At 51.9% G+C, this 138,038-nt stretch overlaps 5 protein-coding genes across 7 annotated transcripts; 2 read left to right on the forward strand and 3 right to left on the reverse strand.

The window, feature by feature from the left end:
* Positions 1-5,051: 5,051 nt before the first annotated feature.
* On the reverse strand, positions 5,052-15,358 carry KLHL22 (kelch like family member 22). Its single transcript, XM_054392722.1, has 6 exons — positions 15,132-15,358; positions 13,199-13,364; positions 11,199-11,917; positions 9,364-9,556; positions 7,807-8,040; positions 5,052-5,469 (listed from the first exon to the last, which is right to left on the reverse strand). The coding sequence occupies exons 1-6, from the start codon at positions 15,356-15,358 to the stop codon at positions 5,092-5,094; spliced, it is 1,917 nt and encodes a 638-aa protein (XP_054248697.1). The 3' UTR covers positions 5,052-5,091.
* Positions 15,359-23,500: 8,142 nt separating this feature from the next.
* MED15 (mediator complex subunit 15) lies at positions 23,501-49,767 on the forward strand. Its single transcript, XM_054392487.1, has 18 exons — positions 23,501-23,568; positions 27,358-27,445; positions 28,086-28,137; positions 28,523-28,552; positions 29,780-29,995; positions 30,983-31,245; positions 32,029-32,382; positions 33,315-33,404; positions 38,831-38,950; positions 44,330-44,466; positions 44,779-44,906; positions 45,776-45,910; positions 46,249-46,312; positions 46,475-46,541; positions 46,963-47,123; positions 47,291-47,457; positions 48,833-48,931; positions 49,072-49,767. Exons 1-18 carry the CDS (start codon positions 23,501-23,503, stop codon positions 49,206-49,208), a joined length of 2,376 nt encoding a protein of 791 aa, XP_054248462.1. The 3' UTR covers positions 49,209-49,767.
* A 1,504-nt stretch (positions 49,768-51,271) lies between these two features.
* Positions 51,272-70,094, reverse strand: SMPD4 (sphingomyelin phosphodiesterase 4). 3 transcript variants are annotated; one of them, XM_054392500.1, is made up of 19 exons: positions 70,056-70,094; positions 69,694-69,780; positions 69,133-69,275; positions 68,922-68,997; positions 67,884-67,992; positions 67,239-67,291; positions 66,024-66,175; positions 65,249-65,381; positions 64,593-64,664; positions 61,143-61,232; positions 58,940-59,085; positions 58,186-58,276; positions 56,570-56,670; positions 56,001-56,164; positions 54,868-55,073; positions 53,682-53,915; positions 52,658-52,789; positions 52,395-52,523; positions 51,272-51,774 (listed from the first exon to the last, which is right to left on the reverse strand). In XM_054392500.1, exons 1-19 carry the CDS (start codon positions 70,092-70,094, stop codon positions 51,448-51,450), a joined length of 2,484 nt encoding a protein of 827 aa, XP_054248475.1. In that variant the 3' UTR covers positions 51,272-51,447. The 3 variants fall into 3 exon arrangements, with proteins under 3 accessions (XP_054248475.1, XP_054248476.1, XP_054248477.1); XM_054392501.1 differs by lacking the exon at positions 61,143-61,232; XM_054392502.1 differs by lacking the exons at positions 61,143-61,232; positions 68,922-68,997; positions 69,133-69,275.
* Positions 70,095-87,856: 17,762 nt separating this feature from the next.
* On the forward strand, positions 87,857-111,166 carry GGT5 (gamma-glutamyltransferase 5). The gene is made up of 12 exons (XM_054392626.1): positions 87,857-88,017; positions 94,382-94,512; positions 96,250-96,345; positions 103,989-104,178; positions 104,741-104,898; positions 105,301-105,450; positions 105,933-106,066; positions 106,786-106,988; positions 107,824-107,915; positions 109,234-109,343; positions 109,652-109,759; positions 110,447-111,166. Exons 1-12 carry the CDS (start codon positions 87,857-87,859, stop codon positions 110,591-110,593), a joined length of 1,680 nt encoding a protein of 559 aa, XP_054248601.1. The 3' UTR covers positions 110,594-111,166.
* A 3,925-nt stretch (positions 111,167-115,091) lies between these two features.
* On the reverse strand, positions 115,092-128,427 carry GGT1 (gamma-glutamyltransferase 1). The gene is made up of 12 exons (XM_054392739.1): positions 128,264-128,427; positions 127,502-127,629; positions 127,177-127,266; positions 125,726-125,918; positions 124,507-124,664; positions 122,450-122,599; positions 121,779-121,915; positions 120,460-120,647; positions 118,385-118,512; positions 117,417-117,529; positions 116,328-116,441; positions 115,092-115,235 (listed from the first exon to the last, which is right to left on the reverse strand). The coding sequence occupies exons 1-12, from the start codon at positions 128,425-128,427 to the stop codon at positions 115,092-115,094; spliced, it is 1,707 nt and encodes a 568-aa protein (XP_054248714.1).
* Positions 128,428-138,038: the final 9,611 nt, after the last annotated feature.

Consider the following 138,038-nt stretch of genomic DNA (forward strand, 5'->3'; position numbering starts at 1 on the left):
ACCCTGTGTGCATCCTTCAAGCAATTTTTCCCCTGAGTTCCAGGCCAGATCTTCTAGGTAAAAGATACCATGTTCTCCTTACACATGAGAAAAGATTTGTTCAGGGTCATTAATGGTATCTGGTCAGACTGGGCTTCAGCTTCCCAGCCTGCAGACAGTCACCTGAGGTATATCACATCCTTACAACTGCATTTGGTTTGGGAAGAACAGATAAACCTATGGTACTACTGAACTTTTTATTGCACAGAAATACATTTATGCTTTTGTCTTACCTCTCAGCAGCTTCCCCCCTCAGAGCATGGCCACGTAGCTGTGGCACACTGGAGAGGTGGGGAGCTCTTAAAGTGCATCAGCTGCTGATAAAATAAAAAAACTCAGCTGGCAGGATATTCCCTTGAGAAGATCCTGTCCCTCCTTCCTCGTGCCAAGCTGCTCCCTCTTCCTTTCACCAGCAACTTCTGACCCCATCAGTTGGGCTGAATGCCAAACAGATTGTACATGTGGCTGGTCTCTAAGTGAGGAGAAGTAAATTTATGTCAAGGGTATAGAATGAAAATCATTATTTGCTTCAAATCAAGTACTGGGTATGCTTCCAATGCAAAATTAATGACCCTAATTTAAGCCACAAGGAAATGGGAAGGTCTATGTTGGGAATTGGAGGGAGACAGCTGGAGAAGAAATACAGTAGTGAAAGCAGTTAGGAATCAAAACCTGGAGCACTCACAATCGCTTCTCCAAATGTGGAAGCCCTGACCTACTTCAGGATACCAGTCCACTAATTACAAATTAGCAACTCTGCCTATACTGCTTTACCTCTGCACTGGCAGGAAATAGGAAAATAGATCATCAAGAAGCCTAGCTACTATTCTTCTGCACTTCCTAATGTACCAGCAGCAGCTGATGTGTTGGCATTGTGATCACTCTGTTCTGGAAGAGTTGTTTGGCTGTTCTCTTATAGACCAGAAATAACTTCAAGCTTTCTTAGTTCATTGTCCATCTGTCCACTGTGTCTTGTGCTGCACTGTCTCTGAGGACTCGCTGTAAAAAAATCAATGCTTTTCTCCGTAAGACACAGGACTGACATATTTAGGTCAGAGAATTCATAAATAAAAACCATGGAATCAGTACCAATTCCCTCTCCGTAAGTACATATTTTTCTTGAGCTTACACAAGGTTTAAGTGGGCTCTTGAAGGCTAAGTTCCTGAAGTGTTCTTGACAGGAAAATTGATGAATACTAATTGTAGTTCTCAGCAATTTCTTCATATAGGTAAGCAGTAAACAAGAAGAACAAAGTGGTTTATATCTGCCAAGTTAAGATAAAATTGCCCATTTGAAAGCAATTTTCTTATTGTTTAGCCTGTGTGCTAGCTTGAAAAGGTACATGCTAGACTAAAGCTGTATGATTAGGATGGTTTGAGCTAAGCTCAACTCCATGGTTTGATACCTAAACAAAATCAATGCAAGACAGTGTACACTAAACCCTCCAGCAGTCACATTATGCTCAGATGAAAAGACATTTGGGGGGGATGAAAGAAAGAGAAGTTCTGTTATTCACAGGTTGGAAGAGACCTTCAAGATGATCCAGTCCAACCTTTCACCCAGCACTGCAAGGTCAACACTAAAACATGTCCTAACACTAAGCAATGTTATTATCAAAGCAAAATACATCATACCTGCCCTGATCTTTAGTTCATGTAACTCAGGGGTGTTTTACCAGTAACTAAAAACCCCAGAAAACAAATAATATAGCCCCTTCTTCTAAGGCAGGTGATCTGTGGTGAAGAAAAGTCATTTCCTTGTGAATGCATTCAAAGCCTTCTATTGATTTGCTTTGCACAGCATCCACCTGGCAACACTTACTAAAGAATGCAATCAAAAATTGCCTTTCCTGACAAATGAAAAACCAGACCAGCTGAGTATCTAAAATCATTATTTATAGAATGGTTTGAGTTTGAAGGGGCCTTAAAGCTCAGCTACTTCCACCCCTCTGCCATGGGCAGGGACACCTTCCACTAGACCAGGTTGCTCAAAGCCTCATCCAGCTTGGCCTTGAAAAGGGCATGTACAACAGAAGGAATGATAGAGTAGAAGCTGGAAAAAACCCAACCAACATGAGTTTTCTCAAGAAAGAACAATCCCAGGTATCAGCATAGGTTGGGGACTGACCTGTTGGAGAGCAGTGAAGGGGAAAAGGACTCTGGGATCCCGGTGGATGGCAGGTTGACCATGAGCTAGCAGTGTGCTCCTGTGGCCAAGAAGGCCAAAGCCATTCTGAGGTGGATTAGAAGGGCTGTGGTTAGGTTGAAAGAGGTTCTCCTTCCCTCTGCTCTGCCCTGGTGAGGCTGCATCTGGACTACTGTGTCCAGTTCTGGGTCCCTCAGGGAAAGGGAACTGCTTGAAAGAGTCCAGCACAGAGCCACAAAACGATTAGGGGAGTGGAACATCTTCTGTATGAGGAGAGCCTGAGGGAGCTGAGGGCTCTGTAGCTTGGGGAGGAGAAGCCTGAGAGGTGCCCTCATTCATGTTGATAAAGATATGCAGGGTGAGTGCCCAGAGGATGGAGCCAGACTCTGCTGGGTGATGCCCAATGCCAGCACAAGGGGCAGTGGTGGAAGCTGAGGCATAGAAAGTTCCATGGAAACAGGAGGAAGAATTTTTTCTCTGTGAGGGTGACAGAACACTGGAACAGGCTGCCCAGGGGGTGTGTGGAGTCTCCCTCTCTGGAGATACTCAAGACCTGTCAGGATGTGTTCTTCTGTGACCTGCTCTAGGTGATCCTGCTCTGGCAGGGGGAGTTGGACTGGATGAGCTTTTGAGGTCCCTTCCAGCTCCTGGCATTCTGTGATTCTGTGAAACATCTTTAACTTAATACTCTCAACTCTCTTACATCCTCCTGTGTAACCTAAGAACCAGGCTATCAGCTTGGTTATTTGTCATAGCAAGCAAACCCTCTAGTGGCATGCACAGGAAAAGAAGGCAGATATAGGATGACTGATTACTTTTTGGCTTCTTTTTTTTTTACCATGAAAGAGGCTGAATAACATTTTCACTTCTCTAAGAGAGGGCATCACTGGTCTGTTGAGAAGTGCCACTTAAAATAGAAAAGGCACTGCAAGCATTAGACTTGAATTAGGTATCTGAGTTTAGTTTAGCACAGCTGGGTCTAGAATATGGCCTGGACCACTAGAATTCTGGAATCCCTTCTTGTCTGAAGGCAAAACAAATTGTCACTGCAACTCCTGCAGTCTGGAAGGAGTGGCTGTGGTGATGTCTGGGTCAGAGAGATTTCTCCTTGCATCTCAGGGCTCTATTTAATTCTTGCACATTAAAAGTAACTCTGCAAGCAAAAGAGGACTACTTAACTGGTTCTCGAATTGCTGTGTAATGAAGTCTGTATTTCCAGACTTCAGGATTCATTAATCAATAAAAAGAGTTTCTGAAGAAGCTCATAATCAGGGTTTCCTGCAGTTACCACATCTTTTATTTGCCTACTGGCAAAGCTTCAGAGATTGAAGTGGAAACTGACAGTGCTGGAGAAAAAAAAGATGCAGCAAATGCCCTTCTACCAAGAAAAAGCTGCTGAGCTCATTAAAAGAAGTGTGCAAATATTCCTGAATCTTTGCCAGTCTACTAATGCAGAGTCATCTGGGTGCATTTGGAAATCATCTTTGTTTCCATAAACAAAATATCCCTAAGTAATGGTAATATCCAGGAGCTCCTCTCACTTCTCTAATGCAGCACATCAATGTGCAGTATTTGTCATGATGTGATGATCCTTGACTGATACTCTGATTCTCCCTTTGCGCATCTCTGTCACCCCGTTATTGCCACAAGCTCTTGGTAGTTCTTGGTGGTATTGATTACTTCCCACCCCTCCAAGAGGAAGGATTCCACACTATTCAGGTATTGCATGGGTTTGGACTTCAAATCAGCTTCCAAACTAATGTTAAGTAGTCAGAAGTCAGTTATTTGAAGGAAGGATTTACTATGTCTTCTATTTCTGAGCTGCAGTTACTCTGCATTCTGTTCCTGGCATTGGTTCAGCTACGCAGGGTCTTGGACCAGTGCAATCTCCAGTACCTCATCATCTCCTCAGTGCTTTGCATTTCTCAGACTGCGGCAAACCAATCTCTGCTCTCTTTCTCCTCTTCTCAAGCATCTCATAAAAGAATGAAGCCAACTGCCCATCTCCCAGGCTGCTTAACTAATGTAGCACTATAGCACCTAGTGAAGCTTGCCAGCTTTCAGACTCCACTCAGGGTTAATAAATGTGAGACAGCAGTTAAAAAAGGAAAAAAAAAGTTCTGACAAGGATTTATTAATTTATGCTGCTGAACAAATGTGTCTGACATGATGCACAATGACACTGCCATACTCTGTACAGAGAGGTTTTTCTAGATGTCTTCTTTCCACTGTGTTGACAGAACTTGCAATATAGAAGGTGAGGAGTGGGTGTCAGTGCACAGACTCTACCCCAGTTACAAAGATGGCTGCATGCCCAGATGAGATGAAGCTTCAGACTTCCTTGCTACTTTTCCTGCTTCTGTATGTTCAGTCTTGCTGAAAAACCAATTAAGCTGTCTGACACCTGGCACAGGAGGGAGACATGAGGGGTTACCTGGTTACCTTCCTGTGTTAAGCTGGCTAGGAAGTTTTATTACCAAAAAGAAAAGGGGGTGGGATTAAAAAATTAAGAAGCTATTTCAAGCTAAAAGCTGGAAGGAAAGAAGAAAGTCAAGCTGTGCCCTTCTGGGTCTTTTTTTCTGTCCATGCTGCAGGTTAAGAACAGTCTCCTTTCAAAGCAGAAGAACCTCTATACTTTATAACCAGGGGGAAATGGTAATTTTGTGGTTACTCTCCAAATGTGGCTCTGGCAGGTGGGCAGACACTGCCTGCGAGGGGCATTTTGTGCAGAACACTCGCAGGGAGCAGGTGCTGGCTGGGAACGCCATGTGGTGCAGAACGCTTTCCTCTTCAAACCTTTAAATACTGATTTATGTAGATAAGGAAGACATATAAAATCTCTTCAGTGTTTTTTTCCAAGCCTTAATTTCCTCATCCACTGGGGAAAAAAAAATAGTAAAAGTCTCCTAATCGTCACTGGAAGTGTCAAATTCCTCCCAGTCTGACACGCTCATGAATTCCCAGGGGAAGTCTGAGTGGTACTTCAGTTGGTCTGCCTGCCATTCTGAGCACCAGTTCTCTGTCTCTGTTAAAACAGACCTGGGCAAAGTCAGGACACAGGCAGCCATCCCAGAAATGTCATCCTCCAGCTGGGGCCCTTCCTCCCAACAGTCTCTCTCTGCATCATAGATGTGGACGTAGTCCATGCGGATGCCTCTGTTGTGGGACCTGCCTCCCAGGACATAGATCCTGTTGTCCAAGACGGCGATACCCGGCTCTCCGTGTCCTGCAGGAAGGGGACAGACATTTGTCCACTGGTCAGTGCTTGGGGTATAGCAGGCAACCTGTTAAAAGAAAAGGAAAGAGATTAGCCAACTGGTATCTCAAGTGACTGTAGTGGATTGAAAATTCCCCCCTGACATGAAATTGCCAGACCAGCTCAGCTGGAAGCAAATGGAGCTGTATTTACAAGCAAAACTACAATCTAAAATGAAATGCAATAAATAAGTACAAAATACACAATATTTTTACGTGTATTTACAGCACAAGACCCCCCTGGACAAAACCAGGGGAGCTTTCCTGCTCCCCCCCGCAGTACATGCTAGAGGAGAGTAAGGAGCAGAGGGTTGTTTGTTAAGATACTCAACCACAACAAAGAACACAGCCAAGGTCAGCAAAGCCAAGCAGAAGCACAAGTTAGTGTCTCCCAGAGTCAGGAAGCCAAAAAAGGGAGAAATCAGTCTACCTTACTAGCTCATGTTTGTTCACCTCTCCAATGGAATTATTTAGAGCTTATAATTATTTTCCTTTTCACATCCAATAGTGATTTATTTACATTCTACCACTTGCTGCTCAAGATCTGTGGAAAATTTTCCAGGCACAGCCTGAAACTGCCTGGCCATATGGCAAACTGTGTAGGGAAGCAGGAGAGAGCAGATCGCTGTGCAGTGGGATGGCACTCGGCAGCAGGCTGGGCACAACTGCCACAGAGCTGTGAAGCACAACGTAGAATTATAGAATTGTTAGGGTTGGAAGGGACCTCAAGGATCATCCAGTTCCAACCCCCCTGCCATGGGCAGGGACACCTCACACTAGAGCAGGTTGCACAGAGCCACATCCAGCCTGGCCTTCAAAACCTCCAGGGATGAGGCTTCCACCACCTCCCTACGCAACCTGTTCCAGTGTCTCACCACCCTCATGGGGAAGTGTTGGAGAAGGGCTTGAATCCCAGGGACATGGTTCTGTGAAACAACTATTTGAGCAAAATGTGTAGGCCGTACTCCATTCTGTTGCTTACCGTTTGTAGATAGCTTTTATGCTGATATGGCAAGGTCACTATGCCCTTGTGGCTGTGCTTGCAGCTGTGTTGTTAATTTACAGGATGTAACAGAGAATTAGTTAGATAGAAGCCTGTGAAATGGCACGTAGACTTAACCGCAAGTGGGCTAGATATTATAATGTAGCTTTTAATTAAAAACCTATCGAATGATGACACTTGTGCATATTCACCTGAGTTGTACCAATAGAATAGTGACATTTGTGCATATTTAGCTGAAGATGTTATATAAGCTGTGTATTTGAACAATAAAGGTGAAGCTTGCTTATCAATCACATTGATTGCCACTCGTCTTCCCTCGCGTTTCACCAGTAAATCATATTGATTTCTGCCCGTCTCCCTCGCGTTCGACAACAGGGAAGAACTTCTTCCTGACATCTGATCTGAATCTCCCCATTTCTAGTTTTTTTTCCATTCCCCCATTTTTTTCCATTCTGCCCCTGCTGCTGCTGCAGGAACAGCTGGATGGTATTCAGAAAGATGTATACAAGAGTGGAAGAGATGAGGACACATGCTAATAGAAGCTCAGACATAATGCATCTGTTTGCATCAGGACAAAAAAATGTGCTGGAACATACAAATTATGGCAAATCTGCTAAGCTGTCTCTGCACCATTTGTTGGGGAGGTTTAGATTTCATTGGGGAGATTTAGATTTCACTGGGTACTCACTTGGCTAACTGCTTGTATTTGTAAGCAGCTTATCATTCAGAGCCACTTTTCAGCCTAATTTATCTCTGCCATCTTCACTGGCTTTGTAAGAGAAGTCACTTTTTGTCTCTTCAAGTCTCCAGGCTGAAGACCCCCAGCTCCCTCAGCCTGTCCTCATAGCAGAGGAGCTCCAGCCCCCAGTCACCTTTGTGGCCCTCCTCTGGACCAACTTTAGAAGCCAGAATAAGACTCAAGAGAATTCCCTTTGGCCATCACTCATCATCAGGTACTGCCCATTAAATTGCATTAGACAGAAGCCATCCAACATATCCTCAACAACTCTACCCTGCAATTCCTTATCTGTAACTCCAAAGTTCTTGACTTGGAAAAAGTGCACATGAGAAGACAGTGCAAAGCAAATCTTGTTGATGTGCTGCTTATTGGGTATGTTTCTTGCCAACAAATGCTGTCCATCAGAGATGGTTTAAAACTGCTAAGGATTCCAGGTGCTCTGTGGGTTAGACGACGTGTTCAAGACAGCAATGAATCACTGCAAGTTCTGCAAGTGCGTTATGGAAGGCTGGTGCTGGGCAGGCAGTTTTACTTGTATGTAGTGGGACAAAGACCTCAGCTCAGGGTGCAAGTGTCGCTACGAAACACTCCTCCAAGCAAGCCACAGGTGTGCCATGCTCTCACCTGGTGAACATCCCTTCTGTAGCCAGAGTCATTGTTGCTTCCCCCAATGACGTAGAGCTTTCCCAGCAGTGCAGCCATCCCGTGCCAAGCACGTCTCACTGGACCATCTGCTAACACCTCCCACTGGTCAGTCTTTGGGTCATAACATTGGAGCTCCTTTAAATAGTCTTCTCCTCTCCTCCCACAAGTAATGTACATCTTGCCATCCAGCGCTGCTCCGGCGTGTGCGTAGACCTGCACACCAGATGGGAAAGCGAGAGGTTGAAGGTCTGCATTGAGTTTTTTTTCTGCCAGTTTCAAGGTAGGGAACAGAGGTCAAGGCAGTGACATTCCTCACGAGTGATGCAGATATCAACATCTGGAAGGATTTTCTTCTAGACAGTTCCCTTCTAGGTGACTGTGCTGTGGGTGTGAATTCCTGAATGAAGGACGCTAGAATTCCTAAACCCTCCAGGACTGCAGCGGGTTCTCACTCTGCATTGCTCCTTGATTAGAAGGTCACTCACACTACTGCTTTCTCCCTAGTCTACTTGGAAGCCTTTCTGCTGGAGCTTTTCCTCATACAAGCAGTGTTACCAGGAATGCAGGATAATCCTACTTGGTAGCACTCAGCTGGACCTTAAGGCTTTTTGTATCCCCAGCACCGACACTCATTTATTACTCATGACCTCACACAAGCAGCTTATCCTCTTCTGCCTCTGCATCCCTTCTGGAAAGTGGCAGCAATATTCATATTTTTAAGGTGTCAATTGAGAGGCATTATAAAATCACAAATATTTTTGTGCTGCTGACAAAGCTTTCAAAAGGTGTAGCAAAAATGGAAATTCTTGCATTTTAAGCAGAGTCAGAACTTAGAGCAAGCTTTTCCATTCCAAAAACCCAATTCCCATGTCACTACACCATTTCCTGGTTCCTGGAGTCATGACAGGTGGTTTGGCAATTGCCATTAGAGTCATAGAATCCTAGAATGGCTCAGGTTGGAAGGGAACTCAGTCTTCTACTCCAGCCTCCCCACCATGGCCAGGGACACCTCTCAGCTAGACTCAGCTGCTCAAGGCCTCATCCAACCTAGCCTTGAACAAGCCCAGGCAGGAGGCAGCCACAGCCTCCCTGGGCAGCCTGTGCCAAAGTCCCACCACCCTCACACTCAAGAACTTCTTCCTCAGCTCCACTCTAACCCTGCTCTGCCTCAGCTTCAAACCATTCCCCCCTGGTCTGTCTCTAGACACCCTCAGCAAAAGTCCCTCTGCAGCCTTCCTGCAGGATCCCTTCAGTTATTGGAAGGCAGCCTGGAGCCTTCTCTTCTCCAAGCTGAACATCCCAGCTCCCTCAGCCTGTCTTCATAGCAGAGCTGTTCCAGCCCTGGGATCATCTTTATGGCCTCCTCTGGACTTGCTCCAACAGCTCTGTGTCCTTCTCATGCTGGGGACACAAAACTGGAGGCAGTACTCAGCAAATATCATCAAATGTAAAGCTCCACATGAGAAAAGCATCTAAAGAGATGAAATCAGGACCTGGGGGATCTGTAGCAGTGTGTGTGGCTCTCACACTCCTTACCTCCTTCTTCAGAGGTGCCACAGACTCCCAGGTGTTGGTTCTGGGGTCATACCTCTCCACTTCCCTCAGGTCTTCGCGGTAATTCCGCCCTGCCACAGCATAGATGTAGTTGTCCACCACACAGACGCTGAGGTCAGCGTGCTCCTGCTGCAAGGGCTGGATCTGGAACCACTTGCTGTGCCGTGGGTCATACCTTGTGAAAGAATGGGATCACAGAAAGGGATTCATCAGGCCACAGGATCATTGCTGGCATCCCAGGCAGCACCACAGATGGGGCTTACTCTGCTGCCTTTGGCTGAAACTGAGCTCAGCTCTAAGTGGAGTGAAATTTGGACTTGTCATCTGTTTATTATTAGCAAAGTTGGTTTAGTCTATTTTTAGAAGATGTATTTGAGCTGCCATAATCATGCTGTAACAGCCTTAGGTTTTCCATTATCTTGTACACTGCCAGCAGGTTAGAGATCAAAACCTCTGCTTGCACAAAGCTATTCCACAAGGTAACACAGTCTAAAAGTAGCACACAGACAGAAGTCCAAGAAGGGCATAAACATCTGGTGGGTTCTTTGATTATTTCCCTAAATACCTGCTGCTCAAAGGGAACCTTATGATTCAGATTAAAATCTCTCTCAGCTGGACGTTTTACTTACAGAGAACTGGTTGTGAAGTGAAATGCTGCACACCCTAAGGGCAACTCAACTGAAACCAGTGAAATGATCACAACATAAAGACAAAAGGACTTATTTCTGGTTCTGCAGTGCAATGGGCATGAAGGTTTAAACCTGGTCCTTCATCCTGCTCCTTTCCTTGGCATGGAAGAACCTAAGAAGGGTGCCCAGCAGATGGAGAGGTGGGATTCTGCCACTTTCCTCTGCTCTTCTGAGACCTCAGCTGGAGCACTGCATCCAGCTCTGGAGCCCTCAACTCAGGAAGGACATGGACCTGATGGAGCAGGTCCAGAGGAGGGCCATGAAAATGATCAGGGGGTTGGGGCACCTCTGCTAGGAGGACAGGCTGAGGGAGCTGGGGGTGTTCAGCCTGGAGAAGGCTCCAGGGAGACCTTAGAGCAGCCTGCCAGTACCTGAAGGGGCTACAAGAAGGCTGCAGAGGGACTGTTCCCAAAGGCCTGCAGGGACAGGACCAGGGGCAATGGTTTGAAATGAGAGCAGAGCAGATTGAGATTGGATGTGAGGAACAAGTTCTGTACCATGAGGGTGGTAGAACACTGGAACAGGTTGCCCAGGGACATAGTTGAGACCCCATCTCTGGAGGTCAGGCTCAACAAGGCTCTGAGTAACCTGATCTAGTGGAGGATGTCCCTGCTGACTACAGGGGGGTTGGACTGGATGAGCTTTGGAAGCCCCTTCCAACCCAAACCATTCTCTGATTCTGTAGAAGGACCCTGGAATGCTGCTGCTGGGTGCACAAACACTTGAAAAATCAACCAGCAACAGCATTTTGATTTAAAAACCTTTTGGTAGCTAAATCCCTTTGTGTTAGGACTTAAACTACACACAGAGGACTTGTAGAAAATCCTATTTGAAGAGCTTCTAGCTCTAGGGCTCTAGGTTCATTACTGCTTCGCACACCCTTAATTCTTCCCCCCTGTACCGAGGCTGCTCTTGAATGAGCATCTCTTTCTGCCTCATCCTAATGAGCAATGCTGGAAGCTTACTGTTACTGTCAGGCTCATGTCTCTATTTCTTCTGTTTTCTGAGGCCCCTGCTCAGTTCCTTTTTCAGCTAGCAAGCACACAGTTCTCCCTGCTGGCTTACTGACTCAGAGACGGGCAGCAGGGCGGTGACAAAAACAACAGCAGGATTTTATCCTCAGCTTACCTCCAACACCTGGACTCTGCTCGAAAACCATTTACATTGTTGTCTCCACCAATTAAATACACAAAGTTATTGAGAACGGCAATTCCTTGGTTGGACATCCTGGGGCCTAGGGCAGCTGTTAAGTGCCTCCACTCTCCCAGCAAGGGGTTCAGATACTTGGCTTGATCGCTGAGGACAACGGAGGGGGTGGAATGCATCCCTCCAAATCCCACCACGCAGCGGAACTCTGATCTGACCTGTGTCTGGGAGCTCTGAAGCATGGGCTGGAGGCATTCGTTCTTGTGGTACATGAGTGCATCTGCTACTTTGTCTTTCAAAGGACAGGGACTCAGTTTGTAATGGAGCCTCTGCAGGATCTGGGGGTCCATTAGAGGAAAACGGACTGTCTCAAGCAGCTTAAGGGGCTTCATCAGGGACACCCGATCTGCCTCCAGCAGGTCTGTAGCATAATGATAGAAGAGTGCCCCATAGTAAACCTCAATCTCATAGTCCACCTCCAGACGGTTGCTGCTGAGAAGGGAGTAGACCTTCTGCAGGGGCAGCTGGCGGTACACCTCTGTCCTTGAGAAGGCTGCAAAGTTCTTCAAGATGTAGGAGTCCAGCTGGTCACTCAGGTGCCTCAGGTCATAATGGTCAGCTAGCCTGTACATGTCGAGGATGTTCTCTTCATCTACCCAAGCCATGAGAAAATCACAACAGAATTTAATGACTTCTGGAATCTGTGAGAAAGGAAGAGAGAGAGAGTTTTCACCTGAGACACCACTTGCCTCACATTGAAGAGACAGGTGACAGAAGCCTGGCATGACTGGAAGAATGGCATCCACAAGATCATAGAATCACAGAATTGTTAGGGTTGGAAAGGACCTTAAGGCTCATCCAGTTCCAACCCCCCTGCCTTGGGCAGGGACACCTCACACTAGAGCAGGTTGCTCATAGCCACATCCAGCCTGGCCTTAAAAACCTCCAGGGATGAGGCTTCTACCACTGCTCTGCTCACAGTCTGATCACCCTGCTCACAGTCTGATCCCCCTGCTCACTTGCACCCAATTCACCTTGCCCCAGAGAAAAAGAAGTCAACAAATGGAACTGGATCTAACTCTGCACTTCCGGCCACACTACACACCTCAGCTCGCTTTAGGTGCAGCAGCAATGTGGCTGCCAAGGCACAGGGGACACAGGACGGCCAGCTGCTAGGGCTGCAGGCTGCCTGGCAAGCAGTCCTGAAAACAAGGCATGGAGGACATGGTGAAAGGCAGGTTTGCAGCCACTCCACAGCTGCTCCTTTAGAGCACTACAGACATAGTGCATCTAGGCCTGGTACAAATTTACCTGCATCACTACAGCACAGGAAGCCATTTCAAAGGAAAATTAGTATCTAGTGTTGTCTTCTGAGTACAGCTTCAAGTTGTACCTAGCAGGAGGGACTACTCCCAGACAAAGAACTGCTGTCCAAGAGCCTCTCTGCTAACAAAGTGGTGCTAGCTGTGTAGCAACCAACCAAAGCAAGCACTCAGAACATTTAAGATTTAGAACCAAAGCCTTGTGCAGCAGTTTGCTGCAAGAGGAACAGGAGGATAACCCTGGCCTTTAAGGCACGTGACTTAAGGTAGCAATGGGTCAGGAGAGGTTACATGCCCCTGGACTCCATCTGTGCAAGATGTTGAGGAGCACAATGATTTCTGAGCAGCAAGCATCGTCCTTTCCCACAGGCCAGAGGTACTCTATTGCAGGGAAGCTTTCCTAAGTGCATCAGTGAAGTGAATGCTATCTAAAATAGTTCTCTAGATGAAATGTTTCTAAGTAATAAAACCATTGGCACAAATGAGACGTGCCAGTTTCCACCCTCCCATAGTTAGTTCCAGGGAATACAGCATCCCAAAGAAATCCTCCTCATCAGCCCATGCTTTCATTCACCCCCTGACCCTCCATCCAACCAGCTATTCACGTTTTCTGTTTCTTTCATTTTTGTTTCCTGCTTCTTTCGGTTCCCGGCACCTCACCTGAAGCTGACAGGCTGCAGCTAAGGTTTCCTGTACACTGTTGACACTGAGTTCCAGCTCAGAAGTGTAAATGAAGTTCAAGATTTTACACATTGCATTGTAGGAGATGCCATGAATATGAACTTCTTCTTGTTCCTTTTCTCTCAGTCCTCCTGCAAACATTCCTCTGAGAAGAAAAAAAAAAAGACAATGGCACATCCTATGGCAGATTTGCATTGAAGCTCTTTTCAGTTTGCTTATCTTCTGCTGTCCTGGGAACATAAAACTACTCAGGAAGATAAAAATCTAGCCAGACACTTTGATGGGATTACCTCTTCTCTAAGGCAATGACACAAAGAGCACAGGCCTTTAGGACCTTCCATTCTGCAGGAAAAGAGCAGGGGCCATCTGAAAGGTGAGATTGTCAGCTGAAGGGCTTAAAAGCACATCCAGTACATATGGATGGCCAATGGGCAGAGCCAGATCCAAAACAGAGGAACCTGGGACTGCAGGAATTCTTTCTAAGCTAGAGCAGCTCTTCTTCCAGGTAGAGGTTTGTCTGGATGGCCTTGGGATCTGTTTCCTCTATGAAATAGTTCAAGAAACTGCTGGTCAAACTGCCCAAGGAAGTGCCCCAGGCAACGGGCACACTACAGAGGAGTGACCTACTTCCAGTGACTTTTTAGGTATTATGAAATAACATAATTATGAAATACATAATTAATGCTGCAGCACCTCCCCTATAGGGACAGGCTGAGAGAGTTGGGGCTGTTCAGCTTGGAGAAGAGAAGGCTCCAGGGGGACCTTAGAGCAACCTTCCAGTACCTGAAGGTGGCTACAGGCGAACTGGGGAAGGAGTTTTGACAGAGGCATAGAGTGACAGGACAAGAGAGAATGGCTTTAAGCTTGAGGAGAGATTAGGAAGAAATTCTTTCCAGCTGAGGGTGGTGAGACACTGGAAAAGGCTGCCCAGGGAGGCTGTGGCTGCCCCCTCCCTGGAGGTGTTCAGGGCCAGGCTGGATGAGGCCTTGAGCAACCTGGGCTGGTGGGAGGTGTCCCTGCCCATGGCAGGGGTGCTGGGACTGGATGAGCTTGAAGGTCCCTTCCAACCTAAACCATTCTATGGATGAATCTATGAAATGATCACCACAATGGACAAAGTCTTAAAATGCTAAGGGTGTGTTAAAGGCCACCCAGAGTGCATTTATGCAGAGGACACCAGTTCAGGTAGTCTCTCCTCTTTATATACCTCCAAATAGCACAGGCAGTGAATTTAGTTGAGGTACGCTCAGTGTGCAGGAAGAACAGCTTGAGTCCTATAGAGAAGTAACAGAGCTGAATGAAGCCATACTTAGCACTGCAGAACCCCTTAGGGGGCTAACTTCACATCCAGAAGCAGCATCCCAAGACAGAATATTTCATAGAATCATGGAATCATAGAACTGTCAGGGTTGGAAGGGACCTCAAGGCTCATCCAGTTCCAAACCCCCCTGCCATGGGCAGGGACACCTCACACCAGAGCAGGTTGCTCACAGCCACATCCAGCCTGGCCTTAAAAACCTCCAAGGGTGAGGCTTCTACCACCTCCCTGGGCAACCTGTGCCAGAGTCTCACCACCCTCACGGGGAACAACTTCTTTCTAACATCCAATCTGAATCTCCCCATTTCTAGTTTTGCTCCATCCCCCCAGTCCTACCCCTCTCTGACACCCTAATAAGTCCCTCCCCAGCTTTCTTGTAGCTCCCTTCTGATTCCAGAAGGCCACAAGAAGGTCTCCCTGGAACCTTCTCCTCTCCAGACCGAACAACCCCAACTCTCTCAGCCTGTCCCTACAGCAGAGCAGCTCCAGCCCCCTGCTCTGCCTCGTGGCCCTTCTCTGGACAGGCTCCATTTGGGTGCTGTGGGTTGGGGTCACACTCAGACGCATGCCTGTCCCTGCCAGGCTGAAGTGTACCTGAAGTAGTCACAGGATGCAGCCAGCAGGATGCGATGAGCCTCGATAGGCTTCTCCTCCACCACCAGCACCACATCGAAGAGGATGCTGCTGTCCCGCAGCGACACCAAGCCGCTGAGCAAGGCCTGTGAGTGCTCCGCGCTGCGGTAGGTGTTGCTGGTGCGCTGCGGGAGGGAGGCCTCCAGCTGAGCCTTGGGTGGCTGAGGCAGCTCCTGATCCTCTGCCATCCCAGGCAGAAATGCTCAAGCCACCAGCAGAGCAAAACCTTCCGAGCCAACAGAACCGGCAAAGCTTTGTGTCCAACGCTCCTCTGCCCCCCGCCTGCCGCAGAAAACAAAGCGACTCTTCAGCCAGTGGGGACACTTCCCCAATTCCCCCAACACAAAATTGCCAGAGCAGCTCAGTTGGAAGCAAATGAAGCTGTATTTGCAAGCAAAACTACAACACAGAAATATGGAATGCAATGAATATGTGCAAAATATACAACATTTTGCAGGCTCACAGGAGTGGTTGAAAGGGACCTCCAGAGATCATCCAGTCCACCCCTCTGCCAGAGCAGGACCATAGAATCCAGCACAGGTCACACAGGAATGCATCCAGACAGGGCTGGAAAGGCTCCAGAGAAGGAGACTCCACAACCTCTCTGGGCAGCCTGCTCCAGGGCTCTGGGACCCTCACAGTGAAGAATCTCCTCCTCATGTTGAGGTGGAACCTCCTGTGCTGGAGTTTCTATCCATTGCCCCTTGTCCTAACCCAGGGTGCAGGTGAGCAGAGCCTGGACCCTCCCTCTTGAACCCCAGCCCTCAGGTATTTACAGACATTGATTAAATCCTCTCTCAGTCTTCTCTTCTCCAGACTAAAAAGTCCCAGGGCTCCATTTACAATTTATAAACAACACAAAAACCCTCCCTGGACAAAACCAGGGGGTTAGCAACAGCTTCCCCCTCTCTGCTCCCTTCCCTCCCCCCTGTACACACAGGACAAGAGAAAGGAAGGAGAAAAGCAAAGAGTAGGCTGTTAGTACTTAACCACAGCAAAGAAAGGCAGTCAAGGTCAGCAGGAGCACCAGCTGGAGTAAAGAAGCCAAAAAGAGAGCAAGTTAGTTTATACAATTGGCTTTATGTTAGCTATCAGACCACTGGGATTATTTAGACCTCATAATTATTTTTCCTTTTACATCCAATGGTAATTAATTTACATTCTAACACCTTCTGTTCAGCGTCTCTGGAAAATTTTCCTAGCCACAGCCTAAAACTGCCACGGTCCTGAAGCAGTGCCACTGGCAAGAGTCAGCAGCACTGCAAAGGGGCAGAATGTAGCTTTTCAAACAAGTGTTCTGACTCCTGGGCTTTCAGTCCCAGACTCAGAGTATGTAGCACATGGGAAAGGTTGCACCCTGGGATAGGACAAGGGGCAATGGATAGAAACTCCAGCACAGGAGGTTCCATCTCAACAGGAGGAGGAACTTCTTCACTGGGAGGGTGACAGAGCAGTGGAACAGGCTGCCCAGAGAGGTTGTGGAGTCTCCTTCTCTGGAGACTTTCCAGCCCTGTGTGATCTGTGCTGGATTCTGTGGCCCTGTTCTGGCAGGAGAGTTGGACTGGATGATCTCCAGAGGTCCCTTCCAACCCCTAACATCCTGTGATCTGTGATCCTGTGGTTCTTTTTCTCAGCCAGAGTTTCACTTCCCCAGCCCATTACCAGAATATTTTGCATTTCTGCATCATTTATAACAAAGAACAGACACAGTTTTTGCCAAATTCCAAGTTGGCTAATATCCTCAGATAATTCTGTTGCAATATAAACTCTACCTTCTATCTTTCTCCTGGTGTTTCCTCACAGTACCTGAAAGCTGCCCTCTCTCCCCAGCTTTGTTTTTTCCTTTCCTCTACCTGAGCACATTTCCAACTGTCACGCTACAAAATCCTGTATGAAACTGTAGCCTTCACAGTCAGGTCCTCTGCTGTGACAACTTCAAGCTCGCATGCAGGACTCCCTTCCACTTCACTGTGGCTCCCTGCAGGGAGAGGGAAATTCCTCCAGTGCAGGCACTGTACAGGGCTATCCTGTACCTTTGTCTAGGGCTGCTGCTGACACTGTAGGAAGGTCTCCTATGGCCCATGGGGAAACACCTGTAGAAAGCTAGCTGGGGAGTGATTGTGTTCTGTTCCTGTGCTTAAGCTCTGAAAATCTCCTGAGTCCTCTTTTACCATCCTGTAATTTACCCTTTCCATTGTCTTTGAAGAATGTCAGAAGTTGCAGCAGTTAAGAGCTCCCAGATTCTACCCAGTTGTGTGTCCCCCCCATTAGCAAAAGGAAGTAACTTGGCTGATCCACTGAGTTAGAACAGCCTCTCCTCCAGCAGCCTGGGAAACAGCTTAGTGGTACAAGGGACAGTCACAAGGGGTTAGCAGCAGTCAGAGAAGCAAAAGCCAAAAGCAGAACAAACCCAAGCAAATCCAAACAAAACAATGAAGAAATGGAGCCACTGTTGAACTGTGCCAGCCACAGGCAGCCAAAGCAGCACTGGAAATCTCTCAGGGTGTGCTCTGCATGGTCGGCGAGGAAGGAGCTGTCTGGATGACACCAAGAAACATGAAGGTGTTTATTGTTCTGACTGAGGGAAGTTACCCTACACTGTCCCAAGCACAAGCAAGCAGGGGAGATGGGATGAAAAAAAGCCCTGCAAAAGCATATTAATGGTTGTCTGCTCTTTGCTAGCAACCACCAAGACAGCTAGCACAGGAGCTCTGATGAGACAGCCTTCTAGGGAGCACTTCCAGGTCCAGCAGGCAGGGGAAACTCTCCACCATCAGCTGAAGGGATGGGTAATGGACTGGTTTTGATGGCAGTGATGCTTTTCCTAGGTGCAGGGCCAGGATGTCATTGGCATTACTGAAGCATAGTGGGATGGCTCCCATGGCTGGAGGGTGGGATTAGATGGGTGCAAGCTCCTGAGGAAAGACAGGCAGGGGAGGAGGGGTGACCCTCCACATCAGAGCCCAACTGGAGTCCATGGAGCTCCACCTGGGGATAGAAGAGGTGGCAGAGAGCTTATGGGCGAGGATTAAAGGGGAAGCAAGGGAAGCTGGCATCATACTGGGAGCCTGCTACAGGCCACAGTTCTGCTTCCCCAGGCACACATCTGTTATCTGTTATACCTTTATCTGTGTTGTAGCCAGCAGCTGGGTCAGGGCACGTGTCCTGGATGCATCCTGCTGCTGTCACTGCTATTGCATGGTGTTAGAGACACTTCCACAAGCACTCACTCCTTCTATGCCATGCCACACAGTGCTGCTTCTAGTGTGCAGGGTGGGGGTGGAGTTTGGGGTGGTTTTTTTAGGACAGTTGCGCTGACAGCCTCAATTCTGTACTGCAGAGAAATGGCTGGGTACAAGAAAGATTATCCAAGTTAGTTTCTATGGAAACTCAGACGTTCTTGCACTGAGGAAGCTCGTGGCTGTCAGTTCCATCTCCACAAAGGTGCTTTATGCAGTTAGTGATATTTTCTTGTGCATCAGCTGTGCCTAAAATAAACCAGAGCTTGCTGGTGTCGGGTATCCAGATCTGTTTAGCTTACTGCCAGATGAACAGGTGCTTCAAGCTTGCTTTCTTAGAATTGTGGAACAATCTAGGGCTGGAATGAAACTTGGGAGGTCTCTAGTCCAACCCCCTGCTCAAAGCAGAGAAAACTTCAAAATCAGGCCAGTTTCCTGAGAGCCTTGTCTAGGCAAGTGCAGAATCTCCATCCTGAGTGCTTAACCATCAGATTGGGTTTCTTTATCCTGTCTGCACTTCTCTTTCCTGCAGTTTGTGACACCTGCCTCTCATCTTTGGAACTGTGCACCACGAAGAAGCATTTGGCTCTGCCCAAATATTTTTCTGTAGGCATTAGATAGCAACTGGCTCTGCCCTTAGCCCTCTCTTCTCTGTACTGAACAAACACAGCCTTCTTGCCTTGCATGTGCATGTCCCTCCTTGCACGTTCTCCTGCCCTGCATGGTGGTCCTCCCCTGAACTCACAGGTTGTTTTTTTCAGCATGGAGCTCCAAGCTGGGCACGATATTCAGGTTTTGTGGGCTTGTACATGCTGAGCAGAGTGGGAAATAGCCAGCAGGTCATGGGAAATTGCTGTGGTCTTGCTCCTTCAGTATGGAGCTGGCCTCTACTGAGAAATCATTCAATCTGCCACCCATCAGAGCCCCCAGGCTCTCCTCTTGCAAGGCTCACTTCTAGCCAGGCTTGTCTCCAGCCTGCTGCAGCATATGGAGATCCTTTGACCCAAGTGCTATGGAAATTCACATGGTTTCTCTTGGTCTGTTCTTAAAGGTTGTTGATGCCTCTCAGTTGCAACTCTGGCCTCTTCCCTGCAGGTCACCTTCTTCATAGCTTTTTTTCTACCACAGAGCAACCAGTAGGGTGTGCTGATTGTGACCCAAATAGATTAGGCTCTTCAAAGTCTTGGTGCACTTGAGGAAGTTTAAAACCTGTGCCCTACAGCTTTCCACACCTTCATCTCTCCAAGAATTAGGATCTAAGCCAGGCTTCAGCAGCAGTCTTGACAAGAAGAGACTAATCAAGACCTGAACAAAATGCTAGTTATGCCTACTCTCAGGGGCTGCAAAGAGGCACAACCTGACTATGCACCAGAATTTCAGCAGGGAAGAGAGCACACAAATAAACAGATCAACTAATCAGGGAGTGTGCAGAATGGGGATGCAGCTGGGTGCCTGCCAAAACAGTTCAGAAAACACATTTGATGCAACAAACAACATAAACTGAAAGCCAAAAGTATTGTTGCTCCTAACTGGAGTGCAAATACTGCAGCAATTCACCAACTGCATGAGAATTTGTCATGGGCACTTTTAAGACTGCTACATGGGAGACAATTGAGTACACCATTATGTGGAGACAAGACTGAAGCCAGTTTCATGCTTTTTTTGAAGCAAAAGGGAAGAGGGGTGAAGGAAGAACACAAGCTTTGCTCAGCAGTGCTTCCTTCAGAATTATCCCTCCATGCATTCAGAACTGTGGAAAAAAGTCATATGAAGAAAAAACCTTCCTGAAATGCCTCTTCAGTTTAGGAACCTTCTACAAATGCAGGAAATGACCTCAACTACTCCTTCAGACTGAGGTCCCCACAGAAACAAAGACAATTGCTAGTATGTATCTCAACATCAGTTTTGAACACTTGTCAAAGGATGAGACACTTTTGCTAGGCTAGACACTCCACCTTTCTTGAAGTCACAGGATCACAGATCACAGGATGTTAGGGGTTGGAAGTCCAAGCCCCTGCCAGAGCAGGGCCATAGAGTCCAGCACAGGTCACACAGGAACACATCCAGACAGGGCTGGAAAGGCTCCAGAGAAGGAGACTCCACAACCTCTCTGGGCAGCCTGCTCCAGTGCTCTGGGACCCTCACAGTGCAGAAGTTCCTCCTCCTGTTGAGGTGGAACCTCCTGTGCTGGAGTTTCTATCCATTGCCCCTTGTCCTATCCCAGGGTGCAGGTGAGCAGAGCCTGGCCCCTCCCTCCTGACCCCCAGCCCTCAGAAATTGATAGACATTGATCAGATCCCTCTCAGCCTTCTCCTCTCCACACTAACCACCCCCAGGGCTCTCAGCCTCTCCTCCCCAGGCACTGCTCCAGTCCCTTCAGCATCCTTGCAGCCCTCCCTTGGACTCTCTCCAGCAGATCCCTGTCCCTCTTGAGCTGGGGAGCCCAGAGCTGGATGCAATACTGCAGGTGAGGTCTCACCAAGGCAGAGTAGAGGGGGAGGAGACCCTCCTTGGATCTGCTGGACACTCCTCTGAATGCCCCCCAGGATGCATTAAGTCACTAATGGAAACATGCAAGCACATCACTCTGGGATGAATTTCTGAGTCATTTTCAGTTTCTCAGCATTAGGATATCTTTGAAGTGTAGGAGGAAGCCAAAAGGTGTGGTTTGGGAAACAGCTTTTGCAAACTGCTGTCTCACAAGTTCTGGCATTCATTCCTTTCAGCAAATACCTGTTATTTCTTTTTCCCCCAAGCCTACTGCAAGTTATGTCTAAGGCATATCAAGACTAAAACGTCTCGTATTTAATAGGTCAAACTTCCATGAAATGTCTCTAACTATACAAGTATTTAAAGACCTACCCCTGCCCTGTAAACAGCAGCATAACCTAAAGAGTATGATCTAACTTCAATATTTTGCTTTATCCAGGAGCAATTTTCAACCTCCCTAAATTCACAGAATTGCAAAGCTTTCCGTGGTGCATTTTTGGGAGGTGGCCTCCTGGCCCAAATGCTACCAATAAATTGTAATAAAGAGAACAAAAAACTCAGTGTGGTGCTAGAATGTTTTCTCTGGTGGCTTAAAACTTGTTAAGAGTTTGATTATCTCTTAAAACCTTTTTATTTTCCTTTTTTAAAAACTTTATTTATTAATTTCCTAATTTTGAAACAAGACTTGCTTTTAATCTGAGTCATTCAACATCCATGTTCTGGTTTGAATAGAGTGGCTGCTTGTCTTTGAAGGGAGGAGTGCTAAGAAGGTCCATTCAGGCTAAGTGCAGATGCTTACGCTGAAAACAAGTGGCCTACCATTAGGGCTTCAGCTTTTCCAGGCTCAGGAGGTAGTGCCCAGTTCTGTGTCTACACAGATCTGGTAAATCTGTGAGGAATATGCTCTTTTGACAGGTTTGTTTAATTGTTCCAAGAACTCTTAGAAACCCTCTCAAAAATCCTGAAGTATTTTCCATAACAACAAGAACACTTTTAAAAATGAAGCTTCCAAGTTAAGGACACCAAATCTGTCAGTTTATAAATCAGCTAATGGTCTGTGTTCTATGAGCCTTGACTCAACTAGTTGGCAAGCCTTGAATCTGCTTTGTTGAACCTGCTTAAACCACATCACAAAGTGTCCATGGTTTAAAAAACAAGGAGGAAAACCATAAATCAGAAAGTAATGAATTCTGTGCCACACACAACAATGGAGTGATCCAGAGCAGAGTGAAAGCTTGACTCAGTGCACTCCAGGTTTTATTTCTGTATCAAAAATGAATTTATACTATTCATCACTTTAATTCTGTTCCTGCAGGGATATTTGGGGCTTTCACCCTGCTCTGCAACTTGGACATTTCCCCATGAGGAACACTGAATGAGCAGTTTTCTCTGCAGGGGAAGGGTACCTGGAGCTGCACATGGTTAAAAGAGACAGCCTGACTTTAGGCTAACTCTGTGATGAAGAGGTGAAAGCCAGTTCAAGCACGTTGATGGATTTACTTTCTCTTCAAGCCGTGCAGAAAATGCCTTTACAGGCCTTGACATCTAGTTCCTTCCCCCTCGCTCATCCCACCTCCCTTGCCAAGCGAGGCCTGAGGCAGGCCAGGCAGCTTTGCACAAGGATGTGGGTCTTGGCCTCAGCCCCGCCAGGGCGTCCTCAGGCGCTTCGCGCAGGCGGCAGAGACGTGGCGGCCTCGGTGGCTCGTGTGCGCGGCAGGGCCTTGGCAAAGGGCTGCCCTGGCCCCGCTGTGACAAGGGCGGCCCCGGGACTGGCAGACGCCGCTCTGCTGCCTGCTGAGCTGCCCCCACACCTGCTCGGGCCGTCGCACCGGGCAGCCCCTCTCCCGGGCTCTCCGCTGTGCCACCGTCTCCGGGCATCTCTGCGGCAGCAGAGGAAAGCAGGACACCGGCTCACCCGCCCGGGCCTCAGTCCCGAGGGGCCGAAACGGGGCATGTTCCCGCTGACGACCCCGGGGCTCGCTTGGTCCCCACTGAGGGAACGGACAACGCCGCTGACCAGGGCCGGCTGGAGAGGCCGCCTACCTCGGGAAAACCGGGCGGCTCAGCCGGCAACCTGCACTCCCTCTCCGCCCCTTCCCGAGCCACCTACCGAGAGCGGCGGCAGCGGCCTCCCGCAGCGGCTTCCGCCTTCATGTGCGACCCGGAAACCACGGCGACCGCGCCTGACGCGCCCGCCGGCGAGGGAGGGGCGGCCGCGGCCGGAACCGGGACGGTCGGCGGGGGCGAGAGCCCCCCAGCGTCTCTCGGCCACTCGCCGACCCGAGAGGCCCCAGCTGCCGGCGGCGCCGCAGTGCCCTTGGGTGTGGCCGTACCCGGGCGTGCGCCGGGCCGGTCACCCCCGCAGCGGGGCCTGGGGACCCCGAGGTGCCGCTGCCGTACGTCGGGTGCCGACCCGGGACTACATTTCCCATCTAGCCCCGCGCCGCGGCTCCCGCGAGAGCTGGGTGGGCTGCGCTGGGACTTCATTTTCCTCCAGCCTCCAGCGCGCCGGAAGCGGCAGCGAGGCCCTTCCGCGGGGTCGGGCGGCGGGGCCACGGCGGCGGCGGGCGGTAGCGGCGCTCGGCGCTCGCGGCGGCAGGGATGGACGTGACCGGGGCTGAGACCGACTGGCGCAGCACCAGCTTCCGGCAGAAGCTCGTCAGCCAGATGTGAGTGCGGGCTGCGGCCCCAGCGCGGAGTAGGCCGCAGAGCGGGTCTCGGTCTCTGCCAGAGGGGCTTCAGCGGCTGTCGTGGCCCCGGGCCCGTCTACGCCCAAGTGGCTGTGTCCCACCCGTCTCTGCTCTTCAGCGTGTCCCTTCCGGTCCTCCCCTTGTTGTCTGGGTTCGTCTGTGGTCCGTGGTGTTTCCTCCGGGCCTTTCTGCCGCCCCCTTGTGAGGGGCCTCGTTATTAGTATTGAGGGTAGCCAGGCCTGTTCTTGGGCTTCGTTTCTCCGATCCTCCTCCCCTTTCAATTTCCTCTTCCCTAGGAATACCGCCTTCCTGTCCCGCTTGACAGCATCTGCTTTAGAGCCAAGTTTGACATATTTTGTGCTATGAAAGCCACTGTTCCTACCGTGAATCTGAGTTTTTAGGACAAAAATAAAAGTGCTGATTTAAAGTTCAGTTTGTTGCCTTTCCAGTTGTCCTTTGTGAAAGAATCTCTTTACTTGAATTACTCTGCTGCTCTGTCTGCTTTTTCTGACTTGTGGAAAGCTCTTTTCCCCTACAAAAGAAAGTGAAAGCACTGTTCAGTGCTTCTAAAGTAATGTGGAAATCCCTATGTATGTATGCTTGGAAAGCTTGATCTTGTCTTCTTGTTTATAAAGAGCAATCTTTAAAACCAGTCTTTTTTTATATATAAACAGTTGCTGTGGGTTTACTGCCTAGCTGTGGGCTTTACTTAAGGTACTGTTTCAGAGTGAAACTGTCATGGTGGTCATTAAAGGAATACAACTATGTGTGGTTGTCAGAGCCATACAAACCTTCTTGGTGCTCAGAACTGATGTTTTGCTTTCTAAATTTTCTGCCAAGTTATTAATCTTGTTAGATGAATCCCTTGAGCTTTTTTTCTCTTTCTTTTTTCCTCAAAACAAGCAACCAAAATGTCCTCAAGGGCTGTATAACTTTGAGGAAAGAAATCGGAACAAGCAGATGAACGCTTGCTGATAAATGTTTCAGTGGAATCATACAGCAAGAGCGAAAGAAAATTACTGCTGCTGGTCAATAAAGTCTATCTAATCTGTAGTTAACAGATATCGTGTGGCATGTACTCAGGATCAAGAGATGGAAATTTAATGTATCTGTTAGCATTTAGTTGGAGGTTTTGAAACCTCATAATGTGGATAGATGTGGCTACGGGCTTACCAGTACAAGTTTTTAAACTCTTTTTTATTCCCTGTTCTTTTTAAGGAAGAAAGCTTTGTTGAACTGGGGCTTGTGGTGAGAGGACAAGAGGGAATGGTTTGAAGCTTGAAGAGAGCAGATTTGGACTGGGGACTAGGAAGAAATTTTTTTGAGTGAGGGTGGGGAGACACTGGAACAGATTGCCCAGGGAGGTTGTGGATGCCCTCTCCCTGGAGGTGTTCAAGGCCAGGTTGGATGAGGCCTTGAGCAACCTGAGCATGGTAGGGGTTTGGAACTAGATGGTCTTTAAGATCCGTCCCAACCCAAACCCTTCTATGAATCTATTTGCTGTAGCAGCATTTGGTGATGTTACATGAGTTAATATGACGGTGGCCCAGGAACTCCTTTTCTTTCACTGGAACAACTGTTTCATGCAGTCCTGCTATGAAATGGATAGGGGAATTGGTAGAGTTTTAAAGGAGAATGTGTTTTGCCAGATTTTTCAGCTAGACCAGCTAGCCTGACTGAGAGGCTGCAGATTGTTGGGTTGGAAACAAGCTTTCTGGGCACGGGGAATTCCTGAAACTGGCATTGTCATTGAATGCTTCCTTTTGTTAAACCCTAGCTTGGAGTGTTCTGTATGAAATGAAAAAGGCAAAGTTTTCCTGTGCATCTTGTGATGCATTTGGCAAATGGTTCTGAGGCAGAAAAAGGTTGGCTGCTACCATCTAATTTTCAGAGTTTTGCTGAGTTTGGTGTTCTGCAAGGATGTGATTCATTGTTTAGTGTCCTTAACTCCATGCTAAAGCTGTCGCTACTTTTTTTTTAAGTGACTTTCCCAGTCTTTTAATGTAAATATTTTTATGTTGTTTATAGATGAATATATAAACAAAGAACAAGTTGAGGTTTTTTTTTTCCCCTTCCTCCTAGTCCAAACTTTTATTGCAATGCTAACAGATAGGACATAGAGTTCTGGGAGTGGCATTATAGGTAATACAGATGGAGTCATTGTGAAATGTCTTTCAGGTTCTAGGACATCAAAAGGAAATGATGGATGGGTATAAAAATAAGTAACTTCTTGGCTGTGGACTTTTTTCCCCAGTTCCTGATACCATATTGATCACTTCAGCACAGCCGCTTCATGCTACCATCTGTTACCTTCTTTACTTGCCCCTTTCTGTTCCTGTCCTGCGTGCTCTGTTGTTGGTGTGGGGTAGTGTGGATTTGGAGGCAGCCTTTCTGAAAGGGGAAGCATTAAAAAAGGGAGGTGTCAATAAAGAATTTGATATAGCTTCTTCCTCTGCAGCAGAGCTCCTTCATGGGCAGCTCTTTAAAGCTCGGTTGCACATGGAGAAATAGGTATCCTGCATTAATTTTGGATTCCACTTCAGTTTCAGTAACCTTCATGTATAAACAACATATTTCAGTGTCTGCTGGACCACAGGAACAAATTACCATGGGAGAGCCTCGCAGCATGTAGCTGTGTTCTGCTGTTGTGTGCTTTGCAGGCTACAGCAGGTTAGCCATATGCTGCTAGGCTGCTAGTTTGCAAGGTGAGGGTGTGAGTTGTGGCAGCCTAAGCTCCTATCTTTTAAGGCTGTAGCATCTACTCTTCTCACCTGTGTGACTGTGTTGTTGAATTAGTTCAGGAAGCTGATCCAGCTTCCTGCTCATTCCTGCTGCATGGGAGGTGGTATTGATTCCGGGGGGAAGAAAGCAGCAGTGCTGTTTCAAGCTAATTGAAACATTTGGGGTAGCTGCTCATGCAACAGCAGTTACTGAGAACTGAGTTGCTGAGATGTTAATTGCAAGGTAAAAGTGCTTCTTGGTAACTTGTTTGTGGAATTTAGACTGCAGCTGCTGGGCTGTGTTAAAACAGAACAGGTTTTGCAGTGAGGTGAAAAGCTTTCCAGAATGAGAACGCTCAAAGGATTTGTGTGGGGCTGTTCACCTGACCAAACTCCTTGCTTTAGGAGGGCTTTATCTTGTTCAATGTGTCACAGCTGAATTGCTTGATGTTTTCTGACCTACTGAGAATGCCCCTTCTTCTCCACCCTTGTCCTTAGCAGTGGGTGGTTTCTCTGCCCCTTCTTGATATTCTCACTTATTGATCAAATGTCTCTGCCTTGAGACAATTCTTTTTGAAATTTTAGGTGTTTTTTTCTGTTTGGTTTTTTTTCCCATTCTTCTGCTTTATGTTTAGGGAATTCTTTTGGAAATGCCTGATGCTGGGCAGGCTCAAGCCCATTGTTCACTAAACATGGATTGCATGAATCCTGTCGTTCAGCTTTCCTCAGATGAACAGATCCTGGTATTTTGTCTCTGTAATCAGGTGGTAAAATAATGCCTTGCTTAGCAGTTCTTGAATTTCTACAAAGAATATTTGTGTTGTCTTTTAGAAATGAGTTGACATTCTTCTCTGCTATCTGAAGAAGTTTTAAAGGGTGGCAACCTTAAGTAATATATGTGGTGGGATTTTGGTTGGTTGGGTTGGGTTTTTTTCAACCTATAAACAGGAGGTAAAAAGCTGTTTTGCAGACTTTCCTAACTCAGAAAGTATTTTCTAATGTCTTCAATTAATACCCAGCCTTTTCCCCCCTCCCTCTTGTTTTTCAGTGATGAGGCCATGAGGAAGGCTGGTGTTGCCCATAATAAGTCCAGCAAAGATATGGAGAGCCATGTGTTTATGAAGGCCAAAACAAGGGTAAAGCATCTCTCTCTGTCTCCAGAAGTTAGTGGAGTGTCAAAAGGAATCTGAGTGGATAAGAAGTGGAAAATGGATATATACTGATTTATAACTGTGATCACAGACTGAGAGCTGGGCAAAGAGGAACCTAATGAGGTTCAACAAGGATAGGTGCAGGGTCCTGCACCTGGGAAGGAAGAATAAACTGCACCAGTACAGGCTGGAAGGTGATCTGCTAGAGAGCAGCCCTGTGGAGGAGAAGCTGGGAGTGCTGGTGGATACTAAGTTCTGCATGGGACAGCAATGTGCCCTTGTGGCCAAGAGGCCAATGGCATTGTGGGGTGCATTAAACATCTCCAGAGGTCTCTTCCAACCCCTTACATCCTGTAGAAATCACATGTTAGCCTGCCTATCACTGAGCTTCTTTTCAGTAAATTTTGGCTTGCTTAACCTTCTGAAGCCATCAGCCACAATGCCCAGTTAGTACAGATATTCTCAGTTAATGAACAGACTCACTCTTGGAAATAAGCTGCTTTGAAAAGCCCCCCAGACACAGTGAAGTAAAATCTGTTATGTCAAGGAAGGATACTGAAGAACCAAAGTGGTGGCTGCAGTGTTTTTATTTCCTCTGCTAAAATGCCCATTTTTTTGCCTTCAGGAGGAGTATCTTTCCCTTGTGGCCAGGCTCATCATCCATTTTCGAGATATTCGTAAGTAATTGATGGTTTGGGTTGGTTTTTTTCTTTTTCTCAGTACTGAGATTGCTCACCCCATCATGACATCCTTAATTTCTGAATTCTGGTTTATTTTGCACATCCATCAGTAACTGAAAAATCTTTGAGAAATTATTTGAAGGTACTGCTTTTCCCACTTCCCTAATTTCTTACTGTCTTTTTTGCTTTCTTTCCATTGCTTATGTAGCCTTCTGGTTACCAAGCCCTGGCTTAGCTGGGTGTATTTTGTTAGAACTACAGTAGACAACTGGGGGGTTTTGAAATCATTTTGTGAAGATATTTCCTGTAGAGGGTGTATCAGAAGGGTCAAACTTACGTGTGCCAAGCTTAACAAAGACAATTAATTATTCTTCCTTTGCAGACAACAAGAAATCTCAAGCCTCAGTCAGTGGTAAGAGCTCATTTTATTTATTCCCTTCCCCCTTATTTGGTTGGTTGTTTTTTTTCCCCACACCTCCCCATTTGTAAATCAAACAGCTTAGAAATCAGGGCTGTGGTGTACTAAGAAGCAGCAGCCTGTGGATTCCCTGGCTGGACTATTAAATGCTGCTGGAGGAAGAGAAAGATGTTGTGATAGTCTTGGAGTCGTTCAGTGAGGAGAGTGACAGGCTTGGACAGTGTTTGGAATGTAACACTGGAGCCTTGTTTGTTTCCTTTCCTGTCCTTGTGTTAGCTCACCACACTAAGACTCTTGAAAGAGCAAGAGTGATTGAAAAGGATCTCCTGAGCAGCCCTGGTACCAGCTTTGGGCTCCTCAGTGTATTGCACCAGAGGCAAAGGCTGTTTTTGGGGCACAGGCACTCTGCTGTTTGGCTGAGATCTGATCATGTCTTCTGCCTCTGCTAACTTGTGCAGCAGTGCTGTCAGGAACAAAGAGTGACCTTCTGTAACAGTGTGACAGTGTAACAGTTTTTGTCCCTCTGCAGGCTGCATCTGCAGTCTCTGTCACTGAGTAACATCCAGCATGGTCATTTGGAAATGGTTTTATAAGCATTCTTGAGGAAGAGGGAATGTTGCATCCTGTACTTGCTTGACACAGCTTCTGCAGCCCATGTTGTGTGTTGTCCTCTTGAACTGTCATTCCCTTTTTGTGTGCTCAGGATTCAGATGATGGCAATTGTCTTGAAAGGCACTGGATTTATTCACTGCATAATGACTGCGATGTGGTGCAGAGAGCTGTATAGCCAAGTACTTCCTCTGGGCTGAGCACTACTGATCTGTGTTGACCTCAGGAGGAAAGGAAGAGGCTTCTTGGGTTGACAGTGGGTCTCTTCCTGGGCTTTGAGATTGCAGGCTGGATGTCCTCATGGACTTTTGTTGGCAGCTTGTTTTGGCTTACATGTAAATTCAGAGGTGGCTAATGAGTTCCTTTACTGTGTTTAGAATCCATCTGGAACTTTGCATGTCTGAAGCACTTTAAATAATCCTCACTGTTTAGAGAGAGGCAAAGATGTGCCGAAGCCTCTTGGCTCTCGGGCAGGGCAGTGAATGTTAGATTCTCCTGGTATTGGATCTAGTCATGGTCTGCAGCCAACAGATCAGAGAGTGGATGATGGAGAAAAGAGCATTTGGGGGAGGCAGCTGCATGGCTGCATCTTGGTTGCTGTTTTCTTTGTAGATCCGATGAATGCCCTGCAGAATCTAACTGGGGGTCCCCCAGCAGGGGCACCTGGAATGGGCATGGCTTCTCGAGCTGCAGGAGCACCGATGGCTGGGATGAGCGGCCTTGGCCCCATGGGACAGCAGATGAGCCTCCCAGGGCAGCAGCAGCCTTCTGGAACCTCTGGAATGGCCCCTCATGGCATGCCTGGGGTCTCCACAGCTGCTCAGCCGAGTAAGTGTGCAGTTTGCTTCAACACTGAAATTGTGAGATCAGCTTCTCGGAGCACAACTCTTTCCCAGAAGGAAAAGGTGTGACAGAGCTTTCGTACTTCTGGCTAAATCAACCAAGTCAGCTGCAAGAAGCGTTGATTTCAAATGCTGCTACTGATGGGATAAATGCTGTCCTTAGTATAGTGAGGAACAGTCCAACTGGTGCATGGGCTAAAGAACTTTGTTGTTGTTGTTGCAGGGCTCAGCTCTGTTTTCTGTGGGCACAGTGTTCCTGCTAGTGATCTCTGTGCATATTTCCTCCTGCCTTACATTTTTATCCAGGCTGCTGACTCAAGCAGTGATCATTAGAGGTTGGTAGTAGAAAGTGACCTTAGAGGAGAGGGACTTTTTACGAGGGCAAGGGATAACAGTTTTAAACTGCAAAAGGGCAGATTTAGATTAGATAGAAGGAAGAAATTCTTCCCTGTGAAGGTGTGAGGCACTGCAACAGGATGCCCAGAGAAGTTGTGGGTGCCCCATCCCTGAATGTGTTCAAGGCCAGGCTGGATGGGGCTTTAAGCAATGCGGTCTGTTGGCAGGTATCCTTTCCCTTGGCAGGAGTTGGGGGGGTGTGAAAGTAGATAATCACAGAATTGTTAGGGTTGGAAGGGACCTCAAGGATCATCCAGTTCCAACCCCTCAGACTAGAGCAGGTTGCTCAGAGCCACATCCAGCCTGGCCTTAAAAACCTTCAGGGATGAGGCTTCCACCACCTCCGTGGGCAACCTGTTCCAGTGTCTCACCACCCTCATGGGGAAGAATTTCTTCCAGCCCAGACCATTCTAGGGTTCTGTGACTAATTCTACTGTTAATGTACCTCATCCATCTGAGGAAGCAGAAGTTCATTGATGTACTTCAGGAATTGTCTTCAATTATTATGAGTTGTCCTGGGTGACTCTCTTGCACTGTTTGTGTCCCATGTGTTAAGTACAGTCTACTTTCTTTTTAGCCCAACTGCAGCTTCAGCAAATAGCTCAGCAGCAACAACAGCAGCAGCAACAATTCCAGCAGCAGCAGGTGGCTTTGCAGCAGCAGCAATTCCAGGCCCAGCAGTCAGCCATGCAGCAACAGTTTCAGGTGCAGCAGCAGCAAGCAGCAGCAGCTGTGGCAGCGCAGCAGCAGCAGCAGCAACAACAGCAGCTGCAAGCTGTCCAGCAGCAGCAGCACATACTGAAACTGCAGATGCAGCAGCAGCAGCAAAACCAACAGCAGGTGAGGACCAACAATTCCAGTAGCTGTTGAGGTGATCTGTGCTCTGTCACTTGTCAAGTGAGGCTTGTCTTGCATGGGATTGCTGAATATCAGCTCTGTCTGTTGGTAATTAATGTGCTTCTTCTTAAGGGTAGGACTTCAGAGTGGCAAGGTGATTGGCAACATTATTAATGCATCCCAGAGGAAAGGCTTAACAGTCATTGGGTTTTCTTCTGTCACTGCAATAGAGAATTAAAACCTTTGCCTCTTTCTTTGCCTCTTTCAAGGTACATTTTCATTGCACCAAGAGCAGGAATGTGGGAAAGAAGTAAACCCACTTGTATTACTCTAAAAATCGTGATTGTGTTGTCATCGTGTGAATTACATGTTGCCACTTCCAATCATACATTCATGGAAGCATACATACACACATCATATATACTATCCTTGGGCACAAAAGCAGAAGAGGAAACTTCAGCTGCCATGCTCTTGTGCAGCTTCTGGTAACTAGTGATGCTGGTGCAGGCTGGTTACATATGAAGGAGTGCATCTGAGCCCATTTGTACAGGAGAAGCTGTGGTGGGTTCCTCTTTGCTTTGGAAAAGTGCTTTAGTAGTGAGACAAGCTGGTATTGAAACCATGGGCTGTGTACTGGGAGTGGATGAAAAGGTCAGGCTTTCCCTTTGGGCTTAAAACCTCAGCCTGATGTAGCAGGATTCTGTGTGCTCTTGGTTTATGCTATAAAGATCAGGCTGCTATATCTCTGCTGGAAGCTTTAGCATCCTGGCTTTTCCTGCTTTTCAGATGCAGCAGCAACAGCAGCAGCAGCAACTACAGCGAATTGCCCAAATGCAGCAGCTGCAGGCAGCACAGGCTATGCAGGCACAGCAGCAGCAGGCACAACAGCAACAGCAGCAACAAATACCACAGCAGATACAGCAGCAGCCACCTCAACAAGTAATGCAACAGCAGATGCAACAGATGCAGCAGCAGCAGCAACAACAGCAACAGGTTGCTCAGGCACAGCAGTCTCAGCTTCCACCACAATCCCAGCCTCCACCCCAGCCCATGGTGTCTCAGCCACAGGCAATCTCAGGACAAATTCCTGGCCAGGTTATGCCTGTTACTCTCACCCCACAGCAGTTAAAAGCAATGCAGGTAAGGGCTAGTGACCAGGTGGTTGTTGGTTCATGAGGATCCTCTAGGGAAATGAGGCAAAAAAAATCCTTGACTTTTGCTACTAATGAAGTAGGAAGACACAGCTTATGAAGAGATCTGTAGCCAGCGTGTTCTGAGTACAGAGAACAAGAGCAAGGGCTTTGAAGTGCCTGGTGTGTGTGTGACTGAAGCCCATGGTGGCTCTCTAGCATGCTGGCTTTGCTTCTGCTGCCAAGTGTAGAGATTTTGGTCAAAGCTCCTGCTTTTAGGAGAGTATGGCCAAGGCAGTTTTACTCTGTTGAACATCTTGCTGGGCCATCCTGGTAATGGTGCAGCTTTTTGACCTAGAGCATTGCTGTCAGCTTTTCTTGGGCTCTCAACGTGGTGTTGAGCGAAAGCTGAGATGTCATCCCAAAACCTGCTTTCCTTTGGGCTTTGCTGGGGAGGAGTGGAGTGTTGGCTACAGTTGAGAAATTATTGACCCCACAGGGACAAGATGCTGCATCCTCTTTGTGCTCTGGCCAGCTGAGGCAAGAGTAGGTAGTTGTCAGGTTCATCACACTGACAGCTGCAGTGAATGTGTGAACATTTGAAGTGGTGGTCATTGGGAGGTAGTTAACAGAGTGTGCTTAAGGGAAATCAACATGTCTGTGGTTAACTGTTTGCCAGAAAATTGAAGGATCTGGTATTGTCATGGGAAGACCTGGTGGTACAGGGAAGAAGTTACAAGAAGTTGAGTCTTGGGTGCATGCTCTGTGGAAAGACTGCTCTAAATGTTAGCAACATCACAACTTGTTTTCATAAAGCAAGCTCAAAAGCTTGTGGAAGAGTGTGTATGTGAGGCTGATCTCACCTCCACACTCTTTCTTGGGAGTATAATCAATAGAGTTGAAAGAGGATTGTTTACTTTGTCCTTTCCTTTCCTACCCAAGGTAAGAGCTCAGCTGGTTCAGCAGCAGCAGGCAGCAGCAGCAGTGCAAGCAGCTCAGGCCCAAGCTGCTCAGATGGGAGCTTCAGGGCAGGTAAGGGCCCAGGAGCCAAGGTCATTAGTTCTAGACAAGTGCATGCTAGAGGTGAGCGTGGAGATGGGTCTCTGGTGGCTTTCTGATGAGGAGTCTGACCTGGGTCATCCTCTTTGTGAGGGGGATGTGGGCTTTTATGCTGTTTCTCCTTTGCCTGGAGTCAGAGGCAGGATTTCACTGACAACCTATCTGTGCATGCCCTGTCCTGAGCAGGTCAGATCCTTGCCTGTGCTGACACAGGAATGCACATCAGTAAGGTGACCTGCTGTGCTACAAGTCTGACTGTTGGTACTTGGAGTGTATCCTCCTCTTCCCTTCAACTTCCTTAGGTGACTGCCTTGTTGTGTAGACTGATTTTTGTACTGTGAATCTTTGCCTGCTCTCTCTACTCACACGTGGTTCACCTTCCATCTCCATCTAGTGACCATCATGAATAGTACAAACAATGAAGTCTCTCTGCACTCCCCCTTTCATCCATTCCTTTCATCTTTCATTCTTTTCCTGAGTGAAATGGCTAGTAGATGTAGTTTGCTCTTGTTCTGGGTGTGAATTGTGAAGAGCAAATGGCATGTGGCAAAAGTGTGGAGTTACATTAAAAGAAAAAAAGGAAAGTGGAAAACCAAAGAGTGCTGGTTGAAAGCTTTTTGTCTAACACAGTTTTCTTATCCTGCCATACACTTGTAGCCCCAGTGGTTGTGCCTTGATGTGTGTCTGGTATGAAGGAGACATGGAGGGGGGGAAATTTGGAATGGCTTGAGCTGAACCTCTTATCCCATTTTCCACAAGAATATGGCATAGTCTTTCGTGGCTTACCTCTGTAGTGTTTCCTGTGGAGGCATTTCACAGGCATGGGTAAGTACAACTGTCACCACTGTGCAGCTGAAGAGACTGAGGCAGAGAGATGAGGTGGGCTTGGCTAGGACTGATGGCAGAGATTTTTTTCATAGACCCAGTCATTCCATGTCTGCATGCACCATTTTCCCTTCAGTGCACAAGTCAGGGTAGAGATTCAGTGAGATGCTAGTAAGCTTTTTCACATGGGCTGTGCTGGCAATTGGTTCTTCAATACACATCTCCCAGACTTGTATCAGGAGGAGTGCCTTGTAGCATCATAACTCTCATGTGATCCACATCCTTAGTCCTTTTTGTGTCAACACAGGATGTAAAAGCTGAGCAGTGGTAAGTACAGTTGGTACAGCACTGGCAGCAATGCAGAATTCTCTTTGTCCATCTGAAACATGAATTAAAACTTCTTTTCATTTCTTAACCACATTTGCTGGTTGAGCTGCAGGGCCCTAGGCTGGCTGGGAGGAGACTGACTTTTTTTTTTTTTCTTTTTACTAACTTTATGTGCTCTTTTCAACTCCTAAACAGATGGATTGTGCTTATATAGTGTCAGCTGAATTCTTGCCCCAGTTAGTGACTTCAGATGCCAGTGGCTTAAGAGCACAGTGCATTTAAAAAAGCTTCAGGTGGTGAGATGGTTGCCAGCAGGTTTGGTATTTTAGCTTTATTCAGACATGTGCAGTAAACTCAGGGATTGCTCATTACGTGTCAGAGAAAGTTCAGGGACAGGCTTTATACTCCATTTATGTTCATGCCATTGCAATATGAGTCTGCTAAAATTCCCTCAACACTGTGAAGTCCAATAATTAAATGGGTTTCATGTCCTTGTGTAAAAAATTTTCTGTATTTAATACTTCATTTTATGATTGTGGCTGTCTACAATATTACACTGCAGCTTCCATGGTGAGAGTGAATATGATCTAGAGAAAAAGTTTCTTTTAAGAGTAGATTTTACTTTGTATTTAGTACACTTCTCACTAGCACCAGCATTTAAGAAAAGAAAAAAAAATCTGCCTTGACTTCTTCATTTGGTGGAGGGAAGCTTTTGTTGTAAACAAACAACAGCCTAACCTGTGCTTATTACATTGAAACTTGGTCTCTAGGGGCTTTCAGGCTGGGAATTCTGGTTGATATGGCTGTGGTTTGCCTTTTCTGTGCAGTCTCTGTTCCTCCTTCTTACACAAGTTAAAACCATCCCAGGTTTAAACCTAGATCCATGTGAGTGTTGAAGTTCTCTGAAGTCATAAAGACATTCTACAGGTCAGTGTTACCCTGCCTGAGTGTCTAGTCATGTGGGCATGCAAAACTGGTAAATAAAGTAGTGCCTCAGCAACCAGAGTGCTCCACAGGAGTTTACAGCACCAGGAGAACACCTGGAATCAGCTGGAGTTAAGTTTCCATGAAGTTCAGATCCCTGTGCAGGTGCTCAGAATGCAGACTGGCTCTTGGAAAATCAGCTGCCTTGAGTGGAGTGACAATGGCACAGGATGTCCACAGGCCTACCAAAACCTGCCTGCTTGTGGAATTCTGAGGCTTTGGATTTTAAATGAGAGAAAATGGCAGAGTCAGGGTTCCAGTTGTTATATTCCACTGCATTTTTCTCAGGTAATGAGGTTTGTCTTGCAGCAGTGGAGGGAGACCCTCTGCTTACTTTCTGGTGTTATGGAGTAAAATTCTTGATCCAGTTGCCCATGTGGAGGAGGATTTGCCCTCAGTGGAAATCTCTCTCAAAAGTACTTGAACTCTTCTGGTTTTAGAATAACAAGAACAGCTCCTTGATGAATGTATGGCTTGGTGCAAAACATGCAATCTTTGGAACCCCCTTTCCTGACTCCTTTGTCACAGGTTTTATAGGTGTGGATCAGCTGGAGTATGGGGAAAATAGGTGACTTTTGTTAAGAGAGTGGAATTGCTGTCATTTTATTTATACACACATTTCTAACCCTCCAAAAATAGAACCAGCCAAACCCACAGCTGCCATAACCATTATGAAACAAAGAGCTGAAAGCCTCCGCAGCAGAGTTTGTCATGTTGGTGTTCAGTGGTTTGCCAGACACCTGAATTGGGGGAAGTAATCCAAATCTTCACACTTTGGTGGTGTGGCATGAGAAAGAGGGCCAAGCTGGCACATGTGGATCACCATAACATCCCTGCCTTTTCACAGAATGCATCCAGAGATGCATTCACAAGGGTCTAAGATGGGGTGATTGTGCCTGGAAGGATATAGGCTATTCTTTTTCCCCTAGTAATTTCCCTTTTTGGTTTGGTTTGGGTTTTGGTGTTTTTGTTTGTTTGCCTGGTTTTGTTTGGTTTTGGTTGTTGTTAGGGTTGTGTTGCTTCACCAGCTCTCATGGAACCCTTCACTCCAGTTTGTAGCATCCACCTTGTGCTTTTGGCCAGTGCTGGGTTGTTGTGTTTGCTTGTGGTGGCTGTTGCATGCTGTGTGTGTACATGTGCATGTGTGTGTGAGGTCTGAAGTGCTCTCATTCCTTTCCCTTGGAAATCCTGTCTCTGACCATCCCTCTTTGCCTGGATGGAAAGGGATCGCATTGCTCTGGTGTTGTGAACTAACAGCTGTGCTGAATTTGACACTTTTTTTTCTTTTCTTTCTCAGTCACTGCTTTCCTTTTTCAGTCTTGCTCTGTTGTATTTAATTTGATTTATTTTTAACAATTGTAAGCACATGCATTCTCTGACTCTCTAGAGATGTGTTGCTGGCTGCTTCGGTCCATTTACATAAAGCACTAAGCAAGAATGCCCCAAATCATTTGGCAGGAGACTTCATTAACTCATAGGTTGATTAGGGGCTGTGTAGGTTCCTTGGTAATATTTATGCTGAGGAGAAGTAGCAGTTCCAAGGATTTCCTGTAGCTCTTTGAAGTGCCAAACAGACAGAACCACAGAAACATTCAGGTTGGAAGAGGCCCTGAGGATTACCAAGTCCAACCCAGAACCCTACTCTACAAAGTTCACCCCTAAACCATATCCCCAAGCTCCACATCCAACCTCTTTTACTGACAAGTGAATCTGCCAGAGTTAGCTGAATGCTACCTAGAACACATGCTCCATCTGCTGTAGTTCTCAGCACGTGTGGTGTAATATTACATTTAAGTAACAGAGCCATGCAGATGTGTAATATTAAATCTGTGTGGCTCATGCAGGCTGATGGTTCTGAAAGGTGCTGCCAGACACTGCAGAGTAGCAGAGTCCTACTTCTCTTTTAAAATGCAAATCCATTCTAGTGCTAACCTTCATTAGTGGTCTAAGGGATTGCACCTTAGGCTGTGCTCAGTCTGCACCTCTGTAGAATCAAACAGAGTCTGAGTAAGCTTGTGGTAGATGGTGGACTCATACCAGACTATTTTAGCACATTAATCAGTCAAATATATTCTGTGGGTTATAGAAGTCGGGAAATAGCTTTTTTTTTCAAACCCAGGAGGCCTTTTTGTTGTCTCTGGCCTTGTTATACTGTCACGAGTTAGGCTGCTCTGAAATTTTGCTCACTGTGGAGCATTTGTCCTGGCAGCTGCTGTTGAGCTGTTGTCAGTGCTTTTACAATGCAATTACTGCTAAAGCCTTTGAGCCCACAGTGGGGGAAAGTGCCTCAGGAACCTACAGCTTTGGAAACCTTCTTCCATGGAGCATTTATGACAACAACCAGCTATTTCCAAGAGCTCCTGACATCAGGCAAAATGTAGGGAAAGCCATGGTAGAAGAGTCTGCCTTTGACCTATCAGTCTGAATCCACACTTCAGCTGTCTCTCCATACCTAGGCTTTATTAGATGCTGTCCAAATGCAGGTAGGAAAGAGTCCAACCCCCTGCCAGAGCAGGATCCCCTGGGGCAGGTCATCCAGTCCAACCCCCTGCCAGAGCAGGATCCCCTAGGGCAGGTCATCCAGTCCAACCCCCTGCCAGAGCAGGATCCCCTAGGGCAGGTCATCCAGTCCAACCCCCTGCCAGAGCAGGATCCCCTGGGGCAGGTCATCCAGTCCAACCCCCTGCCAGAGCAGGATCCCCTGGGGCAGGTCATCCAGTCCAACCCCCTGCCAGAGCAGGATCCCCTGGGGCAGGTCATCCAGTCCAACCCCCTGCCAGAGCAGGATCCCCTGGAGCAGGTCATCCAGTCCAACCCCCTGCCAGAGCAGGATCCCCTGGGGCAGGTCATCCAGTCCAACCCCCTGCCAGAGCAGGATCCCCTGGGGCAGGTCATCCAGTCCAACCCCCTGCCAGAGCAGGATCCCCTGGGGCAGGTCATCCAGTCCAACCCCCTGCCAGAGCAGGATCCCCTGGGGCAGGTCATCCAGTCCAACCCCCTGCCAGAGCAGGATCCCCTGGGGCAGGTCATCCAGTCCAACCCCCTGCCAGAGCAGGATCCCCTGGGGCAGATGACCCAGGACAAAGGCCCAAAGGAGCCTGGTGTGTGAGCTAGCTGTCAGGGTGAGCTGCAGAGGGAAGCTCACTAACCTGCCCTCCACGCTGCCCCTAACCCCTGGAGGCTGCATGTGCTTCTCATCCTGCCGGTGCATTGCATTTCTTGTTTTGCGATTACTTTTGTCTGTTGTCCCTCTGTCCTCAAAGATGATCACCGCACCTATGGCCCGAGGTGGGATGCAAATCAGAGCCCGGTTCCCGCCTACCACCGCAGTGTCGGCCACGCCGCCGAGCTCCGTGCCTTTGGGCGGACAGCAAATGCCACAGGTATTTACTGAGCCTGCGAGGCGTCCCTGGGGCTGGAGCACTGCCTGGCCGCCAGGGGCAGCCTCACTCTAAGGCATCGAACAACTGACTTGCTGGGCTTGCTCAGGCTGCTGGGCTCTCCACGGATTCCATGCACCCTTTTGCGTTTCGAAGAAGAGGTTTCCTTTTTTTTGTTTTAAGGAAGAGGTTTCCATGGATCCTTTTTTGTTTTAAGGAAGAGGTTTCCATGGATCCTTTTTTTTTTGTTTTAAGGAAGAGGTTTCCATGGATCCTTTTTTTTTTTTTGTTTTAAGGAAGAGGTTTCCATGGATCCTTTTTTGTTTTAAGGAAGAGGTTTCCATGGATCCTTTTTTTTTTTGTTTTAAGGAAGAGGTTTCCATGGATCTTTTTTCACTTTAAAGAAGAGGGTTTTTTTTGAGAGCTTGGGCTATCAAATAAAGCATTTTTGAAGTGGGTCTTTTACCATTTGAAAGGTTTTCATGTTGGGATTTGATTCAAGCCTGAAATTAGATCTTTGTGGTTTAGTCCTTGTCAGTACCCAATGAGTGTTTTGCAAGTCAGTACTGCTGAGTGGTGTCTGGGACCTTACTGATGTCCTCATGCTCTGCACAGATGCTTTTCTCATTACTGGTCAACTTGGCTCACTTCAGTTTGAGTAACTGCTTGACATAGCACCAGGGGTAAAGAAAAATGGAACTGTTTTTATCTTTCATGGTTGTGGTAGGAGGAACTGCCAGAATGATTCCTCTTGCACCTGCCACAGAGATGGACTTGTGTAGGCAGGCTGGCAGCACCCATCCAGCTGTGTCTGGAAGGTATGAGGTCAGAACACTGAATCTGCCTGGTGCAGATCCAGAGCTGTTGGTGACCTCACAGGCATGTTGTGCAAGCAGGATGTGTTATTCTGGGGAAGCAGGAATGGGGAGAACTGGAATGAAATAGCTGTTGCCAGTGAGTCAGGGACCAGTCCTCTCTGCAGGAGTTTGCTGAGCCCTGTGTGGTTGGTGTTGGTTTGAGCAGACACCTTGCTGTGGTGGTGGAATAGAGCTCAGCTGCATTTTTCTGTCTGGTACCCAGGAACTTCCTCCTAGATGCTAATTTTCAAGCGTGACAGAAGGTGCAGTTCAAGTCCCTGTTACAACTGCATTTTGGTGATGGGTTTAATGAATGTCTTTTCACTCTTTGCATTTTTGTTTCCTCTGCAAGCTTGTCCTGGGGCTGTGGAATGTCTGCAGCTCTGCTTCCTAGTGCAGCTGCCTCAAGTAGGCACAGCCTTTGCTTCTCAGGATGTTGCTGAAGCAGATCCAGTGGCCAGAAAGATTCTACAGAGCTAGGCAAACACATCTGTTGTTGTTTCTGGTGTCAGATGGGTGGTGGCTTCAGTCCAGGTCACTGTTTAGCTGTGAGATAAAATAAAACCCAGGCCTAGCAGCTGAGTCAAAAGGGAATTTCCTTTGAGCTTTATTTGCTGGAGCAATTTATATAGGCTGAGACAATCACAGATTCACAGAATGCTTTAGGTTGAAAGGGACCTTAAAGCTTATCCAGTTCCAACCCCCTGCCATGGGCAGGGACACCTCCTACCAGCCCAGGTTGCTCAAGGCCTCATCCAACCTGGCCTTGAAAACCCCCAGGGAGGGGCAGCCACAGCCTCCCTGGGCAACTTTCCATCTTCCACATAAAGTATTCCTGGTGATTGGCTTGCTGATGAGGCTTTCCAATAGATACTTAAGTATCAGATTTGTTATGACTCAACATATAAGGCAAAGACCTCATTTAATCATCCAGTGTCACAGGCTGATCATCTTTTAGTGGTGAGAAGGACCAAGAGGAATAAAGAGATTCCTTTATTGGAGTGCAAATGCCTCCTGAGCAGGTGGTAGGGTGAGTGAATCATGGATCAGTGGTGGTGTGAAGCATGTTTTTAAAGCCACTCTGACATGCCATGCACTTGATGGCTCTGGATCAACCTCTAGTCCTGTCTGCCCAAACATTTCAAGTTCTGGGCAGAAATGCTGTCATTTACACCTCTCAATTGCATAAAATGCTTAAATATTATTGGGGTTTGGGTATGTTATATAACTTCCTTGTCTTCAGAGCCCTTGCAGCTGATCCTCACTTTACTCCTCAAGGGCTGTGGTATATATCTGGGAGTTTATTACTCATTGAAGAGTCTGTCACCTCCTTGACTACAGCAGCAAAAGTCATCTGAACTCAAAGTGTCTTTTCTTGTTGGAAAAGAATCTGGGTATTGCACTGAGGAATCTCTCTGAACAAGAGGGCCAGAGGTGAGATCATGACTGTGTGGCCAGTTGGTGTTACTCCATATGACAACCATCTCAGTCTGGTCTCTTCTTTTTTTTTTTTTTTCCACAAGGCTTTGTTGATTCTGCAGTGGATTTTTGTTAGGTTGGGGTGGGTTTGGTTTTTTGTTTGTGTCTGAATAGTTACCAAGCCTGAGCTGCAATCAATGATAGTGGCACACTTGGAACAGCTAAGGGAAGGTTCATCTACCATCTGTAGCTGTTTTGCTTCAGTTGCCTTCACTGACCTGCTCAAGCCCTGGATCTCTGCCTGTGTTAAAGGTGGAAATCTCCATGTTGAAGTACCCTGCACCTTGTTTCCATTGGGTTTGGAGATGCTGAACCCTAGCAGGTACTCAGGAAGCACCCCTAGACCTCACAAAGCCTGCAGGGAAAGCAGTTCCAAAGGCTCTTGTGCCAGACAACCCAGCAGTTCCCTGTCTGGCAAAACTGACCTTTGGGTAGGTCAGTGCCTGGTGGTTGCTCCCCCAAAGGGAGCGTTTCTTGGCACTGTTTAGCGATGAGGAGTCACAAGTGACCAGAAGAACTCCAGGTGTGTGATCCTGTGATCTTTGCCTGCTGATCTCAGCATCTTAAAAGATGAATCTTGTGCTTTAGCAATTAAATAACTAATATGCTCATACCAGTTTTTCTCCTCTAGTTCCAGCATCAAAACCTTCAAGTTCAGCACAAATTTACTACAGTCTGCAATAGTATGAGTTTGCAGTTTATTGCTGGGAGAGAACATGTCCAGAGAAAGGCCATGAGGATGATCAGAGGGCTGGAACTCCTCTGCTGTGGAGACAGACTGAGAGAGTTGGGGTTGTTTAGTTTGGAGAAGAGAAGGAGACCTTCTTGTGGCCCTCCAGTATCTGAAGGGGTCTACAAGAAACCTGGGGAGGGACTTTTTAGGGTGTCAGGGAGGGATAGGACTGAGGGGGATGGATCCAAGCTAGAGGAGGTGACATTCAGATTAGATGTCAGGAAGGAGTTGTTCCCCATGAGGGTGGTGAGAGACTGGCACAGGCTGCCCAGGGAAGTGGTGGGAGCCTCGTCCCTGGAGGTTTTTAAAGCCAGGCTGGATGTGGCTGTGAGCAACCTGCTCTGGTGTGAGGTGTCCCTGCCCATGGCAGGGGGTTGGAACTGGCTGAGCCTTGAGGTCTCTTCCAACCCTAACAACTCTATGATCCTAAATCTTTTGCAAACTGAAAATACGGGGCGGGGGGCAAGAACACTGAGTTGATGTTAAAATAAATCAAGGGATAAAGGCCTGGCTAGGAATATAGAAACCTGGATCGGACCTTACTCCAAGCTCTGCAGAGGTTACCTTTGGTCTTGTAAAGCAGCACAATGGTGGACTTGAAACCCAGCTTGCAACTGAGCAGACAAGGCTGTGCCTACTGGCTTCACACTGCAAAGTGCAGGAGTGGAAGTGCTTTCTGAGAGCTTCCTTTGGAGTAGAAGTGTTTGTGCTGTTCAGTGTTACCTACCTGTGCCTTGTGGCAGCCTCCTCTTCCTTGCTGTTAGCTTCTGCCTGGTGTGCACTTTTGCTGCTGGGAGCTCCTGAAGAACTCTGGCTAGCCTTACCTGCTGAGTGCTGTTCCTTGCCTGTGGCTCAGCAAACTGCAGGCGGGCCTCCAGCATGGTGTGTTCTAAACACTAAGAACAGCTTGGATTTGGTGGGTAGTAAGTGCAAGCTTTTGTTGTGCAAGCCTAAATAGCTTTTGAGCAAGGCTTGGTGTCATGATTTGGTTGCTGTAGAGTCACAGAGTAAACTCAGGTTCAGTGGGCTGTGAGATCTGGCCATGAACGTGCTTGTAGGTGCAGAAACTCTCATCCTGCAATGAAAAAAATGTGGTTTAATTTCCTCACATATAGTGAAGATGAGAGGTAACCAAGTGGTCAGTAACCATAGTGTAACTCTGGAGTGAAATGAGAAGCTAAATGGAGTTTAACAGAGTTTAACAGAGTTAAAGCTCCAGAGGGAGAGAGGTTTGTAGTTTGAGTTTATTGGTACTTTGTCTATTTTGGTTTGGGGGGTGTTGAAGCCCTTTCTAGGGACTGAGTGAAGGAGTTTTAACTCCTAAAGGTGCTAACATGATGCACACAGGGGTTGCTCAGTCATACCAGGTGGCTTCTGGGGGCTAATTCAGTTGATTTTGGTATGTTCTTACTTCCAGCCTCAGGCCATGGGAACTCTGCACATGCCTTAAACATAGTCATTTAATGTCTGCATTACTACAGTGTGCTCCTGGCCATCAGACAGTGGTTGGTGTTTGGTTTGAAGTGACCACAGGGAAAAACGTCCATTAGAACATCTGGCTCTGGCATTTTACAGCATGCAGAACAAACTGAAGTCGTTACCCAGAGTTTGGTGCCGTCCTAGAAGGGCTCTTCTCAGCCTTTAGACACACTTCAGCATTCTCCAGAGGTCAGAAAGCCATTTCATTTCATTTATTTATCACACCTAGCCATGCAGTTTGGAGTAGTTTCTATCTCCATCCAGATTTCCAGAAGCTGAATATTTCAACAAGATGTTAATGCTTTGGCTTAACTTAAGGTGTTTTTTTTTCCTTTCTGCTAAAGAAAAACAGTCAGGACGCTACAGTCAAGGCTGACAGACCTTTGAAGACTGCAGTTAAAATGTCAAAATAAGGAGTTTTTGTGGCTGCTAAGTCTCAAGTTAGAACTGGTTTGGTTTTTTGCTGGATTTTTTTTTGTCTTCCTGCTTTTGTTCTAGTTCTAATAAAGCAGTTTTTCCAGATGCCACTTTGGACATTTTAATTGGAACGTGATGCTTTGGAAAATTAAACCAAATCATTACAGAGTTACTCAAATTGTGTGCAGTTTTTAATGGTGTTTTTTGGTAGTAAAGTTGGGATGAAGTACAACCCTGAGAGCCTCAAGAGTGGTACAGCTGGGACTGTCACCTGTGTGGGGGAAGAACGGGAAGCTAACATTTCCATTTCTTGCAGGCCTGAGGATCTGCTTCTCTCCAGAGGTAAAGCCTTGTAGTTAGGTTCCCATCCTCTTCTCCCCTTTGTTGTTATTGATCTTCTCTTCTTCCACATTTCAGGTGAGCCAGAGCAACATCACCATGATGTCATCCCCATCTCCTGTCCAACAAGCTCAGACACCCCAATCAATGCCTCCACCACCACAGCCGTCTCCTCAGCCAGGCCAGCCAACCTCTCAGCCAAACTCAAATGTCAGGTGAGCCAGACTGCAGCTTTTGAGGGCTGTTGGCAGTGCCAGGAGGGTGAGGGTTTCAGAAGCACTCAATGTGTCTTCCTCTCTTTCCACTGGAGCAAATGAATATGACCTGCAGTGAGAGCAGAGGTAGGCTTGTGCCAAACACACTCTGAAACCCCCATTTAAGTGAACCTGTGTATGAAACCCTGACCAAGGCTCCCAGCAGAGCTACAGATGGCTATAAAAGCACTTGCTGACAGCAGCTCTGCTCACAGGCTGCTGATGTTTCCTTGACAGAGCCTGGCAGGTTTCATTGTTGTGCTTCTTTTTCAGCTCTGGCCCAGCTCCATCACCCAGCAGCTTTCTCCCCAGTCCATCTCCACAACCATCCCAGAGCCCAGCAGCTGCACGAACACCTCAGAACTTTAGTGTCCCATCCCCAGGTCCTTTAAACACTCCAGGTAAACGATCTGAGAAGTATGCTGCAGACTGGATGGAAGTCAGGGGGTGTTTTGGGAACTCTGGCAGCTCCCAGCTGTTGTTGCTTGGCACAGAGCAGGCCACACTGCAGGTGGTGAACCTGCCACAGGCACCACACAGCACTACAACAGGGACCCCTCAAACCCAAATGAGTTGCCACTTTCTTTGACATCACTGAATGATATAATGTTTTTTTTCTAGCTTCCCCAGTCTTTTGAGGAAAGAATGATCCTTCATCTGATGGAGCAAGTTTATAGTGACATAATGAGCCCTTAGTTCCATGCAGGAAGGACCCCTGAGCAACAGCACGTACTTGCCAAGGAGGCAGCCACTTGTGACGGGCAGCAGGCTGCTCTGCTGCCAAGCACCTTCCTGGGGGTACTCTGACACTTCTCTCTTCCAGATGTAATGAGCAGTTTCTGACACTGTGACTGGAAGTGACAAGCTGGCTCCTTCTCATAGCAGTGTTGTATGGGCTGCAGTTTGGAAAGCACCAGCTGAAGGAAAACTGCAGCAAATTCAGTGTCTTGCTTTGGTGTTCAATGCACCAGACTGAGGGCAAACGAGGACCTAGGAAATGGGTGTATGAGGCTTTGGATCCTTTCAGAACAAAGTGGTATTTAAAAGGGACTTGCTGTTCTGTCCACAGAAGGTGTTCTTTCTGCACAGACTTACAGGGTTGGACAAGCAGCTGACCTCTGGAGGGCACCCAGTTGTGGATTTGGATATTTGATGTGAGCTGTGCTTTGAGAGGGCCATGTATCAGACTGAGGCTCTGAAATGAGAGATTGCTGTTCTGGAGTACCTTTTATCATCATCCCTGTGACATGCAGCCTTTACTTCTTGCCAGGAAATCCAAATTCTGTCATGAGTCCAGCCAGCTCTAGTCAGTCAGAGGAGCAACAGTATCTGGAGAAACTCAAGCAGCTCTCAAAGTACATCGAGCCGCTCCGGAGGATGATCAATAAAATAGATAAAAATGAAGGTGAGATTGCCTGTGTCTAGTGATGTGTCTCTGTCAGTGATCTCCTCTGCTGAAAGCAGCAGTACCTTGCCTTTTGCAGTGGTTTCTGTTCCCTAAAAGGGACAGTGAAATGGACTGTTCTTTCTTGCCTGTAACTGTGAAGAGTGGGTGAAGTCCTCAGCCTTAACTTCCTCTTTTGCTTGTGATGTTTTTGAGGCACAGTGGATGATTGGATGAAAAGATCTTTGATCCTCATCACTTCATCAGACTCACCTCATGCTTCACTTCTAGCAGTAAACAGTCTGCCAGTGTGAGAGCTGTTCTTGTGGTCAAGGTCTGTGTCTCTGATCCTGTTTCAGACAGGAAGAAGGACCTGAGTAAAATGAAGAGCCTCTTGGATATCCTGACTGACCCTTCAAAACGGTAACTGCTTCTCCTTTTGCTTGACATCAGCTTCCTAGCTCTTCAGAGGTGTGTTGGTTAGCATCCAGCCCTGCTGGCATTGAGCTGGCTGTGGGGCTCACAGCAGAAACACTTCAGCCAAGGTGTCCTTTTTGCAGTGATGAAATTCCTCCTTTTCTGCAGGTGCCCTTTGAAGACCCTGCAGAAGTGTGAAATTGCTCTGGAGAAGCTGAAAAACGACATGGCTGTGGTAGGTAATGCTTGGTGCTGGCTTTGTGCTACCTTAGGGCTGCCTTCTTCCAGTAGCTGAAGGGATCCTGCAAGAAGGCAGCAGAGAGACTTTTGCTGAGGGTGTCTAGAGCCAGGCCAAGGGGGAATGGTTTGAAGCTGAGGCAGAGCAGGGTTAGAGTAGAGCTGAGGAAGAAGTTCTTGAGTGTAAGGGTGGTGAGACTCTGGCACAGGCTGCCCAGGGAGTCTGTGGATGGTGTTCAAGGCTGGGTTGGGTGAGGCCTTGAGCAGCCAAGCCTAATTGAGAGGTGTCCATGCCCATGGTGGGAGGTTGGTGGAGATGAGCTCTGAGTTCCTTTCCAGCCTGAGCCATTCTAGGATTCAGTATTACAGATTTCTCTTTCTGTGCTGATTGAAGGGAAGGGGCCTCTCTTGTGTTTCAGCCTACTCCACCACCTCCCCCAGTGCCCCCCACTAAGCAGCAGTACTTGTGCCAGCCCCTCTTGGATGCTGTTTTGGCCAACATCCGCTCGCCAGTCTTCAACCATTCCCTGTACCGCACCTTCATGCCGGCCATGACTGCGATCCACGGCCCACCCATCACGTAGGTATCACTGCCCTCCTTGCTATTTAAGGAAGAAATCCTTCCCTGTGGGTGGGCTCTGGACAGGTGTGAGTTGAACCTTTCCTCTGTAAACCTGTGGAAGGTTTGACACATGCACTGTTGCCATCATCACTCTTTCACCTGGTCCCTTGTGGACTCTTACGCAGGGCTCCGGTGGCTTCCCCTCGGAAACGGAAATACGAAGAGGATGAGAGACAGACCATTCCCAATGTCTTACAAGGGGAAGTTGCAAGACTAAATCCTAAATTCCTGGTGAACCTGGACCCCTCCCACTGCAGTAACAATGGCACAGTCCATCTCATATGCAAGCTAGGTAAGCAAGAGGAAACCAAAGGCTGAGTTCAGAGAAGTGCTGGGCTTGACTGTAGCAAAATCCTCTCCTAACAGCCTTGAATCTTGCCAGCCTGTGACTTCTGCATGGAGTCTGTGCTTGGGAGATTCCCAGCACCATGACATCCTGCACAGGCTGCTTCAGGGCACACCTGGAGATTTCATTCACACTGATTCTGTCCTTGCCCTGAAGCTGCAGTTGGTAATCTGGCGTAGTATCTCAAAGATCACTTGTTAGCAACAAGCTTCATCACTGGTTTCACCAATGCTGATGTGCAAGAGCTGTTCTGTCTCCAACAACCAGCACAGAACTAGAGAAATGTTAATTGTGGTGAGGTCAGTTTCAGTTTGCACCAATGTTCACTGATAACTGTTGTGTGCTCAAGAAAGAAATTCAGCTTCGGAGAGACCTAATAGCAGCCTGCCAGTACCTGAAGGGGGCTGCAGGAAGCATGGAGAGAGACTGTTTGCAAAGGCCTGCAGGGACACAACCAGGGGCAATGGTTTTAAGCTGGAGAAGAGCAGATTTAGATTGGATGTTAGGAACAAGCTCTTCACTGTGAGGGTAGTGGAACACTGGCACAGGTTGCCCAGGGAGGTGGTTGAGGCTCCTTCCCTGGAGATATTCAAAGTGAGGCTGGACAAGGCACTGGGCAGCCTGATCTAGTTGGGGATGTCCCTGCTGGCTGTAGGGGGGTTGCACTGGATGAGCTTTGGAGATCTCTTCCAGCCCAGACCATTCTATGATAGGACTAGGGGGAATAGATCTAAGTGAGGAGGAGGGATTTAGATTTTAGACTTTAGGAAGAAGTTCTTCCCCATGAGGGTGGTGAGACACTGGCACAGGCTGCCCAGGGAGGTGGTGGGAGCCTCGTCCCTGGAGGTTTTTAAGGCCAGGCTGGATGTGGCTGTGAGCAACCTGCTCTGGTGTGAGGTGTCCCTGCCCATGGCAGGGGGGTTGGAACTGGATGAGCCTTGAGGTCCCTTCCAACCCTGACGATTCTGTGATCTTTTTTTTCCTCAGCTGAGTAATCCTAAAGCATGAATAGGCTGTTAATGTGTTTGCTCTTAGATACCCAGGGGGAAAGCAGATTCTTTCCTCCCCCTTTCATCTGAGAAATACAAACTGGTTTTGTCCTGAGTACATAAAGCAAGGTGGGCAAGGTGGAGAGATGTTTGAGAGAGAGCTCTCTTTGCCAGGCTTTTCTTCCAAGAGTCTGAGTGGTGCTAAAATGAACTGGGAGATTTCCCTCTCAATTCCAGCCTGCTTTCTTGGGCTTCAGAGGCTAGAAACCAAGCTGAACTATGCATCAAACCCCCACTCTGCTTTGTTCTGATGGGAAGTGTTTGCCTCCTAGATGACAAGAACCTTCCCAACGTCCCTCCGCTGCAGCTCAGTGTTCCAGCCGATTACCCAGACCAGAGCCCTCTGTGGATCAAGAACCCCAGGCAGTATGGTAGGAGGCTGCCAGCATGGCCTGGCCTGGGCATGTGTCATGGGGAGATGGGTGCTCTTTTTTTTTTTTTTTTTTTCCCCCCCGTACTTCATTATAGTTTTCCAAGTTGCTGTAACTGTGTTTCTCTGCTTTCTCTCCAGCAGCCAACCCCTTTTTGCAGTCAGTCTATCGGTACATGACTTCCAAACTCTTGCAGCTGCCAGACAAGCATTCGGTCACTGCGCTTCTGAACACCTGGGCACAAAGCATTCGTCAGGCCTGCCTCTCTGCTGCATAACAACTCACTTTCTGACTTGGGAAGCAAGAAAGAAGAGTCTCAACAGCTGGCCTCTTCCACGTGCCACTGGAAAATCACAGGCATTCTGGGGAGGGTACTTCAGAAGGAGGAAGCCTTAAGTTGTTTCGTTTCTAGGTGTTGGGTTCAGTAGAGAACCTGATGTTAGACTTAGCTTTCCTGCTTTTTATCTTCTGCCTTTGTGGACTTTTGCCAGCATTTTCAGATATACAAACTGTGTATATATGATTCTTGAGACTGTATTAGGATTGAGCTTTTATTGTCTTCTTAGAGAAGAAATTATTTGTGGACTTCCTTCAGGAAGTCTGGTATAAGAGGGAGCAGGGGGAGAATGTCCTAATTGGCTTCAAAGTTTGCTCAGTGCCAGTATTCCTTTCACAGTCTGTTTGGTGACCTGATACTGCCCCAGAAAGAAATTTAACTGCAACTACAGTGTTTGCAAACTTCTCAGCGGTTGCAGGAACCTTTTTCACTCATTAGCTTTGCCCAGAGATGAGGTGAATGACAGCTTTTTAAAGGCACCCCTAAATATGTGAGGTAGATCTGGATAATGATACTTGGGAGTGGGGAGGGGGAAAAAAAGTATTTTATAGCTTATTTTAAACACTACTTTGTATAAATGTTTTTTGGTTAGCATGGACCAGATTTCTCCAAAAGAATGAAGAAAGAGAGGAGATATTAATGTGCACCCTTAAAAACTCACTAAGTGTGGAGGTGGGGGTGAAAAACCCAGGAGTGTGAAGCCCCTAGTACCACAGATCAACCCAGCAGCCTCACAGCTGCATTTCTCCTGAGGGAGCTGTCTGGCTCCCTTTGGATTTGAGGCAGCTCAGTGAAAATGCTTCTGTGCTGCATCAGCTTGCTTTTAAAAACAGGAGGGAAAAAAAAAACCTAAACCCAAGAGCCCAGCTGAGGAGTAGAGCTGACAGCTAAGATTTTGTGCCTTGAATGGTGGGCACCAAGTCAGTTATCAGCTGCCTTATTGTTGGGCACTTCTAATGTAAACCCTGGGCTGTGGGCAACTCTGAGGTCATGCACAGCCTGGTTGATTGTTTTCCCCACAGCTTCTAAGTTGCTCACTCTCAATTTGCTGGTGCAGAAGCATTTCAGATGGCAGGTGTTCCCATTCTATCCACCACCTTCCTGTGCTGTGCAGCAAACCTGAAAGAGGAGCTGGGCTCTCTGACAGGAGTGTCAAGAACTTGCTCTGACCTTTGTAAGTCTGTGTGGTGTCATCAGTTTTAGGATGTTTCTAAATGTGGGTACTTAGTAAACACTGAGGCAGCAGAATGCTATCAGTATCTTGTACATGAACTAATGCAGCATCTCTTTGTTTCTATTGTAATAAATTTATTCTTATTCCTGTGTTGGATGCTAGCATGGCACTGCTCTGCTCTTCCCATGCCTCAGAAACCACTTCTGCTGTGGCCTTGGGCTGATGGTTGCTCTGCTCTGCGGTTAGTAAGTGGAAACTCACATCCTGGGCTGCATCAAAAAGTAGTGTGAGTAGCAGATGGAGAGGTGATTCTGACACTTTGCTCTTCTGAGACCTCAGCTGGAGCACTGCATCCAGCTCTGGAGCCCTCAGCTCAGGAAGGACATGGACCTGATGGAGGGGGTACAGAGGAGGGCCCTGAAAATCATAGCAGACGGTTGGGGCACCTCTGCTGTGAGGACAGGCTGAGGGAGCTGGGGGTGTTGAGCCTGGAGAAGGCTCCAGGGTGACCTTAGAGCAGCCTGCCAGTACCTGAAGGGGCTACAAGAAGGCTGCAGAGGGACTGTTCCCAAAGGCCTGCAGGGGCATGCTGAGGGGCAAGAGTTTGACATTAGTGGAGATTTACACTGGGTTATAGGAACAAGTTCTGCACCATGCTAAGTCCTTCAGCTGATTCTTGCTCCAGAACAGTGTAAAAGACTTCCCTGCAGTTAGTGCAGAATCAAGAACAGTTCTAAGGACTGTGGGTTGTTCAGGGTTATCAATACTGCTGCCTCCTTCCCCACTCAAAAGAAAAAGTCAGGCACTAGAGTCCAGAGGAAGGCTTTTATAAAAATAAAATGTACAGCAGTCTCTCCCCACTCCCACAGCTCTGTTTATAAAACCCAATGAGCTTGAATATTAAAAAATACTTTAGGAAGAGCTGATACTCTTAATTCAAACATTTTAGTCAGGATCAGCCTTAGAAGGTTTATTTTCACAAGTGGAATCCAGGAGAGCAGGAACTCAGTGTTCATGTGGTCTGCAGTAGTCAGAGAAGAGAGTCATTATCACAGCATAGAGGAAATAGCTGAGCAGGATCATCAATGTGCAGCCCACTGGTCCAATGCAAAACCAGGATGCAAAGCAGTAGAGCAGCAGCAAGGAAATGAGAGTCCTGTAGCTTGCCAGAAACCTCAGGCTGATCCTTGGTCCCAGGCTCTGGCTTGTTCTGTCCTTCACCGCAGGGCTGTACCTGATTCTCTGTGTGAGCTGGGGGTTGGTGAGATGATAGCGACAGAGTCTGCCAACAAAATCTTCCCTGGAGCAGAGCACTTCCAGCTGAGCAGCAAACTGGGGAAGGCAGAGGTCAAAAATTAGCATTCTGTCCTGAAGCAATCCATTTCTTTTACCATTTCCTTCATTTAGGGCCTGAGACTCATAGGAAGAAAGGGGGGGGAAGTATCAAAATGCACTTTTAAAGTACAAAACTACTTCACTGCAGGCTTAGATCCGTAAGAATGGCTTGGGGGAGACCTTAAAGATAGCCAGTTCCAATCCCTGCCATGGGCAGGGACACCCCCCACCAGCCCCAGGTTGCTCAAAGCCTCTTGAACACCTCCAGGGAGGGGGCAGTCACAGCCTCCCTGGGCAACCTGTTCCAGTGTCTCCCCACCCTCACTGCAAAGAATTTCTTCCTCATCTCCAGTCTCAATCTGCCCTCTTCCAGCTTCAATCCATTCTGTCACGGCTATGGGAAGCAAAGGACTGGTGCTGAAACAGGAAGAGCAGTCTGCACGAAGCACGAGGAACACATTTAAATGTCACTTCTTGCTGCTTTGTGCAGGAAAAGCAGAACGGCAGCACGAGCAGCAGAGCTGACACCCTTAGGGAACGCCCAGCCGGCTGCCAGCCAATACAGGAGGCAGAGCAGAGGAGGTGCGTGCAGCGCGGCAGCAGAGGGCGGCGCTTACCCTCTGGTTGAGCAGCGAGGAGAGGCGGAACAGAAGCCGCACCAGCGTGGCACTCTCGTAGCTGCGGATGGGCTGCAGCTCCGTGTCCCCCTGGTACTGCACTTCGAACCTGCGCAGGCCGTTTATGATCTGGAGACAGGAAAAGGCAGCCCCTGAGCCTGCAGCTCCCACTGGAAACGCCTTGCTGCAGGCAGCCCTCAAGGCCCAGAGAGGTTCCATGTCTCTGGCTGGAGGACAGCATGCAGGCAGCTTTCTCCTCTCACCTGGTACCTGCCGAGCGGGGTGAGAACCAGGCCGCCCTCGCTTTCGATGCAGTCTGGGAGCTGCTTTCTGCCATTCTCATCCTGAGCTGCCCCACACTTCAGCATCATCTGGGTCAGCTGGGCTTCGTTCAACTACTCAAAGAAGCACAGTTCTAAAGCATTTGTTTGATCTACCCTTCCCTTTCTTTCTCGCTTCACAAACTCCTTATCCCTGGAAGCCTTTGACAGCTACCACCAAGAACAGTTTAAGAGCACCTTGGTTAGACATCAAGAAGAGATGAAAGTCTCCAGCTTTCTTGTCTGTGCTCATCAAACCCAAGAGAATTGCTCTGTGTGTCCCCCTACTGCTTGAGAGCTGTCAAACAGCTGTTCTCTTCTAGGTCATTTCTGCTTGAGGGACTGTGGCTGACAAATGACTCTGAGTTTGACCGAAGCACCTTCTGCTTCCTCCAGTCCGTTCTAGCTATACTCATGGTCTAGAGCTCTCTACCTTTAGCAAACACTGGACTGGTTTGGAAACTTAACCCATCCCTTGCCTCTTTGTAAAGGAGACCAGGCAGAAGGGAAAAGACAGTTTTGAATCAAGTCCAAAAGAGTGCTCACTTGAAACCAAGTTGGTTTGAGCCTTAGAAATGCAGAGCATCTCATTCCATCTGCATTGAAAAAGGTTGTGAAGGGCTCAGGTCAAGTCAAGTCCAGGAGGAGCTTGCAATATGTACTGGTAGGGTCTCTGGGTGGCTTTGTGACCCCACAAAGTACCAGAGAAACAGAAGCACATCTGAGGACTCCTGACTCGTGTTCATGCTGCCAGAGGGGGACAGTCCTTACAAAGAGGCATAGAAGACCATCCAGATCCAACCCCCTGCCATAGGCAGGGACACCTCCCACCAGCCCAGCTTGCTGAAGGCCTCATCCAGCCTGGCCTTGAACACCCCCAGGGAGGGGACATCCACAACCTCTCTAGGCAACCTGTTCCAGTGTCTCCCCACCCTCACTGCCCAGAATTTTTCCTGCTGTTACTCACCTTAAAGATGTGGCACAAGTACTCCAGTGCCTTCTCTAAATACTCGTCTGTTTTTTTGATGCTGTCTTGCCCAATTTCATCCAGGTCATTGCCTGTGTAGGAGCCATTCATCTCTGATGGTGTGAGCCTGAACCAGGAGAAGAAGGAATGGGCACCCATGGTCTCTGCAGAATGGTCTGAGATAGACTTGGCTGTCTGCTGTGCCTGACAAATTAACTGAGCCAGTTTCAACACCTGCAACAAAGAAAGAGAGATGCTGTGGGACAAAAAAAGGACCCTGAAACACTCAGCCATAGATAAATCCCTGCCTGGGCACCTGGCAGCAACAGCAAACTGCCTTTGAGCTCCCAGGCCCTGTGTAGTTGCATTTCCAGAAGGGCAAAGGTGGCTCCTTGCTGTTGAAGCATTTAATGAGGTGAGGTTGCTGAGGCTGGGTGCAGTGCAAGGCAGCACTGGAGAGAAGCAGGCTGCTTGCTTTGCACTAAAGATCTTGCTTCTGAGTCTCTGATCATCTCATATAATTTCTGTGTTCTCTTGGTTCACTCACAACCAACAGAAGAGTTCTGAGGTTTTTTTCTATAGCTCTGAGCATTCCCCCTGTGGGAGTCAAGATTTAGCTACTGGGAAACAGCAGGTGGGTTCCCATGCCCAGGAGGCAAAGGCAGACCATGGCTTGCATTAGTAGTGACAGCTGGGACACTAGCACAGGTTGTCCAGAGAGGCTGTGGCTGTGCCCTCCCTGGAGGTGTTCAGGGCCAGGCTGGATGAGGCCTTGAGCAACCTGGGCTGGTGGGAGGTGCCCCTGCCCATGGCAGGTGGGTTGGAACTGGATGATCTTTGAGGTGCCTTCTACCCCAAAGCATCCTCTGATTCTTTAAGTGCTGCTAGGACTCTCAGCTGGCTTTTTTCACTCCTCTGGCAATTTCTGGCTGGCTGACAGGTACCAACCAAGGCAGTGACTCCCATATACTCCTGAGGCAGCAAGGAACTGCTACCCTGACTGCCTGCCTTGCAAGCACAGGCAGATCTTCAGAGCTATGCTGGGCTGACAGCCCTCCCCTTGCAGAAGTCCCCATCAGCCCACAACAGCTATCCAGCAGGAAAGTCTTCCATGCTTAACTTCCCCTAGGAGTGCTGCTCAGCACCGAGGAAAGCTCCGACAGGTGCCAAGAAACCTCCTGCTTACCAGATTCCTGACTTCTGTGCCAAACATCTGCTTGTACTGAAAGTCCTGTCCTTCCAGGCTGTAGACATGGCTCTTCACCTTGAAGGAGGCATCTGTGATAGTGGGAGGCCACGAGGAGAGGAAGCGCCCACCAAAGGAGGGGGTCATGAAGAGCCGGTGCTGACGGTGGGGAATGACGAGCTCTGGCTCCAGGAAGAGCTGCTCTCCTGGGTTTGGAGACAAGCAGATCATCATCATCATCATCATCACACTCCTACAGGAAAGCTGGGGAGGGACTTTTCAGGGTGTCAGGTAGTGATAGGGCTGGGTGGAACGGAGTAAAACTAGAAATGGGGAGATTCAGATTGGATGTTAGGAAGAAATTCTTCCCCATGAGAGTGGTGAGACTCTGGCACAGGTTGCCCAGGGAGGTGGTGGAAGCCTCATCCCTGGAGGTTTCTAAGGCCAGGCTGGATGTGGTTGTGAGCAACCTGTTCTGGTGTGAGGTGTCCCTGCCCATGGCAGGGGGGTTGGAACTGGATGAGCCTTGAGGTCCCTTCCAACCCTGACAATTCTGTGACTCCTGGTGAAGGTCTAGCTCCAAAACATCTTACAGCTGCTGGGCAACTTGCTTTGCTGAGGTAGGGAGGCAGCTCTAGGGGTAAAGAGGCCTTAATCACCTCTTCTTCATTGAATCCTCTTTGCCCACAGCAGAAAAATCATTGAAGGGTTCAGGCTGGAAGGGACCTCAGAGATCATCTACTCCTCCCTGGAGGTGTTCAAGGCCAGGTTGGATGAGGCCTTGAGGAACCTGGGCTAGTGGAAAGCATCCCTGCCCATGGCAGGAGTTTGAAACTAAATGATCTTTAAAGTCCCTTCCAACCCAAAGCATTCTATGATTTTATTGTAAATCCCAACTTTTGTGTTCTTTATTCTTTGAAGAAAACTATTGGAATGAACTGGAATGGATGGTGGTTAGAAAAGAACCATGGCCAAGTTAAAGCCCTGGGAGAGACTTCAGTGAACACACACAGGCTTTTCAAGCATGCAGGACTGGAGAGCAAGTCTGCTCACCTCAGTGCTTCTGAGGCAAGGTGTAGCCACTGTGAAGACAGCCAGAGAGGACAGCATAAGGAGTCAAAACATCCATTTACCTTTCAGGATCATTTCAGCCAGGTTGGGCTGAGCAAAGACCTTGGCTACTCGGAACACCATCAGAGCGTTCTTTGGGCTGACCAAGTCCGTCCGAAGAGCTCTGTTCAGGAATCCTACAAACAGCTTGGTGTACATGAGCAGGTTTTCCTGAATGAAGGCAGCCCTGCCAAAGGGAGCACAGCATCTGTCAAGCCCTGTCCCAGGGAGCACAGCATCTGCCAAGCCCTGTCCCAGGGAGCACAGCATCTGCCAAGCCCTGTCCCAGGGAGCACAGCATCTGCCAAGCCCTGTCCCAGGGAGCACAGCCTCAGTGAGCAGAGCAATTTAAAGCAGTTATTTTGTCTTCTGCCAAAGGAGTCATCAAGGGAATGTTTTCTACTGGCTCTACAGAGGTAGTTTATTTGCACTAAGACAAAAGACTACTCCGAACTAAAGCCTGAGTGGAACAAATCATCTTTGAGAAGCTTAATTCAGGTTGGTGGCTGCTTCCTGAGAGCTGCTCTTTCCCTGAGGATCTACAGGAGCTGCAGGCTGGGCTCAGCTCACTCCCACTTGCTTTCCTCCTTACCATTTCTCTGACACGCTGCGGGGCAGGGACTCTGCACTCTGGGGTGGCTTTTCTGGAGCATACCTCCAAGGCTGCAAGTAACTTAACCACATCTCAAGAACCTAAGCAAAATCACACAGAAAAAAAAAAAAAACAACAGAGGAGCATCAGGATTCTTAGGAAAGGAAGAAAAAGATTGGGCAAGATGATCTTTTGAGGCACCTTCCAACCCCTACCATGCTGTGACTCTGCGAGAGGAGTTCTGTTTGCTGCCTCTGAGCCTAGGGAACATCATCCTGAGGACACCTGGAAGTCCTTAGGAAAGAAGCTCTCTAGCATCTGAGCACCTTGGAAAAAAGAGCTGAGAAAGCCAAGTGCATGTTCACAGAATCCTAGAATGGTCCAGGCCAGAAGGAGTCTCCAGAGCTCATCCAGTCCAACCCCCTGCAGTCAGCAGGGACATCCCCAACTAGATCAGGCTGCCCAGGGCCTTGTCCAGCCTCACCTTGAGTATCTCCAGAGATGAAGCCTCAACCACCTCCCTGGGCAACCTGTGCCAGTGTTCCACCACCCTCATAGCAAAGAGCTTGTTCCTAACATCCAATCTCAATCTGCTATTCTCCAGCTTAAAGCCATTGCCCCTGGTCGTGTCCCTGCAGGCCTTTGCAAACAGTCTCTCTCCATTCTTCCTGCAGCCCCCTTCAGGTACTGGCAGGCTGCTCTAAGGTCCCCCCAGAGCCTTCTCTTCTCCAGGCTGAACACCCCCAGCTCCCTCAGCCTGTCCTCATAGCAGAGCTGTTCCAACCCCCTGAGCGTTTTTGTGTCCCTCCTCTGGACCCTCTCCATCAGGTCCATGTCCTTAGGACCACTCTAGGCTTTGTCCAGCACCCAAAGGAGATGGCACTGGAGCATGTTCCTACCAAATCCAGACTTGGTGACTACACCCCAGGTGCACTGAGCAGTTCTGGTGGTGTTCACCAGATCCCTGTTGGAGCACAGAAGATGTTACATCTCAGCTCTCACCTGCTGCATGTCCCCCCTCTTCCTGAGGACACAGAGTCCTGACTGCCCTGAAACCAGGAAAAGGTTTGCTGTGGCCTCTGTAACCATCTCCAGGGGCATCCTGCCTTACCTGCGTGCCTCAAACAGCGCATTGCAGCTGCAGGTGTGGTGAGAAAGGTCCAGCCTTGTTCCACTCTGCAGTTTTGAACTCCTACTCTGATGCATTGCTTCTCCTGCTTGCAGGAGGCAGTGTGTGCAAAGCCTTACTACTACTGTAAATGGAGATTGTGGTGGTTTGGTTTATGACCTATCCAAGCAGAGAGGAAGGAGTTAAGGTCTATGAGAATATCTGTTTGCAGAGCTTCTCCATCCACAGCCCTCCTCAGTGGCAGGGAAATCAGCCAGCCACCTGTAATCATTCTCCCCAAGTCCTATTGAACTTCCTTCCTCATGTCTAACAGGCACTCTAACATGACATGGACCTGCTACAGGAAGAATTTCACTGCTCTGGACCAAAAAAAAAAGGAAAAAAAGGGATTTAGAGACCAAGAAGCAGCTGCTAAAGAGCACTAACTTAACTACAGCAATGAGTGGCTGTGGCAAGGCCATGCTTGGGAAGAGCAGCAGGTACATACTGCTCTGAAGGAGGCATCCAGGGGCCAGTGCCCAAAGCAGTGCTGCAGGAAGATGTAAAGCTTCTCCTGGACAAAGCGAGGGATGACAACCCTGCCAACAAAGACAGCCACAGGACAAACCATTAGCAAAGCTCAGGAACAACAAAAACAACAGCCCCAAACCCCCAACCAAACAAACAGACCCTAACCAAGCAAAAAACCACCCAAAACACCCCCCACAACACAACCCCCAACCACCACCACCACCACCCAACCCCAACCCTGCACTCCACCCAACAGCTCAGCACACCTCCCCCAGTGCAGAGAGAAAGGACTGACCCAAACTTGTTCTTTCTGAAGTGAAGCTGCTTCTGGCCACTGAACTCCAGTGCAGAAACAGACCCTGGCCAGATCCACCCCCCAGTAGCATTAACTTGTCTCTGACTTATGCAAAGATAGAGACTGACCTAAGAGCCAGGCACACCCTCCTGGAGGTGCCCTTCCCATCTGCACCCAAGGCTGCTCTTGGGTGCTGGGCAGCTCCTGGCAAGGCAGCATGCTGGCTGCAGGAGAGTTTATAGAAGAGGGCAGAAAGAACTCTGAGAAGTGACTTGGCCCTAGGGTCTGCAAAAGCAGCCAGAGAAGGTGTGAGGGAACCTAACCCACTAGCTCTTGTGTATTTTAATGGACTCCTGTGTGCAGCCATCAAAAAAATCCCTCAGGGAAAGGAGAGCTTTGCCAGGAGGTTTCAGAGGCAGGCTGCTCCTGGACCTACCTTTTAAACTCCTCTAGGGGGCTGGCTGTGTGGGAGTGGGCTGAAGGGGAGAGAGGTTCTGGTTTCAGGCTGTTGCTGAAGGCATGCAGGTGTTTCACAAGCAGTCTCACCACCAGCACGTGCTCCTCAGTGGGCTTAAAGGACTCCTGGGTTCAAAGCAAAGCACAGCAAGATGATGATCAGTGTCATGTGCCACGTGGCCAGAGAGCTCAGGAAAAGCACAGATCAGCAATCAAAGTGCAAGCAATGCTCCCTTCCTTCTAGGTTCTTCAGTTTGGTGCCACCTGATGTCAGACAGGCTTGCAGCCTAGGACAACCTGCACCAACCTTCTGCCATCACCTCCCCAGGGAGCAGCAGCACCTTGGAGAATGTGACTGGGAGAAGCATCTCCAGTGTTCTGGTAGCCTGAACTTCAGGCTAGCTCTGAAGAACAGAGTAAGCTGTAGGTTTGCACTTACCCTTTCTGAAAACAACATTCAGCCTTTCATTGTGGGGCTAAGGTCATTGCTGTGGACACCACCACAGATCCTTTATTTATGCTCCTGGCTGGCTTTGAGTTCTCCTTCCTATGCTGATGCCCAGCTGCCTCACAAGAAAGGATCATCCTAGAGAGAGCCATGGGAGGGAAGAACTGCTTCAAGTGCTGCTTCTAGCATCACCACAGGAGGAAGGAGCCTGGGGAGTGCTGGTGAGCCAGAGTGGTGTCACCAGCAAAGGAGTGCATGCTACAGCAGGGCAAGGAGTAAGGCAAGAAGATTCAGCATCAGGGCTGGTCTGCTGCAGGAGCTGGGCACAAAGGCCTCTGCTCAGAGAGGTTGAGTACTCTGCTGTTAGGCCTCAAAAAGGTGAAATTAAAAAGAGTCCAATGAGCATTCCAGGCTCCCCTTGCAGGTCCCTTTGGAATCACACCTCCTGGCAGGTGAGGCTGCAGTTTCCCACTCAGCAGTTCTGATCCCCTCCTCTCAGTCTAGCTCAGCACCATTACAGACATCACTGGTTTGCAGAGTGGCTTTTCCTCACCAGCTGCTGTCCAGACTTGGCTGCCAGGCTGGGTGGCTGCCATTGCCAGCACAGAGTGAGAGAAGCAGCCTAGCACAAAAGCTTCAGGGACAAGCAGTGGCTCCTGTTCTCCTTCCTAAGCAGCACCTCGAGTACCACTGCACTTGAGAGGATTCCCCAGCAGGACAATTCTGGGTAGTGATCCAGAGCTTCACAGCACAGGCTCAGCCCTGCCCTCTCCCAAAATGAAGAGCCATTGAGGAAAGGGCTGAGGCAGGGCAAGAGGAATCAGGAGTTTGTTCCAACAGGAATGTTTCTGCATGCACATCTCCTGCACAACCTGCAAGTGTACCCTGGTGTGCTTCTGCAGCAGTGGGCAGGCAGGGCTGGATTCCCACCTCCCATCTGGGACCATCCAATGGCATTCCACTGGCTAAGCCCCCTAGATGTTACCTACCTTACTTAGAGGTGACAGCCATGCAAATTCTCATCTTCTTTTCCATGAAGGGTTTGCTTAAATGACTTAAATGAGTGTGGGAGGGGCAGAAATCTGCCAGCACTGAAACCAGTCTGAGTGTCAAAAAATTGTCAGCAGAGCTGCCAAGGCTCCTTCTACAAAGCAGCACCAGAATGCATCTCCAAAGACAGCAATTCCCAACCCCTCAGAGAATGGGCTGGGGTAGAAGGGACCTCCAGAGCCCATCCAGTCCAGGATTGGTGCTGAGGTCTGAGCAGAGCCAAGGGGCAGAATCCCCTGTGCTGCCCTGCTGCCCACACTCCTCTGGCTGCAGCCCAGGACACAGCTGCCTGAGGGCTGCAGGAGGCCACTGCTGGCTCCTGGGGAGCTGCTCAGCACCCAGCACCCCCAAGGCTTTTTCTTCAGAGCTGCTCTCAACCCACTCTGCATCCAGCCTGGATTTATGCCTGGGACTGGTCAGACCCAGCTGCAGTTCCCTGCCCTGTGACTTGCTGCCCCTCCTGCAGCTGGCACTGCCCCACTCCTCTTTTCTCCATGCCCTTTGCTGAGCCCTCTCAGTCTGTTCCCAGAGGAGGTTCAGCAAAGCTGTGTGCAGTGTTCTCTGTGGAGCTGCAGCAGCACAGCTGGGCAGACAGAGCTGCTTCCTGCCAGCCCCAGGACACTGTGCAGATTATCTGGTGGCACAAGAGCTTGCCAAAGGAAACAAAATGAGCAGCTGGTAATACTTGGTATGCGTGGAGGGCCTGGTGGCTGGGCTGGGCAGGACTACCGTGGTGTTTACTGGAGATACTGAGTCGGTAGTGGAGAACCTCCAGCTGAGACAACAGAAACAAAAAGGAAGGGGGAAGGGGTGAGGGGAAAAAAGGAGAGAAGAGAGCAAGAGAAAAAAAAAAAAAAAAGAAAAAAGTGAGAATGAGCCCAAGGAAGAAGGGTGGGGGGAAAAAATATGAGCATCACAAATACAGTCAGGGACAACATATCACAGTACCAACTGCACCACAGTAGCCTCTTCATTCTGCTGACTGATTCTTCACCCTTTATCAACCTGAGCATTCAGAGAACACCAGGTTGGAAGGGACCTCCAGGCTCATCTGCTCCAACCTTGGACTGGGAGGAGGTGTCAACAAAGCTCAGCTGTGGCTCTCCTTCTCCCTACCCCCAGAGCAAGTCCTGGTGGTAGGGGAACTGGAGCTCTTGCCAAAGAAACTGAACTGCAGTGAGGATTTGCACCCTGCTGGGGAGTGTCTTATTGACTAATGAAGTGAAATGGTTCAGTATTCTGCCAGCTGTCTGAATGTCCTTTTTGCCTGTGCTGTGTCTCCAAAGCAGGGTTTGTGCACCGGGAAGAAGCTCCAATGGATGCTCTCTCCTTCCTGACGGATAGGAAGCCAAAGAAAGCTTGGCTTTTTACAATCATTGTGAGCTGCCCAGGTAAGTTTCCAGCAGTTCAGAGAAATCCTCTGTTTCTACTTAAAGGCCATTTGGGAAGGCTGTAGGACTTGTGGACTTCCTCCCAAGAGGAAATTCCTTTTACACTTGGGGCAACACCCTGTGTGTACAGCAAGGCAAGAGGCAGCTACCAGAGTGTCTGCTGGCACCCTGCAAGCCTCACCAGACCCTTCTGGGAGGAGTTAGGCAGAGCAGCTCTGGGCTGTGCTGGTGAAGAGGATACTGTAGTGACAGTGACACACACGTATGAGACCAATGAGGAAACATGGAACAAAAAAAAATGTGCACTACACAGATCCCAGTGGCTCCTGCCAGCATGGAAACTACCTCTCCAGAGCACACCTCTGCTGCCTGCCAACAGCCCCTCCCCCCCCAGCTTCCTCTGGTGCCAGTTTGCTGCCTTTTGGTTTTACCCCCTCAGCCTGGCAGGGTTGTTACTGCAAGCTCCCCAACAGCTCAGACACTGTGCCTGCTCCCCAGCTGACTGCCCTGGCACAGGAGTCAGGAGGAGCCTGGAGGCTAATGGTGTTCCACAGGCAGTGCTGGGATCTGTGGCACCTGGCACTGGAAGGTCAGGAAGCAGCACAGGAGTTTTAGCAAACAACTTGAGGGTTCCCTGTGATTACAGCAGAGGGGAACAGCAAAAGAGATGCTGCAGGCTTGGGCTCTGGATCATCGGAGAGAGGAAGAGCAAGGAACCAGGGTAAAGGAAGAGGCAAGGAGTTGAGTGAATGGGAAGGGAGAAGGGAGCTCAGGGTCACACCAGAGCTGGAAGGGCTTCAAAGCAGCCAAGCAGGAGAGGCACATCTGAAAATAGATGGCTTGCTGCTCATTCCCATTCCACCCCCTTCTGCTTCTCAGAGAGTCTCTGAGGACCTGAAGGAGGCTTAAGGGAAATCTGTCATTCCTTGAGGCACTTCACAGCACAGCCACACATCTGCCTTGGCCCATCAAAGCAAAGAGCAAGTTCTGGGGGGCACTTCAAGCCACTGCTGGCCAAACAGGCACAAATGGTCACTAATTCCCTCTCCTTCCAAACACACAGAAGGCCAAACAGAACCAAGGGAACCTGCCTCATTTCTAAGCCTTTTAAGAGTCAGGTTTAGGGTGACCTTGGGTTTCCAGGCAAGCCCTTTAAACCCTTGAGCTAGAACAAAACTTGCCTTTGTGCAGATTCTGCTTCCTCATCTCAGGAACTCCGAGAGGCAGGCTCTGGTCCTTCAGCCTGCCCTGATACCAGCCCACAGGAGCTTCCTTTGTGCATCCAATCCCCAGCTGCTCTGGAACCTTTCCTCAACCCTGCAGGAGGGATCCTTCATCCCTCTAAGGAGGTGATGGAGAATTCCAGTCCCTTATGAGGTGTTCTAAAGCCCAAAGAGTGAAGATTTTTTTTTCCCCTTTTTTCACATGCCCATGATTACTTCTCATCAAAGATGAAACTAAAATACCACCAGGGAGCTCTGGCCTCAAGCTGGGGCTCAACACACCCTGTGGAGGATCCTGCAGTGATGATTTCAGAGAGCTTTAAGCTCTAGGCCTGTCCTAGTGATTCTGTTGCTAACCACTGTCTGTGGCTGCTGCTCCCTAGAGCTAGGAGAGAGCATCAGAAATGCAGAGGGTGAGCAGAGAAGTTTAAAGCAATCCTTATTTCTGGCCTATGCACAGAGACTGGACAGACAGACAGACCAGAAGCACTTCAAGCAAAGCCTTTCCATCACAGGTGCACAGCCATGGTGCTGGGAGCCCCAGGTGGAGACTTGGCACCAGCAGGGAGGTTTACATTTTGATGTCAGCTTCAAAAGGACAAAGCCCCACCAAGAGTTCAGCTCTCCCTAGCACAATGCCAATGCAGCTTCCCAGTCAGTCAGCTCTCACCTGGCTGCTCTCACCAGGAGTAAATCCTGAATACCTTTCAGATTGCTTTTCCCTTCTGTTAAAGTCCCACTGTGACCCAGAGGGAACTCAGAGGATCCATCATTTTCCACCCTCAAATTCCCTTCACATTTGTAATGCCTTTGAACTTCAGGCTCCTCCACACTTAGTATTCTCACATGCAGCAGTTTGTTACTGATCAGGCCACCACAAACTGCTTAACACAGCTAGCAGCTGAGCAAGAGTTTGTAAGATCATCTGAGCTCTGCAGCTACAGAGCTGCTGCTGAGAACCACTATGGTGAAGATCCTCTGGAACAGTTTGGGTATTTGGAATGGTTTGGAACGTGAAGCAGCAAAGAATTGCTTCTTTCACCTAAACCCTGAAGCACAGCTTAGTAAGATTTCCTTTTTTTTATTTTTTAATTTGGATTTGTGCTAGAAATACTTAAACTAAAATGGTTCCAGATCTTATTTCAGTTGCTGTGACTGCTGGAAAGCAATGGGAGCTCTTTGGTAGCAGCCACATTGCCCCAGTGGAATGGAACACAAAGGTTTTAGAGTGGTTTTCTGTTTGGATTGTTGGTGTCCAGCAGGTTGTGACCATCCCACAAACTGGGACTTTTTTTTTTTCTCTTTTTCTTTTTTCTTTTCCAAAATAAAACAACAAAGCAAACCCAAGAGAGCTTCTGCAATGACATGGGTGACACACTGATTCACAGCACTCTGCACCACTGCTGTGGAAACTCTGCTCCTCTGCACCTAGACCCACAACATTCTCCAGAGAAGAGGAGATTTACCCCAAGACAAAGAGGGTCAAGCATCAGATGGCACTCCTGAAGCACAAACTATTACCTTGACATGAGGGGACTGCATTTTCTGATACATTTCCAGTGAGTAATGGTGAAGCCACATTTCAACAAAGATCTGCAAAAACAAATATTTTGCTGAGAAATCATCCAGGACCAGTCACAAGCCAGGGGTAAGGGAAGACCAGAGGACAGGACTTGAAAACTAAGCTGTAGCTGGAAACAGGCAGCTGCTCAAGGATGTTCAGGTGCTCATCACATCCATGCAGTGAGCTGGCAGATTGCTAGCAGCTGTTAAGCATCAACAGTTCAGTTCAGCCACATGCTGACCGGGTAGGAAGTTGCCTCAGAAGAACTGTTCAGCCCAGATTCTCCTCTGCCTTCCCTTGATGGTGAACAGAACCAGCAGCTCTGTGCTCAGCCTTTGCTGAGAGCACAGAATTGATGCAAGATTAACCCCCAAAAGGAATAAATCAGGTTTAGAGACTGGTATGGCCTGACACCAGTACCTAGATGTGCAGTCTATAAAAAACAGACACAGGCATTAAGTGCCTTTCTAAACTACAACTTAAGCTTCACAGTGGTTCTTGGCTGAACAGCAGCTGCACTGCTCAGTGCTCTCTGGTTTAAAAGGGGAGATTCCTCAGGCAGCAGCAAGGAGAGTTCTGGGGGGTTGCTTTTAATTCCTTCAACCCAACTGACCTGCAGCAGGGTTTCTGACCTCCAGATCTCCTGGGAAGCAGGGTCAGCATTCACAGAGGGCTGGTGGGCAATGTGCCTCTTCAGCAAGCTGGTGTGGTGCATCCCATAGGAAGTGAAAGGCACTGCTGGAGACCTTTGAAGGCAAACAAATGGAAACACTGAAGTCAGTGAGCCTCAGTACAGGGAAAATGGATCACTGCTCTTCATCCCCAGTGGACACACTGGAGGGAACACAGGCCAAGAAGCAAGACTGCACAGCTCACCACACTCAGCAAGCTTCTGCTTCTAGTCCCTAGCTAGAACCAAACACCCCAGCAGCAGGTCCTGAGCAGTTCAACTCCCCCTCCCCTCTGCCCTGCTGAGGCCACATCTGGAATGATTGTGTCCAGCTCCCTCAGAGAGAGAGGAGCCCAGCAGAGAGCCACAAAGGTGCTGCAGGCAGTGGAACATCTCCCTGCTGAAGCCAGGCTGAGGGAGTTGGGACCTGGAGAAGCCTGAGGACTGCCCTCATTCATGCTGCTTAGGATGCTGAAATGGTGTTGCCTGGAGCTGCCTCTGCTGCTCCAGTGGGAGCTACCTTGCAGACTCCCAAATGAAGCCTTTATGGTAAAATTACGTGAACCTCAATCTCCTTAATTGTTGTAATTCTGTGCTAAATACATTCAGATCATAAAAGAGTGGAGGGTGTTTTCCACTGGCTTAGACACTGCACTCCCACAAGCTGCACTCTGTACTCAGTGCTCCCAGGGCCTGCTTCTGGCCCTGCAGTCATTACCTGGGAGCTGGGGAAGGGATGGCTCCCCCAGGGTTTGAGGAAGGGGGAGGAAGAACACTTCCTTCTGTGGGCAGGAAGCACTTCAGGTATGTGTCCACCAAGATGAAATAAGCACTGTTGGAGGGACTGATGTGGTGGGTGACAGCTGAGCTCTGAAACAGATGCACAGAACAGTTGGAATCACAGAGTGTGACTTGAAGCCACTCCTAGAGAGTGCCTGCTGCACAGCCAGAGCCAGTGAGCATCAGGAAGAAGCCTGGTGGTTATGAAGGATGAACTGACCACAAAGACACTTTGGTGTCTGCTCTGCTCTGGTGAGACCTCACCTGGAGCACTGTGTCCAGCTCTGGGGCCTCCAGCACAAGAGAGACCTGCTGGAGAGGGTCCAGAGGAGGCCACCAAGATGATCAGAGGGCTGTGGGGACAGGCTGGGAGAGTTGGGGCTGTGCAGCCTGCAGAAGAGAAGGCTCCAGGGAGACCTCAGAGCTGCATTGCAATATCTGCAGGGCACCTCCAGGCAGGCTGGGCAGGGACTGTTCAGAAGGGGCTGTGGGGATAGGCCCAGGGGCAAGGGTTTGGAACTGGAGCAGGACAGGGTTAGGTTGGACAGCAGGAGGAAGCTCTGCACAGGGAGGCTGGGGAGACACTGGCACAGGCTGCCCAGGGAGGTGCTTGAGGCTCCATCCCTGCAGACATCCAAGCTCAGCCTTGCTGTGTCCCTGGGCAGCCTGCTCTGGCTGGAGGTGTCCCTGCTGCCTGCAGGGGGTGGACAAGATGCCCTTGGAGGCTCCCTTCCAGCCCAGGGCACTCTGTGACTGTGTGGAGCACAGGTAAAGTAGATACACACAGGGGAAGTGTTGCTGCAGTGGGGAATGTAACCGGGTCAGGAAGAGTGCAGTGCCCTACAGCACAGCTAACAGCAGCAAGAGGAGCCCAGCACCCAGACAGCACAGGGCACAGCTGTGGCCATCCCTGCAGAGGTGGCCAGGAAGGTCTCTGCTGCATGTTGCTGGGCTGACTGCTTCCTGGTATAGCCAAGGTGGTAACATTTATTATCCAATCTGGCATCATCAACTGACCCAAAGGCAAGGACAAACGCTGCAAGTCCAGCTAAGATGGCTGTTAGCTTAGCTGGGCAGCATCTCAGCAGGCTCTTAAAGCACTGGGAAGAAAGGCTAAGAGTGTCTGAAGGGGACACTTGCAAAAGGCACTTACCTTCTGTGTAATCAAGCTAATTGCAAAGTAAAACATGTAATATTCAAAGGGATCTGGAAGAAGAGAGTCAAGGATCAGAGAATAAAAAGCAGGTACAGCAGCTAAGAGATCTAGGGAAGCTGACCAGACATTCATGGAGAGTTTTATTTTGTCAATGCTAAATCAACTTGCTAGAGCTTAAAGCAAAATCCAGCCCTGCCTCTTTGCTTTCCAGGTGACTGCATCCCTGGTACCTGAGGTTTTATCTGTGTGTGTGCTGGGGCACTGCTCTTGTTAGCACATTTAACCATCTCCAACTGAAAAGCACAGCTGTAAGCTAGACTGCTGCCAAGTTAACCTCGCCCCTTTTCTGCCACGTTACAACAAGCTGTGAGCAGTTACAGAGCCAAAAACTGTGCACTTGAGGCTGTGGTGAAATCCCTGGGAATTCTGGTGCTGGCTTGAATGAGGCCAGAAACCCCCCTCAGGAGCTGGGAAGAACACAAACTGACTTTCCTTTGCATCCACACACTTCTAAGCAGCCCAAGCTGATTTAGCACAGCCATGACTTACAACAGACACATCATGAACATACAGCAGAAATGATCCTCACCTCTGTGGGGGTAATGAAAAAGGAAGTAAAATACCCAACTGTTAAAAGGATACTTAGAGCCAAATTCAACCCCAAACCACCAGATGAAGGGAACTGGACTTTGTTGTGGTACAAAGAGCATTCTGGGAGGACTTGTTCTTGTATGGAAGCCTTCACAGGGCCCTGAAAGACAGAGCAAAGAACATTAAGCCTGGCCCCCCAGCACACCTCAGTGTGCCACAGCAAACCTGCAGAGGCCACAGCAAACCTTCTCCTGGCTTCAGGCAGTCAGGACTCTGTGTCCTCAGCAAGGGGGGAACATGCAGCACAGGAGAGCTGAGATGACAGCAGTGTAACATCTGTGCTCCAACAGGGATCTGGTGAACACCACCAGAACTGCTCAGTGCACCTGGGGTGTAGTCACCAAGTCTGGATTTGGTAGGAACATGCTCCAGTGCCATCTCCTTTGGGTGCTGGACAAAGCCTAGAGTGGTCCTAAGGACATGGACCTGATGGAGAGGGTCCAGAGGAGGGACACAAAAACGCTCAGGGGGTTGGAACAGCTCTGCTGTGAGGACAGGCTGAGGGAGCTGGGGGTGTTCAGCCTGGAGAAGAGAAGGCTCTGGGGGGACCTTAGAGCAGCCTGGCAGTACCTGAAGGGGGCTCCAAGAAGGATGGAGACTGTTTGCAAGGGCCTGCAGAGACAGAACCAGGGGCAATGGCTTCAAAGTAGAGAAGGGCAGATTTAGATTGGATATCAGGAAGAAGTTCTTCACTATGAGGTTGGTGGAACAGTGGCACAGGTTGCCCAGGAAGGTGGTTGAGGCTCCTTCCCTGGAGATATTCAAGGTAAGGATGGACAGGGGATGTTCCTGCTGGCTGCAGGGGGGTTGGACTGGATGAGCTTTGGAAGTCCCTTCTGGCCTGGACCATTCTGTGATTCTAAATAACAAGCTTCTGACAACCACCATGGCTGAGAACTCTAACCACAGCTTAAAGAGATGGAGCACTGAGGCTGTACCAAACCCTACATATGAAGCACATGCAAAGTTCCAAGAGCTGCAGCAGCAGCAACAACAACATTCCCTTGCTGCACATTTTTTGTTACTCACTGGAAGATATGAGACTGGGAAATCATATCTGTACTCTTCTGCTTGGAGTTTGTAAACCAGCTTCATCATGGGGCCACTGCAAACAAGCAGCAGAAAGAAAATCCCTTGTGAGCCCCCTCTCTCCTGCCTCACTATTGTGAGCTTAACAAGGTCAAACACTGGTTATTTGTTCACCATCTTTTTCACTCTGTGCTGACATGAAGAAGTTTACCTGGGATCCAGAAAATCCAAAGCCACAGAATATTCAGTAGGATTTGTCCTCCCTTGCAAACAGCGAAGATTCCAGCCTACAATGATGCCATCCAGGCTACCAAAAATGCTCTCCACCAGCCAGGGGAAGATGCCATGGAGTTCCTTTGGAGAAAACAAACACAAGCAGTTCATGTGTGCAGCTCCTCACTTGAGCACTCTCTGCTGCACACTCTGGGATGCACAAAGATGCTGGCTGGCAGCTGCCTGTGAGCTTCCATCCTACAGACTGTGTTGTAATGTGGCAATCACAGGGAGCCTGCTGAAGGTGCAGGTGTCCTCATCAGCATCACACCCATGTGTTAGTCACATTTGTCACTGGTTCTCTCCATAGACCGAGGCTGAAAGGCATCCAAAGTGCAGCACCCTAGAACAGCCTTTTAAGGACTAGTGAATGCTTTGTGCTCTTGGGGACCGCTGGGCTCCCACTCTGTCACCCGGGGTCCTCCAAGTGCTCCGTGAGGGAAATAGGAACAAAGGAAAGAGTAATGTCAACAAATAAAAAGCAAATTTCCCAGCTCACCTTGGCGGGAAACTCCTCAATGACCGTCTCCAGGTCGTGGCACCTCTGAACAAACGGTTTGTTTACACAATCTGCCTTCAGAGTGGCCTGTCGCAAACCACAAAGGAAACCAAGTCACCCTTGCCAGAAAGGGCAATGTTTAGCACGCCACCATGGCAATCACCGCTCCCCCCACCTCAACCGCCTCCCTCCAAACTGCGCCGCTCCTCCAGCCCAGCCCAGCCCAACTGGCGATGCAGCCGAAGTTACGTGACCGCCGCTTTAACTTCACAGGCGCTTAACTAACGCAACCACAGTTCCCGCGGGGCTGGACCGACCCAACCGGAGCCGCGCCCCTGCCTGCCCGCCCGCTCGCCACCCACCAGCAGGAAGCTAGGCTGCTGCAGCTGCGGCCCGGCCATGCCGCCTAGGCCCCGCCGCGGACACGGTGCCGTCAGCCTCCCGAGAGTCTCGGCGCCGCCGATCCCGCGCTCGGCCCGGCGCAGCCCTTTTTCGTCACAGCCGCCTGCGGCGCGGCGCGATGACGTCACGGCGCGCGCCCGGCGCGTCCCCGTCGTGGCTGTGTCGGCGGCGCCAGCGCCTCCCGCCAAAGTCCCAGCCTCGTAGAGCCATTAAGGGTGCACACGACCCCGAGGAACATCGAGTGCGGCCGTCAGCCCGGCGCCGCCATGGCCGCCACAGCGTCAGCCCGCCTGGGAGAGGCGGGGGCCTGACTGACAGGCGCACAGGGTGGTGGAGAGAGCTGCGGGAGCTGTCTGCTGCCCTGCAGGCACCGCTGTGCGTCCTGCCTGTGCCTTGGCCGTGCATTCGCAGGTGGAGACTTGCCTCTGGCTGGCGGTGAAGGCTTCTCTTGAAGGGCTGGTCCCTCCTGCAGATGGGGATGAAGAGCTGCTTTGGCTCCAGAAGGAGCTGCTGGACAGGATCTGGTGTTCTCCCTTCACTGCTGCTCCGGATGGGACTGGAGGATCTTTGAGGTCCCTTCCAAACACATCTCCTCTGTGATGTCTGTGATTATAGCTGTCATTAAGACATGGCAACAGGGAAGCTGTGCTGGTGTGGTGCTCCTGAGAGGGATAGCTGGAGGCTGAACTGTTTCCTGACACTGTGAGTTCCACTCAGTATGGTGAGGTGTCCCTGCCTGTGGCAGGGGGGGTGGAACTAGGTGAGCCTTGAGGTGCCTTCCAACCCTGGCAGTTCTATGAGTCTAAATCTTCAGCAAACTGAAAATACAGAGAGGGGGAAACAGCTTTGGTGCTTGCTTTATGTTTTTATCATTCGCTACCTGAGAGGTTTCTCAGGCCAAGAACTACACAGCTGAAGTGACTTCAGCCACACTGACACTCCTCCTGGTGAGCTTCAAAGGTTAAGTCAGGTGGAATTACTGCAGCATTGCAGCTGCAATCAAACCCTACTGAGGTAATTAAGTCCATACAATTGCCATAAAGGTGAGTGAGTGATTTTTAAAGCCAATGGGTGTAAGAGGAAGAAACAGACAAGCTTTGGGCTTTTTGGGCACTCTAGCTTCTCTTGAAGGCTGACTTGGATGAGAAGCCCAAGCTGGGAACCAGTTGCTGTATAATTTTTACCTGACTCTGTTAATCAATAGATTGGAGAGAAGGAGATACATTACCAGTAATCTGATTGAGAGAACCAGCACAGGTTTCTGGTAAATTGGGCAAATCTTGCTGTTTGTGCAGGGTTAATTTAAACTAATCCCTAAACTCTTCCTGCAAGGACAGGTTAGAGTGTTGTAAGAGCAAGGAGCTCTGTGTTCTGCTGGCTGCAGAATTGTTTGGGTGTTGGTCTGTCAAGGGTGGAAGAAATTATGAGAAAACATACAGGCTCCCGAACCATGATGGACACAACCCCAGGCTGCCACTTAATGAGAATCCAGCTGGAAAAGAGCCTGGATTCATCCAGGTGAGGGGAGAAAAAAAAAAAAGGAATTTTCAGAACGGTGATCATGTTTCTGGTTCAGCTGAAGCAATTTCTCTTTCCAAAGCTGCTCACTTTACACAGAGAGAAACTTTATACTGTCCCTAGCATGCACAGACCTGCCAAGGCTGTAAGCCAAAACTTCACATGGGTAAAGATGAGCAAACATTCACATCTGAGCAGTCTGTGGTGTCTTTGTTCAGCCAGGAACAACACTTTTTGATACTGAAGTTGTCTCTCATGAATACATCTCTGCTGTCAGGATCCTGCAGAAGTCTGGAGTTTCTCAAAGGACAGAACTTGCTGTGGGTTCCTCTTTGCATTCTGAACATTCATCTGAAGAAGCATGAGAGCATCCAAGGCTGGAGCAGCTCTGCTGTGAGGCCAGGCTGAGGGAGCTGGGGGTGTTCAGCCTGGAGAGGAGAAGGCTCCAGGGGGACCTCAGAGCTGCATTCCAATAGCTGATAAAGAATAAATAAAGAATAAATCATGGCCTTAGGAAGGGAGGCAGCTGAGAGGCATGCTCAGGATGGAGCCAGCTGTGGCTGCTTGGCTTGGTGACTGACAGAGTACTTCAGGTTATTTTTTATCCTCCAGCTCCTTCCAGAGCAGTGAATCTCTTTAATGATACCTTTCATAATCTCCTCTTCCCCTTGGGAAGCAGAATGTCTCTCCCACTGCTGGCTGCCTGCCAGCTGCCCTTCACCTCTGTGCTGCCTGGTCCTGCAGTCATTCACCCTGTGAAGCATTTGCTCGCAGAACAGCAGGCACTGGGGTTTTTTTTTTAGCTCCTGGCAGTCAAGATGAGAGAAATCAATGTCAGTTACTGGGGTGAGTGACCAGGAGGTGACAGCTACAGCCTTGGATATTGAGTGCTTCAGCCTGGCAAGCAAGATAAGGCATGCATGAATGGGAACTGCAGAGAGAGCTCCTGAAGGACAATGTTCCAGTAGCTCAGAAAAGAATACCAAAGAGCAAACACTATCCCCTTTGGGGGAAGGGAATTCTTTCTGGGCTCCCAATGTAGGAAGCTTCTGCACATGCTCAAGAGGGCTCTGGCTCTGCAGAAGGCTGACCTCAGGACTGGGAGATGATTGTCTTCAGAGCTATTTGCCCATGGGCCTTTTTCTGCCAAGGGCTGAGCAAGACAAGTGTGTGCTGACATGAGCTTCTTCAGGCAAAAGCCTCTGCTCCAGGAAGGGGAAGCCTCCAGATGGCTCCTGGCAGTTGTCTGCTTACCCTGATCCCCACCACTGTGGTCTGGGTCCAGACCCCTGGTACCTGCTGGAAGGGCCTTTGCTTTGTACTCTGGTTTGGGACAACTAGCAGAAGCTGTGACAGGCAGTGCTGAGGAGCAGCTGAGGGGAGTCAGGTCAAGGTTTTTGGGACCATCCTTTGTACATGGTGGGACCTATTCTGCTGCTGGGTTGTTGCATTCTGCTGCTTTCCCCTGGGAGAGTCAGCTGAGCACCAGGCACTGCTGTAGTTTGGGGTGTGCCTGAAGGCTCTGCTTGGATGGGAGAGACTTTGCTGGTGCATGAGGGAGAGAGCTGAGAGGAACAGGCTGGTGGGGCAAGCAGAGACACAGACAAGCAAGTCTGATGGTGTCAGTGTGTCCAGGTGCTTAGCTTGGGGGCTGGAGCTGTCTGGAAGGATGCTGTGACTGAGATCAGGGAAGCTGTTAGCTTCTGTTAGGTGGCTTCAGTGCTCAGAACTTGCCCTGTGCCAGCCTTTGTGCACAGAAAGGCACAACCAGGACAACCCACAGGCTTCTGAGTGTTGGTCAGTTGCAGGGTTTAAAAAATCAGCACCAGCAGTGCCAGAAGAGCTGTGGCTGGACTTAGATCAGCATCAATCATCCCCTCCAGACCTACCAGCTGTCCTGTGCAGCACAGGGACAGGATGCTGCAGTCTCAGCAAACTTATCAAAGCAGTGCTTAAGGGGCTGGACTCTAGGATCTCCAGAGGTCCCTTCCAACCCCTCACATCCTGTGATGCTGTCAACAGCCTGGGAGAGACCCTTTAGCTTTCTTCCTGTAGGTGTCCACCTCTCCCAGCCTATAGCTGAAGTGAGCATGGGTCTCCAATGCACTGAGGCACTGCTGGCTCAGGCTCTGGTGTTTCTCATAACACACCTGGTAGGGCAGAGCACTCATCAGCTCATCACTAGGCCACTGAAGACCAAGCTTTGTGGTGTATGCCATGGCATAAGGCTTGGTACAGGCACAGGGGCAGGACTGGGAACCTAAGGAAGAGAGATCCTAGCTGAGCAGTGAGAGAGGTGTGCTCAAAAAGGTTGCCAAAGCGGCTAGAAGGCCTTTGGTAGGGTTTGCTCAGCACTGTGTCCCCTGGGGATGTGGCTGTGGTTCTGGCTTAGAGCCTAGCCTAGTTTTAGGGTCAAGATTAGGGCTCTGAGCATGAGAAATTCAGGCCATGTGGTAGGAGTGAAGTGCAAAGAGGATGCCAAGGTAAAATGGGAGCTCTCCACTGAGTGGTCCTTTGCCTGGGGGCTGGAGTTCACAGGCTCACAGGATGTTAGGGGTTGGAAGGGACCTCCAAAGATCATCAAGTCCACCCCCCTGCCAGAGCAGGACCACGGAATCCAGCACAGGTCACACAGGAACATATCCAGACGGTCTGGAAAGGCTCCAGAGAAGGAGACTCCACAACCTGAGTTCCCCATGGGTAAGTGCCAGCCAAGGGTACGTCAGAGACAGGCCCAGGTGGCTCTTGGGCTGGGGCAATGAGGTCCTTGTCAAGCAGAGCTGTGCACCCTCTGCCTCCTCCTGAGCTGTATTTCTCCTGCCAGGTGGAGATGATGCAGGTGCCAGCCCCAAGCCTGGCACCACAGCACACTGGCAGTGGAAGCAGAAGGCCTGGGATGGGTCTGCCCACGCTGAGGGGATTAGGGCTGTCACTGCTAGAGGGGGCAAGCACATGGCAGGAGGTTCCCCCTGGCACAGGCAGGGTTACCCCAGCCCAGGCCCCACAGCCACTCAGTCTTCCGGGGACAGCTCCTCTGCTATGAAACATGAAGTTCCTTGCATCCTTGCAGAGAGCCTGCTGTCAGGATGTGCTTAGAGCTGCAGAGAGGGCCAGGGAGGGGCAGGCTTCCCAGGTTCACTGACCAGCTGCTTTTTTTTCCTTTCTTTTTCAAGCTTGTGTCATTTTTTTCCCCTCTCTATTTCTCAGAAATGTGTTCTGCTTTCCAGCCTTCAGCATTCTTAGCTCATGTTTCTAACATGCTGAGAGCTCCATGCTTCCTTACGTCCTGCCCTTGATTTTTAGCCTCTGGGCATCCCCACTGCCTCCCCACCCAGCCTTCAGCTGCAGCTCTCTGACTGCTTGCCCCTTGCCAGCCACTCCGCAGTCCTATCTCAGGGCACCTGGGCTTGAGGTTCATCATACTGCTGCTGAAAGGGACTGAGCAAGCAGCCAGCACTCAGGAGAGGGGACTCTGGTTGGGACACAGAGGAGGGGACTCTGGCTGGGACACAGAGGAGGGGTCTCTGGTTGGGACACAGAGGAGGGGACTCTGGTTGGGACACACAGGAGGGGACTCTGGTTGGGACACAGAGGAGGGGACTCTGGTTGGGACACAGAGGAGGGGTCTCTGGTTGGGACACAGAGGAGGGGACTCTGGTTGGGACACAGAGGAGGGGACTCTGGTTGGGACACAGAGGAGGGGACTCTGGCTGGGACACAGAGGAGGGGACTCTGGTTGGGACACAGAGGAGGGGACTCTGGTTGGGACACAGAGGAGGGGACTCTGGTTGGGACACAGAGGAGGGGACTCTGGTTGGGACACAGAGGAGGGGACTCTGGTTGGGACACAGAGGAGGGGACTGTGGGACACAGAGGAGGGGATTCTGGTTGGGACACAGAGGAGGGGACTCTGGCTGGGACACAGAGGAGGGGACTGTGGGACACAGAGGAGGGGATTCTGGTTGGGACACACAGGAGGGGACTCTGGGACACACAGGAGGGGACTCTGGTTGGGACACACAGGAGGGGACTCTGGTTGGGACACACAGGAGGGGACTCTGGGACACACAGGAGGGGACTCTGGTTGGGATACACAGGAGGGGACTCTGGGACACAGAGGAGGGGACTCTGGTTGGGACACACAGGAGGGGACTCTGGTTGGGACACAGAGGAGGGGACTCTGGTTGGGACACACAGGAGGGGACTCTGGTTGGGACACAGAGGAGGGGACTCTGGTTGGGACACAGAGGAGGGGACTCTGGCTGGGACACAGAGGAGGGGACTCTGGTTGGGACACAGAGGAGGGGACTCTGGTTGGGACACAGAGGAGGGGACTCTGGTTGGGACACAGAGGAGGGGACTGTGGGACACAGGAGGGGATTCTGGTTGGGACACACAGGAGGGGACTCTGGTTGGGACACACAGGAGGGGACTCTGGTTGGGATACACAGGAGGGGACTCTGGTTGGGACACACAGGAGGGGACTCTGGTTGGGATACACAGGAGGGGACTCTGGGACACAGAGGAGGGGACTCTGGTTGGGACACACAGGAGGGGACTCTGGTTGGGACACACAGGAGGGGACTCTGGTTGGGATACACAGGAGGGGACTCTGGGACACAGAGGAGGGGACTCTGGTTGGGACACAGAGGAGGGGACTCTGGTTGGGACACACAGGAGGGGACTCTGGGACACAGAGGAGGGGACTCTGGTTGGGACACACAGGAGGGGACTCTGGTTGGGATACACAGGAGGGGACTCTGGGACACACAGGAGGGGACTCTGGGATACACAGGAGGGGACTCTGGGACACAGAGGAGGGGACTCTGGGACACACAGGAGGGGACTCTGGGACACACAGGAGGGGACTCTGAGACACAGAGGAGGGGACTCTGGGACACACAGGAGGGGACTCTGGGACACACAGGAGGGGACTCTGGGACACACAGGAGGGGACTCTGAGACACAGAGGAGGGGACTCTGGGACACAGGAGGGGACTCTGGTTGGGACACACAGGAGGGGACTCTGGGACACACAGGAGGGGACTCTGGTTGGGACACACAGGAGGGGACTCTGGGACACAGAGGAGGGGACTCTGGGACACAGAGGAGGGGACTCTGGCTGGGACACACAGGAGGGGACTCTGGCTGACAGCAGACTGCAGGAGGTTGCTGCATGTTGGGAGTGCAGAACTGCTGAAGTGCAACTCCTTCAGCAGCTGTCAGGCTGTGGGCAGAGGCATTCCTGCTTGTGAGAGAGCTGCTGGCAGCCTCCTGAGCAGCCAGGCCCCTTGACAGGATTCCTGTGCTTTGCCTTCTGGCTGGATCTGAGAGAAGGCAGCCTTGACAAGCATCAGAGGTTCTCTAGCTCTCTTTTAAACACTGGTTCTCTTCAGTATCTTCCTACTACCCACACTTTATGACTGATCAGAGGTGCCAGATGACAACCTCCCAGAGAAAACCCCCAGAGTTCTGCCCTCCTACAAGCCCTGCCCTTGCAGGATGAGAGGTCCTGCTGGACATGGATAGGCATCAGCTTAGAGGGAGGAGGAGGAAGCTGAGAGCCAGTTGCAGCCTTGGGCCATGCTGTTGAGGATGCTCCTTGTGACACCAGCTTTGAAAGCATGGACAGCTGAGCTGCAGCAAGGAGTCATCATTCATCCTCACTTGGCTGAGCCACTGAGGAACCACCAGTGGAACTGCTTGGCCTGAGAAGCAAGGTTTTGTGTGGCTCTTTCTGTCTGGGCTGGCCTAAATTGTATTCTCTGCCATGTTCTTTGTTGGAAATGATTTCTAGTCCCTCACGTGTGTGCAGTGAGAGAAAAGCTGCCCCTGCTGCTGCACTGTGGGGGTGGTGGGACACTGGCACAGGCTGCCCAGGGAGGGAGTTGGGGCCCCGTCCCTGGAGATACTCAAGATCAGGCTGGACAAGGCTCTGAACAACCTGATCCAGTGGAGGATGTCCCTGTTGACTGCAGGGTGGGGGTGGGCACTTCATTGTGTAGCAGTTAACCTGCTTGGTTGTGGTACTGTGGCTTCTGGAGGTGTAACAGCACGCAAAAAGCAGAGAAACCCCAGGCCAGGCCCTTTGCTGGCAAATAAAGCAAAGTTTGTGTGGGTCCAGGAGAAAAAAAATCACTACAGATTTCTTGTTGTGTTCTTCCTGCTGTAGTCTTCCCTGGGCATCCATGGCAGCTGCTGTCAGAGGCAGGGCAGTGAGCTGTGGGCTGCCAACCTGTCTGGCTTTGTGATCTTCCTGAAGACAGCATCAGGGAGCATCAGAGACAGCCAGGGTAGAAGCTGAAGGGAAGCAAGGGAGACACATTCTTGAGCTGGAATGGTCCATGTGGCCATGAAGGCAGGGCAGGGCAACACTGGGTGCTGGTCACATCTGAATGTTGAGTTCTTTGGGCTTTAAACAGAAATATTTTCTCTATCTGGAGAGCAGAAGTTTTCTGCTCACAAGCACCTTTTGCTTTCCCTGGTCTCCAGGTGGCTGTGTCCTTGGCCTTGGATAAACAAGCCTCCAAGACCCTGGGCTGGCAGTCCTGGCCACTAACTGTGTGTGTGTGTGCTCTGTGTGGTCAGCCCTGCCCAGGCAGGCTGCAGTGCAGTGCCAGGCAAGCAAAGGGAGAATGAGCACAGCCTGCAGAGACTGAGCTGGGCAGGGCACAGGGCTGGCCTCTACAACAGGTGGCAGCCCTTCAGGAGGAAGCAGAAGAGGGGAATTCTGCCTTGGCCCCCAGACTGATAAGCAGCACCTTTGAGAAACTGCCAGCAGGAACTGGGGGCTCACTTCTCTCTTCTGAGGAGTCCCCCAGGCTGTGGGGAGTGGGAACAGGCAAAGGAACACAAGTACTGATTGCCTTTTGGCAAGGAGCTGAGAGCCTGCTGAGGGCTGAGTCCAGAAGTGGGGCTTGGGTGTGGGATACCCCCTGGTGATGGCCACCTGGCTTTGGAGGGCTAAGTTTCCTCATTGTGGGAGGTGATAGATGCTGAAAGGTCTGAAAATTAAGTGTACAATATGGGAAAGAAGGGGAGGAGATGAAATTGTGAGAGCAGCCTGCTCTCTGTTCAGATGTCTAACACTCCCCCAGCTCAGCTCAGGCATTCCTTCACCACATCTTTAGCATCAGCAAACTGAACTAGGGAAGTGCTGGGGTTTGGGGTTTTCCCCCATTCCCACTGCTCATTCTCATCAATGAGCAGCAGTGGAGGTTTGGCTTTTTTTTTTACCTCACATCCCAGCTGAGCAATCATAGGGACTGTAATAGCAATGTCCCAAGAGGAGGGAGAGGCTAGAGCAAGGAAGTGATCACAGTGGTCACTGGGTGGGAAAGTGATTAAGGCTAAGCAATTCACCAGCTCCAAAGGGAATTGTGCAAGAGCCTGGAAACACCATTTGCAAGAGCCTGGAAACACCATTCCTTGAATGGATTTGAACCCTGGGGGGATTTCCAAAGTAAAACAGCAGTGGGAGGTGAAGAAGGAAAAAGAAAAGGACCCAAACCCAACTCCAGGAGACTGAATTTCTCCCCTCCTGCATGCTGCCCCTCCAGGCCCTGGTGGAGGCAGCAGACCCCTGCTGGTGTTCTTGCACAGGGCCACTCAGAGGGAAGGGAACCCATTCTGCAGCAGTGCTGCTGTCAGTGGGACCAAGGCAGGGCCCAGAGCCTGTGTCTGCAGTTGCACAGCAATAAACCTCTTTTTTTGCAGCAGGGCTGTTTCTGGAGCTGTTTTTTCTCCTTCTGTCAGCTTCTCCACTGCTTCCCTTGTGAAGTAGATGAGGGTCATAAGGGCAGTGGAGAACCTGCTCTTTCCCCCTTCCCCTGCAGAGCAGCTCAGCTTGCTTCTGTTTGTGGAGGGGCTGGTTCTCATGAGATCCTTACTGACTTGCAGCACTCCCACATCTGCCTTGTTTGGCCAGCACTTATCCTTCCCACAGAGGGCAGCAGGGAGAGAGGGCAGCAGGGAGAGAGGGCAGTGGTGCTGAGTGCTCAGGCTGGTCCTCAGGAGAGGGGAGCCTGAGGCAGGTGTGAGTGAGGCTGTCCATCAGTCAGGGGGCTCAGCCCTTCCTTGCCTTTCTGCACCAGCTGCATGGTTTCTCTCTGCCTCTCCCTTCAGTGCCAGCTCTGCTGCTGGGGTGTCCCTGGCTCCAGGCAGGAAGGTGGAAGGGAGCTGCAGACCTCCCCTCTTGCTGCCTGTGTGACCTGTGTGGTGCTTCTCACAGTGCTGCAGGGAGAGGCAGCTCTCTGGGGCCTGCTGTCTCCAGAGGGAAGTGGGATCTGCTTGGCTCCATTTGGGCTCTGGTTGAACATTCCTGCTCATTTTGGAGAGGAGATGGAGTCCAGATGCTAGTCCTGGTGCTGGTCTGTGCCTGCCAGACAAGCCTGCTCTCCCTCTGGTGCAGCTCTCATTTAGAGGACTTTTTTTCTTTAAAAGAAAAGTGACCTTTCCTTTCCTTGCTCCTCTTCCTGAGAGGAAGCACTGGCTCTCAGAGGGTCTTTCCAGGCAAAAGTCCTTCTTGTTTCTGTACCTCCTTGACTAACAGCAAGACCTTCAGAAAAGGTTGGAGCAGCTGCACAGGCAGCCCAGTGCAGACAGAGCATCAGAGCTGCTCAGCTCTCACAGCAGATCTGAGTGTCCCAGGTGCTGCCTGAAAAAGAGGAGAAATTTCTCCTGAGCTGCTTGAAGGAGTCCAGTGCCTGCTGGCCAGGTGTGCAGTGTGGTCAGCCTGGCTCCTGCTGGAGGCTCAGGCCCTGCACAAGAGAGCCTGTGCTGGGCATGGTGTTACTGTGCCCACCTGCAGACCTTTGCCCTGCTCCTCGCCAAACTTCATGAGGCTTCTGTTCAAGCTCATCCAGGTCCCTGAGGCTGATGCTCTGCTGCTCATAGGATCAGAGAATTGTCAGGGTTGGAAGGGACCTCAAGGCTCATCCAGTTCCAATCCCCTGCCATGGGCAGGGACACCTCACACCAGATCAGGCTGCTCAGAACCACATCCAGCCTGGCCTTAAAAACCTCCAGGGATGAGGCTTGTACCACCTCCTTGGGCACTCATCCTGCCAGTGACTCCCTTTCATTTATTTTGAGCCAGAGATTTGCATTTTTGGTGCTGTTATTGTCCTTGTTGGCCTGCCAGTTGTATTTCAACCAACAAAACTTTAACCTTTTATGCCCAGATCCTGAACTCTTCACTATTGCTCTGCAAAAGTCCCTGCTGGAATCACACATCAGCTCCCTCAGCTGATCTGCTTCCCTCTTGCAGCGACAGAGGCTGGGGCTGCCTTGTGCTGTGCTCTCTGCAGGGAGCCCTCCAGGCTGCCCAGGACCCTGCTCTGGGCAGCCCTTCAGCTGGTCAGGGCAGTGAACCATTATTGCATTGACTCTGCCTCACTGAGACCTCATCTAACAGAAGCTCTTACACACAGGAACAGGTGCACCCCACTGCAAATAGGTCCTCTTTAGGGCTTGGAGTGAATTCAGTGCTTTCAGGTGACTCAAACCCCTCCACAGACATCCTGTAGGGTCACTCCTGTAATGCTTTGGCCTAAGTGAGTCACTGCAGAGTTCAGACGGAGTTTCCTCTTGGTGTCTCTGAGTGCACACAAAGCTGCCTTTTGTTTTCTAGTGTCCATGTTTTCAGCTGCTGCAGTAATTGCACTAATGAGATTTAGTAGGAAAAGCTTTCCTTCTGGGCTTGCTCCAGCTGAGCATTCAAGAGTTAAAGACTGAACCCTCAGGTTTCACTGATAACCTGATCTGGAAGGTGGCTGCAGTGTTGTATGCAGAATGCAAGGCTGATGCTGTGCAGCAAACTGCCTGCAGAGCTCAGCCAGGGAGGTGAATGGAGAGAACTGCCCCTTGGCACTGTGCCTTGTGCCCCACTGATGAGAACTGTGCAGGTAATTGATCAGACTGGAGCACAGATTTGCTTTGGAGGATTCCTTTCAGGCATTCCTCTCTATCCATTGGGAAAGGAAGAAGGAGGCAGCAGCTCTGCCTTCCACCTCAGAGAATCATAGAATTGCCAGGGTTGGAAGGGAGCCCCAGGATCACCAAGGCCACCATTTGACCCTACTCCTCAAGGGTCACCCCTGAACCATATTCCCAAGCACCACATCCAAACCACCTCCAGACACATCCAGGCTTGGTGACTCCACCACCTCCCTGGGTAGCATATTCCAGTGCCTGACCACTCCTCTTGCAGCAAGGAATTTTTGACTAGTCTCCAACCTAGACCTCCCTTGGCACAGTTTGAGGCCATTTCCTCTCATTCTATCACTAGGGAGCAGAGCCCAACCCCCACCTCATTCCTGCCTCCTTTCAAGGAGCTGTAGGGAGCAGTGAGCTCTCCCCTCAGCCTCCTTTTCTGCAGGCTGAGCACCCCCAGCTCCCTCAGCTGCTCCTCCCCAGCCCTGTTCTCCAGACCCTGCCCCAGCTTTGCTGTCCTTCTCTGGGTACACTCAAGCAGCTCAGTGTCCTTCTTGGGTATTGAGGGGCCCCAAGATGAACTAAATACTCAAGGTGCAGCCTTCGCTTCTGCTTTACTTTGTGAAGTGGTGATGGCTTTTTTTATTTGGCATGGAGGCAAAGCAAACCATGGCTAGCAGTTGTGCATTAGGAAAGACTGATGGAAAAGAAAGTTCTTTTAAAATCCCCTCCTTTCACCACCACCACCACCTCCCCTTTCCCACCCCTTTTCCCCCTCAAATCCCAGAGCACCTGGGCTCTGTTGGAGTCTCCTCCCACCCCAGGTGTGGCCAATTAGCACTCTCTGCCCACTCCCTTCTTAACCCCCCCAGGAAAGCAGAGGCCCCAGGCTGAGCCTATCTGGGTTGAGGAGTCCTCTTCTCATCACTGGTGAATCCCCATGGTGCAAACCATGTGACTTGGGGGGGGACAAAGGCCGGGGGGCCTGGTGGCTCCCCAGCTGGGTAGCAGAGGGTTGATGGCATCTGCAATATCATCCATGGTGCTGGCTGGGCCTCCTTGCTGGCGCTGAGCTCCTCTGGGGGGATCTTGGCTGGTTGAGGGTCTTGCCCCTGGGTCTGGGATGGGTGCAGCAGTGGTGGTGGTAGAGCAGAGCTGTTTAGGCAGGGGGGAGGATAGGATAGAGGGAGCAGGAGCCTCTTGGGGAAGATGAAGGGGGAGGGGAATAGGAACTGTTTTGGGAAGATAGAGCGGAGGGATGGTGGGGAAGTAGGAGCTGCTTTGGGAAGATGGGGGGAAGAGGGAGCAGGAGCTGCTTTGGGAAGATGAATCACAGAAACATTCAAGTTGGAAGAGACCCTCAGGATGACCAGATCCCAACATTAACCCTCCTCTACAAGGTTCAGCCCTAAGCCATAGCCCCAAGCACCACAGCCAAACCACCTTTAAATACCTTCAGGCTTGGGGACTCCACCACCTCCCTGGGCATAACATTCCAATCCCTCACCACTCTTGCTGGGAAAAATCTTTCCTAATGTCCAGTCTGAACCTACCCAGTCTCAGCTCAAGGCCATTCCCTCTTGTTCTGTCTCTAATTACCTCTGAGAAGAGACCAGCAGCAGCCTCTCCACAACCTCCTTTCAGGTAGTTGTAGACAGCAATGAGGTCTCCCCTCAGCCTCCTCTTTTCCAAACTAACCATCCCCAGGTTCTTCAGTTGCTCTTCATCAGATTTATTTTCCAGGCCCTTCACAGCTTCCTTGCCCTCCTCTGCACTGGCTCCAGCACCTCCACATCTTCAGGAGATAGTTGGCTCCATGGGCTTCAAGGGAAGACTCTGTGACAGCATCATAGTAGGATATCTCCTTTGAAACAGCTTGCAAAGAGGAAGGCAGCTGCACAGAGCTGCTCTGTGCTGTGTTTTGATGCCCTGGTGACCAGAATGAGGTGGCACAGTGCCCTCACCCCGTGGGGTTGCACTGTAATTGGAGAGGCTCCCCTGCACAGCTCCTGCCCCTCCACACATCCTTCAGGTGGCTGCTCTTGGCAGCAACAGCATGCAGTGTGTGGGCCTGGTGCTTAGGGACATGGTTTAGTGTTCACCCTTCATTGCAGGGTTGAAGGGTGGACTTGGATGATCTTTGAGGTCTCTTCCAACCAGATGTATTCTGATTCTGACCTCAAGGATCATCCAGTTCCAACCCTCCTCTAGCTGGGATCCATTCCCCCCCAGTCCTATCCTTACCCAACATCCTGAAAAGTCCCTCCCCAGCTTTCTTGGAGCCCCCTTCGGATACTGGAAGGCCACAAGAAGGTCTCAGAGCCTTCCCTTCTCCAAACTGAATTTGCTCTATGTCATGTCCCAAACCTGGGTCCTTTACCTGCCGTGCAAAATTCAGCCAACACACAGAGCTGTTTGTTTCATTCCAGTTCTGCACAAAAAAGAACAGAGTGCAAGGTGGTCACAGACAAAGCCAGCACACCTCTGAGGATCTTAAAATGACAACAAAGAACAACCACACCCTTCTGGCTGCAGCTGTAGTGGTTAAACAGATTCTTCCTGCAAGCCCTGAAAGGGTTTGAGAATGATCATGAGTGGTCCATGTGGCAGGAGAGCAGCAGAGCAGTGATGGAAGGCTGTGAGGGGACAATCATGAAGAGGACATAGATCAACAGTCCAACATCCTCTGCACTGTTTTCCTCAGCCACACTAACTTCCAGTTTCTCATGGAGGGCTCTGTCTGTGGGCTGGGAGCATGACCAAAGGAAAGCACCTGAACAGCCTCAGGACTCACAACACTGCTCACACCACTGGCAGCAAACAAAGCACCCAGCAGACTGCAGCAGCCCTCACACCTTTGCTGCACAGAATAGGAATGGGTAGGTTCAGGTTGGATGTTAGGAAGAAATTCTTCCCCATGAGGGTGGTGAGACTCTGGCACAGGTTGCCCAGGGAGGTGGTGGAAGCCTCACCCCTGGAGGTTTTTAAGGCCAGACTGGATGTGGCTCTGAGCAACCTGCTCTGGTGTGAGGTGTCCCTGCCCATGGCAGGGGGGTTGGAACTGGATGAGCCTTGAGGTCCCTTCCAACCCTAACAATTCTGTGACTCTAAGACAGGAGACTGAGTACTGCCAAGTTCCTCAGCCAGAACCTGGAGAATTGTTCCTTGGCATGCTTTGAAATTAACAGGCAGCCCAAAAGAGCCCTGATTCAGGAGGTGCTTAAGGTTAACCTCAGTGGAACATTAAGCCCACAAGTAATTTGGGAGCCTGCTTCTTCCCATTGCTGATTTCAGAAACAAAAGCAGCAGAGTTTGGTTTTCCTGAATCAGAGGCTTAGCTTTCATCATCGTTTCTGAGAAGCAGGAGAGGAAACAGAGACATGAATGTAAATCCTTCACTGCTAGAGCTTCCTCTTTCTCACTGTCTGTTTTTCCAGATGTCTCAAAACTGCACAAAGTTGATTTTTGTGGGAGCAAACCCTTGGCCCTCAGTGAAGAGAACTTGTTTGTGTGCAAAGGCAAACAATGGGCAGGGGTTAGTGCTCCTCAGTCGCTGGGAAAAATCTGCTGGGACACAGCTCCTGAGCACCAACATCCCTGGAACTCACAGCCAGGCCTCTCCGAGGAGCTGAGGGATAAATTCCCAGCATGATGCCAGTGTTTCTGTCATTTGATTGTTGTGTTCCTGGGTTGGAAAGAGGCAGGGCTGGAGGAGGAGAGCAAGAGGACAGGAAATGCATCCAGTTTGGCATTCAGTTGTGTGCTCTTGGCAGCTTTCCTAGCTGCTTATCCAAGGGTTTGAAGTTAGAGCTGGGAAATGCAAAAGGCACTCTTCCCAACAAGAGCTTGACAGCTGCAGGCAGGGGTCTGCAGGCAAGCATCAGCACACACACAGGCATCCTCCTGGGCACGCTGCAGTGGAGTCTGGGCAGTGCATAGGCAAAAGGCAAAGAAGGCTGATTGGGGCACTGGTGTGAGAAGGCCACCTGGGTTTGTGTGCTTGGGGTGCTTTTACTTTGTACTTGCGAAAGGTGAAGAGTGGTAAGTTTAGGGTCAGCCTTTGTTTGCTGAGTAGAAAAGTCTGGGTTTGTGTCCAGTGATGGTCTTTTCTTCCCCTCAGTCAGTGGAAAGCAGCACTGAAGAAAAGGAGTCAAGGGAGCCATAAACCTGCTGCTGTGATGCAGAGAAGGCAGCAGCCTTCTCTTCAGCCTGGCTCCCTGCTGCCACCAATCCTGCTTCAGCACAGAGGTCTCCATCCTTTCAGAAGGTGCCTCCTTGATTTGCACCTCTGCCATCACAGGTTTGCCTGTGGGAGGCATCTGAGAGTTAAAATAAGTCATAACCATGTCTTGGACTTCCCAGATGTGCTCTGCTACCTTTCTTGCCTCTTCCAGGTCTCTTCCTTGGTAGCACAAGAGTCATGCAGACACAGCTGTTATGTGCTGAGTTGAAAACCAAATCTGATGTGAATTTGGAGACTGCAGCTGAGTTCTCTGTGGCATTTGATGAAAGCAAATGGGTAAAGCCCAGTTGAGCCTTGAGTTTATTGGTACTGAGGGGTCAGGATTTCCAGCCCTGCCATGGATTTGCAGGAAAGGTTTTATTTTTCCCAAAACCCACCAGAATGGTGATTCTTGAAGTGTTATAGGAAAAGAAAAAATAAAGTAATCAAAAATTCAAGGTGCAAATTTCCCAGGGATTAAGAACTGTTACAAGATCAGCAGTGTTTTGCAATGGGGTGAAATGAAGGCTCCCAGCAGAGCTGGGGAGGTTTGCTACACATTTGCCAAGTCAGGCAGGGATGTGGAGACTGAGAGATCATTCCACAGGGACCATAGTTTTGTCTTGGACAAAACCATATTTTTCTTGGACTGTTCTTCTTTCCCCAAGATGAGCTTAGGGGATGATACAATTACAAAATAGTCTAATCTAGCAAATCCTTTTGTGGAGATAGGATGTATGAGACTGTTGCTGAGCTATGAGATAAAGCTCAGTTTGTGCTGAAATACAGGTGGGAATCTGCACAGGTGCATTCCCTTCTCCCCAGCCTAGCTGGTGAAGGACCCCAGGCACTGTCTTTCAGAAAGACAGAAGGCCCCCAGGGGTCAGTGCTGGATCTGGTCCTGGTCGACATCAATGACACTGATGAGAGGACAAACAGGCAGGGACACCTCACACCAGATCAGGTTGCTCACAACCACATCCAGCCTGGCTGCAAAAACCTCCAGGGATGAGGCTTCCACTACCTCCCTGGGCAACCTGTGCCAGTGTCTCACCACCCTCATGGGGAAGAATTTCCTCCTAACATCCAATCTGAGTCTACCCATTTCTAGTTTTGCTCCATTCCCCCCACTCCTATCACTCCCTGACACCCTGGGAAGTCCCTCCCCAGCTTTCTTGGAGCCCCCTTCAGATCATGGAAGGCCACAAGAAAGTCTCCTTGGAGCCTTCTCTTCTCCAAACTGAATTTGCTCCATGTCATGTCCCAAACCCAGGTCCTTTACCTGCTCTGCCAAATTCAGCCAACACCCAGAGCTGAGATGTTTGTTTCATTACAGTTCTGCACAAAAAAGAACAGAGTGCAAGGTGGTCACAGACAAAGCCAGCGCTTTGAGACCTCTGAGGGTCTCAAAATGGCAGCAAAGAACAACTACAGAAAAGTAGACAACTGCTTAGTCATTGCCAACCCCACTTTACATCTGAAAAGAGAATTTACCCTTCTCTTATCTCCAGACATCTGCTGTCCTTGGTTGAGGTTAATTTGGAGCCCTCAAGGCTTGATGCCCTCCCCACCCTGCAACACTTGAAGTTAAAGCTGAGCTCTTATGTAGCCGTTAGCCCTTTTCTTTCGACAAGGTGTGGGGAGGTTGTGTGAAGCCAGTAATCAGTGTTCAGATATCACCTTGAAGTGATCCAGCAGTGAATGCGTTAAATGTTTTCATCAGGCAAGGAGGAAAAACAAACAAAAAAAAGCCATATGGTGGATATGCCAGAAAAAGTTTATAAAAGAGAATAAAAAGCCTCTCCCGTGTAAGAGGACAGGAAAGGAGCGGGCTGGGGCTTTTTTAGAAGCTTTTCATCTCAAAAAGAAGGCAATTCTTAGTCCCGGGGTGGGGGCAGAGCCCACTGCAGTGAGACCTCCCTCCCCCACGAAGTGCCGGGGCTCCTCCACTCCTCCCCCCCGAAGTGCCGGGGCTCCTCCACTCCTCCCCCTCGACGGGCCGGGGCTCCTCCACTCCTCCCGGGGCCGAGCGGACGCATTCCCAGAAGACGAAGTCTCGCCGCTACCTCCTCCGGGGCAGGAGCAGCCATGTCCCCGGGGAAGGTCTGCTGCCTGCTGCTGCTCACCCTTGGGGTGCTGGCCGTGGTGGTTTCCCTCGTGGTTGTTCTGACTCAGCCTAGGTGCGGTCCTCAGCTCTACCTGCACGGTGCCGTGGCTGCCGACACCGAGACCTGCTCCGCCATCGGCCGGTACGTGAAGGGACCCCGCGGGTTTCCAGGTCTTGTGTCGCGTTCGTGGGCTCGGACCGACGGAAGACGGCTGCAGGAGTGAGCTGGGCTCTGCCCTGTCCCTACTGCTGGGCCGCGCCGCTCCCCGGCTGCTCTCTCCGCCGGCAGTGGAGCGGCTGAGGGAGCAGACGGAACCCTGCGGGCTGGTGGAACCCTCTGGGGCTGGGGCTGGTTTCATTGTCCGACGGCACAAAAATTGGCAGCTCTATGGAGCCGTGGCCCCTTGGAAGGTGCAGAGATCTCTAGCATAGGAATACAGGGCTGGGATTCGGTGGGGAAGAAGCAAATTAGCTGTTTGATGGCAAGTCTGTCAGGTAAGTGGCTTAGAAAAGAGTTGAGGAAGAAGTGAGAGGAGCTAGCAGGGAGCTGCAGCTGGGCTTCAGCAGAGGCAATGCAGGCTGAGAGGGTAGGGGTCTGGGCACCCCAGCTTTCAGGGTGTGTGTTTCTGGCCCAGAGGCTGCAGCAGGTGTGTTGGCTACCAAGACAGACACTTTGTAGTGGGAAGTGAAGGGCAGATTCATTTGACATTCAGGACAGCCTAAGCACAAAAGACCTCACTCAGAAGGAAAGACATTGGCTTAAAACAGGTCTCTAAGCTGCCCATACTGTGACCCTGCACTCCATGTAACAGCTTCTCTTTCAAACACTTTTCATTATTTTACTGTCACTTCAATTCTTCAAACACTTGTACACACAGAGGAGGCAGGATGGCACTTCAGAAGCTGTGTGTGATGCTGGATGCTCCAGCAACAGCTGCTGGAGTTGTGTGCTCTGCCCTGTGGCTGGAGGGGTGAGGAAGGACGTGGTGCCGTGGCACCATGCTTGCCACCTCACACATGGTTCTTGCAGAGAAGTGCTGGCACAGCATTTGTGAGCAGTGGGAGGTGTGGCTGCATGCATGTCAAGAGTTGGGAAGGGTTTTTATGCTAAGCCCCAGGTTAGCTCTTCAGAGGGCAGAAGCAGTGCCTCTTAAATCAGCACAGGGCAATACAGGTTTGGAGTGGGGCTGCTGGGAAAGCCACAGCACTTGTTTTGCAGTTATTGCCACCTGTACCCTGAAGTGGTGTGGGATCAGCTGGAAGGTGCTTAAGTGAGAGCCGCAGAAACCTGTGGTCAGGCTGACAAGTGAGCAGGTTTGGCTGCCTGGCTCCTGCTAGGGGCTGTCATCTGGTCTTGTCCCTTCTCTCTGCAAGAAGCTCCAGCTGCTTCCCTAACCTCAGCTGTTGCCTGAGCTTGCCTCCAGTGCACTTGCAGACAAGGTCTGTGGTGTCCCTCCAGTCTGGCAGACCACCTTAGATCTCCTACAGACAGTTTGCCACTAATCCCCACAAAACTCTGTCCTTGCTCCAACTCCTTGCCATGCTTTTTCCCCCTTTAACCCAGCCTGGGGGTACCCTTGCTGGTTTTTTACTCTCTTCTGCCTTATTGTTGCCTCAGCAGCAGCAGCTCTGGGGCTGCTTCTCTCTCCCATACGTGATGGTGTTTGAGCTCTTGCAGTATCTGCTTCTGGTCTCCTCATCCTACCAGCACTGCCAAACTGCTCATCCCTGTGGGCTTTCTCCTGCTCTCATTCTGCCTGCATGGCTCAGCCACATCACTCCTCTCCCACTTGGCCACTCTCCTTGCTTGTGGTCCAGCCTGGGGAGCACTGAGTACCAAGGAGAATAATTCCTTTGTCTTTCCTGTGCCCCAAGGCTGTGGCTGTTACCAGATGCAGTCTTCTCAAGGAAGCTGTGCCTAGGCTCAGCCAGCTCAGGATGGGAACCAGCATATTTCTGCTGTCATTGCTTACAAATCACTGCAGAAGCAATCTGCCACAGCTGGTTAGTTCCTTGGTGACCAGAGAGATGTGCATCTTTGTATGCAGAAAAAAATAAAAAGTTTAAAAGAAGTCTGGGGTCAATGATTGAAATTGTTCACAATCAGTTTGGGAGCTTTATTTTTTTTCCCCAGAAGCAAACGACTTGGAGTGGATTGGTTGAAGTGGAGGCAGGCTACAAAGTCTCTGGCTTTGTACCTGCAAACTGCAGAGCCTCCTAACACATTTCTTTTTCTAGAGGAGTTTAAAACAAGTAAAATAAGGTAATAAATACACATTTCCCTCAGTCTGAGGAGTGCTTTTAGTAGAAACATGTGAAAAGGAAAAAAGCAGCCTCCAGCACCTTGGCAAAAGCAGTTAGGATTGATGGCTTGGGTAGGGCAAAGCTACACCCAGAAGGAAACCACCTGTGTTAGCTGAACCTGCCTGCCCCACTGGTGAGAGCAGGAGGCATTGCAACCAGTCCCCAAAGGCACACCACAGAGGGGTTCAGCACTGCTGCCTTGTCCCTGCTCTTCCTTACAGACCCTCTCCCTGCTGGGCTGCCCACCCACAGCCACCCTTCCATCCTGCAAACCCCACCTGGGCTCCCAGGAATTCATGGAGGGGATGTTCAGAGAACCTCCAGTGCAGGATGGGCAGGAAACCAACTGCACTGGTCCAGTGCCTGAGGGCTTGGAAGCAAAAAGCAGCACCTAATCTCTGACCTGCTTACACATTTGATTCCTTAATTAAAAACTCCAGTTTCCTTAGGAAAAAGAGAAAGCCTCAGCCCACATGCCCTGTGAGTTGCCCTTGGCAGCACTGGCATTCCTGGGGCATTACATGATGCTGTGGTGCTTTCAGTTGCTGCTGTTCAAGGCAGAGTCCTTGTGTGCTCCTTACAGAGCCGTCAGCTGAATCATCTGGGTTGGAAAAAGACCTTCAGGGTCATCCACCCCAACCGTTCTCTGACTCCATCAAGTCTGGTGCTAAGCCATGGCCCTTAGCACCACTTCTCTGCGTCTTTTAAACATCTCCAGGGATGGAGACTATTGAGAATAACTCAAGTGAACCTCTCAGCCAAAAAAAGGCAATCTTGTCTTGCAACAAGCAGGAGGTTGTGCTGGGGGGAACACCCCAAGGCCCTTGTGTTTCCCTGACTGATAGTGGAGCTGTGAAGGAAGGGTCAGTGAAGGAACCCTGTGGCTCTGTACTGTGTTTGAAGGAGCAGGAGATGGGGACAGGCTCACAGCACCTCTTTGCTGCTCTTTTTCTTGGGTTTCCCAGCCCTGGAGATGGTGTTTGTGTCTTCTGGGGCTGAAATCTTCATGCAACTGGGGTTCACTGCAGGGGGGCCAAGCTGCCCTGCCCTGGCCCAGCACAAATCTCTGATCTCAGCTCTCTGGTGCAGCCCTGCAAAGTCCCTGGGAACTGACTTCTTCGGAACCCGACACCCGCCTGGGGGTGGGGAGGGTGAGAATGGGGAGGATTTAGCAGTCAGGAAATCCCTGTGGTCCTGGGAAGCTCGGTTCTAGGCAGAGAATCTGCTGCAAAAATCCTATTCAGTGGTGGCCCAGCAGCATTCTTGTCCCAAAGGATTTGCCTCCCCCTTCTGCTTGTATTTTAACAGTTTGAGATTTGTCAGCTGTCCCTTTTTGTACAGAAACAGATGTGGCTTTTCTCTTCATAGATCTGGACCAGGCAGATGCCATGCAAAGGGTGGTCTCCTCCCAGTCCCCAGCTTTCTTTAGCAGAGGAAAAACAAAAGTCAGAATAGTTGAATAACTTCACATTTCCAGTGCATGTGAAATGGCTTCAGAGCTCCTTCTAGCCCAGGGCAGAACAGCAGACTTGGTCTGCAGCCCCTTCCTTGCTGTGTGCACTGTGTGAGCTCAGTGCCCTCAGCCACCCCTTCTGGGAGGGCAAATCTCCACTTGGCTGCTGCTGAAGCAGGGCTTGGTTGTTAACATCCTCCTCTGCTGCTGCCTTTAAGGAAACTCCATTAATGGCCAAGCCCTCCTGCTGGAACTAAGTGGCAGGAAGGATATAGGACAAAGAGTGTTGTTATCAGATCTTCTCAGCTGCAACACTAAGCTATCTCTAGAGAGATCTTGCAAGGCATCAGGCTTTGGTTGAGACCCTGGTGTCTCTCCGGGGGCTGGCCATCACCAGGTGACAAAAGAAGGGATGAGAACCTTCTTCAGGATGGGCTCCTCCAGGCAGAGGTGTTTCTGGGGACATGGTGAGGGGTGTATGGCTCTGTCTTCAGCAGCAGAGTGCCAGGAGGCTCCTGGGGCAAAAGGTAGTGCAAGATGTGCAACCACTTACACAGCTGTGTGTGCCTGGGAGCTTGGGTGAGAATCTGCTTCTCAGCCTTACTCTGATGGTCCATGTGTAGAACTTGATGCACTGCATTGAAATGAGTGCCAGACAATCTCAAAGTCTCCTTTTAGTTTTGTTTTCTACTGCAAATTGCCTCAGAACCACAGTTCCCCCTGCCACAAAGCAGGCTTGTGCATGTGCTGCCTGCTAGCCCACAGCCCAGGGGCCTGGGATGCACTGTCCCAGGCCAGGGCAGTCACAGGACCACAGGATGTTAGGGGTTGGAAGGGATCTCTGGAGATCATTGAGTCCACCCCCCTGCCAGGGCAGGACCATAGAATCCAGCACAGGTCACACAGGAACACATCCAGATGGGTCTGGAAAGGCTCCAGAGAAGGAGACTCCACAACCTCTCTGGGCAGCCTGCTCCAGGGCTCTGGGACCCTCACAGTGCAGAAGTTCCTCCTCCTGTTGAGGTGGAACCTCCTGTGCTGGAGTTGCCACCCATTGCCCCTTGTCCTATCCCAGGGTGCAGGTGAGCAGAGCCTGGCCCCTCCCTCTTGCCCCCCAGCCCTCAGCTATTGATAGACATTGATCAGATCCCTCTCAGCCTTCTCCTCTCCACACTAACCACCCCCAGGGCTCTCAGCCTCTCCTCCCCAGGCACTGCTCCAGTCCCTTCAGCATCCTTGCAGCCCTCCCTTGGACTCTCTTCAGCAGATCTCTGTCACTCCTGAACTGGGGAGCCCAGAGCTGGCTGCAATATTGCAGGTGAGGTCTCAGCAGGGCAGAGTAGAGGGGGAGGAGAACCTCCCTGGATCTGCAGGACCTTCCCTTCTTTCCCCAGCTTTCCAATATGCTGCCTGGGTCTTCTGCAGGAGTAATTCCCTTTCTCATCGAACCCTCCTGTCCTTCTCTCCTGTCGTTTGCAATTAAAAAGCTCCAGTTTCAGAGAAGCCCCCTCCAGGCACATCGGTGTGGTGAGAGCCTTACCCCTGCTGCAAGGCGATGGGAGCAGAGCCCCAGCCAGGGAGCGGCTCTCAGCTGAGAGGCTAAAAGCCAGGCAGAACCCGGACAGAAAGCTCGGTGGTTCCCTGCCATTTCTGTCCACACGCCACTTCATCACAGGCTGCGCTTCCAAAGGCACTTCCAGAAACACGAAAGTCACAATTCGCTGATTGTTCCCAGCCCCAGCAGGTCCCAGCCCCATCGAGAGACGTAAAGCAAACAGCAGTCCCCAGACGTGCCCTGCGGCCCCATCCCAGTCTCTGGCAGCGCTGGCACTCCAGCTAACGAACTCTTACTTTCCCTCCTGGCGTTGCCTTATCAGAGCAATGTCCCAAGCAGTCAGAAGCCTTCCTAGCAAGCGGCAGTGCTTGGCCACGGGCAGGCTGTGCACGGAAACCCCACCCCAGCCATTTCCACTGCAAGGCAAGGGGGCTTCAACTAAGCTTCTCCAGCAGGAGCTCATGGCTGGGCACAGCATGGGGCTGCCTTGGAGCTTCTGTGTGCTCTGCTGTGGCTGTGCCTAGGCAGGAACAGTTGGGGGGATTTCCTCTACAGCTGGTGGGGCTTTATGTTTTGTTTCTTTCTTTCTTCTCCCTGTGGAGATCCAGGGACAGGGTAGGAAAAGCCCAGGGAGGCATATTGCAGGAGCAATGAGGTAAGGCCTGAATTTTGTGCCTGTTGACATGACTCAGGAGTTTGCTTCACAGGGACCTTCACATTCCTGCCTCAGTGCCCCTGGCTTGTTGACCAGCATGTGCCTTTCTATTTGGAATGGCAGGCAGGGAGCCAGGGATCAGCTGTTTGGTTCCCAGCACGCAGAAAGCTTTCTCCTCTGCTGAGAGCATCCTGCTCCACCTCTGGGAGCTCCTTGCTTGTCCTGCAGCATTTGTGGGCAGCTGCAGGTTTCTCTGCCCCATCACTCTTTGTCCAGAGGAAGACCAGCCCCTCACAAGGGTGGCCCTGGCTGCTCTTTCCTGCTCTCCCTTCTCTGCCTCTGACTTTTCTTTCTCACTCCCACCAAGGCAGGCAGGCACCTTCCTGCAGCCTCACTCCCCACAGTGCTGCCAGTGGCTTTCTCCAGCTGCTAGCTGCAGTGCCTTGCAGGTGCCTCAGGAACAGGTTTTCATGTGGCCCCTCCATGCCATGCTTCCTGGATTTTCCCATTGTCTTTTCTCCCTTCCCTTTCCACTCCAGGGACATCCTGAAGAGTGGAGGCACAGCTGTGGACGCTGCCATCGCTGGCTTGATCTGCACCTCAGTGATGAACCCCCAGAGCTCAGGCCTGGGTGGAGGGGTCATATTCACCATCTACAATGCCAGCACAGGTATGGGCCAGCCCTGGCTTCTCCCTGCAGACCGCCAGCTGCTCTGCAGGAGTCACAATCCCTCCTGTTCTTGCACAGCAATTGTTTTTTTTAGCATATGGAATCTACATCCTCTGTTCACAAACCAGGCTTATGCTGCCTACCAGGGCTGGGGAGGAGCTCTGGGTGCAGGATGAGCTGACCCTGCCTCTCCTTCCCCCTCCTGAGCAACCCCAAGTTACATTTCAGAGCCAGAGAGCTGGCAGTACAGCAAGGTGGGAGTGGTGCTGCCTGCTGGGCTCTGTGGGGCAGAGCAAGGTGCCTGTGCTGGCCATGGGGGTGCCACTGGCTCAGCTGAGCCCTTGGGCTGAGTCTTCAGGGGCCCATCCTGCCCAGCAGCCCAGGCAGTGCCTGCTGAGCCAGGGAGGTGGCTCTGCATCTCCCACTGCCCTCCCTGGTGTGGGCAGGAGTCCCCAGAGCAGCAGTGAAACCTCCAGGAGATGCCATCTTCATCTCAGAAATCTAAAGCCAGCAATGTTCAGGGCCTGCTGGGAAGCCCTTCTGGGTTTGGCTTAACCCCTACAATTGTGTTCCTGCTTTCATGTTTTTAACATGGGCCTTGGGTGGGAGGTTTTGGTTTTTATCTATCTTGATTCCTGAGCTTATAGATCTAAATAGTCAAATCAAAACTGAACACAGCAACAATATTGTTGTTTAAAATCCCTGCCAAGTCCTCCCAAGGTCACAGTTCTGGATGTGCTTGGCTGTGCCTTATGCAATAGCAGCATTTGGCAGAGCACCTCTGGTCTTGTTCTGTTTTCCCTTCTGGCAGAGCCATGTAGCTTTGTCTCCCATCAACAGCCCTCCTCTGCTAGGGGAACTATGCTGCTGCACACAGCCATGTGTGGCCAGGCATGGCTCAGGTGCTTTCTGCCCTGTGTGGGCTCCTGCAGGGCTGGCTCTGTGGCAGGAGAATCATAGAATTGTTAAGGTTGGAAGGTACCTCAAGGATCATCTAGTTCCAACCCCATTGCCATGGGCAAGAAGACCAATCCAGGGCAGAGAAAGAGCCAAACAATAGGCTAGACCTGAGATCCAAGTGCACACGAGTGGGCTCTGGGTGGGTTTCTTTTTCACACTTTCAAGCTCCCTGATACATAGAGGAGAAGCTTTCAGCACCACCATTCTTCTTCTGAGCTTGAGGAACACCTCAGCATCACTTGGAAAATGGCCTTCCAAGAGTGCGGTGGGTTGAAATTATCCCCTCCCCCCCCCCCCCCAAACTAATTTGAGAGAATTACCCTCCCAAAATAAAATTGCCAGACTAGCTGAGTGGGATGGAAGCAAATGGAGCTCAATTTCCAAGCAAAACTACAACCTAGCAATATGAGATGCAGGCGGCACATCCCACAGCTCTGACGTGTCCCACCTGTACAGAAAGTGCAGGGGGCTGCCAAGCAGCTGTCAAGCAGCATGTCCCAGCCCACATCCCTGGCCCAAGAGGCCCGGCGGAGTCCTTGGCTGCCTGGAGGCTGGCCCTGGCCTTGCCTCTGTGCCTTTGTTAGCTCTGCCTGTAAGTGGCAGCATGGCAGCGAATGGCTGGCTGCAGCCTGCCCCTGCCAAGCTGCTTGCCACAAGGTGCTTCAGCGCTGGGCTGAAGGCTGCAGGGCAGCTCAGCAGTCTGCCCTGGGCTCTGGGCTGGCTGCAGGGTGCCCTCAGGGGACATGAGGTGGTGCAGTGCCTGCTTCTCCTTCGCAGGAGCAGTGGAGGTGATCAACGGCCGCGAGACGGCCCCAGGGCTGCTCCCACACCGGCTGCTCTCCGACTGCACTGCCGCTACTGCTCCCCACATTGGTAAGGCACGGGCTGGGGTAAGGCACGGGTTGGGGTAAGGCACAGGCTGGGGTAAGGCACGGGCTGGGGTAAGGCACGGGCTGGGGTAAGGCACGGGTTGGGGTAAGGCACGGGTTGGGGTAAGGCACGGGTTGGGGTAAGGCACGGGCTGGGGTAAGGCACGGGCTGGGGTAAGGCACGGGTTGGGGTAAGGCACAGGCTGGGGTAAGGCACGGGTTGGGGTAAGGCACGGGTTGGGGTAAGGCACGGGCTGGGGTAAGGCACGGGCTGGGGTAAGGCACTGGCTGGGGTAAGGCACGGGTTGGGGTAAGGCACGGGTTGGAGGAAGGCACGGGCTGGGGTAAGGCACTGGCTGGGGTAAGGCACGGGTTGGGGTAAGGCACGGGTTGGGGTAAGGCACGGGCTGGGGTAAGGCACGGGCTGGGGTCAGGCACGGGTTGGGGTAAGGCACGGGTTGGGGTAAGGCACGGGTTGGGGTAAGGCACGGGTTGGGGTAAGGCACGGCTGGGGTAAGGCACGGGTTGGGGTAAGGCACGGGTTGGGGTAAGGCACAGGCTGGGGTAAGGCACGGGTTGGGGTAAGGCACGGGTTGGGGTAAGGCACGGGTGGGGTAAGGCAGGGCTGGGGTAAGGCACGGGTTGGGGTAAGGCACGGGTTGGGGTAAGGCAGGGGCTGGGGTAAGGCACGGGTTGGGGTAAGGCAGGGGCTGGGGTAAGGCACGGGTTGGGGTAAGGCACGGGTTGGGGTAAGGCACGGGCTGGGGTAAGGCACGGGCTGGGGTAAGGCACGGGCTGGGGTAAGGCACGGGCTGGGGTAAGGCACGGGTTGGGGTAAGGCACAGGCTGGGGTAAGGCACGGGTTGGGGTAAGGCACGGGTTGGGGTAAGGCACGGGCTGGGGTAAGGCACGGGCTGGGGTAAGGCACTGGCTGGGGTAAGGCACGGGTTGGGGTAAGGCACGGGTTGGAGGAAGGCACGGGCTGGGGTAAGGCACTGGCTGGGGTAAGGCACGGGTTGGGGTAAGGCACGGGTTGGGGTAAGGCACAGGCTGGGGTAAGGCACGGGCTGGGGTAAGGCACGGGCTGGGGTAAGGCACGGGCTGGGGTAAGGCACAGGCTGGGGTAAGGCACGGGTTGGGGTAAAGCACGGGTTGGGGTAAGGTACAGGCTGGGGTAAGGCACGGGTTGGGGTAAAGCACGGGTTGGGGTAAGGCACGGGTTGGGGTAAGGCACAGGCTGGGGTAAGGCACGGGCTGGGGTAAGGCACGGGTTGGGGTAAGGCACGGGTTGGGGTAAGGCACGGGCTGGGGTAAGGCACAGGCTGGGGTAAGGCACGGGTTGGGGTAAAGCACGGGTTGGGGTAAAGCACGGGCTGGGGTAAGGCACGGGCTGGGGTAAGGCACGGGCTGGGGTAAGGCACGGGTTGGGGTAAGGCACGGGTTGGAGGAAGGCACGGGTTGGGGTAAGGCACGGGCTGGGGTAAGGCACGGGCTGGGGTAAGGCACGGGTTGGGGTAAGGCACGGGCTGGGGTAAGGCACGGGTTGGGGTAAGGCACGGGTTGGGGTAAGGCACGGGGTGGGGTAAGGCACGGGCTGGGGTAAGGCAGGGCTGGGGTAAGGCACGGGTTGGGGTAAGGCACGGGTTGGGGTAAGGCACGGGCTGGGGTAAGGCACGGGTTGGGGTAAGGCACGGGCTGGGGTAAGGCACAGGCTGGGGTAAGGCACGGGTTGGGGTAAGGCACGGGTTGGGGTAAGGCACGGGTTGGGGTAAGGCACGGGCTGGGGTAAGGCACGGCTGGGTAAGGCACGGGTTGGGGTAAGGCACGGGTTGGGGTAAGGCAGGGGCTGGGTTACGGCACGGGTTGGGGTAAGGCACGGGTTGGGGTAAGGCACGGGCTGGGGTAAGGCACGGGTTGGGGTAAGGCACGGGCTGGGGTAAGGCACGGGTTGGGGTAAGGCACGGGCTGGGGTAAGGCACGGGTTGGGGTAAGGCACAGGCTGGGGTAAGGCACAGGCTGGGGTAAGGCACGGGTTCGGGTAAGGCACGGGTTGGGGTAAGGCACGGGCTGGGGTAAGGCACTGGCTGGGGTAAGGCACGGGTTGGGGTAAGGCACGGGTTGGGGTAAGGCACGGGTTGGAGGAAGGCACGGGCTGGGGTAAGGCACGGGTTGGGGTAAGGCACGGGCTGGGGTAAGGCACTGGCTGGGGTAAGGCACGGGTTGGGGTAAGGCACGGGTTGGGGTAAGGCACGGGTTGGAGGAAGGCACGGGCTGGGGTAAGGCACGGGTTGGGGTAAGGCACGGGCTGGGGTAAGGCACGGGCTGGGGTAAGGCACTGGCTGGGGTAAGGCACGGGTTGGGGTAAGGCACGGGTTGGGGTAAGGCACGGGTTGGGGAAGGCACGGGCTGGGGTAAGGCACGGGCTGGGGTAAGGCACGGGTTGGGGTAAGGCACGGGCTGGGGTAAGGCACGGGTTGGGGTAAGGCACGGGCTGGGGTAAGGCACGGGCTGGGGTAAGGCACGGGTTGGGGTAAGGCACGGGTTGGGGTAAGGCACGGGCTGGGGTAAGGCACGGCTGGGGTAAGGCACGGGTTGGGGTAAGGCACGGGTTGGGGTAAGGCACGGGTTGGGGTAAGGCACAGGCTGGGGTAAGGCACGGGCTGGGGTAAGGCACGGGTTGGGGTAAGGCACAGGCTGGGGTAAGGCACGGGCTGGGGTAAGGCACGGGTTGGGGTAAGGCACGGGTTGGGGTAAGGCACGGCTGGGGTAAGGCACGGGCTGGGGTAAGGCACGGGCTGGGGTAAGGCACGGGCTGGGGTAAGGCACGGGTTGGGGTAAGGCACGGGTTGGGGTAAGGCACGGGTTGGGGTAAGGCACGGGTTGGGGTAAGGCACGGCTGGGGTAAGGCACGGGTTGGGGTAAGGCACGGGTTGGGGTAAGGCACGGGTTGGGGTAAGGCACGGGCTGGGGTAAGGCACGGCTGGGGTAAGGCACGGCTGGGGTAAGGCACGGGCTGGGGTAAGGCACGGGCTGGGGTAAGGCACGGGCTGGGGTAAGGCACGGGTTGGGGTAAGGCACGGGTTGGGTAAGGCAGGCTGGGTAAGGCACGGGTTGGGGTAAGGCACGGGTTGGGGTAAGGCACGGGTGGGGTAAGGCACGGGTTGGGGTAAGGCACGGGTTGGGGTAAGGCACGGGCTGGGGTAAGGCACGGTTGGGGTAAGGCACGGCTGGGGTAAGGCACGGGCTGGGGTAAGGCACGGCTGGGGTAAGGCACGGCTGGGGTAAGGCACGGGTTGGGGTAAGGCACGGGTTGGGGTAAGGCACGGCTGGGGTAAGGCACGGGTTGGGGTAAGGCACGGGTTGGGGTAAGGCACGGGTTGGGGTAAGGCACAGGCTGGGGTAAGGCACGGCTGGGGTAAGGCACGGGTTGGGGTAAGGCACGGGTTGGGGTAAGGCACGGGCTGGGGTAAGGCACGGGCTGGGGTAAGGCACGGGTTGGGGTAAGGCACGGGTTGGGGTAAGGCACGGCTGGGGTAAGGCACGGCTGGGGTAAGGCACGGGTTGGGGTAAGGCACGGGTTGGGGTAAGGCACGGGCTGGGGTAAGGCACGGCTGGGGTAAGGCACGGGTTGGGGTAAGGCACGGGTTGGGGTAAGGCACGGGCTGGGGTAAGGCACTGGCTGGGGTAAGGCACGGGTTGGGGTAAGGCACGGGTTGGGGTAAGGCACGGGTTGGGGAAGGCACGGCTGGGGTAAGGCACGGGTTGGGGTAAGGCACGGGCTGGGGTAAGGCACGGGCTGGGGTAAGGCACGGGTTGGGGTAAGGCACGGGTTGGGGTAAGGCACGGGTTGGGGTAAGGCACGGGCTGGGGTAAGGCACGGGTTGGGGTAAGGCACGGGCTGGGGTAAGGCACGGGCTGGGGTAAGGCACTGGCTGGGGTAAGGCACGGGTTGGGGTAAGGCACGGGTTGGGGTAAGGCACGGGTTGGAGGAAGGCACGGGTTGGGGTAAGGCACGGGTTGGGGTAAGGCACGGGCTGGGGTAAGGCACGGGCTGGGGTAAGGCACGGGTTGGGGTAAGGCACGGGCTGGGGTAAGGCACGGGTTGGGGTAAGGCACGGGCTGGGGTAAGGCACGGGTTGGGGTAAGGCACGGGTTGGGGTAAGGCACGGGTTGGGGTAAGGCACGGGCTGGGGTAAGGCACAGGCTGGGGTAAGGCACGGGTTGGGGTAAGGCACGGGTTGGAGGAAGGCACGGGTTGGGGTAAGGCACAGGCTGGGGTAAGGCACTGGCTGGGGTAAGGCACGGGTTGGGGTAAGGCACGGGCTGGGGTAAGGCACGGGCTGGGGTAAGGCACGGGTTGGGGTAAGGCACGGGTTGGGGTAAGGCACAGGCTGGGGTAAGGCACGGGCTGGGGTAAGGCACGGGCTGGGGTAAGGCACGGGTTGGGGTAAGGCACGGGCTGGGGTAAGGCACGGGTTGGGGTAAGGCACGGGCTGGGGTAAGGCACTGGCTGGGGTAAGGCACGGGTTGGGGTAAGGCACGGGTTGGGGTAAGGCACGGGTTGGAGGAAGGCACGGGCTGGGGTAAGGCACGGGCTGGGGTAAGGCACAGGCTGGGGTAAGGCACGGGTTGGGGAAGGCACGGGCTGGGGTAAGGCACGGGCTGGGGTAAGGCACGGGTTGGGGTAAGGCACGGGTTGGGGTAAGGCACAGGCTGGGGTAAGGCACGGGCTGGGGTAAGGCACGGGCTGGGGTAAGGCACGGGTTGGGGTAAGGCACGGGCTGGGGTAAGGCACGGGTTGGGGTAAGGCACGGGCTGGGGTAAGGCACTGGCTGGGGTAAGGCACGGGTTGGGGTAAGGCACGGGTTGGGGTAAGGCACGGGTTGGAGGAAGGCACGGGCTGGGGTAAGGCAGGGGCTGGGGTAAGGCACAGGCTGGGGTAAGGCACGGGTTGGGGGAAGGCACGGGCTGGGGTAAGGCACGGGCTGGGGTAAGGCACGGGTTGGAGGAAGGCACAGGTTGGGGTAAGGCACGGGTTGGGGTAAGGCACGGGTTGGAGGAAGGCACGGGTTGGGGTAAGGCACGGGTTGGGGGAAGGCACAGCTGGGGTAAGGCACGGGTTGGGGGAAGGCACAGGGTGGGGGAAGGCACAGGCTGGGGTAAGGCACGGGATGGGGTAAGGCACAGGTTGTGGTAAGGCACGGGTTGGGGTAAGGCACGGGCTGGGGTAAGGCACGGGTTGGGGTAAGGCACGGGTTGGGGTAAGGCACGGGTTGGGGTAAGGCACAGGTTGGGGTAAGGCACAGGCTGGGGTAAGGCACGGGTTGGGGTAAGGCACGGGTTGGGGTAAGGCACGGGTTGGGGGAAGGCACGGGCTGGGGTAAGGCACGGGCTGGGGTAAGGCACGGGTTGGGGTAAGGCACGGGTTGGGGTAAGGCACGGGCTGGGGTAAGGCACGGGTTGGGGTAAGGCACGGGCTGGGGTAAGGCACGGGTTGGGGGAAGGCACAGGCTGGGGTAAGGCACGGGTTGGGGTAAGGCACAGGCTGGGGTAAGGCACGGGTTGGGGGAAGGCACAGGCTGGGGTAAGGCACGGGCTGGGGTAAGGCACGGGCTGGGGTAAGGCACGGGTTGGGGTAAGGCACGGGCTGGGGTAAGGCACGGGTTGGGGTAAGGCACGGGCTGGGGTAAGGCACGGGCTGGGGTAAGGCACGGGTTGGGGTAAGGCACAGGCTGGGGTAAGGCACGGGCTGGGGTAAGGCACGGGTTGGGGTAAGGCACGGGCTGGGGTAAGGCACGGGTTGGGGTAAGGCATGGGTTGGGGTAAGGCACGGGCTGGGAGGCACAGGCTGGGGGAAGCCACGGGCTTTGCCGCCTCTAGTGAGTTCGGGGCTGGGGGGCTCTGCACCTTGCTGGTGTATCTGAGGCTCTGTTTAGTTGAGCACACTCAGAATCACAGAAAGGTTCAGGTTGGAAGAGACCCTCAGGATCACCAAGTCCAACCCAGAACCCTGCTCTGCAAGGCTCACCCCTGAGCCACATCCCCAAGCACCACACCCAAGCAACCCTTACACACATCCAGGCTTGGGGACTCCACCACCTCCCTGGGCAGCACATTCCAATCCCTCACCACTCTTGCCCTGAAAAAATGTTTCCTTCTGTCCAGCCTAAGCCTATCCAGTCACAGCTTGAGGCCATTCCCTCTTGTTCTGCCACTAATGACCTGTGAGAAGAGACCAGCAGCAGCCTCTCCACAAGGTCCTTTCAGGGAGCTGTAGACAGCAATGAGGTCTCTCCTCAGCCTCCTCTGTTTCACACTAACCATCCCCAGCTCCTTCAGCCTCTCTTCATCAGATTTCTTATCCAGGCCCTTCACAGCTTCCTTGCCCTCCTCTGCCCTGCCTCCAGCACCTCCACATATCTCTGGTACTGAGGTGCCCAAAACTGGACACAACACTCCAGGTGTGACCTCCCCAGAGCTGAGTCCCAGGGGACAATCCCCTCCCTGCTCCTGCTGGACACAGCATTGCTGAGCCCAGCCAGGATGCCTTTGGCTTTCTTGGCCACCTGGGCACTGCTGGCTCCTCTTCAGCTGCTTGGCCATCAGCACCCCCAGGACCCTATCTGCCAGACAGCTTTCCAGCCACACTGCCCCAAGCCTGCAGCACTGCTTGGGGTCCTCCTGGATTGACTTCTGCAAAAGCAAGGACCAGTGCTGGGCCCATTGAAGTCCTGCTTCACAGCAGCATTGGCAACCTGAGCAGCGAGGGGTGGGGAACAGAGCATGAGGAGCAGTCACTGCCTGAATTCTCTTTGTAGGAAGCCTGCATTTCACAACCAGCACTTTCCCAGCAGTTCTCACTGCTGGGGAAAAACCCAAGGCCACTAGCTGCTCGGGCTCTGGAAAGGAAAGCAACCCAGCTGGTGTGCCTGCCTGTGACACTGGGGCAGCAACTCAGCAGCACCAGGAGCTGAGCTGCTGGGCTCTAGCTTAGCTCAGCTGCCTCTTTGCCACCTTGCTGCCATCCAAGGAAGCTCCACATCCCTGTGCTGTCCCTGCTTTGGCAGCAGGCACTCTCACTTGAGGAGCTCAGCCTGGCTCTCTCCACGTTTCTTGCTCCATTTGTTCTCCTTCCCTAGCACATTTTCTTTTGAGGCGTGCCCTAGTTCCTGAAGGGAAGGGAAAGGAAAACCTGGGAAGGAAATGGGCACAGCTCTGGTTGCAAGGGACAGTTGTAGGTCTCTGCTCCAACTCCTGCTCAAAGCAGGGTGATGTCAGAGTTAGCTCATGCTGCTCAGGGCCTTGTCTTAGCACATTTTTTGAGCTTCTCCGAGGATGAAGGATTTCACAGCTTCACTTGTCCTAGTGTTTGACCAGGCTCCACAGGAGCACTCCTGCTCTCCTGCCCAGCTGCCATCTCCCTTGCTGCAAGAGCTGCTTGCTGCCTCTCCTGCTCTCACTCTGCACCTCTGGGCCTGGCTCCAATGTCCCCTTCTGTGAGGTACAGCAGGAAGGACAGAAACAGCAAAGGGCAGAGAAGAAGCCAAGCCTGCTTTGGAAGCCTCTGGGCATGCACACCTCCCTGGGAGTGCTCCCAGAGTAGGCTGCTGCCTTGGCTGGTGTGAGCCTGCCTGCTGTGCTCCGCAGGTCCACGCTGGATCGCGGTGCCAGGGGAGCTGCGAGGCTATGAGGAGGCTCACAGGCGCCACGGCCGCTTGCCCTGGAGAGCCCTCTTTGAGCCAACCATCCAGCTGCTCTCAGAGCCCCTCGTCATCTCTCCAGTCATGGACAAGATCATCCATCACCCCATGTTCTCTGGCCCAGGGAAAAGCCTGTGGTAAGAGCCAGGGCTGAACTTGCAGTTAGAGGATCGCTGCTCCCTCAGCTGCAGACCCTTGCTCTGCTGTGCTGCTGTGGAGCTCAGGCAGCTGCTCCAGCTCTGCTCAGGAGAAACTTGCTGTGGAGAGGGAGGGAAGAGCGGAAGTGCTTTTTAAAAGCAAATTTCTGTCAGCTCCTTTTTTAAATTATTATTATTTAGTCTTTTTTTTTTTTTTCACTCTAGAGTGGCTTGGCAGAGCAAAACTGTCCTGCTAAGAACATTTGCTGGTCAGCAGCAGCTGCCTGCCTCCAGCTCTCTGGAAATCATTCCCTGGCAGCAGGGCCCTACAACAGGCACTCAGCTGGAGCAATCTTACTGACCTGAGCTAGTTAGGTGCCATGGAGGAGACTGTGTGTGGGGGAAGAGAGCCTGGTGCTGTGGGTGGCAAGCAGCTGAGAGGTCTCCTCCAAGTTGCCTGCAGTGTAGCACTGGCTGAGAAAGTGCAGAACAGACAGAAACCAAACCAGCTTTTGGGTGGGACAGGAGGAGCTGCCAAGTGATGGATGTTCTCCTTCCACAGCCCACTGCTCTGTGATGGGCAGAGGTTTCTGAAGCGTGGAGAGACCTTCAGGTGGCCAGCACTGCAGCAGACCCTCCGGGCCGTGGCAGAACATGGAGCTGCAGCCCTCTACGAGGGGCAGATAGGAAAGGCCCTGGTGGAGGACATTAGGAGGGCTGGTGAGTAACATCCAGAGTCAACACCCCTAGGCAGGACTTGCCCCAGCAAGTGCCTGGCAGGGAGTCAGTACCAGGAGAAGGCCAGCACATGCCCTCTGCTTACCACCTGAGTTGGTAGCTGGCACGGGAAGGAGCCACCTTGGCCCAGCTCTTAGAGCTCAGGCTCAGAAGCAGGGCTGGGAGCCACCTACTGCTCTGGCAGCCACCCACAGTGCTCATGGACTGGGCCTCTCCAGCTCCCTTAGGCTTTGTGATGCTCTGGGGTGTGGCGGTAGGTAGGGCACACTCAGACATTGGCGTGTGTGGTAGAAGGCTTTTGGAGTTTGCACCAATGGCTCTGATGTCATCAGCACCTGGCAGAAGGGAACTGATGCCATCTCTGTGTCTGGTTTTCTGCTGAAGGCTCCAGGATCTCCCTGGAGGACCTTCAGGCATACAGAGCAGAGGTGTCCACAGCTCTGAACATCACCCTGAACAATCACACCACCATCTTCTCTCCTGGGCCACCCATGGGAGGTGCTGTGCTCATGTTCATCCTCAAGGTATTGGAAGGTAAATCCCTCAAGGAAAAGCAGGGGGGGAGGGGGAAGGAGCAAGGGGTTTGCAGAGTGGTGCTCCAGGGCAGTAGGGAAGTAAATGGGCAGGAGTGGAGCTGGTGAGCCAGAAGGGGGCCCCTGGGCAGCAGTGTGCCCCTGCTGTGCAGCAGGAGGAGGATCAGCATCACCACTGCTGAAGGATGCTCGATTTCCCCCCACACTAATTAGGAATTAAAGTCACGGCAAAAATGAGTGTCTGGTTGGTTGTGTGCCCACAGCCTGCTAAAGCAAAGGGGAAACTCCATCAGTGGTGGGATGGGAGGGGAGGTGGGATGGGAGGAGGAGGTGGGATGGGAGGGGAGGTGGGATGGGAGGGGGAGGTGGGATGGGAGGGGAGGTGGGATGGGAGGAGTTTCCTTCCAAGTTTGTTTTTTAAGAGCTCTTGTAAAAAGCATTGTCTTGTGCCTATAACCACAAGTGTTCCTTGCTGCTCTGCAGCATACAAGCTGCATGAAGCATCCCTGGCCACCCCTGAGGAGAAGCTGGAAGCCTTCCACCGGATTGCAGAGGCCCTGAAGTTTGGCAATATGCTGAAATCCCACATGAGTGACCCAGCCTTCTCTGAAGATCAGGTGAGCCAGCATGGTGCCCAGGGACAGCCACAGCCACCCATGGCCAAGGCAGCTCCTACACTGCTGCTGGGCACAGCAGGAGCAGCAAAATCCATCTCATCCTTTTTTTTTCCCCCACCCTGCATTGCCACCCACTCCTTTCAGACTTTGTGCCAAGCCCTCAGGCAGCCTTGCTGCTGCCAGCACAATGCTGCAGGACCAGGCACTGCTCTGCCACCCTCCTGCCATGAGAGGGAAGGAAACACTTAGAGCTGCTGGTCTGGAGCAATGCTGCTGAGCTGGCTAAGGCAGAGGCAGGGTTTGGCCAGTGGCTGTCTGCAGGGTCTCCTCAGCTGCAGGATGGAGCTGAGCTCAGGCCAGGTACCTCAGCACTGAGCTGCTGACAGTGGCCTGGGGCTGCTAGTGCAGGTGACACTCAGCTCAGTGTCTGTGTCTGAGTGACGCTCAGCTCAGTGTCTGTGCCTGGGGGACGCTCAGCTCCGTGTCTGTGTCTGAGTGACACTCAGCTCAGTGTCTGTGCCTGGGGGACACTCAGCGTCTGTGTCTGGGGGACACTCAGCTCAGTGTCTGTGCCTGGGGGACACTCAGCGTCTGTGTCTGGGGGACACTCAGCTCAGTGTCTGTGCCTGGGGGACACTCAGTGTCTGTGTCTGGGGGACACTCAGCTCAGTGTCTGTGCCTGGGGGACATTCAGCCCAGTGTCCTTGCTGTGCCTGCAGGTGGGTGTGGGCAGCCTGCTGTCAGAGGGGGTTGCTGAGCTGGTCAGACAGCGCATCGACAGCCGCGGGGACCATCCCCTCAGCCACTACAGCCTGCTGGAGGCTGTCTCCCCCGAGAGGTACAGCAGCAGGGGCACCAGCCACATCTCGGTGCTGGCTGCAGACGGCAGCGCCGTGGCAGCCACCAGCACCATCAACTACCCGTGAGTAGAGCCCTGGGCACGGGGGGGGGTAGCACGGGGGGGCTGCCCCTGGGGAGGAAGAATAAACTGCAGCAGGACAGGTTGGGAGGGGATCTGCTGGAGAGCAGCCCCCTGCAGGAGGACCTGGGAGTGCTGGTGGGCAGCAAGTTCTGCATGGGACAGCAATGTGCCCTGGGGGCCAAGGAGGGGAATGGGATCCTGGGGGGCATTCAGAGGAGTGTGTCCAGCAGAGCCAGGGAGGTTCTCCTCCCCCTCTACTCTGCCCTGCTGAGGCCTCACCTGCAATATTGCACCCAGTTCTGGGCTCCCCAGCACAAGAGGGACAGGGATCTGCTGCAGAGAGTCCAAGGGAAGGCTGCAAGGATGCTGAAGGGACTGGAGCAGTGCCTGGGGAGGAGAGGCTGAGAGCCCTGGGGGTGGTTAGTGTGGAGAGGAGAAGGCTGAGAGGGATCTGATCAATGTCTATCAATAGCTGAGGGCTGGGGGTCAGGAGGGAGGGGCCAGGCTCTGCTCACCTGCACCCTGGGATAGGACAAGGGGCAATGGATAGAAACTCCAGCACAGGAGGTTCCACCTCAACAGGAGGGGAAATTTCTTCACTGTGAGGGTTACAGAGCCCTGGAGCAGGCTGCCCAGAGAGGTTGTGGAGTCTCCTTCTTTGGAGCCTTTCCAGCCCTGTATGGATGTGTTCCTGTGTGATATGTGCTGCAGCAGCACCACCACCTTTTGGACAGCCTTAGCTGGGGCAGCTGCAGCTGGGAGGGGACAGGGGCAGCCCACAGGGTGCCATCTGCAGTTAATGCCATCCACAACAGGAGGCTTCTCTCCCCTGCAGGTTTGGCTCCTTTGTGTATTCCAACCAAACTGGGATCATTTTGAATAATGAGCTGGCTGATTTCTGCATGGCCAACAGGAGCATTCACCCAGGTGAGCATCCCTGCCCTCAAAACAAAGCCCAAGGCCAGCAGCTGGGCAAGCAGGCTGTGACAAGTGGGCAAGGACTATCTGTAAGTGCAGGCTTCCTCCCCTAGGTCTGCATGAAGGCAGGTGTGCTTCAGACTAGGAGGGGATGAAGCCCTGCAGTGTGTCTGTGCCTACCCACAGATGCCCTCAGGTGGAGACCTGGGAGTGCTGGTGTCTGGCCGGGGAAAGCAGAGCTCATGGATTGATGGGGAGAGGAGGGTAGAAGTGAAGGAAGTGCTGCTAAGGGCAGCTTGCTGACTTTTCAGGCTTCTCTGTGTGTAGTTGCCTGCACAGCTGGGCCCTGCTGTAGGCTGGCACTGGGTCCTGTACAAAGTAGGTCTGATGCAGAGACATTGCCCTGGAGCAAGCTGTCCCTGATGTAAACCTCCCCTGGGTCTGCAAGAGAGAGGAGATCACTGCTGCCAGGGCAGGCTGCTGCTAGTGCTTCCCCAGCTGTGCTGAACCAGCTGCAGCAAGCCCTGAGGCCTTGCAGGATGCCCTGCACCAGGAGTGCCTCCTGTCTCAGCCTGTGCCATGAAGGTCCTGTCCCCTGTGAGCTGGGGATGCAGCACCAGGAGGCTCATTTGCTGGGAGGCTTGAGCTCCTTGAGGGGTGAGCAGCAGCAGGAAGGGTAGAGCAGGGTAGGGTAGGGCAGGGTAAGACAGATGAGCTCCTGTGTCTCACCAGCCCCACTATGAGCCCCCTCTACTCTGCCCTGGTGAGACCTCACCTGCAATATTGCATCCAGCTCTGGGCTCCCCAGCTCAAGAGGGACAGGGATCTGCTGGAGAGAGTCCAAGGGAGGGCTGCAAGGATGCTGAAGGGACTGGAGCAGTGCCTGGGGAGGAGAGGCTGAGAGCCCTGGGGATGGTTAGTGTGGAGAGGAGAAGGCTGAGAGGGATCTGATCAATGTCTATCAATTTCTGAGGGCTGGGGGGCAAGAGGGAGGGGCCAGGCTCTGCTCAGTTGCACCTTGGGATAGGACAAGAGGCAATGGATAGAAACTCCAGCACAGGAGGTTCCACCTCAACATGAGGAAGAATTTCTGCACTGTGAGTGTTACAGAGCCCTGGAGCAGGCTGCCCAGAGGAGTTGTGGAGTCTCCTTCTCTGGAGCCTTTCCAGCCCTGCCTGGATGTGTTCCTGTGTGACCTGTGCTGGACTCTATGGTCCTGCCCTGGCAGGGGCTTGGACTGGATGATCTCCAGAGATCCTTCCAACCCCTTACATCCTGTGAGCTGTGATGCTATGTGAGGAATGATGCTCCCTGCCTCTTGCCCTAGGAGAGAAGCCTCCCTCAGCAATGGTGCCTTCCATTCTCCTCTCCAAGACAGGAGACATGCTGGTGATTGGAGGAGCAGGGGGGGGCTGGATCATCAGTGCCACTGCCATGGTGAGTCTACATCCAGAGTCAGCTCCACTCAGCAGGGGAGCACACAGGGGCCTCAGCTCAGCTCTGCTGCTCCTGGTATGCTGTGTGGAGGGCAGCAGTGGAGAGGGCCTGCTGCAGACTGCATCTGTCCTCACTTCCTTGCCTCTGGCTGGCAAGGGTGGGTGGCAGCTTCAGCCCCTGCTGTAGTCCAGGCTGGCAGCAGGCTGCAGGCAGGCTGTGCAGCAAAGCTGGTCAGGCTGAGCAGCAGGGCAGGGCTGGAGCCTGCTCAGTGCCTGCAGCCAGTCAGGCTGGGATCTGTTCCATTGCAGGCAATCATAAACAAGCTGTGGTTTGGCTATGACCTGGAACGTGCCATTGCAGCTCCCATCATGCATGCTGAAGGGGACACTGTTCTCTTTGAGGAACACTTCAGTGAGGTGAGTGGCCTGGCTTGGATCTTCTTGTCTTCTTCTGGGCGGCAGGAAATTGCTCCTCCAACTCACCTAAGAATCTGTGTTTGGCTTCTAGCTTAACCTCCTTGCTTAGATCTCACTTTCTCAACCTGACCCCACAAATACACCTGCCCCAGACCTCAGGTGCCTGCCCCATTCATTCTAGTCCAGGAAGGATCTGGAGGTGCTGGACCATGTCCAGAGCAGGGCCACAAGGATGAGCAGGGGGTTGGAGCTGCTCTGCTCTGGAGACAGCCTGAGAGAGCTGGGGTTATGCAGTCTGGAGAGGAGAAGGCTCCCAGGAGACCTTCTTGTGGCCTTCCAGGATCTGAAGGGGGCTCCAAGAAAGCTGGGGAGGGACTTTTGAGGGTGTCAGGGAGTGATAGGAGTGGGGGGGGTGGAACAAAACTAGAAATGGGGAGATTCAGTTTGGATGTTAGGAAGAAGTTGTTCCCCATGAGGGTGGTGAGACTCTGGCACAGGCTGCCCAGGGAGGTGGTGGAAGCCTCATCCCTGGAGGTTTTTGCAGCCAGGCTGGATGTGGCTGTGAGCAACCTGCTGTGGTGTGAGGTGTCCCTGCCCACGGCAGGGGGCTGGGACTGGATTAGCCTTGAGGTCCCTTCCAACTCTGACAATTCTGTGATTGTGTTTCCTCTTCTCTCCCCTGTACAGGAGGTGAGGACTGGCCTGCTGAGAAGAGGACACAAAGAGAAGAAACCTCATTTTGCAATGAATGTTGTGCAGGGAATTTCCAGGGAAGGAAAATGCATCTCTGCCTACTCTGATAAAAGGAAGCTGGGGAAATCAGCTGGATATTAGCTGGAACAGCCACCACCACTCACAAACCCACAGGAGAGAACCAGATTCAGAGCATGCTTTGGCTTGGCCATGCCAGTGTTGCCTGTTCCCAGATGCCTCCCAGAGCCTGGGCAAAGCTTGGGTCTGCCCCTAAGTCCTGCTGGCTGCAAGTCACCTTCAGGCACCATGAGAACAGGGCAGGCAGGGGCAGCCAGCCTTGTCTGCAGCTCCAACCTCCATTACTTACCTGAAAAACATCTTTCTTCAGCACAGCAGCTATTCAGAATGAGGTAACACAAAGTGGGAAAGGAAAACTACTCCAAAGCCCACTGGGACCACTGTGAAATGACCCAGCTGCATCTTCTGCTCCTGAGGGCAGGTCTCAGCTGAGAGCAGGATTGGTTTCTCTGAGGCTGTTGCCACACTAAGCTCATTACTTAGTGCTGTGAAATAAGGAACTGCTTTGGTGATGAGGACCAGAAGTGGTGTCTGTGCCATCAGGATTTGAAACTCTTAAGCTGCTGAGCTCTGGGACTGGGCTGGGAGAGGGAAGAGAGCAAAACTCCTCCCTCCTCTTGGTTTTCCCATCCAAAGCAGCCCTGCATTTCCCAAGGGAGGCAGCTGAAGTCAGTGCACCACAGCACCAGTCTGCTGCCCCACTCCTCTCTGCCTTGGGGGTGCAAAGGCTGCCACAGCCTGCAACAAGCCTCAGCCTTGCCTTGCATGTTTTAGTGATGGGCTGAGTGGAGCTGGCTAGAGCCAGGCATCTGTTTTCCTTCAGCAGCTGCACACCAAGTCTGCAGCCTGACCATAGCTGGAGCAGAGCTTAATGCCAAAAGTGTTCCTAAGCCCTTAATCATGCCTCTGGAAGGCAGTTTGCTGAACTCTTCTGCTTTGATCACATCCCTCACCTCAGCTACCAGTCCCTGGCTGCATTGGTTCTAGGTGGCAGAAGCTGTCACAGCACCAGGCATCATCTGCAGCTCATTCCAGGACCACATGGCCTACCTAGCCTGGATGCTGGCTGTAGCAAGAGCTGTGGGTGTTTCTAGTTAGCCCAGCTGAGCTTAGAGCTCACCAAAAAGCAACCAAGAAGTGGCTGGAGGCAGGCAGTACAGCTCTGGCTTCAGGGCAGCCTTCAGCACCTCCCTGGCTGTAACCCCTCATGTTTCACTGGCAGACAAAACCAAGCCACCAAGCCTCCAACTGCCTTTATTTCTGACCTCCCCTGGGGTAAAGCACACCTTCCACCTTGCCAGTGCAGCAGTGTCACAGCAACTTCCCACCACAGAGCCATGGAAACATTACCTCTAGCCCAGCCCTCACTGCCACGTCATTTGCTACTAACATTGCAAGGCAGCCCAAATAAGCAGCTTTAACCCCACCACAGCTTAATTTGCAATGCAGACAGGAGGAGAGCACAGATCTCTCACCACAGCAGAGACTCCCAGGCCTGTAGGGTAAAGCTGCAGGACTGTACCTCCCTTGGCACCTCTGCTCTTGCCCTGCCATCTCCTCGCTTCTGCTGGAATTCGCTCGGGGCCAGAGCCTCCCAGCTGGGGCTGGCCCCATCCTTACTCACACCAACAAGAGAGCAATGATTTTTGTACTTGTAGATGGACTTCTGAAGCATCACTGCACAGGGGCTGCTTGGTTTTCTACTGAAGTCTTTAAATTATATTTTAAATAAAGTGTTTCCAAGCCTGGCTGGGGGAATTTCTCCTCTCTCAAGCTGTGGCACTCGTGTGGGAGCCAAGGGCCACGTAGGTTCTGCCAGCAGTAACTTCTCTCTCACAGCTTTGATTTGGCAATTCCCTGTAGCCCTTCCAGAGGCTGGATGATTGCCAGAAGAAAACTGTGGTGATGTTAGATTAAAGGAGAAAGAAGTGAACCCTCCAGTCCATAATCAGCTGGCACTGGTCCTCAGCATGTCCTGCTTGCTAGAGCCTGCACTGTGTCAGGCAGCTCACAGCAAGAGATTGCTCAGCAGGGGGGAGAGGTAGTTGTGCTCAGAAGCAGGAGGAAGGCTTTTCTTGCAGCTGAAAGGATCAGACAAGCTGAATGGCCTGCAGTGTCCATCAGGAGGGTGTGCAGCATGAACCACTGCCTGCTCTGCCTGGTGCCAGGAAGACAGCTTGGGTGTAGTGTGAGTAGTGGAAGGTGGCATCAGAGCAGCTGGCAGAAGCCCTCTGTACAGACAGATGTGTCCAGGTGACTGCAGCATGCAGAGACAGCCAGGCCCTCTCCTTGGAGATATTCAGAGTAAGGCTGGACAGGGCTCTGAGCAGGAGCCCTAGTGGAGGATGTCCCTGCTGACTGCAGCGGGGGGGCTGGGTTAGATGACCTTTGGAGATGCCTTCACACACAACCCATTCTGTGATTCTATCCACAGCTTGCTTGTTTGTTTCCAATGCAGGCTGCAATGCAAGCCTTAGCCCACTTGTCACAAACCCTCAGTTTGTGCTCAATCAGGGCTCCCAATCCATTTCTGCAGAGTCAAGAATTCAAATGCAGCCAAAAAAAAAAAAACCCTTAGTTTTCACCAGGAGGTTTTTTTAGCTGTGGCAAAATCGGAGCTTGCCACAAGGGAAGTTTTTGTAACCAAGGTTACAAACAATAGGGGAGTTTTTCTGACTAGCTGGAGGAAGTTGAGGAAGGTGAATAAGACCCAGAGCCACGCTGGAGCTGTTGGAAGCAGCCCAGTTGCTCAGACTGGGGTCAGAGGGCAGGTTTGCCCAGCAGCCATTTCCCAGAACATGGGCACCTTCCTCTTTCAGAGCACAGCCCTGGCTAGTTCAGGCTCCCTGTGGTGGAACTCTGACTCACTGTAGGCTAAAATTCCATTAAGCTTCCTTTGCTGAGCAGTAATTGCGTTTATTTGTCAGCTCACACATGGCCCAGGCAGAGCTCAGCCAGTCTTAAGTGCAAAGGGCCACAGAGTTCTGAGAAACAGCAGCTGCTCCACACAGAGGTTTGTAGCCAAGCTTCCTAAACCCTCCTGCAAGCAGCAGCCTGCCCCCGAGGGGCACCTCCTGGGGAACTGCAAGAACCAGGAAAGCCCAAGGCTCAGTTCAGCAACAAAAGGATGCAGGTTTGGTCCCCAAACCAGTCTCACTCCTGGAGAACACAGAGGCTCTGGGTTATTCAGCTGAACCTCACACACCATCAGCAGGGGCAGCTCAGGAAACGGGCACAGAGCACATCCCAGGCACCCTCTGGGAAAAGCTTCTCATTCAGTGCAGCTGTATCAAAGCTGGGACTCTCTGATTTAAGCATGAAGCTAGCCTTGGCTTTATTCCTTGAAACCAGGCTCCCCCCAGTTCCAGGAACTACTGGGGAAGAATGCCTGATGCCTACAGCCTCAGCCTTTCCTTTTCTCCGTGGGGCAGTGTGTATTTCAAGGAAGAGGGGAGGAAGCATCAGCCAGCCAAAGACATCAACTCAGGTTTATCTGCTGTGATGCATGAATCCCTGTGGCAGGTGAGCCCCAACAGGCCTCATGCATAGGGCACAGACACTCCTGGCTGCTCCATCTCAGCTGTCTGAGAGCTCATCGATTGTCTGAGCCATGGTAACTTACCTCCAAACCAGAGCAGCTGCAGCAAGCCCTTTCTAGAGCTCTTTCCTCAGCCTCTGGTATTTCAGACCTGCAGGATGACATGGGACAAAGCAAACTGGGGGAAAAAACAAGCTTGTGTTTAATATTTCATTAATGTGGATTTGGTTGTTTTTTTTTCACTCACAGGCATGAAGAAAAGAACCAGAGTCTGTGGAGAGCTCCCTTCACGCAGGCTCTCCCCAGCCCTTTGCAGAGTAGCAGTTGTGCAGGCAAGAGAAACTGAGTGACTCCATATTTATTGATTTCAGTTGTGCTCAGAGTTTTACAGGTAGCATCTTCCCTTTAGACCTTCTCAACAGAAATATAAAAAAAAAAAAAGTCTGAAGCCGTTTCCCACCCTCCCCCTCCCCACAACCCCCGAAGTGAAAAGCAGAAACAGAGTGGAGAGCGTGTGAAGGCTTAGCCCAGGCTGGAGCTGGGCTGCCTGCTGTGGCACAGACCTAAGAGTGGGTAGCTCAGAACCCCCAGTCCCCGGAGTCCCATACCTCCCATCAACTCAACAGGAAACAAATGTCTTCTCCAGCAAGGGACAGGCACGTTCCCGGCAGCTGACGCCGTGCAGGAGAAGCACTTCCTGCAGCTGGAGCCAGATGGAGCTGCTTCAGAAACTTTGGGTGCCCCGGCTGTCTTCATGGGATGGAGAGGAGGCAGGTAACGAACTCTTCCAGGCAGAAGAGACTCTTCAAGTAAGCACAGCACGCCCTGCTGGACCTGCCTGTCTCAGACTGCTGCGGGACACGGCGGCCGTGGCTGGGAAGAGCTGTGCCAGCTCTGGTCATAGAACCACAGGTAAACTCGTTCTCTTTCCTGTGAGAAGTCCCTGAGTTGCAGACCTAAAGGATCTTCCCCCTGAACACACCTCAGTGCCACCAGAGCCCTGACAGAAGGAGCTGGGCCATGTCAGTAGCCTGCAGGGTAGCCTCCTTTGCGGGAGTCGGAGGCTGCAGCCCAGCCTTGGTCGGTCCGGAGGATAGCCTGCACCACGGCCCCGCTGCTCACCCGGCTCGTGTCGTGCCTCCTCTTCCTCAGCTCCTCCTCTACATCCTGCAAGGCAGAAGGCAGTGAGGGCAGGAGGGGAGAGAGGCCTCCCCTGTGCTGCAGTTTGTGACCTGCATCCCCTGTGACTGCTCCAGTGCTGAGTGCCTGTGTCAGGTGAGTCTAATCCTACACCCTGCTGCTTCTCTCCCTGTGCTTCCTGGGGTGCTCTGCTTTTGAAGAGGTGGAACTTGAGGTGGTGCTCAGCACGGGCTGCCAATACTGCTTCTGGTCACTGAGCATTTTGCCTCAGATCACAGGATATTAGGGCTTGGAAGGGACCTTCAAAGATCATGGAGTCCAATACCCCTGCCAGAGGAAGACCACAGAATCCAGCACAGGTCACACAGGAACACATGCAGGCAGGTCTTGAGTATCTCCAGAGAGGGAGACTCCACAGCCCCCCTGAGCAGCCTGTTCCAGGGCTCTGTCACCCTCACAGGGAAAAAAATTCTTCCTCCTGTTTCCATGGAACTTCCTATGCCTCAGCTTCCACCACTGCCCCTTGTGCTGGCATTGGGCATCACCCAGCAGAGCCTGGCTCCATCCTCTGGGCACTCACCCTGCACATCTTTATCAACACAAATGAGGGCACCCCTCAGGCTCTTCCTCTCAAAGTTAGAGCCCCAGCTCCTTCAGGCTCTCCTCAAGAGGAAGATGTTCCATTCCTTTAGTCACCCTTGTGGCTCTGTGCTGGACTCTCTCTAGTAGCTCCCTGTCCCTCTCAAACTGAGGGGCCCAGAACTGGACACAGTATTCCAGATGTGGCCTCACCAGGGCAGGGTAGAGGGGAAGGCAAACCTCTCTCAACCTACTAACCACAGCCCTTCCAACCCACCCCAGGATGCTGGGTGGTGTGGGTCCTGATGTGGTTTGCTGTTTTGGAAGTCCTTTGAACCAAAGAACATGGCTGGAAGATGCAGACCCTCGGTTCCAGGTGTAGGCATCTCTTGCCTGCACCAGGCTTTAAACCCATGGGACTGAGCCTAATGGTACACTTGGAACAGCTCCTTATGACCCTGCATTTGACCTGTGCCAGCTTTAAGCCCCTAGGAGCTTCATGCTTTCCCAGCTCACCCCCGACACCCTGGGTGGACAAACCTTCTCCATTTGCAGCTCAAGCTCTGTGACATTGGGGAACAGCTGGTCATGGAATCTGGGCTCTTCCACTGCTTTCTTCACATCGTAGCCAAACCAGATGGAGTTCATGATAGTCTGAGACAGGCAAAAAAGCCTTAGTTAGGTCCTTGCCTTCAGAGAGGCCTGATTCTTGTAGCAACACAGGCAGGGATGTGTGAGGATGTTCACCAGAGCACACAGAAGGTGTAAGTGGTGCTCCAGCTGCCCCTCTGTTGCCCAAGCAAAATGCAGCTACAGTGAAGCAGATTGGACATGCCCAGGAGGATTCCAGAAAAGAGAGGCCATGAGTCATAGAAGTAATGCAGAAAAAGGATCAGATCCTCTGGTTACTGTGGCTGCTGGGTTTATGCTGCAGCAATGAAGCTGCTGCATGAAGCTTCATTAAGCTCCAGCACCCAGCAGTCACCCAGCTCCAGCTTCCTGCTGCTGTCAAGCAGGTTCCCTAAGCCTGGCTCACCTCTGCAGGCTTCAATTGCAGGTTGGAGACTCTGGCAAGAGCAAATTGCCTCAGGACTTAGAAAAGTGCTTGTAGTGGTTTTTGTGGGACTTTGCCTCAGCAGAAAGCAGGATCCAGCCTGGTACTCTGAGGGGCTGTGTGCTGGCACAGCTGCCAGCTTTCTCCTGCAGTCACCTTTGGAGTGGCTGCCTGTCAGAGGGCCTGGCACCATGCCTGGGCTGAGCTCTGATTTCTAGCTCCCCTGGGTGACTTCCATGCAAAGCTTAGAATGTTGGATAGGAATGGCTCTAAACCAGATAAAGAGACCAGATCATGGAGATCCAGAGAGCAGAGGCTAAAGCTAAACTGACATCACAAATCTCCACAGAGGGTAAGAGCAACTTGCCAAAGGAAAAATCCCAGAGTCACTGAAGGAAATAATTTAATACAAGACCCTTTTAGCTCTGTCAGGAGCTGGTGTTTGGGGTCTGGCCCTCAGAAGGGAACCACAGCTATGGTCACATCACAGGTGGAGCCTTGAGCCCCCAGCACTGCCTCTCTCCCACCCTGTTTTGCCTCAGTCTTCTCTCCACTTTGCCCAGACCATCACATACCAGTGCTGTTGCTGTGGTTATCTTAGTTCCTCCAGAAGCACCAACCACCATCCTGACCTTCTTTTCTTTATCCACCAAGATGGAGGGGCACATAGAGGACATTGGCTGTTTGCCTGTGGGGCACACAGATACAACAGAGGCTCAGCTGCCCACCTGCAGCTTTACAGACTGCCCTCTCCTGCTTCCTGTCTAAACCCAGAGCCTCAATATCCACCTTCCTGTCTCAGCTCACAGGGCTTGTTCAGCCCTTGGCAGCTCCACTCTCCTCTGTGCCCATCTCCTCGCTCCTGGAGTACAAAGCTTAGTGCAGGTGCCTTGTGCAGAGGCTGCAGGTGCCTTCCTCCACAGCCCTGTGCCAGCTGGGGCTGTCTGGGATGCAGCTGCCTCCTGTACACACCATGAGACTTCCCTTCCAGTCCTTTTACCTCCCTGTCCTTCTCCAAAGTGTGGGCTGCAGGAGGGCAGCAGAATCCCAGCTTCCTCCACTGAGATGGGTCTGCAGAAAACAGTGGTGGAGCAGGCAGGGAGCCTGGGCCAGGTGCCTGAACTGGGTCAAGCCAGAGCTGTCCCCCCAAGGCAGCACAAGGAGAAGGCTGGGCAGTGCTGCCCAACATCTTGCAGTCAGCTCCTGCTGCTGCCTTCCACCCTCTTAAATCAGTTCAAGGAAATCTTTGCAGCCCCAGGTAATTTCATCTGGCAGGTGCAGAGCTCCCTGGGGAAGGATTCCTGGTTCTTGGAAGGAGGCTTGGATGCACAAGAGCTTTTCTTTAGACAGCCTCTTCTCCTCCAGTGTGCCCCAGGGGCAGCTGGTTGCATGCCTTTGGCAGAGGTGCCAGGTGAGAGGCTTTCACCCTGTCCTCTGCAGAAAGCCCCAGGTCTGTGCCTGACTGCAGATGTGCTGCAGCTACCCTGCAGCCAGCACCATGTCAGTAGTGACAGGCTGAGTCAGGAAGGTGATTTACAGCTACCTGGTGCAATGAAATTTGCTGGAGAAGGAGGGATCCCAAAGCCATTGATTATGTAAGGTGAGCTGAAGTCATCCATCTCATCGTTGAAGAGGATCCCGCTAACCGTGGATCGCACATCCGAGCCAAAGCTGGACACAAAGAAGGTGGTGCAGATTGTCACAACCAGAGCACAGCCAGGGAGAGCTGCGTGGCAAACCTGGGAAGTGGCTGGAGCAGCTCCCCACTCCCTCCTGTTGTAGGAACGTTCTGTCAGCCTTTGGGGGAAGGAAGCAGTTTGTACCACGAGCACACAGCCACACCAAAGAGGAAAGGCAGCGCAGAGCCTTGCCACAGGGCTCCCCTGCAAGGACCCCATGGGCACCACCAGCTAAGTACAACCAGTTCCCCTCCAGTCTGGCAGCACTGGCTCAGAGGCAGCCTGGCAGCACTGGCTCAGAGGCAGCCTGGCACATGTGGGAACTGGGGGTTGCTGAGGTGTGTCAAGGTGGAGAAAAGAACCTTCCACCCCCAGCCTCAAGCACACAGACATGGAACACTTCCTGACAGCACTCACAGCCAAACCCTGCACTTCCAGGCCAGCTGCAGTAACTCAGATCCCTTCCAGGGGCCTGGGAAATCAAGAGCCAGGAGCAACAGCCCTGCTGGTGACAAGCCCCAGACCCAGTGAACGTTTCCTTGTGGGTGAACCCAGCCTGAAGGAGCACACATCCTGCCTCCTGCCCCAACCACCCAGGACCCAGCCTTCAGCACCCAGCTGCAAGCTCAGCAAGGGAAGTGTCCAGCAACAGCTCTACCCATCTGTGGTAGCTTGAGGCTGTGCCTAGGAAAATTTCCCACAGATTGAGTAGAAAAGTGGTAGAATGTAAGTGAATTACCATTGGGTGTAAAAGGGAAAATAATGATGAGGTCTAAATAATCCCAGGGGGTCTGAATAACTTACACAGAGTTAGTTTTGTACACTAACTCTTGTTCTGTTCTGCTTCTTTTGCTCTAGCAGACAGCAGCTGGTTGCTTCTCACCTTAGCTGCATTGCTTTGTTGTGGCTAAGGACCCACAAGCTACTCTCTGCTTTTCTCCTCTTTTTTCCCCCCCTTGTTCTGGAGGAGGGGAGAGGGGGAAGCTGTTGCTAACATCCTGGTTTTGTCCAGAGGGGGTTCTTGTGTTGTTTAGAAATTGTAAATGTGTGTAACTGTTGTATATCTTGTACATACTCATTGCATTTCACATTTCTAGATTGCAGTTTTGCTTGCAACTACAGCTTCATTTGCTTCCATCTGAGCTGCTCTGGCAATTTTATTTTGGGGGGGGTAATTTCAACCCACCACACCATTATTTATTAAACAGTAATAAATGTTTAATGCATGTTTATAAATATCTGAGGGCTGGGTGTGTCCAGCAGATCCAGGGAGGTTCTCCTCCCCCTCTACTCTGCCCTGCTGAGACCTCACCTGGACTATTGCATCCAGCTCTGAGCTCCCCAGCTCAAGAGGGACAGGGATCTGCTGGAGAGAGTCCAAGGGAGGGCTGCAAGGATGCTGAAGGGACTGGAGCACTGCCTTGGTGAGGAGAGGCTGAGAGCTCTGGGGGTGGTTAGTGTGGAGAGGAGAAGGCTGAGAGGGATCTGATCAATGTCTATCAATAACTGAGGGCTGGGGGGCAAGAGGGAGGGGCCAGGCTCTGCTCACCTGCACCCTGGAATAGGACAAGGGGCAATGGATAGAAACTCCAGCACAGGAGGTTCCACCTCAACATGAGGAGGAACTTCTGCACTGTGAGGGTCCCAAAGCCCTGGAGCAGGCTGCCCAGAGGAGTTGTGGAGTCTCCTTCTCTGGAGAATTTCCAGCCCTGCCTGGATGTGTTCCTGTGTGACCTGTGTTGGATTCTATGGTCCTGCTCTGTCAGGGGCTTGGATTGGATGATCTCTGGAGGTCCCTTCCCACCCCTCACATCCTGTCAGCTGTGATCCCTGCCCCACTGCGGGAGGCGAGAGCCCAGGGGTGGTTTGTACCAACACAGAACCACCGCTGGGGAAGATGGCAAAGGGCCTGAGAGGGAAGTAAGGTCTGAGGTCATACTATTGGTTGATGGTGCTGGTGGCGGACACGGCGCTGCCATCATCAGCCACGACGGAGAGGTGGGAAGTACCGGCAGAGTCTCCAGTGTAGTAGACTGGCTCGTAGTAGTCGACCGGGTGGGAGCTGCTGTCTGTGATCTTCCCCCGCAGGCTGGATGCGAAGAACTCCGACGTCATGTTCCTGAGGGCCTGTCCGGAGAGAGCCAAAGCAGCCACTCAGCTGAGGTTAAGCTGAAGAGGGTCCTCTAGGGCTGGAGCACCTCTGTCTCTTGCGACAGTTCTGGGCTCCCCAGTCCAGGAGGGACAGGGATCTGCTGGAGAGAGTCCAAGGGAGGGCTGCAAGGATGCTGAAGGGACTGGAGCAGTGCCTGGGGAGGAGAGGCTGAGAGCCCTGGGGGTGGTTAGTGTGGAGAGGAGAAGGCTGAGAGGGATCTGATCAATGTCTATCAATAGCTGAGGGCTGGGGGGCAAGAGGGAGGGGCCAGGCTCTGCTCAGTTGCACTCTGGGATAGGACAAGGGGCAATGGATGGAAACTCCAGCACAGGAGGTTCCACCTCAACATGAGGAGGAACTTCTGCACTGTGAAGTTCCCAGAGCCCTGGAGCAGGCTGCCCAGAGAGGTTGTGGAGTCTCCTTCTCTGGAGCCTTTTCAGACCCATCTGGATGTGTTCCTGTGTGACCTGTGCTGGATTTTATGGTCCTGCTCTGGCAGGGGGATGGACTTGATGCAGTGTAGGCAAGCAGCATTATGCCTGCTTCAAAGAGGAGAGAGGGAAGAGAAGGAGAAGGGGAGAGGGGGATCATCTCAAGAGGGCTAGACCAAGGCAAGCTCTGACCATTGCCCTGTAAGTTGTAAATTTGTGTCCTGCTCAGATCCTGCTGCTCTTGGACAGTCAGGATGAAAAGCACCAAGTGTGAAGCTGGGAGAAGCAGGATTCCTGCCTCACCCTCTCCCATCCTTTGGTCCATTTACTATAGGCAGGAGTGTGGTTAGAGAACCACAAGGATGTTGGGAATGTCATCCAGTGAGTAAAGCTTCCAACACTATGAAAACAAGGAGAGGGTAGCCCTAAATATACCTCCTGGTTGCATTGAGGATTTTGCTTTCCCTTGCACCAGGAAGGTCTCCTCCATTTCTATGTCTCAGAGCTCAGCCATGAGCCACAGAGCACTTCAGGGTTTGATTCGGGGACACTTCTGTGCCTGTCACTAGCAGGTGGCACAGAGCATCTCTGGCAAAGTTCACTCCTAAAAACCCTCTTGAAGGCAAGCTGCAGCCAGCCCTGGTGTGTCAGAAAGCAAAGGCTTGGGCCAGGTACCTCTGTGATGTCGACAAATTTGGGGTCTCCCAGTAAGGTCCTCTTGGCGTAGGCAAACCGAAAGGCCTCCACGATGCGGTGGTAGGTCAGACCTTTCCCCTCCACGCTTCGGATGCTCTCAGCAGAGAAATTGTATCCTGGCAACAGGAGACAAAAGGTAGTGGCCACCAAGGGAAGCAGAGGGTCACTGGGCTGCTGAAAAACCCTCTGGCAAATAGCAGGACCTTGAACCCCAGCCTCCAGAGAGGTGCAGTCCCTGGGACTGTCCCAGTCTCTGTGTGGAGAACTCAGGAGCTCTGGCAGTGCTGAGCTCCTGCTGAGCACCAGCAGGACTTGTCCTTGCAGAAATGTTTTTCCAAAGAAGCCTCAAGTACAAAGTCAGCCTCCACCCAGGCAGGGACCATGGAAGTGCCCCAGTCAGGAGCAGACTTTCTCTCTCACACTGGTATTGCAGGTAGGAAGGAGAGATCCGCGGGTTTACAGCAGAGATCCGCTGGTTTACCGCAGAGATCCGCGGGTTTACAGCAGAAGGGGAAAGTTTCAGCACCTGTGACCCCTCCTGGGCTCTCAGCCTTCTCACCTCGCTGGAGGGCTGTCCAGGGAGGCCCAGCTCTCACCGCTGAGGGGCACTGCCTGGAGCTGCCCAGCCCCTGCTGCCCAGGGGCGCTCACCTTTCAGGATGTTGAAGATGAGGGCGAGCACCGGGCCGCTCAGGGGGGCACTGGGGGTGTAGAGGGTGAACTCCCCAAGCGCGATCTGTATGGGGTCCTCGATGACTGTGGCGTTGTAGTCCCGCAGGTCTTCCAGGGTGACAATGCCCCCTGCAGAAGGGAAGCAAACTGCAGCTGTGGGTTCGTGTGGCAGCTGCTGGCGAGAGGGGGTACTGTCCATCACCCTGCAGCACAGCACGGGCAGGGGGCACACAGACAGATCCATAGAGTTGTAAGGTGAGGAGGGCAGAGGTGGGTGCTCAGGAGGGGCAGTCGCTCCTTGACACAGCCAGCAGAGGCTTGGAGAGCCTAAGCTCAGAGCTGGGCTGATTTACAGCAGCCCCAAACCTGTGGATCCACCTCTGCTTCCAAAGGACACCAGCAGTGTCAGCTACCAAAATGTCCTCCAGGGTGCTCTTTGCAGGAGGAGGATGCAGCTGTTGGGTGCAGAAGCTCTGTGCTGCTGTGTGAGGCTGACTGCAGCTAGGCAATGCCAGCTGGGAAGGACAGCAGGGAGGCAATGCCAGCTGGGAAGGACAGCTCTGGGGAGGCCACACCTCAGCTGTTGTGTCCAGTTTGGGGCACCTCAATAAAAAATAGATGTGGAGGTGCTGGAGCCAGTGCAGAGGAGGGCAAGGAAGCTGTGAAGGGCCTGGAGAAGAAATCTGATGAAGAGCAACTGAAGGAACTTGGGAGGGTTAGTTTGGAAAAGAGGAGGCTGAGGGGAGACCTCATTGCTGTCTACGACTACCTGAAAGGACCTTGTGGAGAGGCTGCTGCTGGTCATTTCTCAGAGGTAATTAGAGACAGAACAAGAAGGAATGGCCTCAAGCTATGCCTGGTAGGTTCAGACTGGATGTTAGGAAAGATTTTTCCCAGCAAGAGTGGTGAGGGATTGGAATGTGCTGCCCAGGGAGGTGGTGGAGTCCCCAAGCCTGGAGGTGTTTAAAGGTGGTTCGGATGTGGTGCTTGGGGATGTGGTTTAGGGGTGATCCTGGTCGAGCAGGGCTCTGGGTTGGAGTTGGTGATCCTGAGGGTCTGTTCCGACCTGAATGTGCCTGTGATTCTGTGACACGACACTGCCACCATCTAGCGGCACCGAGAGACTAACGGAGCCGAGACCACAGCACCCTGCGTGTGCTGCTCTAGGTAGAAACTTGCTGGAACAGCAGCATCGACTAAGCTGTGCCTAGCAGCACCCAAGCTTGCTAGGCTGCAGGGTACAGACATGCATGGACAATACATCTGAAGATAGAGCTGTGTCTGACCGGGTCTCAGATGCATCCATTGCAGTGCTAATGCCTTCTCCTGGCTGGCCTCTTGCCACAGCTGCCAGAGGCAGCATTGCCAGCAGCAGGCTCTAGCTGCTTCCAAGGCTGCTGCAGGTGGGTGGCTGCTGTGTGGGTGCTCAGCTGCAGCCGTGGGGTCACTCAAGCTGTGCTGGGCAGGGTCACAGGATCAGGATCACAGGATGTTAGGGGTTGGAAGGGACCTCTGGAGACTGAGTCCAACCCCATAGAATCCAGCACAGGTCACACAGGAATGCATCCAGACAGGGCTGGAAAGGCTCCAGAGAAGGAGACTCCACAACCTCTCTGGGCAGCCTGCTCCAGGGCTCTGGGACCCTCACAGTGCAGAAGTTCTTCCTCCTGTTGAGGAGGAACCTCCTGTGCTGGAGTTTCTATCCATTGCCCCTTGTCCTATTCCAGGGTGCAACTGAGCAGAGCCTGGCCCCTCCCTCTTGCCCCCCAGCCCTCAGCTATTGATAGACATTGATCAGATCCCTCTCAGCCTTCTCCTCTCCACACTAACCACCCCCAGGGCTCTCAGCCTCTCCTCCCCAGGCACTGCTCCAGTCCCTTCAGCATCCTTGCAGCCCTCCCTTGGACTCTCTCCAGCAGATCCCTGTCCCTCTTGAGCTGGGGAGCCCAGAGCTGGCTGCAATATTGCAGGTGAGGTCTCAGCAGGTCAGAGTAGAGGGGCAAGAGAACCTCCCTCAGTCGAGTCTTGGTTCTCACCTGCGCTGCGGATATCCTCCACGATCTGCTCAGCCAGGCTCCCTGTGTAGAAGGCATCAGCTCCTTCCAGGGCTATGGTCTCGTAGGTGTTGGCCAGTTTGGGCATCTTGATAATGTCTCCCTCATGCAGAATTTTCCCTTCTCTGCAGAACACTTCACTGGCAGAGAAAGACTGAGAAGGTCAGGTCTGAGGCAAGCTCCAGGGCCCCTGTGCTGTGCCAGGTGACACAGTGGTTCATTGCTCATGCCACAGGCTGCTTGGAGAGAGAGCTGCTGCCTGAGCCGTGCCCCAGCACTCCTGGGGTCTTGCACTGGGGCACAAAAGTGAGCAGTGGTTTCTGACCTGAAGTTCCACATTGCTCAGAGTGTGCTCAGGGAAGCCTGCAGCAGGGAGTGCTGTGTCATGGAGGCAGCCACCCTCCCTGCCCAAGGGGCCAACAATTGCCTCAGGATGCCCAGGAGTGGCCACAGTCCCTGAACTGAAGCAGTTCAGGGCACAGACTGTGATGCTATGAGGCTCAAAGCTTCCACTGAGTCCAGGACAATGAGCTTCTATCCCTGTTTCTCAGAGCACTTCAAGGTAGGCAGTTTGCTCTCTAGCTGCCCCATCACAGATCATGAATGTGGACCTGCCAGATGGAAGTACAGGAGATAGGCTCAGACTGGACTGGAAACAAACCCACAGCTGGCAGAGATTTTAAGGATGAGAGAGGATTAAGCATGACCTCAAGCAGGGTTGGACATAGACATGAAGGGTTTGACTGCAAGAAGTGGTGGAGGAGCATTTAAAACCCTTCCTGTTCATAGTCATTGCCAAAAGTGGATGGCCAGAGGTACTGCTTGAGGACAAGAAATGCCCCCAAGTCCCACTGCCTGACAGATGAGATGCTCAAGGAGGCTGCAATTGCCCCAGATGCAAGTAAGATCAGCTCGGGGCACTGACAGCCTGAGGGAGTGCATTGCCATCAGACTGGGCATCCCAGCAGGTGCTCTCATTCCACCCTGCTCAGGCAAAAGGACTTCAAGAGCAGAACTTATCTCCTTTGAAGGTCAGGACTGAACATTCCTAACATTGGCCACATGATTTAGCAGCTTCAGGTGGGTAGGACAACATCAGCAGGCTGGGCACAGAGAGTGCCCGGAGGGGAGGCACACTGCTCACAGGCACTGCCTGCCACAACACAGACTCCTCACCTAGGATGGGCCCTGCTCTACCTACCACAGCGAGGCCTTGCTTTCTATTGCCTCCTCTTTTGATTTGATGGCTGCTGCCAGGCCTTTCCCAATAGGGAATCCTTCTTTGGCCAACTTGATGCTGGGCAGAAACAGGTCCTTCCATGCCAGCTTGCCATGGCGTTTGTGAGCCAGCTCATACCCACGGATTTCTCCTGGAACAGCAATGGACAGTCCCCCTGGAGCAGATAAGGAATGGATTAATCTTCCATGGCATGAAAGAAAGTGATGAATTGAGGAGGAGGAGGTAGAGCAGGCTTCTGTCCCAGCCCTGTTTCAGGCAGGGATTGTGTTAGTTATGACCCAGCCAGCTCATGCATAGGATGCTAACAGAATTATTGTCTGCCTGCCTTTTCTGGACTGTTGGAACACCTCTGTCCTCTGGCTGCTAGCTCAAGCTTTTTGGTCTTTTCACCTCAGCAGGCTCTGTGCCAGAGAAGAGCTGCTCAGAACACAGAAGCTCTCATAGCTGCCTGCAGCTTGCAGTCCTGCAGGGGAGAGCAGGCTGCAGTAAGAGGGCACAGACTGTGGACAGAGTCAAGCAAATGCCTTAGGTGCAGCCTTGTGCTACAATGGCAGCAGCTTGGCTTCTACACTGCACAGTGACACAGCAGCTTGCTTCTGCCCTGCATTTATTGTCATTGCCCAGAAGTTCAACACACTTCTCAAACTCCCTCCACAGGAGGAACCAGGAAGAGAAGTAGTTCATGGTTCTGATTATGATAACAAAAAAATACTTCCCTGAAAGAAAATGACTTCTTCTCTGGATCCTAGGAATGAGCACAAAAGTTGAAGCCACCACAAATGGTATTTAGGGAGGACACTTGAATGGCTGAGAACTAAGGTGTTCCACAGAGATTCCTTCAAAGAGGAATCACAGAATTGTCAGGGCTGGAAGGGACCTCAAGGCTCATCCAGTTCCAACACCCCTGCCATGGGCAGGGACACCTCACACCAAGTCAGGTTGCCCAGAGCCACATCCAGCCTGGCCTTAAAAACCTCCAGGGGTGAGGCTTCCACCACCTCCCTGGGTAACTTGTTCCAGTGTCTCACCACCCTCATGGGGAAGAATTTTTTCCTAACATCCAACCTGAATATACCCATTTCTAGTTTTGTTCCATTGCCCCCATTCCTATCAGTACCTGACACCCTAAGAAGTCCCTCCCCAGCTTTCTTGTATGAAAGGAAAGATGGCAGGGATGGCACAGGTCACACTCAGTGCCTTGGATTTCTGAAGTGACAAGCAGGAAGTGCTGAGGTGAGCAACTAGTTTGAAGGACATTAGTTTTAGCTTCCTTGCCAGGATGGAGTCTGCAGGCTGTGCAAAGCAGAGGAAATTTCTCGCTGTAGATATGGAAGAACCCAGCCCTAAGAGACTGAGTCATGTCAGGAGCAGCTGAGGTTGGAGCTGTGGGAGCAGAGCAGCCTTTGCCATACCTTTCAGCGAGCTCTGGGTGTTGTTTCCAAACATGTCCTCCGCTGCATTTTTTGGAGCCACCTCTCTTGCATTAATGATTTCCACTTTTCCTTTAATGACAGAGCAAGGAAGATGATGTTTAGCTCTGGCCTCAGCACACAGGCATGGCCCCTGCTGAAGAAGTCTGGTCAATGTCAGCTGTTCTCCTGGCAATGATTGTGAGGCCAGCACGTTCCCCCAGGGGCTGTGAGGGGCAGTCCTTTACCTTCCTCAGGGAGGGGAAATTACCTGTGTTAGAGAAACAGTTCTCAGACTGTTCCAGACATGTATGGCCCTGTCCCTTACCTGTGCTGCTGTAGATGGTAAAGAAGAGGCCCCCTCCAATGCCCATGCTGTGAGCATTCATGAGTCCTACACAAAGCAGAGCTGCAATGGCAGCATCCACTGCTGATCCACCTTGTTGAAGGATGTCCCTGTGCAGCAGAAGAGAAGGTGACATGTTAGAGTGCCTCAGCTGCCTGTGAGCAGCAGGCTCATCTCCTCAGAGCAGCTGTGACACAGGCTCTCATGCATGCTTGTCAACACCCAGGCTACAGCTCCCTCAGAAGCAGGAAGTTTTGAGCTGCTGTCACCTTTGAGAACAGGTCCTGACAGCTTAGGTGCAGATCAGTCCTCATTCAGAGACACCTCCAAACTAGCTTGGAAACACAGAGAGGTGTCTGAGTGGGGCCAGGCATCCCAGACAGCCCTCACACTTGAGAAACAACCACTCTGAGGAGGCTGAAACCTGCAGCACCTTGCATCCACAGCTGCAGGGCAGCCTGAGGGATGGGTCCTAAAGGAGCTTGGAAAGCCTCTCTCGTTCCCCTTGGTCGTGCACCTAGGGAATCCTTGCCTGCCCTGCTGCCTTTGAGCAGCTGCAGCCACCCTGGTCAGGCATGGGGCAAGCTCAGGTCCTCCTGTGGCAAACTCTTTCTACAGGGCCATTGGAGATTATCTGTGCTGGGCAAAGGCCAGGCTGGCACATGGGCATCAGCCAAGGAGCAGTTTAGTCCTCAGCAAGAGCTGGCAGGGCAAAGGGCAAGTCACAGCACAAGGCCTGGGTACCTTCCAATGACAGAGCAGGGCCCTGCGTCCGTGGCCACTGCTGCCCTCCTGTAGATGTGGCTGTCCCCCGCGCCTGGGCGCAGCCCCAGCAGCAGCCCCAGCAGCAGGATGAGGCCCAGCAGGGCTGCGGTCAGCACCCCAGCCACCACGCAGCGCTTCTTCATCTTCCTGGGGGAGAGACAGGGGCATCAGCACCACCCAGGCACAACAGCAGCCCTTCCAGCCTCCTGCTGCCACCACTCTGTCACCTGCCTTCCTCCACAACCTCTGTCACCTCCCTCCATCCACAACCTGTGTCGCCTACCTCCATCCACAACCTGTGTCACTTCCCTTCATCCATAACTTGTGTCACCTCCCTTCATCCACAACCTGTCACCTATCTTCATCCACAACCTGTGTCACCTCCCTTCATCCACAACCTGTCACCTATCTTCATCCACAACCTGTGTCACCTCCCTTCATCCATAACTTGTGTCACCTCCCTTCATCCACAACCTGTGTCACCTCCCTTCATCCATAACTTGTGTCACCTCCCTTCATCCATAACTTGTGTCACCTACCTTCATCCATAACTTGTGTCACCTCCCTTCATCCATAACTTGTGTCACCTACCTTCATCCACAACCTGTGTCACCTCCCTCCATCCACAACCTGTGTCACCTCCCTTCATCCATAACTTGTGTCACCTCCCTTCATCCACAACCTGTGTCACCTCCCTTCATCCACAACCTGTCACCTATCTTCATCCACAACCTGTGTCACCTCCCTTCATCCATAACTTGTGTCACCTACCTTCATCCACAACCTGTGTCACCTCCCTTCATCCACAACCTGTGTCACCTCCCTTCATCCATAACTTGTGTCACCTCCCTTCATCTACAACCTGTGTCACCTCCCTTCATCCACAACCTGTGTCACCTACCTTCATCCACAACCTGTGTCACCTACCTTTACCCATAACTTGTGACATCTACGTTCTTCCATAACCTGTCACCCACCTTTTTCCCTATCCACTGTTTCCTGCTCACACAAAGGGCAGTTTGGGAGGAATGGCCAAGAGAGGTGTGAGCCCAGTTCTGTCCTTGACAGTGACATCAAAGTGATGTCCTTCTTTGGAGTGGAACACCCAGAGAGGGGAGTGTTCAAGATGTCCTGGCCTGTTCCAGCAAAACAGATCCAAACTCATCACATTGACTTCTCCCTCTGTAGTGCAGCTTTGGTTCTCACCATGACTGCTGTGGTGGCAGACAGGGTGCCCTTTGCCTCAGCCATCACAGAATTGTTAGGGTTGGAAGGGAGCTCAAGGCTCATCCAGTTCCAACCACCCCTGCCATGGGCAGGGACACCTCACACTAGATCAGGTCACTCAAAGCCACATCCAGCCTCAGAGAGGCCAACCCATGGCACTGCAAGGGGAGCCATCAGCCTCCCCCATGGCACTGCAAGGGAAGCCATCAGCCTCCCCCATGGCACTGCAAGGGGAGCCACCAGCCTCCCCCATGGCACTGCAAGGGGAGCCACCAGCCTCCCCCTCAGGGATGTTGCCCAGCCCAGAGCAGAGCGAATGCCAGCAGCCAGAGCAGTGCTTGGTGCCTTACAGCAGCAGCACGAAGGAGCTGTGCAAGTGCCAGCTCTGAGCTAACTAAGGAAACAGCTCAGGCCAAGCCAAAACTCTCCTGAGAGGGAGATCAGCAAACACTGCCCCCTCCACCTGCCCCCCCACCGCTGCCATTTAAAGGAGGAGATAGACATCTGCCCTCCAAGCCTGCTGAGTCTCAGCCTGAGCACTGGAGGTGTCCCTCTCTGAGCCAAGCAGCTCCAAGCTGGCTGTAAATCTCCTGGGGGTGCTGTTCTGTACACGGATGTCAGCTGGGGGCAGGCGAAGGGAAATGGATGAAACTTCTTCCCAGGTTCTAGAACTTGATTTACACTCAACTACTTCTAAAAGAGCCCAGTGGAATGTTTGAGGAGCAGTGACTGTGCAGGAGAACAGAGAAGCCATTATGCGCCCAACAATAGCTCACACACAGGCTGAGAGTTTGAAGGCAGATTTGTTTGTTGGCAGAGAGAGCTCAGCTCCAGCACTGGCAGTCTCCTCCAGGCTTCACAAGGAGTGCCAGGGGATCTTTTTTCTGTGCCCCAGCTAGGGAGGAGGTACTTTGTTTCGTCTGAAGGCTGCTCTATGCTGGGCTGTCCTGCCAGCCCCGTGGCTGCTGTGTTAACCCCTGGGCTCCTGGCTGGGGCCATGCAGTTCTCCTCCACCACTGCCTGTCTCACTGCCAGGCTCCTCTCAAGCTTTCCTGCCTCTCAGGAAAGTTATTCTGAGAGCAGGAGAGGAGAAGGGGACACCTCAGGTCGTATCTCTGCCCTCATCTTTCACCTCCTCTCTGGATTTGGATGGCACTCATGAACGTATCCTAGACCCAAAGGAGCTCCACTCTGAGTGCCCAGCACCCTGGTGAGTGCACAGACCTTGAGAAGGGGCCTCCAGCCCACCTCATAGCCTCACGCACAGCTCCTGGCCTGCTGCCAGCCCCTGGGGCAGGGATAGGACTCACACCCCTGGCAGCAGGCGCAAGCACAGGGACTGCAGTGAGGAAAGAGCCACTGCTGGGCACTGCTCCTGAACTGCACTGCATTGCCACACTGCCCTCTGGGACCCGATTGGGGGCCAGACAAAGTGAAAGCTCTTAACAAACCTGGGAGCAACCTGGGAGAGTGATGCTGCCAGGGAGTACCTCTCAAGAGTATTGCAAGCCTGTGCTGTCCTTCTGCACAGATCCTTACACACTGCTGTCCTTTGAACACCCTTCAGCAAGCAGTGCACCCCTTACTAGGGACACTGCATCCTCGCAGCAGCAACCCCCTCCCTCCCTTCCAAAGCTCTGCAAAGTGTCTCTGGTGCTGGCACTGCCCTGCTGAAGAGATGAAGCCATCGAGACTCATGATGTCTGGACTCACCCCGGCAGAGGAATGCAGCAGTAATCATTGACTGGGTGAAGAGTCAAGAGCCCACACCTTTTGAAATGCAGATTTTAGCATCCCCAGAAGCCTTGTCTCAGCAGCAAGATCGTTCTGTGCTCTTGGACAAGTGACTAAGTGGTGCAAGTGTGAGTTTTACCACACCTCACTGCTAGCTCTTAAGTGCTGATGGAGCAGCTGAGCAAACCTGTGGTCACCTGAAGTAGAAGCCACCTCCAGGTACCCTCACACTCCTCTTGCCTAACCAACTGCAATGCTGTGGTTCAAAAAGAGGCTGGATTTGCACTCTGTCTGTACCTGGCAGCTCAAAGCCAGACACCCCTGATGGATTCAGCTGGGACTGAGCTCTCTGCCAAGCATGACTGCCTGCCTGGCACTGCAAGGGCACCTGCTTGCCTCACATAGCTGTCCCCAGGCAACTGCAGCTACATCCTGCCTTAAACTGCCACTGAAACAGAATCACAGAAACATTCATGTTGGAAGAGACCCTCAGGACCACAAAGTCCAACCCAGACCCCTACTCTGCAAGGTTCACCCCTAAGCCATAGCCCCAAGCACCACAGCCAAATGACCTTTAAACACATCCAGGGTGGGGGACTCAAGCCCCTCCCTGGGCAGTACATCCCAATGCCTGATCACTCTTGCCCTGAACATTTTTTCCTTAGCTTTACTTTGGATTAATACTCCAGCTGCACAGCCTGCTCTGCCACCCTTCCCCAGAGCAGCAGCCTCTGGCAGCAAGAATGGCAGAGCAGGAAGGCAGGGGTGAAGAAACCTGCCCTCCATCACTAAGCCCTTAAGCAAGAAGTCTGCTTGTCAAGCCTGGAAGCACAGCTGCAGCTCAGAGGTTGCAGCTTAGCTGCTGTTGAACACTACAAACAGTGCAGCACAAACCCCAGCAGCAAAGGAGTGAGCTGCACAAACTTGTCTCTGGACTCTGAGGACTTGGGTGCCAAGGCTTCTGTCACTGCTGATGTTGATGGCCTCAGAGCAACCTTTGAACACAGGAGATATATTGCCCAGCCAGGACCCAGCATGAGAACATCACAGCTTGGTGATTCAGCAAGGATTCAAGGCCACGTGCCCCAAGCCTGATTCCTACTCAGAAGTCCATCCTGCAAACACAAGAAGCAAAGTCTGCCTGGGTGCCACTCAGCACTGCCAGATGCTGTCTACCAGGAGCAGTCAAGTGGTTAATTCCAAACCTGCCCAGTCCCTCTGCCTGACTCCAGGCTTTGGGTCACTGGATCTTTACTGACTGCTTTCAGAGGGATGGTAGCTACAACACTATGACTCATTAACAAAGTTTGGCCTGGCTCCAGGAGTTAAAGGTTTGGAGATCATAAACCATATCAAAATTACATCTTATTTTCTTTATCAACAGCAAAGTGGAGTTCTGCTGAGCATTTGCCTCTGGGGAAATCAGCATCATCAAACAGGAGGTGTTTGGAAGGGATTGAGCACGTGCCCATCCTTCAGAGGACCATCCAGCACTCCTTTCAAGATATTGCATCAAAAGGGCAGGTCCCATCAGAGGACCAAGAGATCTTGAGCACAAGTGGAAGCTGTCTGGACAGCAAAGAGGCACAGAAACCTCTGTTCAGGCTCGGGAGGGTTGGCTGTATCCTGCTGCATCTGAGCAGTCTGAAGCTCAGAGGCCAGGCCAGGCCAGGTTCAGGCAGTGTCACCACTCTCGTGGATGTAATTTGCTGATGTGAGCCCCATGAGGAAAAGATGATGGCAGGGCCTGTTCCCAACCAACTGTCCTCTGAAAAACCAGACAGTGGGGAAAGGTTATCAGCTCCCTGCCCTAAGCACACCAACCTCCACTTCCAGCCTGGCACACCGCTGGTGTCAAACCATCAACACCTTGTAAGGGAATGGAAGCTGCAGGCTGCTGAAGGCAACATTTTGCTGAGCTCACTGACCTCAGAGGTGGGATGGCTCCAGGCTCTACACTTCACAGCAAAGGCAGAACTCTAACATTATGTCCCTGAAGCAGGTCTGGGTCACAAGAGTGCCTCCCTGTCACCACATGTCTCAGAGTGTGTGTGGTGGACAGGCTGACAGCCCTAGGAACCCCCTGCTCTGTATCATAATTCTCCCACTGCTGAAAGGCAAACTTTATAACAGTGAGCACCAGAATGTGCTAGGACAAGGGGCAACGGATAGAAACCACAGCACAGGAGGCTCCACCTCAGCAGGAGGAGGAACTTCTGCACTGTGAGGGTCACAGAGCACTGGAACAGGCTGCCCAGAGAGGTTGTGGAGTCTCCTTCTCTGGAGCCTTTCCAGATGTGTTCCTGTGTGACCTGTGCTGGATTCTATGGCCCTGCTCTGGCAGGAGGTTGGACTGGATGATCTCCAGAGGTCCCTTCCAAGCCCTAACAACCTGTGAGGTGTAAGCCTGTGAATGAAGCACTTTGCTAGGTCCTTCTTCAAGGGCAATGGAGTTTCATCCCCTGGTATGTTCTTCTCAGCATAGAGCTGGAACAAGTTGGATGCTCCTCAGCAGGTTACTCTTTCACTTCTGTACAAGCAGAAGTGAAGATGGGGTCAGAGAAAGTTGTGAAACCTGGAGCTGTTCTTTCTTGTTCTGGTCCAGGTTGTGCTCTGCACAGCTACCTCACCTCAGCAGCACACAGCCTTTGGGAACTGTCAAGCACCTCTGCCTAGGCACTAGTACAAAGACAGCCCTGTTTGTGACCCAGCTTTGCAAGTTTCAAGCAGCAAAGCCACACCTCAAACAATAACACCATGTCTGATGCAGCTACTTTGTTGCTTTGTTAATCTCAACAGCTCAACCCTTTGCTGAAAAAAAGAAACAAACCAGAAGTGCTTCCTGCAGGATTTGCCACCTGTGACATTCATGGCACACTCACAGGATCACAGCTCACAGGCTGGTAGGGCTTGGAAGGGACCTCCAGAGATCATCCAGTCCAACCTCCCCTGCCAGAGCAGGACCATAGAATCCAGCACAGGTCACACAGGAATGCATCCAGACAGGGCTGGAAAGGCTCCAGAGAAGGAGACTCCACAACCCCTCTGGGCAGCCTGCTCCAGGGCTCTGGGACCCTCACAGTGCAGAAGTTCTTCCTCCTGTTGAGGTGGAACCTCCTGTGCTGGAGTTTCCATCCATTGCCCCTTGTCCTATTCCAGGGTGCCGGTGAGCAGAGCCTGGCCCTGTCCCCTCCCTTCTGAACCCCAGCCCTCAGATATTTATAAACATTGATTAAATCCCCTCTCAGCCTTCTCCTCTCCACACTAACCACCCCCAGGGCTCTCAGCCTCTCCTCCCCAGGCACTGCTCCAGTCCCTTCAGCATCCTTGCAGCCCTCCCTTGGACTCTCTCCAGCAGATCCCTGTCCCTCTTGTGCTGGGGAGCCCCAAGCTGGATGCAATAGTCCAGGTGAGGTCTCAGCAGAGCAGAGTAGAGGGGGAGGAGAACCTCCCTGGCTCTGCTGGACACACTCCTCTGATGCCCCCCAGGATCCCATTCCCCTCCTTGGCCCCCAGGGCACATTGCTGTCCCATGCAGAAATTGCTGCCCACCAGGACTCCTCATCTGAACCTTGTCCAGAAGTCACACTGGCACAGAAGCAGCAGGGTGCAGCCTGCATGTGTTCCTCCCCCTGAAGCAGTGCACCTGTCAGTGATGGGCAGTGCCCTCTTGCAACAGTGCTGGCAGGTACTGGAAAGCAGCAGGCAGCCTGCAGGCACTTTGGGGAACTTTTTGTGTTTGTTTCCTCCCACACCCCCTATTGATTTTTTTCCTCCACAGGAGCTTCACGAAGCAAGAGTAGCAGCAGCTCAGCCAGCACAGATCACACAATCACATCCTCTGCCCAGACTCCTCCTGTTCAGGGCAGAACATGCAAGCCAAGGGCTCTATTTCCTGGCAGTGTAACTAATGCATTATTGGAACTGAAGCTGTTTCAGGATGTCCTCAGTGTGCAGGTGAGCTGCTTCCTCCACCAGGAAGTCTCTTTCCCTCTAGCAGAGCAATGTTGCAATCCAGCACTGCCTGGACATGAGCATCAGCCAGGATCCTGGGTGCCTAGTAACCCAGAGGTGTCCATGAGCATGTGGAGCTTCTTCCCACCAGCTAGCACTGTATTTTCTGACCCCTTGCTGCACTCTTCCACATTTCAAAGTCAAGTACCAGCTTCGAGGGTCCTAACTGAAGCTAAATACCAGACAGGAAACACTGATGCATAAGAGATCAGTGCTGGGAAAACCCTGGAAAAGGAGTCACTGGAGGAGACTTTGAAGAGAAAAGGTAACTTAGAAAGTGCAGAATTTGCCCTGCCTACAGGAGGTCAAACTGACTAAGAGCAGAGGCACAGCAGTTCGTTTTCAGAGCTGTAATTAACCAGGCGAAGTTTGTCCACAGCCACAGCATCTCCCTCCCCTGCAGGGAGAGGATGTTCCACTGGCAGGCACCTGCCCGAAGAGAAGGAGCCCACTGCAGCCCCATTATCATCAGCCCGAGGTGCAGACTCCTCCCTGGGCCAATGGTAAGTGAAAGGAAAGGTGACTGGGGCTTGACTGAGCCTTCCAGCAGCCTTCCCCAGTCCTGGCTGTCTCTTCTCCCCACACAGGTGCCTGAGGCAGTGTGGCTGGAAGTGTGCTGTGGTGTGGCAGCTGGGGAGGTTCCTGGGTGCTGCTGATTGCTGTGCAGAGGAGACTGTGAGACAGAGAGACCACAGGGATGTGCTCACAGGGAGAAAGTGGTGAGGAAGCCTTTGGAAGCTGCACTTCTCTGACACCAAGGATTATGCTGCTGGCATATTCACAAAGTTGCTATGATCCCAGTGGATTCTGATCCTTGTCAAGTGATTCTAATCCTAATGCTGTTCCAGCTATGAGAGAGATCTCAGTCTAAAGAAGGTGATGATCAGACAGGGGTATAAAACACTCGCATGGATTGGGACAGCTTTGCTGGGGCATAGGTTATAAAGCTCAGCTTCTAAGAAGGGGCAGCACAAAGAGCTCGTTCCTGAGCTCCCCTTGAAAGGATATTTCTGCATCTTGTGTCATCTTCTTCTGCCAGCTGGGGGGGATGGAGGTATGAAAGAAGGAGCAGCTTAGTGCTGGTGCTCTGTTTGTAAGAGCACTTCCTTGGCTGTCATAATAAAGGATATTAACTTTTATTCCCTATCTTCTGTCCTGATTACTTTCCATGTAACACAGCATGACAGCAACAAAGAGCAGCTCCTGCAAACTTCCCCAATTTCTTGCCAGGCCTAGCTGGCAAGAAATGCTTCCACTCCTCCTTTCCAGAAAAGGGTGGCTGTCCTCTGCTCAGGCTTTGCCACCTTTTGTCACTTTTCCTCATCTATTACCTTTCTGCTATGCAGACTCAGCCTTTACTCATAAACTTTATCTCCAGAGTTTCCAAAACCTGCACCAATCTGCACCATTTATTTGTTAGCTTGGTGAAGCTCTTCCATCTCTGCAAAGCCTTTCTGCCAGGCCACCAAAGGGGCTGTATTCTGCAGCTACCAGACCTGCCCTTCCCTGCAGCACCCAGCAACCAGCTCAGCCACAGGCCCACACAGCTTCCCCTCAGCCTCACCACCCTGGAACAAAAGAGAGGAGAGGGCTCCTGGAGGAGGAGAGGGGTAAAGAAGAGGGAATAACATGGGGAAGAGAAGAAAACCTAAGCTGATGGAAGAGAAAAACAGAGGAAGTGGGAATGGAGGAGTTGGATGGGAGTACAAAAAAAACCCTAAAAAGTAAGAAAGGGGGAAACCAAGAGGGAAAAGTAAATGATGACCACTCACAAGGCTGGAGGCTTCCTCCAGCTGAGCCTGACTGCTGCAGCTGGACCTGTCCCTCACATGCACATTGAAGTTCTCAGATGACAGGTGAAGTTTGGACCTTTCTGATGCTCTGCAGAAGGGTTTATTCAATGGTATTGACATAGCAGGTGACTGTTTTATAGCCTGCAGAGCATCTGGACAGGGAGAAAGCAGCAGCAGACAAAAGAACTCAGGACTGCTTTCACTCAAGAGGTTCCCACAGACTTCAGCAGAATTTGGGAAAGAGCTCAGTTGGTGACTGAAAAAAAGGGAAAACCACTCATAGCTTCACCTGCTGCTGCTAAACCAAGGACAGCTGAGTGTCTGAAAGCCTGCTGAGCTGCTTGGAATAACTTTGCCCCTCCTGGAGCAGCCGGATCAGGAGATGTAGTCCAGGACTGGAAGCTTGTGCTGGATTAGAGAGAATAGCCCTGGTGCCAGAGAGCTCCCCTCTGATGTGTTAGAAGGGCTTCAGCACAAACAAAATAGCCATATGGGGGCTGAGTGGCTGTCCTCTGGGGGGTGATGTCCTTTTGCCACCAGGCAGGCACCAGAGCTGTTGGATTCAGCTTTAGTAATCAGCATGAGATGGAGATACCACAGTGTGAGAACCAGCCAAGAGCAGGAGCAGGTCTGTTTTCCAAGCACACCCAGGAGAGGGCCATTCCTTTTGCTCTGCTAATGAGCACACAGTCTCCTGGGGGCTGTTCTGGTCCTTCAGGTGCCTAAATACTCCTTTTCCTGGGCAGAACCTGCCTTTTCTTACAGAAATACAGTTCTCCTTGATAGTCCTTTGCAACAGACCTTCCCTTACAAAGAATTCAGTGTGGTCTGCTTGGTTTATTTCAGGACATTGCTTTCTTCTCCACTGGCCAGCTTGGTCCCCTGACACAGCCCTGCTGAGTGCTCTCCCTGCTCTGCAGCAGGAGCTCTGTTCTCTCCCACAGGATTGTTCTTCCACTCCACTCTGCAGCTTTTCTGGCTCTGCA

The sequence above is a fragment of the Indicator indicator genome, chromosome 26 (genome assembly GCF_027791375.1).
Source record: "Indicator indicator isolate 239-I01 chromosome 26, UM_Iind_1.1, whole genome shotgun sequence".
NCBI lineage: Eukaryota > Metazoa > Chordata > Aves > Piciformes > Indicatoridae > Indicator > Indicator indicator.

Excerpts from the sequence above, each read along its gene's own strand:
- MED15 (XM_054392487.1), top strand. The coding sequence starts at position 23,501 with ATGGACGTGACCGGGGCTGAGACCGACTGGCGCAGCACCAGCTTCCGG. Across the intron at positions 45,911-46,248 it reads TAAAATAGATAAAAATGAAG|ACAGGAAGAAGGACCTGAGT; the intron begins GTGAGATTGCCT and ends ATCCTGTTTCAG. Across the intron at positions 48,932-49,071 it reads CAAGAACCCCAGGCAGTATG|CAGCCAACCCCTTTTTGCAG; the intron begins GTAGGAGGCTGC and ends CTTTCTCTCCAG.
- GGT5 (XM_054392626.1), top strand. The coding sequence starts at position 87,857 with ATGTCCCCGGGGAAGGTCTGCTGCCTGCTGCTGCTCACCCTTGGGGTG. Across the intron at positions 104,179-104,740 it reads GGCCCAGGGAAAAGCCTGTG|CCCACTGCTCTGTGATGGGC; the intron begins GTAAGAGCCAGG and ends CTCCTTCCACAG. Across the intron at positions 109,760-110,446 it reads TTGAGGAACACTTCAGTGAG|GAGGTGAGGACTGGCCTGCT; the intron begins GTGAGTGGCCTG and ends TCCCCTGTACAG.
- SMPD4 (XM_054392500.1), bottom strand. The coding sequence starts at position 70,094 with ATGGCCGGGCCGCAGCTGCAGCAGCCTAGCTTCCTGCTG. Across the intron at positions 56,165-56,569 it reads CGCAGCGTGTCAGAGAAATG|GGCTGCCTTCATTCAGGAAA; the intron begins GTAAGGAGGAAA and ends TCCCTTTGGCAG. Across the intron at positions 53,916-54,867 it reads GCACAGAAGTCAGGAATCTG|GTGTTGAAACTGGCTCAGTT; the intron begins GTAAGCAGGAGG and ends TCTTTGTTGCAG.
- KLHL22 (XM_054392722.1), bottom strand. The coding sequence starts at position 15,358 with ATGGCAGAGGATCAGGAGCTGCCTCAGCCACCCAAGGCTCAGCTGGAG. Across the intron at positions 11,918-13,198 it reads CTGCAGCCTGTCAGCTTCAG|ATTCCAGAAGTCATTAAATT; the intron begins GTGAGGTGCCGG and ends CCTTTCTCACAG. Across the intron at positions 5,470-7,806 it reads ACAGAAGGGATGTTCACCAG|GTTGCCTGCTATACCCCAAG; the intron begins GTGAGAGCATGG and ends TTCTTTTAACAG.
- GGT1 (XM_054392739.1), bottom strand. The coding sequence starts at position 128,427 with ATGAAGAAGCGCTGCGTGGTGGCTGGGGTGCTGACCGCAGCCCTGCTG. Across the intron at positions 127,630-128,263 it reads CCCTGCTCTGTCATTGGAAG|GGACATCCTTCAACAAGGTG; the intron begins GTACCCAGGCCT and ends TCTGCTGCACAG. Across the intron at positions 116,442-117,416 it reads TAACCACAGCAACAGCACTG|ACTATCATGAACTCCATCTG; the intron begins GTATGTGATGGT and ends TGCCTGTCTCAG.